The 144,179-nt window shown below is 39.1% G+C and overlaps 1 long non-coding RNA gene, 1 other non-coding gene and 1 pseudogene across 3 annotated transcripts; 2 read left to right on the plus strand and 1 right to left on the minus strand.

Moving 5' to 3' along the window:
• Positions 1 to 16,369: 16,369 nt before the first annotated feature.
• Positions 16,370 to 106,230, plus strand: LOC124107659 (uncharacterized). Of its 2 annotated transcripts, none has more exons than XR_009228773.1 (3): positions 16,370 to 16,421; positions 102,038 to 102,427; positions 103,652 to 106,230. It is a non-coding gene; the product is annotated as an uncharacterized LOC124107659 (long non-coding RNA). The 2 variants fall into 2 exon arrangements; XR_006856494.2 differs by lacking the exon at positions 16,370 to 16,421 and adding an exon at positions 82,675 to 83,044.
• Positions 52,807 to 52,880, minus strand: Trnaa-agc (transfer RNA alanine (anticodon AGC)). The gene has a single exon. It is a non-coding gene; the product is annotated as a tRNA-Ala (tRNA).
• On the plus strand, positions 90,159 to 90,716 carry LOC124107658 (histone H1.0-like; annotated as a pseudogene).
• Positions 106,231 to 144,179: the final 37,949 nt, after the last annotated feature.

A 144,179-nucleotide genomic window follows, 5' to 3' on the forward strand; every position in this document is an offset into this window, starting at 1 on the left:
CTAAACTGTAGGGCAGAATCTCTGTGTGTGTGCTCTCTGTTGTAAAACTAGTGTCTGTCATGGTTCCTGGCACATAGGAATGATTTCAAAGAATATTCTCTGAATAAATGGGTGGATTCTTAATTGTTTGCCAGACTGGAACCCAAGAAACAGATATCGGCGGTAGGACTTACCAAGGGAAGAAATTCAATGAGTACCAAGTTTAAAATTTCCCCCCAAACAGGTTACACAAGGACGACATTGGTTCAGAAGCCTCTCTCAGCAACTCTACTTAAAGATTGATTAAAACCACATTGAACATTGAGTTTGACAGATGTTTCAAGAAGAAGAAGGAAGGAAAGCAGAAATAAAGAGACAGATATTTATCAGCAAGAGAAATTGGAGTAAGCCTGAGAGGAGTATTGAAAAATAGGGAAGAACTGGAGTTTAGGAATAAGAGCTGAAATACTGGGTTTATTTAATCAAATGAATCAATGCCTATGGTGTCATTTAGCAAATGCCCTCAAATCCCGCTGTGCAGACCAGAGGAAGAGAAAACAGAATGAAATTGTACCGAGGGAGTTCTGTTTTTTAAAGGAGGGTCTTCTTGTCTTTATAGATGATTAAACCATGGAACAGATTAATAAGGAAGACTGATGAATCTTACTTGTAGATCCTTTAGGAATGGGAAGAGACAACTATTTATCTGGGATAAAGGCAGGTGATAAACTAGGCTCTTAGTCATGTTTTTGGAATCAGTGGTTTTCTTGATAAAGATTTTTTTCTACCATTGTTGCTTAAATCTATTAAGTCAAAGAGGCAAGGGCGTTTTCCAAGAATATACTGTAGAAAGGAAAGTTCCAGAGACATGTCAACGTGCATAACATGAGGTTTCGCAGCTGACCTATTCAAGTAAAGCAAATATCCCTGCATCCTGAAGGCTCAGGTCAACTTGAGATGACTCTGTTCCTTGGGTCTCTGCTATCTGTGACTGGCAGTGTTTGCCCAAGAGTTCAGTCTCTCCTTATACTTTTTGTTTATCCGTATCTCCCAGTGGCTTCAACCTCTCTTTCTCTACTGGCTTTTCCCCAGTATGCTCAATTGCTGCCACCTCAGAAAGGACACAAAAGGCTTTCATTTGCAGGGTCTCCTTCAATTGCCACTCTATCGCTCTCTTTCCAGGCAAAGATCTTGAAAGATTTGTCTGTGTTTGCCAACCCCACTTCTCTATTCCTCAGCCCTCTGCCTCCTGCCCTGTCTCTAACTCTCTTATGTCAAGCATTTAGCAACACTTTATTGTATTCAAAAGTAGATTTTCATTCCTTGTCTTACTAGAACTCTTAAGAGCAACAGCATTTGGCCATACCTTTCTCCTTAAACCACATTTTCCTTGCATTTTTTGGTGTTTTTATGCAATAAAACTATATGTGATATAAATCTGTCATTTTAACCATTCTGAGTGCACAATTTCATGGCAATAGTGAGGGTCCACAACATTTTCAACCAATACCACTCCCTGTTTCCTAAATTTTTGCTCCCTCCCAACAGTAAATCTGAACCCATTGAAGAATAGCCACCTTGCCTTGAATTTTATGATACCATGCTCTTCCAGTTTCCCCCCACCCCCCATCTCTCTTACTTTTCAGGCTTATTGGTGTTGTCTTTTCCTCTGCCCACTACTTAAAATCTTACTCTTCCATATTGTCCTAGGATCTTGGCTCTACTCATCTTACATGATTTTTTTTGGTAAATCTCAATCTATTCCTAAGCTTTGGTGAACATCTAAAGCCTGGATCATATTTTCTGAATCCCTTGATATAATCCCTTATCTCTTAAGGAATTATCTCTTGCCAGCCATCAATACTACGGCTCTTTCCATCCTTCCAAAGATTTATAAAGTCATTTCTTCTCTAGATCTTTGCAATTACATTTCCTTATGCTTGGAATTTAATCCCTCCTATGCTGGCTTAACTTCTTCATATTCTTAAGATCTCAGCTCGGAAACTCCTGCAGAAAGCTGTCTAGGAGCTCCTCTTAACTTCTCTTACTGTGTTATCTGTGCTGGTCTCCCTCACTGGTTCCCAAATTCCATGATGGTAGAGATCAAACCTAGTGTGCTTTTTTGGTGTGTGTCCATCTCAGGCACATTGGAGGAAACCATTAAATATTTGATTCAACAGCAAAGGCTGCTATTGAATGAAGTTGTGTAGAAGTACTAGGGATGTCTCAGCATCTTTAGGCTTACACAGGGATACTAGAGGTTGGAGGCAGATGACTCTGTTGTAGAGCTCTCTCTCTCTCTCTCTCTCTCTCTCTCTCTCTCTCTCATTCAGACATGGTTTGAGTATGACCCCAAAAGTTCATGTGTTGGAAGTTTAGTTACCAGAATGAGGTGAAATCTTTAAGAGGTAGGGCCTGGTGAAGGTAATTAGATCACGGGACCTCTCCCCTAAAAGGATCTTGTGGGATGAATGAATTTCTTGTGAAAGTCATTGTCATAAAGGAGCAGCCTGGCCCCTGAATCCCTCACTGGCTTCCCATCACACTGTGTAATCTCTGCACTCCTGCCATTAGTCAGTTGCCATGTTGTGACACAATCAAGGGGGCCTTTACCAGAGCGAAGCAGGTGCTGGGGCCTTCAAATCTCCAAAACTATGGGATTAAAAAAAAAAGCAACAAACCTCTTTTCTTTATGAAGTACCCAGCCTCAGGGATTTTTGTTATAGCAACAGAAAACAGATTAATACAGTGTATGATGTGAAAATACTTTACATTTGATTGAGAAAGGGTAAAAATAATGACAGGGATTTCATGGACATTTAACTAAAAGCTTCAAAATTTTGTTTGAGGTTTAGCTTTATTAGATACATTAATTTAATTAATATTTATTTTTAAGATAAAATCATCTTTAGCATCATATAAATTGAGGTCTTTCTTTATCAATCAATCAAGGAAAAAAAGAAAGAAACAAAAACCAAAAAGGTGAAACAGAGTTGCTTTGGCTCTGTTTTTTTTAGGTGCTCTTGCTCTGTGAATGTAGCTGACCTTGGCAATGAACGTTATTGAAGAAGACGTAGCTGCTTTGAACAGGGCAGTGTGATGTTATGTTATTCATTCCCAGCATCCCATTGTTGTGAAATACTTCCAGTCTCTTGTTCATAGATGTTCAACAAATAGGACGGGGAAGCATTTTGTAATAGCAATTATGTACGTGTGTGTGTTTCAGAATTTGTTTTATGTCTGTAAGATTTCAGTCTTCAGATTTTTTATATGTAAAGTGACCCAAAGTCCTTGGTGTCTTAAGATATATTTCATGTAGGTTTTATGTTTAAAAAATGTATTGTTTAAATTTTTTTGAAGAACCTACTTTTAGAAATCTTAAATACCAGACATCAAACTTGGGACAATGTCCACAAATCAATCCATAAGAAAATTCCACGTGAGGAAGATGGACAAGAGAAAAGAACCATACCCAGACTAAAAATAATAAATTGCTAAAACAACATATGAGAAATGTTTATTTACACTTATAACTGCAAATTAAAATAACAATAAAGTTGAATTTGGAAAGATCAAAGAGACATAAAAGTCTGATAATTACAGATAACTTCCATGTTGGCAATTACAATGGCTAACATTTGTTGAGTGCTTTCCATGTGTTAACTGCGCTGCTTGCTGCTCTGCTTTACCAAGGCACTTACTCATCATGAAAAGCATTTCAGGAGTTATCATCAACTCTAATTTTACAGATGAGGAAACCAGCAGAATGGTGATGAGTGGTTGCCCAAGGACATGCAGCTGGTCAGAAGCAGGGCCAGAGAGTTTGATAAGATAAATACAACATTTACTACATTGCTTTGTGAACTTTTAGGTGGGAGACACTGGCACAGGTGATGGGAGTGTATGTGTCAGTCCATTCTGGAAATCAAAATTGATCTCACTTTGGGCTCTTGAACATTTAGCTTGGCTCTGGAGAAGATGATCATTTATGCTTCTTTTGCTTAGCAAACCTCTTTATATCCTTGTTTTGTGTCTTGTATCCTTTTTATTTCCCTAAATATTTCTAGAACTCAACTTGGTTTTACATTCCATGTCATTGTACATCTGCTTAGGAATTCACCGACCTGGGCACTCATTGTTAACTCTCATATTTCAAATAACTTCATCTTAGAGTATCAGTCAATTTTCAACTGAATTACACATAGACTTTACAGGTTTAAACACATGCTTACTGACAGGTATAAAACTGTGAGTCATAATTAATCATTTACATTTACAATGAATTATTTATCATTTCACAAAGCACCTTAGGAACAGGAGACACCAGAAAAGGTAAGTGTCTTGGTGATGAAGGAGGAAGATGAAGTCAATATGCATGGTCCTGTTGTGGAAGAGACTCCCTGGATCAGGATGCAATGTAGACTGGGCATTCAGGGGTCCAACAAAGAATTTCTGGGCAGGAAGAAAAAGGATAAAGGATTCTAGTCAACTGAAAGACCACCATTAAAAGAGAGGCAATTGTACCAAAGCCATACTTAAATATGTCCAGAGTTAGCCCTGGCTTGGATGATGTTGTGGGCTGATAAATCAGAAAATACAGTCCTTGCTCTGAGATGGGTGGTTTCCAAAATCTCCCTGTGTCAGCATCTCCATTAGATAATCTTGATGACCAAGAGCAGTGTTCTTACATTTTTTTTTTTGCTTTTTTGCACACACACACACACACACACGCCTTAGACAAAATGCACCTCAAGTTATGAGCTCTGCTCCCTTCTTTCCTACAAAAGAAGGTGTATCATGTGCTTTTTCAGGCTGCACATTCTCCCCCTCCCATCTTTCTAACTTGTACTACCACCTTTAGGAGTATCCCTCCCAATGCAACTGTAGAATTGCTGCTCTAGATAAAGAGAAAAAACTTAGGGAAAAACACGATGCCATCTATTTTGCCAAGTCAGGAACTTCCAAAGCTTAAAACTAGAAAACAGATTTATCTGGAGGGAGTGCATGTTCCTCCACATCAAGTCGCTCAAGGACTGAAAGACAGCTGTGAACTGATCTGATCTCTTCTGCAGCCTCCCACCCAGCGTCTGCACGCTCGTTCCTTCTAGTGCATTTCTGTTGCATTAATGAAAATGTAAAGCTTCTGCTACTTTATTTTTAGATCTACACACAGTGCCTAGGAATATTCTCATGGTCTATCAACATGGACACTAATTTAATGATCGTGTTAATTTTCCTATAAAGGGATCAGTCAAGGTAAGAAGAGTTGCTGAGTTATTCACCATAGGAAGTATAGTTAGGCATAGCTGGAACCACGCACACACCTAAGTTTAAAGCCCATTGAGAGATGTCTGTCTAGAGGGACGTGAGTAAATAGGGATATGTTTGGGCATTCTAGAAAAAAACATGGCTCCCATACATTACAAAACAATGTGGCAAAATGGTTCTTGCTTTGCAAATTAAGTCAGAGCTAGGGACTGCTCAGTGGTGGAGTGCTTGCCTAGCATGCACAAGGCCCTGGGCTCTGCCTCCAGCCCCACAAATCAAACCAAACCAAATTAAGATAGAATTAGATTAATTTAGGACTTGGTTTCTGTTAGAAAATTAAATAATAATTAAAGACAATTTACATTCACAATAAAAATAGTCTAACTAAAATTAAAGAAATGTGGATTTTTGTAAATTAAATACAGAAGACTGAAGCTATTATTGTAAAATTAAGAGGTTTGCTTGTTTGGTATTTAGATATACCTTTTCTCCTGCACGGTTGATTTATTTTATCTAGCGCATGAATTAACTGACATATTCATTACTTTATTTTTAATTATTAAGTTTTTATTCATAATCGCAAAGTAAACACTGCAATCCAGCTAGAGTTGGAGGAAAATATGGAACCCAAAGACTTGGAACAAGAGCACAAAGATCATAGGATCCTGCTAGCCGATGGGGTGGAGGGGTACTCTCTTTTGAGTTACTAAAGGAATGGATAGTCTGGTGGTTAAGATAAACACAAGTCCAGTGGATTAGAGTTGCCTACAGTTGGCCATGGTGATCTCGCTGGTCTTGCCATTCCTGGACCCAAAGCACTTTGTGGCTTCTACGAAGCTCAAGCCTTCTTCACCTTCCTGAAGACGACCGCATGCCTGCCATCCAACCACTCAGTCCTGGAACCATTGTGTTTGGTCCAGCATTTGTCATGGACAAGATGCCAGAACCTATATGCCTCAGGATAAAGTGCTTGTCATCAAAATGTCTCTCCATAGATGGATTTGCTGCCAGAGCCATTTTTGGTATGCAAAGTCACCATACTAGCACATGGTCCTGGAATAATTCTATTAAAGCACACATCCTTATAATAAAATCATTTTTCTCCATTGCTCAGAACACTGTAGTTTTCTGTTCTCTTTGGAACTTTGTCTGCAAACAGGTTCAAGGAGATGTGGCCTAAGGACTCACCATTAATGGAGATATGGAAGAACAGTGGGACTGACCCTGGCTGGCACTGGATGACTACAGTAGGAGACAGCGGTGTCTGCGAGGTATATAATATTAAAATATGTTTCAACTTTATTTACATACTGTAAAAGCATTTACTTTGGAATTTTTATTGTTTTATAATTCTAATGCTGTCCATAGTTTAAATACTGAAGAAATTTTAAATATTGTACAGGCTGAGAGCTTTTAAAAAGAAAAGAAACATATCTGAATGGGGTGTGCTTCTCTCTGCTGTTGATAGGTCTTAGCATGGGATGTGGACTGCTAAGGGAATGGCAGGTGGTTGAAATTGGAAAGGAATGTAGTATACTGATAACAGGAAAAGATTTTATTTATTTGTTTATTTTAATTATATATATATATATATATATATATGTATATGACAGCAAAAATCATTTTGGTTCACTGTACAGAATTGCAGCACAACTTTTCATTTCTCTGGTTGTACATGATGTAGGGTCACATGCTATGTGTAGTCTTACATGAATCTAGGGTAATGACATCCATCTCATTCAGCCATCCTTCCTGCCCCACTGCACCCTCCCCACAGTCCCTTCCGTTTACCCAAAGTTCCTCCATTTTTCTCATGCTTTCTTCCTCCCCGTTTTGGATCAGCATCCACTTATCAGAGAGAACATTCAGCCTTTGATTTTTGGGATTGGCTAACTTCACTTAGCATGATATTCTCCAACTCCATCCATTTACCTGCAAATGCCATTATTTTGTTCTCTCTTAATGCTCAGTGATAATCCATTGTGTATATATACCACAATTTTCTTATCCATCCATCTATTGAAGGGCATCTAGGTTGCTTCCATATTTTAGCTATTGTGAATTGAGCTGCTATGAACATTGATGTGGCTGCATTATTATAGTATACTGATTTTAAATCCTTTGGGTATAAACTGAGAGTGGGATAACTGGGTCAAGTTGTGGTTCCATTCCAAGTTTTCTAAGGAATCTCCATACTGCTTTCTAGAGTGATTGCACCAATTTGCAATCCCAAAAGCAATGTAAGAGTGTACCTTTTCCCCCCACATCCTTGCCAATATTAATTTTTGTCTGTATTCTTGATAACTGCCATTCTGACTGTGGTGAGATGGAATCTTAGAGTAGTTTTGATTTGCATTTCTCTAATTACTAGAGATATTCATCATTTTTTCATATATTTGTTGATCAAATGTATATCTTCTTCTGAGAAGTGTCTGTTCAGCTCCTTAGCCCATTTATTGATTAAGTTATTTGCTTTTTTGGTGTTAAGATTTTTGAGCTCTTTATATATCCTGGAGATTTTAGTGTTCTATCTGATGTGTGTGTGGCAAAAATGTGCTCCCAAAATATAGGCTCTCTCTTCACCTCATTGATGGTTTCTTTTACTGAGAAGAAGCTTTTTTAGTTTGGATCTATCCCATTTGTTAAGTCTTGATTTTATTTCTTGTATTTTAGGAGTCTTGTTAAGGAAGTTGGGGCCTAATCCGACATGATGAAGATTTGGGTCTACTTTTTACTCTATTAGGTGCAGGGGCTCTAGATTAATTCCTAGGTCCTTGATCCACTTTGAGTTGAATTTTGTGAGATAGGGGTTTAGCTTCATTTTGCTCTATATGGATTTCCAGATTTCTCAGCACCATTTGTTGAATAGGCTGTCTTGTCTCCTATATATGTTTTTGGCACCTTTGTCTAGTATGAGGTAACTGTATTTATGTGGGTTTGTCTCTGTGTCTTCTATTTTGTACCATTCGTCTACATGTCTATTTTGGTGCCAATACCATGCCATTGTTACTCTAGCTTTGTAGCATAGTTTAAGGTCTGGTATTGTGATGCCTCCTGCTTCACTCTTCTTGCTGAGAATTGCTTTGACTATTCTGGGTCTCTTATTTTTCCAAATAAATACATTGCTTTTTCTATTTCTATAAGGAATGATGTTGGGATTTTAATTGAAGTCACACTTAATCTGTATAGTGCTTTGAATTGTATGACCATTTTGACAATTTAATTCTGCCTATCCAAGAGCATGGGAGACCTTTCCATCTTCTAAGGTCTTCTTCAATTTCTTTCTTTAGTTTTCTGTAGTTTTTATTGTAGAGGTCTTTCACCTCTTTTGTTGGTTCCCAAGTATTTTTTTTTAGTATCTTGTAAATGGGGTAGTTTTCCCAATTTCTCTTTCAGAGGATTCATCACTGATATATAGAAATGCATTTGATTTATGGGTATTGATTTTATATCCTGTTCCTTTGATGAATTAATTAATTCTAGGCTTTTTCTGGTGGAGTTTTTTGGATCCTCTAAGTATAGAATTATGTCAACAAATAATGATAGTTTGAGTTCTTCTTTTCCTACTTGTATCCCTTTAATTTCTTTTGTTTGTCTAATTGCTCTTTCTGGAGTTTCAAGGACTATGTTGAATATTGAATAGAACTGGTGAAAGGGGGCATCCTTGTCTTGTTCCAGATTTTAGAGAGACTGTTTCCAATTAGGAAAAGGTTTTTTGAAAGCGTGATATAATTTGTTGAAACATGCTTCTTTAAAATGGGTTTGAAGCACTGAATGGCCTATTTTCTTTATAGGAAAAATAAAATCTTCCAAGTTATTTCAAATCAACTTATTGTCATTTTTATGTTTTTCTGGCAATGACAGGGACTATGACTAATGAAGGGCTTGTTGTTTGAAAAAACATCTTCCATTCTTCCATGTGGAGCTCAAGTCTAGCACCAAGGCCTTCCAAGAGCTGGATTTCTTGGCTCTAAAATACAGGCTATCCAGTCTTCCCAGGACTGATCTACCATGATTACCACTAGACTCCCACCAAGATTGGCCTTTCCTGCTGTGACCAAATGGTCTTCTGTACCACCTGTCTTTCTTGCCCCATCACATTTCTTGAGTTTGCTCTTAACTTCAGACTCTGACTTTGAATATCTGATAAACTAAATAAGCTGAAGTAGAAATCCATAAACCCCTCATTTTCTTCCTTGCGTACACTGTAATGATTCATACGTCAACCTTTGTAATTTAAACCAAACCTGCTAACTCTGCTATTGACAGTTGGACCACGCACTGACAAACAAGTCAAAGGAAACCTACATATTTCTTTGTGCAAATGCACTATAGCCAAAATTTATTGGCATGTGTCTGTTCTGTGAGCATGAGGGAGGCTCCAGGTTCTGAGGTGAATTGGTGTGATCTGTTCATTCATTCGTTCACGTCTCCACTTAATAAATATTTACTGAGGGCCAACCATGTTGTAGGCAAAGTGGTTGCCCTGGTGAAAGTCAGGGTTCAGTGAGGAGGCAGATAATCATAATAAAATGGTCATTAACATTTTATTTGGATAAGGTCATATTTTGAGTCATTTATGTCTGTCTTTCTGTCTGTATATATGTATGTATGAATTTTTCAGTGCCAAGGACTGAACCCAGGGCCTTGCACATGTTGGGCAAGCACTCTACCACTGAACCACATCCCAGTGCATGTTTTAAAATTGAATCCCTATTGTGAGGTATGTAGGGGACGGAAATACCCTATGGTGTTTAGAGGGTGGGGCCTTTGGAAAGTAATTACGATAAGTTGTAGTCATTAGGGTGGAGTTCTCACGATTGAATACTGGTGGCGTTATGAGAAAAGGTGAAGAGATCAGAGGACACACATGTGTGTGCTTCCTTTCTCTTGCCATGTGATGCCCTGAACTACCTTGGGATTCTGTCAGTAAGAAAGACCTTCAACTAGGACAGTGAGCCAATATAATCCCCTTTTCTTTATAAAGTTACCCAGCCTCAGTTGTTTTGTTGCAGTTTAGGGAAAGTTTGGCTGGAGTTGTCACACTTGATGTGAATATGAAGGCTGAATTATGTTGACTAGGCAACAGGAAGTAGGAAAAGCATGAATAAATGTTCTTCATTAGGTAAGTGAAGATGGTTTTCGCCTCAGATGCTGAAAAGTCTTCTTCATTCTCCGTAGACTCCACCAATACCGCAGCAGTGGAGGTGCTGAGATTTGTGTTGACTAATGAGTTGCCCTCTCATACTTCTGCCTGTTTCTTTGTGTAAGTGCACTATTCCCAAAAGTTATTGGCACCTCTGTGAGATGCTAAGGCACAGGACAGACTTCTTATACTTGAATAGTGTAAGCAGCTTCTCAGTCACCAAGTCTTGTTTCTATCCCCATATCCTCGTCCTAGGTCTTCCAGAGCCTTCAGGCCTGCCTGGATCCTTGTTCTTGGTCTCCTGAGAAGCCAGTGCCTGGGAAGGAGTAGAAGGCACAGGGGTAGGAAAAAAACTGGGTGAATTGCTGGTTGCAACAACATGACCTAAGAAGGAGATGGTTTTGACCCACTCTCCCACTGTTCCAGCCTCAATAGTAATTACAGCTTTAACTAAAAGGTTTCAAAACATCCATGTAAGAATGAAACACTGAGTGACAGCAGCCTGAGAACTACATGTGACTTAGAAAGTTTGGGTAAAAAACTGATGCCACTCCGCACCCTCAAGAGAGAGGAGGGGTGGGATGAAGGAAGGTCTTATACTGAGGAAGATGTAAATATAGACAAAGATTGGAAAACAAACTGGCGTTCTTTGTAGATCTTCTGTGGCTTATGCTAACTATAATCAGCACACACACAAAAAATGTGGGCCATGTTTTGTGCTATCAGTGGTGAGTGAGCTCATATCAGCATCGACTATTTAGGAAGACTGCGACAGAGAAGTGCTGGGTGATTACTGGGTAGGTGGGGATTTAGGATCTTGGGGAGGCTTGACAAAATGACAAAATGAAAACTGTTGTTATTTGGAAGATTTTTCATGGTGAGAGAAGAGCCTAAAAGTGTGTTTTATGTGTTCTAAAAAATTGGATATTTTAGAATAACATAGATCCTGGTTATTTCTTAAATTGGTAGTTAGCTTGGCTTCTAGGCATTATTTTTGAATAATATTAGAATGTTTTAAGGGAAGAATTGAAAATGTTACAATGTTGTTAATTAATATTGAGAATTATAGAGTTTTATCAATGTATAAGACTATAAATTAAAAAGGAATAGTCTCTCTTCATCCTTTCTTATCCACACCTACATTCTTGAGTATTATTGCTAAAACTTCATGGTTGATAAAAATTATCAAGACTTGAAGTGTTAATTATTATGTTCACACACTCCTTCACATGTACTTTAAGTACATGAAATAACGTATCTGATTTTTATTTTACTCAACAACATTAAGACTATCTTCTTTCAACAAAATATATATATGTAATTTATTTTGCTTAATGACTATAGTATTCTTGGTTTGAACATTTCATGATTTTTTGAACCATTCTCACATTGATGGAAATTAAGAATGACCTCAGATTTTTGCCTTTACTGAAAATATGACAGTGAATGTCGCCTGTCCATTTACTTTTGTACAATAATTAATTTTGTTGCATTCCTAGAAGTAGAATTGCTGCGTCAAAAGTCAAGCACTGAAACTTTTGATAGATACCAAAGACTGAACTTTAGTGATATGGAAATGCTTTTTTGACTCTTATCACCCCAGACAGGGGAAGTAACCATAATAGTTCACCAGAACCATGTTCCAGGCCAAGGTGTCTGAGGATAAATTGTTGTGAGAGAATTAGCCTGCTAGTTCTCCTCCCTGGTACAGAGGCTGAATTTATAAATCAAGAGGGGAACATTGAAGTTGTTATTAGTCAAGCTGTTGTAAAACCACTGTTCAAACATTTAAAAAGTAATTTGTTCTGTTTTCCTGGTCCAATTTAAATGGTGTCACCCTTACGTATTTTGAGAAGCCTGTCATCAAGTCTCATCACTCATCTTCCTGTTGGTCAGCTCTGGCTCTCTCTCTCTCTCTCTCTCTTTCTTTTTTTTTTTTGTTGAATCATTTTAGTCTTATTGCATTTCTCATATTTCATAAGTAGTAACTATAGTAACTTACTGCTGGAGGTCTGAGAACTAATATTAATTTTATTCCTACCTACTTTAATGACTTCTTAGAAATACTGTGATGATGAAGGTTCAGGTCACCACTAAAATGAAGGAAAAAATATGTTCCCCTTTTGTGCGGTGTCTTAAGTTTTCCTACACATAACAACCTGAGTACAGGTGGTGACCTGGGTTTATTCCTTCTGGCCCTGATTTTAATAGGTTTGGCATTCTTGTTAAAACCAGAATGTTTCTGCTTATATACCTGTAGCTGAAACATATAAATTGATTTTTAGTAACCTCATCAATTTGAAGTTAATGTCTGTTTGGTTTCCTTGCTGACCTTTAGCTCTCTGTAAGCATTACCGATTCCCTACACTGAGTGTATGTTTCTATTGAGTGTGCATTACCTTAGCTGTGTAATTTTTCTTTTAATTTATTTCACAACAAAAGTAATACACATTTATTATAAAACATTTTAGAAAGTACCTAAATGGAATTTTAAAAATGTAACCACTGTTCTGTTCTTCCAAAAGACTGTCAATATTCTCTATATTTTTCCCTAGAATTTTTCTCTTTTTGTTCTACAAAACTAAAATCATCCTATGTATAAAATCTTTAATTTTTATAGGCTCACTTCAAATCTAATTTTTGTATTTTTATTGTGATAATGCATAATAAAATTTACCATTTTTACCATGTAAAAATGTACAGATCAGCGATATCATGTACACTCACATTATCATGCTACTGTCAACACCATCCATCTATAGGACTCTTCCCATTTTGCAAAACTGGAACTCTGTACCTACTATAAAATGACTCTCCATTTCCTCTCTCCTCATATCCTGAAAACCACCATTGGACTTCCTGTCTCTGTGAGATTGATTATTCTAGTTACTTCATATAAGTGGAATCCTAATTAGCATATGTCTTTAAGGGTCTTCTGTGTTGGGTAGCAAGTGTCAAGGTTTCCCTCCCTTTTTAGAGTATTATTCAGCCGTGTGTATATACCGCATTTTCCTTAGCCACTTATTTGGTAAGGATGCTTGGGTTGCTTCTGTTGTTTGGCAGTTATGTATCTTAGTGTCAAAGATCTCTTTAAATCCTAGATTTCAGTTTTGGGGGACATTGTGTCAGTTTTTCATTAGTATGACAAAATACCTGAGAAGAACAACTTCTTGTTGTTGTTAGGATAGATTTATTTTGGCTCCTCATTTCAGAGGTTTCAGGCCATTGTCAGGTGGCTCCATTGTTTCTGGGCCTGTGGTGAAGTCATATGTGGTGGAGAGGATGCCGGAGCACAGCTACCAACCTCATGGTGGCCAGGAAGCAGAGAGAGAATGAGAGCAAGGAAGAAGCTGGGGACCAAATACACCTTTCCAGGACATGTCCTCGGTGACCTATTTTCTTTGAGTAGACCCCACATCCTTCAGTTTTCACGGCTTCCCAGTTGACCATTCAATTATGAACCCATCAATGGCTGAATCTATTCATAGGATCACAGCCCTCATGGTTCAATCAATTCTCCTGAACATTGCTGCATTGGGAAACAAGCCTTCAGTGCATGAGTCTTTAGGGGACATTTCATATTCAAACCATAATAGGCCTATGCTCAGAAGTGGAATTGCTGGAGCACATGGAAATTCTATGTTTAATTTTTTGGGGAAGTTGCTACACTGTCTTGCATAGTGGCTATGTAGTTTTACATTCTCAACAGCAATGCACACAGGGTCTCCCTTCCTTTACATACTGTCAATACTTCTTATTTTCTATATTTTAGTAATAGCTAGGCTAATGGATGTGATGTGGTGTCTCATTGTGGTTTTGATTGGCTTCTCCCTAATGATCAGTGATGCTGAGCATCTTTTCATGTGCGTATTGGCTGTTTGTATATCTTCTTTAGAGAAATGTCTATTCAAATCTTCTGCCCACTTTAAAAATGGGCTGTTCTGTTGTTGCTGTGTTGTAGGCCTATTCTGTGAATTGCCTTTTTACTCTATTGACTGTGTTTTTTTGAGGCATGTAATCTTAAAATTTTGATGTAGTCAAATTTCTCTTTTTTGTTGTCTGTGCTTTTATGTCATATCCAAGAAATGATTGTCAAATGCAGTGTCTTGAAGGTTTATTTATGATTTTTTCTAAGAGTTTTATCTTTTTTAGGCCTTTGATTTTAATTTTTGCCTGTGGTTTAAGATAAGGGATAAGGGTCTAACTTTATTCTTTTGTATGTACATATCTGATTTTATTAATAACCATCTAATAAAAGGGGTGTTCTTTCCCCAAAGGACTTAACACCTTTGTAGAGATATGTAAGGATTTATTTTAGGGCTCCATATTGTATTACATTAGTGTATATTTTGTCTTTATGCTATTATTATGCTGTTTTAATTACTGCAATTTTAGTAAGTTTGAAATCAGGAAGTATAAGACTTCCAAATTTGATTTTCTTTTTCAAGATTGTTTTGGGTATTCAGGGTCACTTCCCCCTTGAAATCCCATATGAATTTTAGGATGGATTTTTCTATTCTTTGGGAAAATAGTCATTGAAATTTTGACAGTAATTGAATTGAACCTGTAGATTTCATTAGGAAATATGTGTATCTTAATGATGTTATATTCAAATCCAAGAACATGGGATGATTTTGTATTTATTTATGTCTTCTTCGGTTTTTCAAAGCAGTGTTTTATAGTTTTCCATGTGCAAGTCTATAACTTCTTTGGTTTAGTTTATTCCTAAGTATTTTTAAATTTTAGATGGTACAGTAAATGGGAATGTTTTCTTAATTTCTATTTCAAGTTGTCCAGATTGTGTATAGAAATGCATCTGAGTTTTGCATCTTTGGTAACCTTTTTGTGATTTTGTATTTTGCAATGTTGCCTAGTTCATTTACTAGTTTTAATGTGTGTGAGAGTGCATGCATGCATATGTGTGCACATAGTTCTGGGAATTAAACCTAGGTCCTTGCATGTGCTAGGAAAACACTCTACCACTGAACTGTAACTCCAGCTCCTTCATATCATTTTTAATGGCTACATAAATTTGCATAATAGGGTAGAACATGATTGCCTTATCCATAAAACTGCATTTAGAATTTAAGATTTGAAATCATCCTTATAATTTATTCTTTGATGTTCATTTTTTAAATTAAATACTTAATTTTTTAGGGCAGCTTTATAGCCACAGCAAAATTGAATGGAAAGCACTGAGAGTTTCCACACACACCCTGTCATCACACATGTACAACCTACCCTATCATGACAAACTGCTATCTCCCAAGGTCCACAGGTCACAATGGGGTTCAACCTTTGTACTGTATAATCTGTGAGTTTGGACAAAGGTATAATGACTTGTAGCAACTATTGCAGTATTTGTGAAATAATTTCAGTGTCCTAAGTTACTCCATGCTCTGCTTATTCATCCCTTTGTCTTCCCTAATCTTTGACAATCTTTTACTGTCTCTATAGTTTTCTCCTTTTGAGAACATCATATGGTTGGAATCATACAGTATGGAGCTTTTTTTAGAATGATTTATTTTACTACATAATATACATTAAAAACTTTTATGGGCCTTTTTATGACTTGATAACTTCTTTCTTTTTAGTAATGAATAATATTCTATTGTCTGGTTCATTAATCCACTCAACTACTAAAGACATCTTGGTTGATTCCAAGTTTGGCAAGTATGAATAATACTGTTGTAAACATCAATGTATGGGTTTTTATGTGGACTTAATTTTTAATTCGTTTGATTAAATATGAGGAACATTATTGCTGTGCTGAATTGTATGGGAAGAGTATGTTGAGTTTTGTAAGGACCTACCAAACTCCAAGTGACTGTACCATTGTGCGCTTCTTCTTGCAATGAGTGGGAGTTCCTCACCAGCATTTTATGTTGTCAGCATTTAGGATTTTGTTCATTCGAATAGTATCTAGTGATAGTTAATGAGTTGCTATTTTAACTTGCAGTTTCTCAATAACATGTTGGACATCTTTGCACATGCTTATTTGCCACCTGTATATCTTCTTTGCTGAGGTGTAAGTCTTCTGCTCATATTTTAATTGACTATTTCTTTTTTATTTTTGAATGCTTTTGTGTCTTGGATAACAGTTGCTTATCAGAAGTATTTCTTGCTAATATTTTCTCCCTGTATATGACTTTTCTTCTCATTCTATGGACACAATATTTCACAGAGCAGAAAGTTTGAATATATATGGAATCTCAGTGTCTTAATCATTTCTTTATTGGATTGAGCCTTTAGTGTTGTATTTAAAAAGTCACAACCCAATCCAAGATCATCTAGATTCTTCTCTCATGTTATCCTCTAGGGGTTTTGAAGTTTCGCATTTGTCATTAAGGCTATCATACACTTTGAGTTGATTTTTATGAAAGGTGTGGGGTGTGAAGAAGTATGTGTTTAGATTTTTTTCCTTTATTGCATGGGGATTTCTAGATTTCTGGTGCCTTTTGTTTAAAAGATTATCTTTGTCTTTGCCCTATTGTACTGTTCTTGTTTTTTTTCTAAGGATAAGTGAATTACATTGATATGGGTGTATTTTTGAGATCTCTAGTTTATTCTATTAATTTTTTCTATTTTATAGTTTTCTACTTCTGTATTCTTGATCACTGTAGCTTTGTGGTAATTCTTGAGGTTTGATAGTGTCATTTCTTCCTCAGGCTTTGTTATTTTTTTATATTGAGTTGAATATTTTGAGTCTTTAGATTTGATATAAACTTTAGAAATGGATTGTCAGTATCCACAAAATAATTTCTGATCTGTGAAGTACAATGTCAACAGAATAAGAAGATAAGCCACAGGTCAGAAGAAAATATTCAAGAGACATATCTGATAAAGAACTTTTATCTAAAACATACAAAAACCTCTTAGAACTCAATAATAAAAAATAATTTCAAACTAAAATGTAAGAAAAATGCTGGACTATATACCTCTCAAAGAAGAAATACAGATAATTAGCTTTGATTGAATCTATAGATCATGTTGGGAAGAATCAACATTTTGCAAATACTGAATCTTTGTATTCATAAACATGGAGTATCTCTCTACTTATATAGTTCTTCTGTGATACCTTTTATCAGAGTTTTGTATTTTTCCTTATAGATCTTGGACATATATTATAGATTTATACTGACTTATTTCATTTCATTGAATGCTAATGTAAATGTTATTGTGTTTTAAATTTCAAATTCCACTTGTTCATTGCTGGTATATAAAAAAGCATTTGACTTTTATATATTAGCTTTGTGTCCTACAATCTCCTCATTAGTTCCAGGAGATATTTTTTTATCAAGTATTTAGAATTTTCTTTGTAGGTGACCATATCATCTTCCTTCCCAATATGTATGCTTTTCATTACCTTTTCTTATTGTGCTAACTAGGACTTCTAGTTCAATGTAGAAAGCATTTGAGACACATTCTTGTGTTAATCCTCATCTTAGGTGGAAAGTTCAAGATTCTCATCATTAAGTATGATATTAGCTGTATAATTATCTATATCAAATTATGGACTTTTAAATTTATTTCTAGCTTAAGTTTTAAAGCATGAATGTGTATTGGATTTTGTCAGATGCATTTTCTTCATCTACTGATATCATCATGAGATTTTTCTTATTTAGCCTGTTTATGTGATACATTAATTGATTCTTGAATATTGAACCATTGTTGAATACCTGAGACAAATGCTATTTGGTTATTGTTTTAGCCATCTCAGGCTACTGAGACAGAAGAGTACCAGAGACTGGGTGACTTATAGATAACAGAATTTTATTTCCCATAGTTTTGAAGGCCAAAAGTCTTAGAACAGGATATCAGCATAGTTAGATTCTGGTGAGGTTTTTCTTCTATATTATAGACTGCTAACTCCTTGTATCCTCACATGGTAGAGAGCCAAGTATAGGAAGCCAGCTCCCTTATGCCTATTGTAAGGTCACATCCTTATGCATGAGTGTTTCACTTTCATGTTCTTATGTAATCCTAATTACCTCCCAAGTGTCCCCACATTCTGATACCAACACATTGTGGTGGGTGGGATTTCCTTCCTTCCTTCCTTCCTTCCTCCCTTTCTTCTTGTAGTTTTAAAGGTTTAATTGGCTTATTAGTGATTCACATATCAGGCAGCTTCTCATTTAGAAATGGAAAAGTGCACCATTGGACACAGCAGAACAGTTGGTTTTGCAAACTAGAAACAAGGAAACAGAATTATTATAAGGGGATATTAATGTCATTAATTCCACTTACTTTCCTTGTAAGGGTTAAAGCACAGACAACTTTTTCATCATGTCAACTGAAGTTGACTGGGCCCTTTCTACTTGGTTGCTGTGAGTCTACTGTTTTCAAGAAAAATTGATCTGTTGGGGGATTTTCCTGCTTCCTTAAGTTTTAGTTTGATGCCTGACACTTAGTACAAGTCTGTAGGGACTTAGAGATGAGCTCAGTATAAACAATGGCCTTCAATAAATTTTATTTAACAGTACTTACTCTCTTGGAGGGTGGAGTGTCCGGGAAGAGATAGTCACCATTCACTTAATCTGAATTCATATATGGTAGAAATGCTAGAACTGGCCATAAGATTGTACATACCTTGAAAAATCCAGAGAAATGCACTTTGTTTCATGTTAAATAGAGCACCATAAAGCCAGAATTACATTTTAAAGTTCTTTAGCATTATGAATGGAAAAAATAATAAAATGTTTCCAAAATATTACTTCTTCTAACAGCTAATAAAAATAAGGTGCAAATAGGCTGAGCATGGTGGCACACACCTGTAGTCCCAGAAGCTCAGGAGGCTGAGGCAGGAGGATCGTGAGTTCAAAGCCAGCGTCAGCAAAAATGAGGCTCTAAGCAACTCAGTGAGACCCTGTCTCTAAATAAATTACAAAATAAGGCTGGGGATGTGTTCAATGGTTGAGTGCCCTTGAGTTCAATCCCTGGTACCCTGCCCCCACCCACCAATAGGTGCATATAGTCAGGCATGGTGGTACACTCAACTCCAGCTACTCAACTACAGGAGGCAGAGGCAGGAAGATTGCAAGTTTGAGGCCAGCACTGTCAACTTAGTGAGACTCTGTCTCAAAATAAAAAATAAAATAAAAGGACTGGGGATGTAGCTCAGTGGCAGAGTGCCTTCCCAGCATGTGCAAGACCCTGGGTTAAATTGCCAGCACCATATACACACAAAATATGCATATACATAACTATTTATAGCACCTATGTTATTGCATTTAATTAGGTGCTTTTTCCTTAGAAGAGATTGTCTTTAGAGTCTTACTCATCAGTATATTTAGCAACAGACTAAATAATAATGATTGAAGCTAGTGTGTTTAAAATTTACTAAATAGGTATTGTTTTCAGTTTTTTGTTTCTATTGGTCCTCAAAAATTGTATCAGATTATTATGTTTAATTCTCTTTCACAGATGCATATATGTGGTGTTAAAGGGATTAAGCAACTTGATAACAGTATATCACAAACAAATGGTGGAACTTGTTGGAGCCCAGGACTATTTTATTATATAAGCTCATGCCCTTAACTTTTATACTAGGACATCTTTCATTCATTCACTCAAGTATAGATGGAAAACTTACTGTATGTATCAGGTGCTACCAGGCATCAACATGTATTAGTAAACAAAAGTCTCTATTTTCATGGAATTCATATCATAGGAAATAGGAAAGAAGACAAACAATAAACAAGCATATAAAGAAATGGGCAAGATAATATTAGACTAGCATAAAAAGTTTTATGACAGTATATTTGAAAATATAGATGAGACAATTTCCTTTAAAAGTAGCTTAACAAATCCTGAAAGTGCTTAAACTTAAACCATTTAAGAAATTAAATCCAAAATTTAAAATATAACTATGTTGAGGGCGAGTTAATGGGCCAATTTTAAAGTGATATAGAGTTTTCCCAACTGTTAAATGTTTTAAAGTGATGTACAATTTTATTATCTTTAAATGAATTGATGTTACCTACATTATAGAAACAGAAATGGAGGGAAAAGGGCATTTTGTAAGGCTACTAAAATATGAAATTGAACAAAAATGTGAGAAATAAAAATTATGGATCAATATCAGTTATTAATAGATGCGATGGTTTGAAAGAAAATAATATTTATTCAAGCCAAGTGTGCATGTACTTATGTGTGAATGCATGTGCGCACAGCATGCACAGGCGCGCAAACACACACACACACACACATCCTGCATATCCAATACAAGCGATGTATATCCCAGGAAGATACTGTGGCTAAATATTGAAGAAACTTTTGCTGCATATCACTGAATTAACAAACTAAAGGAGAAAAAAGTCTGGTCATTTCAATAATGGCAGTACCTTATTTATTAAAATTTAGCAGTCATCATTTATCAAGAGAGTCAAGGGGAGGAGAATCCTTCTTAAAATGTTTGTAGAAAGTATAATCTTCAATGTGCTAATACAAATTCATTAAAATGTCCCAAATCACTCTTTTATACATCAGTAGAATTATTCCACTTAAAGATTAAACATGTAGAAAGATTAATCATCTTATTAAGGGTTAAGTCTTGCGCAAACACAAGAAAAGTAAAAGTATAATAATTAGAAATTAACCTTGATAGGTACAGAGATTACCTACATGGAAAATAAAAAAAGAATTAACAAATTGTTAGAATTATAGAAAAATTAGGAAGAGTCAGAGAATGGAAAAGTCAATAAGTAGAAATTAAAAATATTTCTATCTACCACAAAAATAGTATAAATTTTAGTTTTAAACAATGTCATTTATGTACAACCCCTCACCCATTAAGTGTAGGCTGGATATCCTGACTTCCTTCTAAAAAGTATATTATGGAAAGTGTGAAAATAAAGAGTGACTAGTAAGCATTACTCTAAGCCCAGGGGAAAAGGTGAGCTTCCACGATAATGGTCATGTTGGTAGAAATAAACCCTTGACATGGTGTGATTGACATGGAACTTTACTTTGTGATCCACCCCTAAACCAATAACTCCAGTCTGAGTCATTAGAAATATATCACACAAATCTCAATTTTAAAGAATTCTAAAAATACCTGGCTAGTATTTTTTCAAGTTTTTTGAAGTCATCAAAAAACAATCAGAAGGCTGGGGATATAGCTCAGTTGGTAGAGAGTTTGCCTTGTATGCCCAAGGCCCTAGGTTTGATCCCCGGCGTATGCACGCCAGAAAAAGAACATTAGGGAAAACTAATGCAATTCAGAGAATGTATGAAGCCTAGTTAATAGTAGAGTACTAGATATTGGTCTTTTGGTTCTGACAAGTATACTAACACAATGAAAAATCTTTACAAAAAGAGAAACTGGGTATGGGCTATGAGACTCTCTTTTCCCACTCAGCAAAGCTAATAAATATCTGTTAATATTTTGCTAGAACTGCTATAAGAAAAAGAAGGGAGTAAAACAAGACCTAAAAATATAGCATTATAATACTGAATATTGTAAATATAGATATTTTACAAATTAATATGAAATTAATAAAATTGTAATTATATTTTCTTCAAAGAATTTGCAAAATATATCCTAAAGTCATTAAGGAAAAGGAAAAACACCAATAACTACAACAAAACCAAGTATAGAGGTTGAATAAACAAATACAAGAAACTTTCTACAATATACCTACAGCTATTTGAGTTCTTCATCTATGTCAAAAGTGTAATTGAGAAACAGGAAGGAAGATATGGGTCACTCAGTATATTGTTCTGAGACAACTATCTATACACAACGGAGGTGGGTAATATGTAAGATGTATATCTCTACCTCATGCCAAACTGAAAATAAATTTAGGTAAATTAAATACCCAAATGTGGAAATAAGGACATTGCAATTATAATTAAAAATGAGATCATATAGGTAATTGTCAAAGGAAACATTCCAATACAAACTATATTATTCTCCTTTTTTAAATTAATCAGAATGATAGATTTCATTATGGCATTTTTGTATGTGCATAAAAATGTAATTTGATCAATTTTACTCCCCCATATCTCTTCCATGTTCTCCTTCCTCCCCTGATCTCTTCCCTTCTACTTTCATGGCATCCCCCCTTTTATTTTTATTTTTTAAATCTAGCTTCCACATATAAGAGAAAACAGACCATATTCTTCTATCTAAGTCTAATTTATTTCACTCAAAATCATGGTCTCCAGTTCCATCATTTTCTGAAAATGACATGATTTCATTATTCACTGCAGGTGAACAAGACTCTATATATCACATTTTTTTAACCCATTCTTCTGTTGACACACACTAGACTGATTCCATAGCATGGGTATTGTGAATTGTGCTGTGATAAGCATGGACATGCACGTATCCCTAAATATGCTGACTTGAATTCTTTTAGATAAATACCAAAGAGTGGTGTAGTTGGTTCACATAGCACTTCTATTTTTAGCTTTCTGAGGATAGTCCATATTTATTTCCATAGTGGCTTTACTAATTTATATTCCCACCAACAGTGTATCATTTCACTTACTGTTATTTGTATTCTTGGTGATTGCCATTCTAACTGGAGTGAGATGAAGTGAGATGAAATCTCAATGTAGTCTTTTTTTTTTTTTTTAAAGAATTTTTTTTAATATTTATTTTTCAATTCTCGGCGGACACAACATCTTTGTTGGTATGTGGTGCTGAGGATCGAACCCGGGCCGCACGCATGCCGGGCGAGCGCGCTACCGCTTGAGCCACATCCCCAGCCCCTCAATGTAGTCTTGATTTGCATTTCCCTAATTGCTAAAGATGTTAAGCTTTATATATATATATTTGTTGGCCATTTCTACTTCTTTTGAGAAGTGTGTTGAGTTTATTTGCCAATTGATTGATTGGGTTTTTTGCTTTTTAATATTAGCTTTTTTGAGATCTTTATATATTCTGGATATGAATCCTCTGCCAGAACAGTAGTGGGCAAAGATTTTCTTCCATTCTGTATATTGTCTCTTGACCCTGTTAATTATTACCTTTTTTGCACATAAGTTTTTAAATTCAATGCTGTACCATTTATTGATTCTTGCTCTGATTTCCTGAGCTATAGGGTCTTATTCAGGAAGTCTACCTGTACCTATATGTTGAGGTGTTTTCCCTCCTTTTTCTTTTAACAGTTGCAAATTTCTAAGTAAGTCTTCCATCCATTCTGAGTTTTACAGAGGGTGAGAGATAAGGAGTGAGTTTCATTCTTCTATCAATGGTTATCAAGTTTTCTCAGCATCATTTATTAAAGAGGCTGTCATTTTTTCCAGTGTATGTTTCTGGCACCTGTGTCAATAACTCTATGGGTTTGTCTCTGTGTCTTCTATTCTGTTCTATTGGTCTATGCATCTGTTTTTATGCCCATACCATGCTGTTCTTGTTATTATGGCTCTGCAGTATAATTTGAAATCGGGTACAGTGATGCCTCCAGCATAGCTTTTTTTTGCTCAAGATTGCTTTGGCTAGTCTGGGCCTTTTGTTCTTCCATATGAATTTAGGATTGTTTTTTCTAGTTATATGAAAAATATCCTATGTATTTTGAAAGGGATTTCAATGAATCTATAGCTTGCTTTTGGAAATATTAATTTTGGCAGGGGGAGGATTTCAACGTATAAATTTTAGAGGATACAAACATTGAGTCAATACCAGTTATGGGATATAAGTGCTCTCAACACATTGTCGAATCTGATTTGTTAACAGTGTTTTGAGGATCTTTGCATCTGTGTTCAGGAGATATATTGTTGTGCAGTTTTTATATTATGCCTTTGCCTGGTCTTGGTATTAGGAAACTTCTGGCTTCATAAGAATGAGTTAGAAATTATTTCCTCTGCTTCTTTCTTCTGAAAGAGATGGTAGAGAATTAGTATAACTTCTTCCTTATATTTTTGGTAGAATTTATCAGTGAACCAATCTAGGTTATTTTGTTTTGGAAGGTTATTAATATTGATTAAATTTCTTTAAATAGGCCTATTTAAATAGTCTAATTCTTTTTATGTTAGTTTTGGCAGATTGTGCCTTTAAAGAAATGTGTCCATTTCGTCTGGGTTATCAAATTTATGGGCAATTTTTTTGGCATACATTTGTTCATAATACCCTTTTATTACCTTTTGAAATCCATGGGATCTGTGGAGACACCTTTTTAAATTTATACTACTAAGAGTTTGTGTTTTCTCTTTTTTTTTCTTAGGAGGAGCTTACTGATTTTATAGGGTTTTGGTCTTGTTTTTTTTTGCTATTGATCTTTTGTTTTTAATTTCATTGGTTTCTGCTTTAATTTTCAATATTTCTTTTCTTCTATTTACTTCGAATTTAATATTCTTTTATTTTTCTCTTTTCCTAAGATGGAAACTTAGATCAAATGTGTTTGGTTGATTGATGATGCCATTCAGGTCAACTATACCCTTGCTGATTTTTCTTCCACAGATCTATCTGTTTTTGACAGAGCAGTGTTTTAGTTCCCGGCTTTAATAATGGATTCATCTAGTCTCTTTTAGTTATGTCAGTTTTTGCCAGATGCATTCAAATGTTCTATTGTGAGGTGCATTCACATTAAGGATTGTTATGTCTTGGAGTATTGATCTCCTTGTCATCATGTAATGTCCTTCTTTATTCCTAGTAGATATCCTTGATTTGAGTGAGCTTTCTCAGAAATTTATATAGGTGGTCTTGCTTTCTTTTGACCTATGTTATCATTGTACATCTTTCTTCATCGCTTTACTATTAACCTGTTTTTTTGAATATATAAATAGGTTCCTTGTAATTAGGTCTTTTTTGGTTTTACCTTTTCTGAAAATATGTCTTTTCTGTTTGTTTGAGATGGGGTCTTAGTACGTTGCCCAGGCTGATCTTGAACTCCTGGACTCAGATGATCTCCTTGTTGCAGCCTTCTGAGTAGCCGAGACTCCAGAAGTGAGCCACCATGACTGTCTTTATCTCTGTCTCTTAATTGGTGTATTAGATACTTAATGTTAAAAGTGATTATTGATATTAGTGGATAAATATCTACCATGTTCATTATTGTCTTCTGTTATTCTTTATTCCTATTTTTATCTTCTATCATTTTTCTACCTTTTACGGTTTTAATTGAGGGCCTTATATGATTCCATTTTCTCTCCTTTCTTAGCAAAGATACTTCTTTAAAAATCTTTTCTTAGTGGTTGCTCCAGAATTTGCAATATACAGTTCCACTACTTTATCAACTTTTAAATATTAGTATGCCACTTCACATTAGTGCAAGTTCTTCATAATGACAAAATATTCCTATTCCATATTGTTCTTTTACCACTGTTCATTTCACTTATACATAAGAATATACATTATATGTAAAATATATGTGATTTGTCATGTAGATTTTTTCATTAATCTCTTCACATATTAATCATAACTAAAAAAGATTTTGGTCTAATAATTTCAATATTTGGCCAAATCTGACTCTGATTCTGATGCTACTTTAGTATCTTCAAACTGTGTGTGTGCTTTTTTTTTTCTTTTAGTATGTCATAATTTTTGTTCAAATTGGGGTCATGATGTAGTGGGTAAAAGGAACTGTGGAAATGTGATGGTAGGTCTGGAGGATAAGGGGATGTTTTAGTCTATGATTAGTCTCAGTTTTTGGTGAGTCTGTTCCCTGGACTGTGAACTTTACCAGTGCTTTTTCCCTTCTTAGGTGGGACAGAATAGCTACAGAAAGGTATAGTTGGGTGTATCCTTCCCCCAAGTCAGTTAGGCTCTATTAAACCCCAGCAGATTAGGCCCTGGCTAAATAGTTTCTCTGGAGGGCAGACTTTGTTAAGAAAAATAAAGTGTGCTAGTTTGTTTCAAAATGAATTCTTTTCCCCTTCCCCTGCCAGATGAACAAGAGGATTTTCCTCTGATATTCACCATGAGGACCTGGTAGAGACAGTGGTGTTAAAATTTACAAATGTTGGAGACTTCTCCTTGTGACTGGGTCCAGAGTTTTTGACTCTCAGGGTTGTCCACACTGAGATTTCAACAGTTCATCAGGCATAAGACAGAATTTCCTACCCCAGCACTGCATCCTATAGAGGTTTCTGCCCAGTTAAATTATGATTCTCTGTATCAGCTTGTCCTTCTCTCCAACTTATGGGGAAGTTGCCCTATGACTTCATTTCTCTGATGGACCTAAGAAAAGTTGTTAATTTTTAGTTTCTTCAGCTTTTATTATTGATAGGATAGCATCTAAGATTCTTACATGTCTGATTAGAAATTAGAAACCCAACATACTTTTTTTAAAAAAATACAGATTTATCTATGTTTCCGAGTATTTTGTGAGGAAAAAGGAACTGGATCAAATGATGCGAATGATATTTAGAATATTGGTGCTCTTGCTGTCTGAACCTTAAAAAAGGCTATGTCAGTACCTTGATGGTGCATCTCTCCACATTTTCACTCCATGTGAACTCTTGGGTAAAGGAATATAGTTAGGTTGGTATGTAAAAAATATTTCCTGATTTTTAAAAATATTCATTAGTACAATTAATATTTTTTCTTAGATTTCTTTATTCATGGAGGATGTTTGCCTACATCCATTTTATCTTAGATAATATTTCCCTTAAATTTGATTGTTTAAAGTTTTATTAAGTCAAATATCTTTTCTCATTTTGATTTCTTACACTTTGTTTCACTTAGAAAACCCTTCTTAATCTATGGATGTAATCAGTACATTGAGTCTAACCCTTTTGGAAGTTATTCTCGCACCATTTTATAATAAAAAGACTCCTAGATCTCAGTGACTTGGGGTACTAAAGGTTTATTTCTCTGTTATGTTACATATCCAGCATGGGTTAGCTGGGTGGTCGGTTCCACACAGTCACTCAGGGATCCACGCTGACAGAGGCTTCTCCATCTTAGATGTCATCTGAAGGATTGTAGATCTCCATGCCTGAGGGAAGGAGAGGTAGAGGAGGCACACTGGCATTTAATTGCCTTGGTCTTGAAGTAACAGGTATCATTTCCCGTCAATGTCCACTGATGAAACAGACTGAGGTACGTAGGAGAACAACAACAGTAAGAAATTTGGAGACAGAGGCTTTCTCTCTATAGAACCTACCTCTCCATTTCACACAACTAGTTAATAACATGACAATTGTAATAATACCTTCAAATACATAACTGAAATTTGCTCTCTTTTTAGAATGGTTTCTCATTATGGCTTGAATATAATCTAAATCCTAAAACTGTGGCCTATGGGGGGGCCTTCAAAATGGCCTATGGGGGCCTTGAAAGTTTGTCATCTATACTTGGCCAACCTTATTTCAGGCCACGGAAGCTTTCTGACTCTACTCCAGTCCCACTGTCTTTGCTCTGGGCTGTGAGCATACCAGGCTTTTTCTAATCTGAAGGCTTTCATTCTGCTCTTTCCCCCGCCTTAAAATGTTCTTCCCTAGCTCCTGCTCTAATTCGATTCCATCCCCCATGTCTGAGGGGAAATGTCACCTGCAGAATACCTTGGCATGAATTTACTTCAGGAAGAAGAGACAAAACAGAAAGGCGACAGCTACAGGTTCTCTCACACAGTGCCAGGAAGGCATGACCTTCGTGGTTTGCCAGGGAAAACTTACAGACAGAAAGTAGATATTTACTGTAATTTGTAAAGATTTATCTGCAGAGGACAAAATATGTAAGATGGTGTCTGAAGAGACTTGAAGGACAGGGGTCGTGTTGCTGAGGCCTTTGTGTTTATCCTACCAGTGGATGTTTGCTGTCTGAACATCCATAGGCCTCTTCAATAACCACTTTGATCAGTATAAGAAATACTTATCGGCAGGTTGATATCTACCCAAAGTGTTCCTATTGCATTAAGATAATTATTTTTTTTTCTGGTAAGTAGCCTAATTTCTAGACTGGTCTACTATATTTCTACTTCTAGCAATGTACATGTGACTAATTTATTCATCTATTCAATCACTCATCATTCAATACACATTTATTGAGGTTCCCACATGGAAGATAATGTTGAAATTTCAAAGAAGAGTAAGGATTGGCTCTTCGAGCTCAGAATTCAGTGAGAGAGACAGATTTGTAAAGAAACTCCTGCTCTTGGTGATCACTATGAGATCCAGGAAAGCATGTTAAACCTTACCTCAACAGTTCCCTGAAAGGATAAATGTAGTCCTGGCAGGGTGCATGGTATGAACAAGGGCAGGATATAGGTAATGTGCATATTGGGGGAACTAAGAGTGGTTTCATGTGATTGGAGTACAAACTGTGTGGAAAGAAAGAGAATGGTAAAGGAGTAGGCAAGAAAGTAATGTGGGGTCCAACAGCAAAGCCCCTGCATGTTGGTCTGTTGCATTTGCATTATTTTCTGGGCTTGATGAAGAGTGTCAGTGGGAGGGACCTCATCAGATTTGTGATTAGAGTTAACTCTGGAATCATTGGGGAGAATCGCCTGGATAACTAATTTGAATTTTAAGTGTCTTATTTGCTTCCCTGGGGTCTGAATCTACGAAATCTTTTGTTCCTACCTTCAAAAACAAAACAAACAAAAGCCACCCCTATTTATGGTAAAAGTGGTAATACAATGAAACAAAGTAAAAGAAATCATGATGATGAACTCCTCTCTGAAAAACAAATCATATCAACCAAAATGATTTATCTCCATCAAATTATTTTTCTTTATATCATTAAGATTATTTTTATCTTAATATTCCTCCGAATTTTATGACCTGTTTCTTTTAACATTGAATGACTGTACGCTTATCATGAAGATATTATTTGTTTATTTTAAATTCTTGAATTTTAAAATTTTAATTCCTTTCCTGCCTCCCTCCCTCCTTCTCTCTCTCTCTCTCTCTCTCTTTCTTTCAGAGAGTGAACCCAGGAATCTAGGGCCTCATGAATGCTAGGTAAACACTCTCCCACTGAGCCACATCCCCAGATCACCTTGAAGATCTTAAAATGTCCAAGATTCAGGACTTGTTTTGCATAGAGAAAAAATATATTTAGCTGCTTAAGGGTTGTTTTAGTCAGCCTTTTCACTGTGACGAAGGATGCTGTGACTAAAGGATCTGACCAGAACAACTGTAAGGAGGAAAAGTTTATTTGAGGGCTCACAGTTTCAGAGGTCTTAGTCCAGGGAAGGCTGGCTCCATTCCTCAGGGCTCAAGGTGAGGCTGAACATCACGGCAGGGGATGGTGGCAGAGGGATGCAGCTCACATCATGGTGACTATGAGGCAGAGAGAGAAAGTCCACTCTCCAGATACAAATATATACCCAAAGCCATGTCCCAATTCCCACCTCCTCCAGACTCACCCCACCACTTCAGTGACCACTCAGTTAATCCCTATCAGGGGATTAGGTCAATGATTGGGTTAAGACTCTTACAACTCAATCATTTCTCCTCTGAACCTTCTTGCAGTGTCTCATACGTGAGCTTTTGGGGAGCACCTCACATCCAAACCGTAACAGGGGTTTACATATAATGCGTCTGTCAAGAATAAAACAGCTAAATTAGACAGGCTTCTGTCTGAAGCAAGGGCCTTTTCAGTTTTACCACTCACCTTTCTCTGTGCTTCTCCACTTAGAACAGTTATGAAGAGCATTGGGGGAGAGTCACAGAGTAACAGCCAGTGTGTGCATTTATGGGTCTAAATGAAAATAAAACTATTTTGAGTGAAAATGCCCTTCAGTAACAGCCAGGAGTTATACAGAGATGTTATGTCAGGAGTTATATAGAGATGTTATGTCAGCAGCATTTTATTGTTTTTCTCTATCATGAGGTCTAAGTAGAAATAAGGGGAAACACATTTGGGTGGTTGGAAGCAATGCCCGTCATTTTGAGGGGAAGGGAAACATCAGGATTCATCTTGCTTTCTACAAAATGTCACTTTAATCAAGTGATTTGGAGTCTCTTTTCTAGAAATGTTATTTTTATGAAAAAGCCATTTTCCAACTGAGTTGTTGGAAAGTATTCTACAGGTCACCTCAGAGCCAAACATTAGCGATAAAGAGAAATGCATGTTGCCTTCCTGAATTTTTCAGGATCATTTTTGATTGGGAATAATACTAATCCAATCTGAAAAAGCACTCATGGTGATGTCTGAGTATAATCGTATGTCCACATGTGGATATAAATTTATTCTTATTGATTTTATTTATCTGTCCAATAAATATCATTGTCTGTTTTTTGTTTCCATCATTCAGCTCACAAGTAGGACAACATTTGTGAATCTGATTTCATAGATGATTGGGTGCTAGGCCACAAGAGAAATTTTATTAGGATGAGCAGTTGATGTGCCCTATCCCTGTCCTTTCTGGGAGAAGTCCCCCATGTCCAAACTTCTTAGCTTATCCAATCAATACTTAACTTCTCCCTGGGGAAATCCTACTCCTACAATGGCCAGAGCAGCTGCAAACATTTGGAAGAATCTTCTTCTGCCATTGGAATAGGGTACATGAGCTCTTCTCTGTTCTCTGAGGGTTGAATATAGTTCCTCTACATAGGGATAATTAAAAGAGAAAACGTGTTTCTCTAGAGGGATTATATTTTACAATCATAGACAAGTAGATACATAAAGTAAATCACAGTGGATACCCTCAGGGTTGTCAGGGGCATTAATGGTCATTTGATGTCAAATCTTCTCATAACATTCCACGTGGCTCCTAGTTCAACTTGTCTTTTGATAGGTCACTTCCTACTTCCCTAAGTTGTGACTACACTTAAGATTAAGACATTTACACATGCCTTCCTTATTCTAAGTAAAATCTGCTCTTTTAACTTTTAGCTTTTTCCCCCTGTATCTTATATTTTGAGCCTGTAGTGGATACCTGATTCTTTGGATCATTGCTTTTCAAACATCTTTTTTTTTTTGACTGATAAAACACTTTTATTTTCAAATATACACATACAGGAACACCAAACTGTAATTTTTTTTTGTTTTGCCAAATAACTACTTTGTCTCCCATTAATATAACTTCAAAAACACTCTTTTGATTACTACTGCTTTGACTTGACTTTTTATTTCTATTACTTTGAATATTTCTGTTTTTTTATGATTTTAGATGTCTCATAAACAAAATATACTTACATTTTATAATTTAACAATGTTTGCTTTTTAACCAAGTTATTTGTTTGTATTTCATGTAAAATTATGTACAAATTGTCTTGAAATCTATCATCTATTTTCCACTTTACTTTTCTTATTTTATTATTGTGCTTTTTCCTCTTTTCTTTCATATTAAATAGTATCATAAACATTTTTGCTTCACCTACTAGTTCAGAAACTTACATTATAATTTTCTATTTTCAGTGCTCACCCTTATAATTATGACATGTTTAACTAATTTATCAAACTATAAAATAATAAATATTGACCCTCCTTAAACCTTAAAAATATTTATAGCTTTTGTTACATGAATTTGTTCCAATGAACATATTAATTATTTTTCAAACATCTTAAAACTTATTAGAATGCATTCCCGAGATGTTTTGATTTAGCAAGTCTGAGGTCTTGCCACAGAATTTGGGTTTCTAACAATTTTCTGGAAGATGCTGCTCCTGCTGGTCTGAGGATTACTTTCGATAGTTCTGACTTAGATTATGCAGGATTCCTTCCCTTTTCTTTTGCAAACTGCATTTGGTTTTCCTTTGATGACTAACTTATTTCTGGGTGCAGGTAGTAGTCAGGAGTACCAGCCCAGCCTCTTCATAATCACCAGCCAAGGGGAGGGGTGCGACCCAATGGAGACTAAAGGAAAATTAGTTATTAAGAATTTGAAAAAGCAATCATGAAATTCATTTGGAAAAATAAGAGACCCAGAATAGCCAAAGCAATCCTTAGCAAGAAGAGTGAAGCAGGTGGCATCACTATACCAGACCTTAAACTATCTACAAATCTAGAGTAACAAAAACAGCATGGTATTGGCACCAAAATAGACATGTAGACCAATGGTACAAAATAGAAGACACAGAGATAAACCCACATAAATACAGTTATCTCATACTAGACAAAGGCACCAAAAACATACATTGGAGAAAAGATAGCCTCTTCAACAAATGGTGCTGGGAGAAGTGGAAATCCATATGCAGCAAAATGCCCCTATCTCATACCAGGCACAAAACTCAACTCAAAGTGGATCAAGAACCTAGAAATTAATCTAGACACCCTGCACCTAATAGAGGAAAAAGTAGGCCCAAATCTTTATCATGTTGGATTAGGCCCCAACTTCCTTAACAAGACTCCTAAAACGCAAGAAATAAAATCAAGAATTAATAAATGGGATGGACTCAAACTGAAAAGTTTCTTCTCAGCAAAAGAAACAACCAATGAGGGAAGAGAGAGCCTACACTTGGGAGCAAATTTTTACACGCACATTAGATAGAGCACTAACCTCCATGATATATAAAGAACCAAAAACTTAACACCAAAAAAACAAAACAAAACAAAAACAAAACAAAACAAAACAAAACAAAACTCAAAACCACACACACACACCCACACACAAAACAAAAACAAAAACAAAAACAAACCCAATCAATAAATGGGCTAAGGAGTTGAACAGACACTTCTCAGAAGATGATATGCAATCAATCAATAAATATATAAAAAAGTTCAACATTTCTACCAACTAGAGAAATGCATATCAAAATTATTCTAAGATTTTTTTAACATTTACTTTAAATTTTATTATGGAAAAGGTTTCTTTATTTATATATGACAGTGGAATGCATTAAAATTCTTATTACATATATAGAGCACAGTTTTTCATCACACCAACTCATGTCTTTATAAGTGTACTTTGGATAATAATGATTATCACATTCCACCATCATTTATAACCCCATGCCCCCTCCCTTCCCCTCCAACAACTCTGCCCTATCTAGAGTTCGTCTATTCATCTATCCCACTATGAATCAGCCTCCTTATATTAAAGAACACATTCAGCATTTGGTTTTTTTGGGGATTGGCTAACTTCACCTAGCATTATCTTCTCTAACTCCATCCATTTACCTGCAAATGCCATGATTTTATTCTCTTTTATTGCTGAGTAATATTCCATTGTGTACATATGCCACATTTTTTAATCCATTTATCTATTGAAGGGAATCTAGATTCCACAGTTTAGCTATTGTGAATTGTACTGCTATAAACATTAATGTGGCTGTGTCCCTGTAGTATGCTGTTTTTAAGTCCTTTGGGTATAGACTGAGGAGAGGGATAGCTGGGTCAAATGGTGGTTCCATTCCCAATTTTCCAAGAAATCTCCATACTGCTTTCCATATGGGCTGCACCATTTACAGTCCCACCAGCAGCAATCATGAAATTCATCTGGAAAAATAAGAGACCCAGAATAGCCAAAGCAATCCTTAGCAGGAAGAGTAAAGCAGGTGGCATCGCTATACCAGACCTTAAACTATACTATCGAGTAATAGTAATAAAACCAGCATGGTGTTGGCACCAAAACAGGCTGGTAGACCAATGGTACAGAATAGAGGACACAGAGACTAACCCACAAAATTACAATTATATTAGACAAAGGTGCCTAAAACAAATGGTGCTGGGAAAACTGGAAATCCATATGCAACAAAATGAAATTAAACCCCTATCTCTCACCAGGCACAAAACTCAACACAAAATGGATCAAGGACTTAGGAATAAAACTAGAGACCCTGTGTCTAATAAAAGAAAAAGTAGGCCCTAATCTCCATCATGTGGGATTAGGCCCCAACTTCTTTAATAAGACTCCTGTGGCACAAGAATAAAATCGAGAATTAAAAGAATCAATAAATTGGATGGACTCAGACTAAAATGTTTCTTCTCAGCAAAAGACACAATCTGTGAGGTGAATAGAGAGCCTACATCTTGGGAGCAAATCTTTACCCCTCACACATAAGATAGAGCACTAATCTCTCGGGTGTATAAAGAACTCAAAAAGCTAAACACCAAAACAACAAATAATCCAATCAATAAATGGTCCAAGGACCTGAACAGATGCTTCTCAGGAGATGATATACAATCGATCAACAAATACATGAAAAAAATCATCTTTATCACTAGCAATTAGAGAAATGCAAATCAAAACCACTCTAAGATTTCATCTCACACCAGTCAGAATGGCAGCTATTATACATACAAACAACAATAAGTGTTGGCAAGGATATGGGAAAAAATTATTCTAAGATTCCATCTCACTCCAGTCAGAACAGCAATTATCAAGAATACAAGCAACAATAAGTGTTGGTGAGGATGTGGGAAAAAAAGGCACAATCATACATTGCTAGTGGGATTGCAAATTGATGTAAGCAATCTCGAAAGCAGTATGGAGATTTCTTGGAAAATTGGGAATGGAACCACCATTTGACCCAGCTATCCCACCCCTTGGTCTATACCCAAAGGACTTAAAATTAGCATACTATAGTGATGCAGCCACATCAATGTTTATAGCAGCTCAATCCACAATAGCTAAACTGTGGAACCAACCTAGATGCCCTTCAATAGGTGAGTGGATAAAGAAGCTGTGGTATATACACACAATGAAATTTTACTCAGCATTAAAAGAGAATAATATTATGGCAATTGCAGGTGAATGGATGGAGTTGGAGAATATCATGCTAAGTGAAATAAAAGCCAATCTCAAAAACCTGGGGCTGGATGTTTTCTCTGATAAGTGGATGATAATCTGTATGGGGCGTGGGCATGGAATAAGTGGAGGAACTTTGGATGGGGCAAATGGTAGGGGAGAAAGGGGTAGGAAAGATGGTGGAATGAGATGAACATGATTACCCTATGTACATGTGTGATTGCACAAATGGTGTGACTCTACTTGAGAAGTGAAGAGTTCTGCTCCATTTGTGTTCAATGACTCAAAGAGTTTTCTACTGTCATGTATAACTGATTAGAACTAATTAAAAAAAAGAATTTGAAACAAGCACTGAAAAAATATGAGCCACACCACCCTGTTGATTACACTGCTCCCTTGTTTCCTGGATCTTCCCTGATCCTCACTACTTTTAAGTTAGTATTCAGTTTTCTATTCATTTTTTTGGAATGACCTCAATTCCTTTCAGTAAGTGATAGGTTTTCTTCTGGTTCGATTTTAATCTTTTTCCTCCTGTACTTTCTCTTCCTTTTCTTCCCCTTCTTTTGATGTTAACCAGTTGTTTTTTACTTTTTGCAAAAACTTAAGTGGATATAAAACTGCAGAGTACACCTGCTGTCTTAACCATAGCATTTTCTTCTGTGTATTTAAAGACAACTTTGACTAGCTTATTCTCCAGATCAAATGTCCCTAGTTCTTTCATTGGTTCTTTGTTGGGCCAATAGTACTTTAATTTTTTAATGTCCCCATAATCAATCTCCATTCCATTTTAAAGAGTGGTAGAGAGATGAAAGTTCAATATGTCTCCAATTTAAGATGCATGATTCAGACCTTAGAGAGAAGGGAGGTCTTAACTCTTGCGATGGGCACTGTACTCTGAAGCAAAAATAAATAGATAAAATAAACATAGACAATTCTGTGATTTTTTTTTAGATCAATGTCATGAATGAATACAGATCACTCTGGTCCTAAGGTGGACCTTTTATAATGAATGGCTATTTGGATGTGATTTTTTCCTTTATGCCATGTAGACTAGATGACGGATCAAACATCTCTTGCTTCTGCTGATAGAGAAGCAGGGAAATTGTCCTGAGAAGGCAGAAAATACACAGATTTTTTATTTTTTGTTTTTTTGAATAGCAATATGCTTTGGAGCTGACCTTAAGTAAAGGAGAAGGGACAACAGAATACTAAGAACTCAGATTTATCATGTACTCAGGGAGTGTATTGAGACTTTGAAAAATAGAAGAAGCAAAAGGCTCTCCTGGGATTCTTCTTAAATGCAGACAAGACATTTATTTAAGAGCTTCTATTAAGTCCTTTTCTTCCTGGGAGAATCAGAGGAATCTGAGAAGAAGGCAGGGATACTCAGAAGCATTAGAAATTTAAAAAAATGTTATTAACATTTTATCTAACTACTTGGAAGTTTAACTTTATCCTTTGACATACATATTCATGAGTAGTCATTTCTTGGGTGGGTCCTTTTCAAGAAATAACAAATGTTTTTTGTTTTTTTTTTCTGTCCCTGCTAATGTGGTTTTGAATTTTAAGCAGAATGACCTGAAATATTTGGTCACTGCTGCTAACAATGGTAGGAAACAGAGGCACAAGATACTGTTAGATCTTTTTTTTTTCCTTTAATGTATTTTAAATTGCTTTCTGTGTCTCTGAAACTTAGGAACCGCCTACTTCTGTTTAGCAAAGTTGGACAGCACAGAAGGACAGAGATGAACTGTGATGCCTTTTCAGTGAAGGTCTCAGTCAGTTGAAGGTCTCAGACAGTGTGATGTTCAGATGGCCCTTTAGAGTGGCCCCAAATGGAGCCAATGGCATTGAGTCTTTGTATCTATATCAAGGGGTCCCCTGGGAGTGGGCTGCCATTGGGGAGGGTATGACCTTGAGTGAAGGGTCTCTGTCTCTCTCTCTGATTCCTACAGACGGTCTCAGCTGAGAACTGTCCAATGACCACTCTGGGTGGTGCAGGGTACCAGTACTCTGTGGAGAGGGTTTTGATGGATTTGGGAGATAGTGAGGTTCCAGGAGGCCAATTGCTCTCCTTTCCTCCCTTCTGTAGATTGTTCTAAGATTCAGTTCCCAGCACTGAGCAGTAGGCTACATTTGTTGCAAAGGCACAGCTAGCTCCAAAACACATGCCCTCGCCTGTGCTTTCTTTCTCTACCTCATTTCCCTTTTCCTTCCTCACTCTGTCTTCCCTGAGAAGGTACCCTTCTAGTAAAGTGCCAGCATGGTAGCATGGAGGCTGTGATGGATAATTTTATGTGTCACTGTGATTAGGCTATGGTGCCTGGCAATTTGGTCAAACACTAGTCTGGATGCTGCTGTGAAGATATTCTGTAAAAGTCAATTACATGTGATTAACATTTACAATCAACTGACCTTGAGTAAGTTATTGTTGATAATGTGGGTGGGCTTTATTTAATCAGGTGAAGGCATTCAGAGCAAAATCTGAGGTTTCCTGGAGCAAAAGGAATTCTTCTTCATGACTGAGTTATCCAGGCTGCCAGCACATGCTGTAGATTTTGGATTTGCCAGCATCACACAATCATGTTAGCCAATTCCTTAAAATTCCTTATATATCTTTATATCTATCTATTTATCAATCATCTATCTATTTACCTCCTGTTGGTTCAGTTTTTCTGGAGAATGCTGATTGTGCAGATACTTTTGCCTTAGGCTCTGTTTTCCAAAGGACCCAGGATAAATCAGAATGACCTTATTGTAATCTCTGAAACTGCAAGATTTACAAATTCTAAGGGGCAGTGAAGATCGTCTGAGCTAATGTTTCCCAATTTGTAGGTCAGAAAACTGAGGCCCAGCATTTTCAGTTATTTGACATATATCCCAGACCCAGGCATAGACCTCGTGACTCTTGATCCCTTCTCGTCCCACCACCTACAGTAGCCCACTTGAAAGTGACTTTTCCCCAGAAGATGGTCCCATGATGGACATGAAGCTGCAGGGAGCTATCCCAGACAGAAATTCAATGGAACTTTTTATACCACCTCATATGAATGCTTTTGGAGGTTCAGTAGTCTAGTTTCTAGATTGTTAAAACTAGTAGGCACCAGGGGGATGATCAAACCCTGTGTTTTCTCGCCTACTTACCACTAGAGGTCCTTTCTGTACCCCCAAAACTTCCTTTGTAGATTTCTTCTTAATTTCTTTTATAAGATAGTCCACTTCTGTTTAACTAAAAACATAAAAATTCTCCCAACAGAATTGTTGATGTGAGCTTTCTATTTCAGCCTCACGTATTGCTGGTAAGTACTTGGCCTCTACTTAAAGAGGGAGGAGAGTGATGAAGCCACTTTATGGAATCCTTCCAGGGACTCCACAGTGAGGCATGGCTCTGCTCTGCCCCACCCCCACTCCTCACGGCTCCAACAGAGGCTCAGTAGAGCTCAGAGCTGGACTAGGCCCTGGCTGTCCTATCTGTCCTAGCAGGCATGTCCCAAGTCTACAACGTTGTTCCCTGGGAGGCTTGTTACCTCCCATTACTCATTGTCCAGGTCCTCACTGCTAATTATTAGCAGGCACAAATTCTACCAAAAGGCTTGTGCCTGTTTCTTGAATGAATTTTTCTGTGTACTGCCCTTTTAGACTCACTTGCTCTGGGAGGTTCCTTGGGCATCCACTCTGGGGCTGCATCCTTCCTCCAGGAGCGGGGAGCCGTGCTTGGTAAAGTGTCCACATCCACCACATAGCCCCAAATTGTGCATATGGTTGGGAGGAAGGGGATTCCTGTCAAAGGACTCCTGCTTGTCACTTTGAGGTGACATTTGGATTTCTTTGAGAGCAGAAGCATTGAAGGGGGAGTTCAGTCTGCAGATGATTTTATAAGAGATATTTTGCTAGCAATGAATGCCATTATTGAGTGAGTAGGATTAATTAATTCAATAGATGAATTCTTACTAGCCTTTGTCTCCTACTTTCAGGCTGAGAGTTGAGACAAGTAGGTTCTAACCCTTACTCTGTCTCATTTGAAATACTATATTGAGAACCATTTCAATTGCCATAGAGTTCTGTTTCTTAGTTTATAAACCAGGAAGATAATGCCCATTTTATGGTCACATATGAGTATTTTTCTCCCTGTCAACAAGCCTCCTTCCTTATGGTGATAATGGTGGTGGTGGGTGTGCTAAGGTTCTCATGGTTGGAGTTTTCAGCAGAGGTTCAATGACCATATGTTTGAGATGCCACAGAGAGGAAAACACAATAAATTAGCTCAAGATTTCCTTCCAGCTCTCTGATGTCTCTAACTGAGCCATTAGGTCTCCCTTTCTCTTTCTCCTCTAGAAATATGAACCCCTCTTTTTTTTAAAAAAATACTCATTTATGTTAGTTCTCCATCACTGTGACAAAATACCTGAGAAAATCAGCTTACATAGAGAAAAAGGTTTATTTTGTTTATGGTTTCAGTCCAAAAGAGAGGAATGGGGTATAAAAAGGATGGATTGAAACAGAGCAAACCAAAACCTAGTAGAAGAAACATTACATTCTACAGCTCCATGTCCAACATCCAGGACACACAATGACCTGATGTGAGCTCTAAGAGGAGTAGGCAGCCCCACCCTTACAGCCTTTTTGGCTGCGGCTCACATGGCCTTTCTCTTGGGCTGCCTCTGCTTGCTGCCTGTAGCTTTCCTTTGCAAGCATTCCACGTCCTGGCCCCTCTAACTCCCTGGAGTCTCTACTGCAGCTTCACGAGATACCCTCTCATGGGCTGCTTACTGAAATTCCGACCTTGCCACACACTTATTTTCTGGCAAACTGCAAGTTTTCCAAATCCCTCTGTTCTGTTTTTTTTTTTTTTTTTTTTTTGTTTTTTTGCTTCTGAATCTTGACTGTTAATGCAGACAAAAGCAGCTAGTAATACCCATGCTGCAATCTGTGCTGTCTTGAAACTTTCTCCACCAGATTCATCCATCCACCATGCTTAAACTCAGACTGCTGCAAAGTCTGAGGGTCTGGACAATATGTAGACAAATTCTTTGCCAGAATAGAACATTGGTGGCCTGTAGTTCAATTCCCAGTACCCTCCTCATTTCCATTTGAAACTTCATGAGCACAGTCTTTACTGTCCGCATTTCTGTCAGGATTCTTGTCTTCTAAGCCTTCATCAGAATTTCCCCTTAACATCCTCGGAGAGCATTCTAAGTTGTCCCTAGCTTGCTCCTCCAAATGTTTCCAAATTCCTCCCACAAACTAATGCCAAAAAAATTTGAAACACATTGTCTGGGAGAGTCATGGCTATCACTGCATTTCTCTGTACTCATTTTCTGTGTTAGCTTTCTGGTATAGGGGGGAAAATACCTGAGATAATCAACTCAAAGGAGAAAAGGTTTATTTTGGCTCATGACTTCTGCAGTTTCAGTTCATGGTCAGTGGTTTTTTGTTTGTTTGTTTGTTTGTTTGGGGGCCTGTGGCAATGCAGACCATCATCATAGGGCCTGTGGCATGTGGTGGGACAAAGCTGCTCACCTCATGGAAGCCAGAAAGCAGAGAGAGCAAGGAGGAGTCAGGGTACTGACATCCCCTCCAAAGGCACATCTCCAATCATCTAACTGCCTCTCCATAGAACCTGCCACCTAACCGTTCTTCTACCTACCAATGGCACCATGGAACAGAAACCAAGCTTTCAACACATGAGCCTTTGGGGGACATTTAAGATCCCCGTATGGGCCACCAAATGCTGCAGTCTGGCTGGGCACAATTCAGGAGCCACTTGTCAAAAGAAATGAACTTTATTTTTAGAACCACACACACCACACAAAACAGCTCCTCAGGAAAACCTTCAGAGCCCAACTGCCACCACCGGCTTCCCACAAGCCTCTCAACCTCCCCCACTCTTCCTGCTCTTGAGGCCGATTGGCTGGGTCGCGTGGGCGGAGCCAAAAAAGTCCCCCAGTGAACAGCTCCAGTGGTCTGAAAGGACAGGGAAACAGTCCAATGAGCATCACCGCAGAGGAGCCAATCAGCTAGAAGTTGCTGGGGCCGCTGTGAGCCAACCATCAGCTGGCAGTCTGAAAGTTTGCTGGGGCCCCTTCGGCTGTGGCTCTCAACACATGAGCCTTTGGGGGACATTTAAGATCCAAACCATAACATCAATCTACTTCCTGACAGTTTATCATTCTCTGTGGCTCAAGCCACAGTCATTCTCCATGGACAACTGCAAGACAGCATCCTCATTATATTCTTGCTTCACACAAAGTTCATCCTCCACAGAAAACTCAGAGTACTCTCCTGCTTAAATCCCCTCAGGAGCATCCTACAGATTTAAAGTAACATCAAGAATTTTGTTATGCACCTCTCTGGTCCATTCCCTTCATCTCTTCATCCTCACCTCCTTCTGGGCTTTCCCTTTGGTACCATGGTCCAATCACAGGGAATATGTGTTTGTTCTCACAACACATAAAACTTTGTTCTTGCCTCAGGGTCTGTGCCTTGCTGTTTCCTCTGCTTTGATTGCTTTTCTACTCCCATTTGCCTCCTGCTTGTCTATCATTCAGGTCACAGCTCAAATTGTTTCTCCTGAGAGGCCTTCCCTGACCATCCTATCTAAAGTAGTCCTTCCTCTCTATCTTTAGCCGCTTTATATTTAATTATCATCTATCACTGAGATTATGAGAGTAAAGAAGTAAATAATCAATCCATTTGGTAGGTCTTCTCCCCCAGAAAATTCAGGCTCCATTAGACGGGTGCATGTTGGCCTCCTTCACTACTATAGCCATTCCAGTGATTAGACAACCAGAGAGGATGTTCATTAATAGTATCTTTAAAGATTTGTTGATTTCATTATATTTATTGAGCTCCTACTATGTGCCAGGTGCTGCTGTAACAAGAGGATTATCAAAGAACAAAACAAACAATGCTCCTGCCCTCAGGGAGCTTATATTCTGTGGTGTCTGGCCCAGGGGGAGGAAAGCAGGGAAAATAAAAAAGTAAATACCTCAGGTGGCAGGAAGAGCTACAGAGTAAAGAAGACTGAGTAAAGAGGTTTGGAGGGTCAGGGTGGGATGGGGCTTTGGGAGATTCTTACTCTCATCTGATAGGAGACTTGGAGAGAATCTAGAAGAAAACCATGAAAGAATGTTCTGGGCAGAGGCCCTAAGCTGGGTGTGTAGATGTGTGTTGGAGGAACAGCTGAGAGGCTGGTGTAGCTGCAGCAGAGAAAGTAGAGGAAGGCAGATAGGTGGGGTCATGTCAGATTGGAGGCTCTGTTGGGCCATGTGAATGCTTGGGTTGAACTCAGAATGAGAAGGAAGCCTTTGGGGGCCTCGAACTACAAGTGAAATATGCTGTGTCTCACTTTCTAAAATAATGACTCCGGCTATTGTCTTGAGAAAAGATGTTGAGGGACAGTGAGATCCTCAGGTGACCAAGGCAGGTACATTCTGAGTCAAGGTGTATTTCTAGGTAAAGCACACAGGACTTGCTGCTAATAGAACACCAGGTAGGAGAGAAAAAATTTCCAAGGTGATTCTCAGGCCTTGGGATGAGCAGTTAGAAGAGCTAACCACTTACTGAGATGAGGAAATTTCAGGGAAAGAGTCAAACCTCCATTTTGTGAGGCAGAAGTCAGATAGTATCTAAAAAAAAAAAAAAGAATGACTTTGTCTTAATGGTTATCAGTTCTAGGCCATCAGAGGCATTTCAGAGTTTCTCTAGTTTTTCTATCTAAAATATCCTTACCTTCATTTAAAAATTATTCTTAACTTTTAAATTTCTTAGAAATGTATTTGGGATGTGTGTGTGTGTGTGTGTGTGTGTGTGTTATGGCTTCATTTAAATGGCTAAAGGGCAGGCATAAGTCTTGCCAACCTAGTTGAGTATCCTTTATCTGAAACGCTTGGGACCAGAGTGTTTGGGATTTCAGAATCTCTTGAACATGGGACCCAGGTCTAAACATGAAATTCACTTATGCTTCATATATACTTTATGCACACAGCCTGAAGGTAATTGTATAGAATATTTTTATTGTATTAGTGTTTTTGTCTGCAACCCATTACACCAGGACAGATGTGGAATTTTTCATTTGTGGTGTAATATTATCATTCAACAAGTTTCAGATTTGGAGCACTTCAGATTTTAGATTTTAAGATCAGGGATGTTCCAGCTGTCATTGCAAGGAAAAGTCTAATTTGGGCATGTGTGCCAGCTTGGATGGCCTATTCTCTCCTCCTCTTTCCATCTGTTACTGTTTGGATATGAGGAGGTGTCCCCCAAAAGCTTCTGTGTTAATGCAGAAATATTCAGAGGTGAAATGACTTGAATCATGAGAGCTGTAACCTAATCAGTCTATTGTAGTTTGAATGGACTGAATGGGTGGTAACTGTAGGCAGGTGGGGCAAGACTGACCGAGGTGGGTCACTGGAGGTGTGCCCTGGTGCCGCAGTCTGGCTGGGCACAAATGCCGCAGTCTGGCTGGGCACACAATCACGAGCCACCACACAGCTTGTAGATTCAAACAGCAACTCTTTATTCCCGAACTCACACAATCACGTTCTGGGGAAATCCACGTTCTCTTCCTAAATCCACGTTCTCTGCCCAAATTCACGTTCTCTGCCCAAATCCACCTCCACTGGGCATCTGTCTCCCAAAAAATACTGTCTAAATCCCGTGAGAACTCAAGGGGAACTCAGGCAGCAGGATACGCCCTATTCCCAGCAGGAATAATCTTAAACCTTAAACCTGGAACCTAAACTGGGAACGCCCTAAACACGATTATCTTAAAACCGGGAACACCCTAATCTGCCTTGGTCCTTGAGCAAGGTCACCTACATTCAATGTCACTGCAACATGTCAGCAACATGGGGTACGCTGGCAAGGAAATTGTCATACCTACTTGGCTAATGGCTCCCAGCACCCTGGAAGGGTTGTTCTTCCTGCAGCCAACCCCACCCTGCTTCCTGACTCTGCCATGAGCTGAGCAGCTGTCCTCTGCTGGGCCCTTCTGCCTTGATGGTCTGCCTCTCTGTGAGCCCGGAGCAATGGAGTGGGCCAACCATGAACTGAAACCCTGAAGCCATGAGCTCAAAATAAACTTTTCCTCTCCTCGGATGTTCTTGTCAGGTATTTTGGTCACAGTGATTAAAAGCTGACTGAAAACACCATCTCCTTTTAGATAGTAGAGAACAAAGCCCAGAGATGTGAGGTGGTTGGTTTGAGGCCAGAGAACGACTAGTAGAGCCAGCCCTGGAACAAAGATCTGTGTGCCCTGCCTCAATACCACACCAGTTCTCCACTCTTACCTCCAAATATGGCGACTGGCATCTCTTGATGAAGGATGCTATTCTTAAAAATCATTGTGACCTCAGAAATACTCAAACTTTTGCAAAAGCCAGAGAGAGGGAAAAGGAAGGCAGAGTGAATGTTTACAGTCGCAAGATGGGAAACACTATGTAAGCATTTGCCTATAACCTACCAAAAAACTTGAGTATTTATTTCTTCTTTATGCCTATAAAGCAGCAGGAAGAGACAAGCTGTTCCATTCAGAAACCACAGAAGAATGTTTCTGTGATCTGAGGCTGTCTGTAGCATATGGAGTACATTTTTTGGATTTAAGATGCAAACATTCAACAGCTCATCTTTCCCTCCCAGAATCTAGTGCCTGACTTGGAGAAGGAGTGAGTAATGCACGCCCTAACAGAGGGGCTTCTGCTTTGCAAAGTTGTGAAAGGTTAATAGTAAAAGGGCAAGCACAGCACTCTCTGTGGATGTTTCTGAAGGTTGGAAAGTGAATGAAATAAATGTCTAATTAGAGAAGAAAGGCACTTGCACGTTTAATCTTACTGGGGGCTGGGATCACCCTCCGTCTCATTATCGCTTCTTCTGCCTACAGTCTTTGCTGACACTTCTCCTATTACTTTCCGAGAGCCATGCCAGTCACACTGCACTTGAGCAGCTGAACCAGTTTGCTGCAGGCTGTCTTTGGTACAGAGGTGACATGAGGATCAAAGCTCTGGTTCAAGTCTCTTTTGTACTTTGTGGGGGGGAAAACCCACTCAATTCAAATTCAGTTAAGGATCATAATCAGATTTGGGGTTTTGCTAAATTCATTTATGGGAAATTCTTTCCTTAAAAGATAAACTAAAGTGTTCATAAAAGCATTAAAAAATACCTAGCTGTCATATCTAGCTGTCATATTCCAGGAGGCATAATTTTTTTAAAGCAAATTAGCCACCAGCATTTTGATCAATTCCAGCTCTAGGATTTTTGTATGGTTTGTGGGAATTGAATAGAGTACTACTCTTGGGATTTTAACAGAAAATATATGAATATACAACAACTGTTCATATTTCCCCATGTTGTAGGAGTAAACACTGGGGAAGAGGATATTAAAAACAAAAATATAACCCTAAGTGTAAAAGTAACAGTATTAGCCTCTCCCCCACACCCCTCAATTTTGGCTAATCATCAATTCACTCCTTCAGAGAAGAAAATCTTAGTTTCTTTTTTTCCAGGGTGGTGGGGACCACATGGCAGAGTAAACAAATGTACAATTAACACCAGGGAGTTCACATTTGGTTAAGGGCTTTTCAGCCCAAATAGCAGACATTGTCATTTGTATTCCAAAAACTTTCCCAATCATTCAAAGGAAAAAGGATAATAACAGTCTTGGTTTTTTGCCCAATCATCTCTCAGCCCTAGACTATTGTGGGTCATGGTCTTTTAAATTCAGATAGGAGAAAATGCTCCCCTGTAGAGGGTGGATCCCAACCCTCTGTACTGGCACTCGCAAGGTGTTCTTCACTCTGCTCCTCGTAAAGCACCATTCAAACCCAAACCACAAACAACATGTGAGCAAAAGAAAATCCACACGGTGGACAGCGAAGCCCTCCAGGAAAAACACAGCATCATGAGGGTCCCCACCACCCAGCCAGATGCCTGGGGGAGTGCACAGAAAACTGAGCCCAGTGCGCCCATGGGTGGGGACATCAGGGCACTCTGCTCATGTGCAGAGGTTGCCTGGGTCTTCACAGGGCAAGAACAGCTGGGCTTCCCTACCCGCCACACCGTCTGGAAGCCAGAGAGTACAGACTGTGCAGGGAGCTGGGAGGTGGCAGATGGTGGTTGTTCTATGATGGCAAAGACTGAGTGCTCCTTATGAGCAAAGTGGCTTCTTCGTGACAGGGTGGTTATACCCTCAGGGACTGTGTGGTTCCTCCCAGTTCTTTGGAGTTTTAGCCTTAGGACCTTCTGTTTTCACCAAAATTCCAAGGTCAGAACCACAGGTCCTGGTCCTGTAAGAGGACAGCCTCCTTCTTACTGGGAAATCAAGCCCTGGAAAGCCTTTTTTCTTTTGCCTTTCTCTACCCCCTCCTCTTTAACTTCATAGAGATTATGTCTTTATTCTAAAATCATTAGAAAAGTATCAAGGGCAAGTGCTGTCATAATTGTAGAAAGTTAAGAACGAATATCATATTTAAAAAGGACTAATAACTGGAGTGCAGCTAAGGAGTAGAACAAGTAGACAGAAATCTAGGATGGGTGGTCAAGAATGTCCTCTGCCTAGTAAGGTTTTGACACTGGGTGACATCCCTAGAATAAAGTTCCACTGGTGGGACAGATTTCTCCTGCACTCCTTGGAAGCATTCAGGAGGTGCTCTCCTGGCCTTCCCCCCCCCCCCCCCCCCGTGTGTTCTATCCACACTTCTTGAAATCTCTTTTTGCACTTCTGGGCTCCTTCTCCTAAGCTTTCTAGGCTCCTTTTCATGGTGGTGGTGGTGGTGGGGTAGGTGGGGAGTGAAAAGAATTTTAAATCATTCTCTAAGCCTGTGACAAGTGATCTCCTTTCTGAAGCACTGAGTGCTGCCCCAAAGCTATTTAACAATTACCTTGATAATTGAGAGATTTAGGTTTTGTTAATTGGGCTTCAGTGTTTCTCCATGCCTTTCTCAATTAACCCAATTTCATTTTGAAGCAGAGAAATTCCCCAGTGTAGATACCTGCTCCTAATGTAGTCTTCTTATAATAAACATATATATATATATTTTTTTTCCCCTGTTCATTTTTTTTTCTAACAAAATAAAGCAAACAAATGGAGAATTGGTCACTGCAAATGAAACCTATGAAAAAGTGTCATGAGTGGAAGGGAAGTTCCCCAGTCCACAGCAAGGCCCAGTGGACAAGCAACTCCTGCTGGAGTTGTCCTTCCAGAGCTGAAGACACACTTCCCCTGAGAAGTGAGCAGGATAATGAGAAAAAAAAAAAAAGGAGGAGAAAGAGAAGGAGCCAATGAGGCCTTGGACATCTGCAGGCTGAGACAATAAAATGAAAGCCTTGGGTGGCTTATAGATAGCTGTATTCCTTTCTTTCCTTCAACCATTTCTCTGGATACTTCTGTTCCTTCTTTTTTCCCCTGTTTCTCCCCACATTGAAAAATAAATAAATAGGTGCCAGTTTAGTTTTCATTTTCCATGTTTAGTTCATGTCCTCTGCATGGTCCTTTTCTATTTACAAGTTTATTTTCACTTTCTGTTCCCCCACCCTCTCCTTCCTTTCTTGCCACTTTTGAACACATACAGGATATAGGAAAACAAGTTCAAACACTGGGGCAAAAAAAGGATCTTTCTATAGCATTTTTTATTTTGTAAGAGGCAAAGCTTGTTTTTTGTTTATTGATAGATAAGTGCACTCATTAAAAATTCACAGAGCAGCTACTAGGTTCTAGTCAGTGTTCAAAATGCTGGGAATATACAGATGAATAAAATAGTAAAAGCAGCTAACTCATGCTGAGCATATACTCTGCTCCTGTATTAGTTTAATATTTCCTATGTTTTTCTCTGGTAAGCCTCCTAGCCAGCCTTATGAGGAAAGCTCAGTTTCTACCATTTTCATGTCATAGCCTTTAATTGTTGGAGCACAACGGGTACTCGGCAAATTGACTACAGCATTTCTCCCTTTAACTACTTTGTTCTACAACCCTCCTCTAGCAGCCTGTCCTCTAGCAGCCTGCAGTCTAGTGGAGGTGATTGGTATGGGGAGTGCAGAGTACTGCTTTAAAATGTGAGTGCTGTGCTGCATGGTCATGTATATTGGGTGTGCTATACTGTTATGCTCGAATTCCGGACCCCCAAAAGACCACCAGAGACCAAGATCCATGTAAGTGTTTATTGTGAGCTAGCTCGGTCCTCCCCACACACACAGCAACTGGTGACGCTGAGAGGCGCCGAACCCAGGGTTTGCAGCAGTTTTATACACTCTTTGGGGAAGGCAGGGACTTCACATACATCATAGGATCTCTTAGCAAATCATCACACATCGTGGGAAAATCATAAAACAACTCTAAAACATGATTAGCACATTCACTGGCGGGAACAAGTTTAGTAGGAGTGATTGGTTACTACAAGAGGGGGATCCATTTGAACTGCTTGGTTTAAGCCAAGTGGGTTGTTTGTGCTGAACTACATGGTTTCCCAACACCATAAACTACTGGGAGGGTCATCTGACATCCCAGGTATTTCCCTGTCTCATGCTGATTGGTGGCTGCTAGGGGGTTGCTATGGGTCCCCACCTAGCCTGACTGAGTCAGGGACACCTGGCACAGCAGATCTCTCCTGTTATTTGTAGATAAACAACTTAGCAGGGTGGGAATGTGCCTAGGAGTGCTCTGTGGGTCTTTCCAAGGACAAAGGTCATGTCCCTTCCTTGGACAGGCTTTGCTCTGAGGTAGAGGCTGGTTTTTCAATACGCTGTGCACTTGAGGTTGTCGTCCCATTCACCTCGAGTGTGGAATATGGAGGGGGAGTTTGGAGGATGAGTCAGAATTCTCCAGTTGAGATAGGAATTTGGAATACAGAAAAAGACGAAAGAGAACATATCTCAGTATTCATTGTTTCCGCTCAAGTGGTCTCCAGTTGGGCAAAAGACTTCAATAAGGACATTCTAAATTTTCTTTCTCCTGATTTGACTGAGGTTAAATATTTTCAGCAGGAAAACTGCAAAGCAATTTTCATGTCTTTCTTAAAGAAGAAGATGTCAGTTTGTCCCGTTATTGGTGATGTGTGGTTCAATTATATGCAAAACTGTTATCTCTATTATGTATCTATTGCATAAGTTTTATTTAAAAAAATCTTATTAGCTTGTAAATTTTACTCATGTGTTTATTTAAAGAATATATTACTTTATTTACTTTATGAGTCTTTATGAGGATATGAATATTCTGTTCGGCATTAATCCACATCTATTTTTAGCAACTATTGATTATTTCTGTTATTACTATCTATGATAATGCAAAATAATAAAATTAAAGTTCCATAATTTTTTTCTAAAAAAAAAAAGAAGTGCCCCTGAGCTATTGGGATGCAGTAAATTCCCATGAACCTTTGAAATACAAATAAGCATTCCTAGCCCAGGTCCTTCACCTGTGATCTTGACCCAAGCCCTTGCCCCATCCCTGCACAAAGTAACTTGAGGGCAATGTGTAAAGGCTAGAGAAACTGGATTGTCATTGTGTAATTATGCCCTGTCTCCTCTTCATTCAGCCCCTAGCTACTGTCCCTCTATAAATATTAACACCTTGGACCAATGGGATGCTGTCTGTTCCTTTGAAGATGGCCCAAATTCTTATATCTGTTTTTTAAATTAATCTGTCTGTGTCTCTGACACATGTTGAAATTAATTTCTGTCATGTACTCCAAGATTTCTACTTGTTCTGAATCAAAATCCCCCTCTTCTGGAGGGAACCCCTCTGGTGACAAAGTGAGAAATTGTAAAAACAAGCTTAAGTAGGATTTGAGGAGAGGAATTACAGGGAGACCCAGAGATTATTAGGTTGTGAATAATATGGAAAGCTAGGTCCTTGTCCTTTATGCTAATCAAATAACAAGAACAAAGTTTTGAGACAAAGGATAGATTTTATTGCTTTGCAAGAAAAGGAGAAACAGAGGGGACTTATGTTCTAGAGGCTGTGATGCTAACTAATAGTGTGTCTGGGGGTGTCAGTGGGATTCATTTTTTTTTAATCAGAAAGTGAACCCAGGGGTGCTTAGTCACTGAGCCACACCCCCAGCCCTTTTTTTGTTGTTGTTGACAGGGTCTTGCTAAATTGCTTAAACTGCTGAGGCTGGCTTTGAACTTGTGATCCTCCTGCCTCAGCCTCCTGAGCTGCTGGGTTTACAGGTGTGTGCAGTGGGCTTTTGAAGAGGAGATTCAAAGGCTGCACTCCAGCTGTGCCCTGTCAGGACTCATCATTCATTCATAGCCTTGAGAGACAGTCATTTCTTGGATCCACAGGTCTAGTCCCCAAGTTCTGGATTCCTTCACTCCTGTGGTCCCTAATCTGAAGCATAGATAACTCCACCTAGAAAGAGAAGGTTAATCTTGCTTCACCTGTGGTTAGGGAAGGGGAGAGGGAGAAGATGAAGGAGGAAAACATGTCAGTTTTAAAACAAGCCACCTGCAGAGAAGCAAGGGCTATGGTCAGCACAGGAAGTGGATGGCTGTAAGATGAACATGAGCAGCTTACTGTCTGTGCTCAGGAGTTCAATATGGTTTCTTTTAATATTGTTAATTTTTTCCTGTTTTGATTGAGCTTAAAGTGAATTTACTACCTTTCTCTCATTTATTTCTTTCTGAACTCAGGAAGGGCTTTCTCCCTAAAAATATTGTATTCAGCATATGTAAAGAATATTTCCTTAACATCTCAATTAAGACTTTAACATCTCATAGACAAACCAAGAGGTGTGAACAAGAGGAAATACTGTGCCTGAGAGATTTTATTTCTCATAAGCCATCTAACTTCAGTATGGCCAGATAAGATAGACCTACAGACCTTCCCTCTGTTGACTGGAAGGAAGTGTCAAACCCCTAATGTAGATGACAGGACACAGGACCAATCACATTTAAACTACTGAAAAACCAGCCTGTACCTCAGAGCAAAGCCTGTCCAAGAAAGGGTGTGTGACCCTTGTCCTTGGAAAGACCCACAGAGCCCTCCTAGGCACATACCCACCCTGCTGAATTGTTTATCTACAAATAACAAGAAAGATCTGTGGAGCCAGGTGTCCCTGACTCAGTCAGGCTAGGTGAGGACCCATAGCAACCCCTTAGCAACCACCAATCAGCATGAGACAGGGAAAACACCTGGGATGCCAGATGACCCTCCCAGTAGTTGATAACATGTTGGGAAACCATGTAGTTCAGCACGTACACCCCTCTTGGTTTAAACCAGTCAGTTCAAACGAATCCCTCTTTTGTACTAACCAATCACCCTTACCCAACTTGTTCCCACCAGTGAATGTGCTAATCATGTTTTAGAGTTGTTTTATAATTTTCCTGCGGTGTGTGATGATTTGCTAAGAGATGCTATGATGTATGTGAAGTCCCTGTCTTCCTCAGAGAGTGTATAAAACTGCTGCAAACCCTGGGCTTGGGGCCTCTCAGCGTCATCAGTTGCTGTGTGTGAGGAGGACCGAGCTAGCTCACAATAAACACCTCTTTGCTGCTTACATCGATCTTGGTCTCTGGTGGTCTTTTGGGGGTCCCAAATTTGAGCATAACACTACCTGATGATGTGTCCAGGCGTTGGCAAAAGATTTGTTCTGCAAAGCGTTTACCCTTCCATGCTATCTGGAATCAGGTGGTTTAGTAAAGAACCAGCAAATTCACTTTGTGGCTATGTTCTACTTAATCTTTTTTTTTTTTCTGAGAAGACTCAGTGCTTATTATTTAAGGATGGAAGCAATCAGAAGACACTGCTATGGATAAGATGGCTGCCTGGTTCACGGCCTTCCTTCCTTTCTTCTTTCTTTCCTTCCTTTCTCCTTTTCTCCACATTTTTTATTGGTGCTTTATAGTTGTACATAATGGTGGGATTTGTTGTTATGTGTGCATAATATAATGATCTAATTTGACCCATATCCCTCCTCAGCACTTCCCCCTCCCCTCCTTTCCTCTCTGGGACTACATCATCTTCACAGGGCCAGTATGATGTCAGTATAATGCAAACATTTCTGATGAACAAGTGGATTAACACCTGAGGGATTCCAGGGTATATTAGTTCTATTTAAAATGGTGAGTTCTCCCTTGTTAGGGTCTGTAAACAAGTCAGGATGGCGCCTGGCATTTTGCCAGAGGGAGTGGTTTGTGAAGTAACGCCAGCGAGCCATTAAGTGTGGAGATCCCTTATTGGTTGACTGCTGTATCTGGTTTTTGTTAATTAAGATAGGCTGTGTGTAATGTATATATACCTCTCCTGTCCTACAATAAATGGCTCCCACTCCTGCTGTATCAATGTACACAAGTTGCTCATCACCCCCGGTTATTTTGCTGCAGCCGGACTGTGGTTTACTCCCTGTAGTTCATATCCATGTATTTGTCTATATCAGCAGAGGTTCATGTACCTCTAAATCTTCCCTAGTCTTGAGGAATAGCAGGATTCTTTGAAGCAGGCCAGAGACCCCACCCCCACCCAGAAGACTCTTGCCATAATTAAGTGTCTCCTCTCATCAGAGAGATTTTTACAAAGAGTATCAGCAGGCAGGATGTCTGCAGAAGGCACTGTGGTTTGAAGCTTCCTCTTTTTTGTAAATGCCAGGCTTGCACACAAAAGGTGTGATGAGTAGAGTCTGAAAGATATTATCTCTGTTTTCTTGGTAAAAACTGTGAACCCTGTGTCTGGTCCAGGGGCTGGAACAGACAGTACTTGTCATGTGAGCCTCTAAGACCCCCTAGCCCCTCACTGGGTATAAAGTTCAAGAATTTCTAAAATCTCTGTCCAGAGAACGTGTCAGGCATGAGCCACACTCTGGACCCCCTGGCTGCAGCCAATACACCTGCTTCCTGAAGATTCCCCCGGTGTCTAGTCTTTGCTGTCCTACTTCACCTCCCACTTTCTGCTTTGTGTGTGCATGACTGGGGATTGAACCCAGGGCCTCCTGCATGCTAGGCAAGGGCTCTACCACTGAGCTACATCCCACCCCCAGCCCCCTGCTCATTTTCTTTTTCCTGGTAATTCAACAAGGTGTCTTTTAAATGCATCATTGGAGCCTCTCTCCATCCCATAGGAAAGTGACCGCACACACTAATTGTCAGCCACTCAACTGGTTGTGAGTTCATTCCTCTGTTTGTGGTTGGGCCAAGTATAAAAAGGCCTTGAGTCAGAACAAGGGAGTTGGATCCCCTACCTTTTCTTGTTTCTTTTGGTGCCAGTGCCACACAAGGATTCATGTTTGTTTTGTTTTGTTTTTTTTCCCCCACGGGCAAAGCAGTGCACTTTGGTCTTTGTATTTGTAGAATTAGAAACTGTAGCTCAAACCATCAAGGGAAGGTGTCAAGAGCTTATGCCCGTGTCTTTTCTTACTTTATTTTTCTAGGTCTGCGATACATTTGTTCTTGAAAAAACAATAATCACAGTTTCACGAAGAAATTTGAGAATAGAGTCTGGTTTTGTCAATCTGGCTATGAGCTGGTAGTTATTTCAGGCCTCCAGGGGACTCAACAAAGCTGGCTAAGCAATGGCTAATGAAGCCACAAGAGGAGAGCACTACAGCTCCCTGTTGCAGGCGGAGATGAGTTTTCACTGGGGTAATCACCTTCCAGTAGGAGAGGGGAGGGTTTCTGGTGCAGAGCTGAGGACAAATTTGTCTGGGACAAATCTTGCACAGAACAGGCTTTGGGCCCCACAGGGGCTCTGGGGAATAATCTGGTGGTCCCCAGTCCTTGTCAGTTTGTGGCTCTCAGATTTGGATGCTTCTATCTGATTTCCCTCCTTTTAGGTAGCACTGTAAAAACAAAACAAAACAGACGACAACAAATAACAGAAACCCCTTATTGAAGTATAATCAACACACATATTTAATCTATCTTATTTGATATGCTTTGATAGATGTATATGACTTCACTGTAATCAAGATGTGAAATGTTTAAGTTAAAGTGACCCAAGAAGGAGTTCAAAGCTTTTTGCCAGGATGTGTGTCAAGGAACATTTAAAAACAGGCAATTTCTGGCTGAAGCAGGGTTGGAGTTTCATGGGGTAAGGAGAAGAGAGGGAGACATGTCTTTGTGCAACAGTTGAACTGAGTTTTAGTCGTTAACTGCAGCAAATCTTGCAGCTGAAATAACTAGAGATAGGAGAGTTTCCCTTTGATTTTTTAATTTTATTTTGTTGTGCATCTTGCTTAGTATCCTTGCTTTGCTCTCATCCAGGAAACTATCAAAACAATTTTCTGGAGTGCCACTTTTGCAATTCTTGTAATTTGTTAGCCAGTGTTTGGGAGAAGGGAGAGAAGTAACAACAATAAAAGAATGGGGAGGGAGGAAGAAAAGGAAATCTGGAGTCTCGCTCTGATGGCATTGTTGTTGTTTGAAATTCTTTTACAAAGATAATATCATCACTTGTAAAGGTTTCCTCCTGCCTCGCTGTGATCTTTCCCTCTAATCTCAGTAAGAACACCGCTGCTACTTCTGTCACTGTAGATTAATTTTGAAAGGAAAGTGACCACAACACTTGGAGCAACCAAGAGATCTTTATTGCAGCAGTGCAACAGAGGAGCAGAGAGAAAGAGAAAGAGAGAGAGAGAAGAAGAAAGAGAGAGCAAGGGAGAGCATAAGCAAGAGTGGGAGACAGAGAGAGCAACAGCAAGAGAGCAAGAGCAAGAGCAAGAGAGAGTGGGCCAGCAGGAAGGAGTTACTATAGCCCAAATCTAATGGGGTCTCTGGGTCTGCAAGCTGCCTTATTGGCACAAGGGGGGTTGAGTGTTCAGCCTTGAGCAGGGGGGCGAAGTGTTCAGCCTTGAGTGGGGGCTTGGGCGTTTGGGCTTGAAGCAAATTAGGTGATGAAGAACCAGACAGAGGGTTTGAGTGTCCAGGTCATCCTGCAGCTAACTTTGTTTGGCATGCCCTGCAGACAGCTTACTCAGCCTGTCCTGCACCTAACAATTATTATTTTATCTTTTGCCCTCTTTTTAAAATTTGTTATTTTTAGATAAGCATAATTATTTTGAACGTCGTCTATGTTATTGAGTGCATCAATGGTTTGTACTTTCTTATAGCCAAGAAGCATTCTCTTGTATGGCCATACCAGTGTATCCATCAAATATTTACAGATTTTAGCTCTTATAAACAAAATTGCTATAAATGTTTGTATACAAGTCTTCATATGGACATATACTTTTGTCATTTCTCTTAAGTAAATACCTAGGAGTAGAACGAAGGGATCATATAATTGTATATTGAACTTTAAAAAAAACTTTTTAAAGCTGTTTTTTTGAAACATTTATTTATTTTAATTCAGTATATATGACAGCGAAATGCAGTTTGATTCACTGTACGCAATTGTAGCACAACTTTTCATTTCTCTGATTGTACATGGTATAGTGTCACACCCTGTGTGCAGTTGTACCTGTACCTATGGTAATGATGTCCATCTCATTCTACCATCTTTCCTTCCTTCATGCATTCTCCCCTCTTCCCCCTTCCCTTTGCCCAGAGTTTCTCCATTTTTTCCTATGCCCACCCTCCCATTATGAATCAGCATCTATTTATCAGAGAGAACATTCATCTTTTTATTTTTCTGGGATTGGCTTATTTCACTTAGCATGATATTCTCCAACTCTATCCATTTATCTGCAAATGCCACAATTTTATTCTCTTTTAATGCTTAGTGATATTCCACTGTGTATATATAGTTTCTTTATCCATTCATCTATTAAAGGGCGTCTAGGTTGCTTCCACAGTTTAGCTATTGTGAATTGAGCTGCTATAAACATTGATGTAGCTGTGTTGATTTTAAGTCCTTTGAGAAGTGACCGAGGAGTGGGATAGCTGGGTCAGATGGTGGTTCCATTCCAAGTTTCCTTTTCTTTTTTTTTAATATTTTTTTTAAGGTGGACACAATATCTTTATTTTTATTTTTATGTGGTGCTAAGGATCAAACCCAGTGCCTCATGCATGCTAGGTGAGCGCTCTACCACTGAGCCACCCCAACCCCTTCCATTCCAAATTTTCTAAGGAATCTCAATACTGCTTTCCAGAGTGGTTGCACCAATCTGCAGTCCCACCAGCAATATATGAGTGTGCCTTTACAATAATACTTATTGTTATTTGTATTCTTGATAGCTGCCATTCAGACTGACGTGAGATGAAATCTTAGAGTAATTTTGATTTGCATTTCTCTAATTGCTAGAGATGTTGAACATTTTTTTTCATATATTTGTGCCAAGATGTTTTTGAAAGTGGTTTCATCATTTAATATATCCACTAGTAATATGTGAGAGTTCTAGTTGCTCTATATCCTCACCACCATGTGGTATGGTCACTCTTGTCTTTTTTTTTTTTTTATAATTTGAAGGCATGTTTTATGGCTTAATTATCGTCAATCTTGGTAAATGTACCAGATGCATTTGATTTGAAAACAATGTGCATTACGCTGTTGTAGAATTGAGTATTCTACATAAGTCAGTTAGATTAAGTTGAATTAAAGGATTGTTCAGTTTTTCTGCATTCTTACCGAGTTTCTTTTTTGGTTCTATCAATTATTGAGAGAGGGGATTATGCATTTGTCTAGGGGTGTGTGAATCTTAAACTATGACTATGAATTTGGCTATTCTTTTCTTGTAGTTCTATAAGTGTTTGCTTCTTGTATTTTGAAGTTATGTTCTTAGGTCATGAATATTTGCTGTTATCATGTCCTTTTCACAAATTGATTCCTTTGTTTTTATGAAATGATCCTCTTTATATATCACAATGTTCTTAGCTCTGAAACACTACTTTGATAATAACATAGCCACTGCAGGGTTGTTTTTTTAGCATTAGCATGATAAGATATTCTTCATCCTTTTAATACACTTTATGTTTATATTTAAAGTAGGTTTTGTGGGTACCATATAATTAGACCCTGCTTTTAAAATTCTAATTTTATAATCTTCGCCTTTTAATTGAGATAGTTAAACATTTACATTTAATATAATTTTTGATGTAGTTGATTTTGAGCCTACCATTTGGATAATTGTTTTCTATGTGACCAGTATGGTTTTTCTTTTTCTTCTTCTTCCTTTTTTGGCTTCTCTGGAATCACTTTAATATTATTTTCTGCTACTGGTTTTTCTCTTTTGTTAGCTTAATAGTTATAACTTTTTAAAAAAATTTTAGTGGTTGCTTTAGATTTTATGACATTTATCTTTTAACTTGTTACCATCTCTTTTCAAATGCTGTTATTTCACTTTGTGTCTACTATAACAGTAAGTTTCCACTTGTCCCCCCCAGCCTTTATGCTGTTGTTATTCATTTTACATCTATACATACAATAACTGCGGCACCCCAACCCCCCAAATCAATGTTTTTATTGGCTTAAAGAATTTGAATAATTTTTTCAAAGTATTTCTATTTGCTAGAGTAATTACTATTTCCAGTACTTTTCATTCTTTGAGTACATCTAGACTTTCTCAATCATTTCCTTCATGTTTTAAGAACTTGCGTTACTATTTTTTTTGTGTGTGTGTGTATATGTGCTGGTAATGAATTCTTTTAGCTTATGCACACTTGAAAGAGTTGTTATTTTACTATTGTTTTAGAAGTGTATTTACACTGGGTTAAGAATGATAGGGTGACAGGTTTTTATCATTCAGAAGTTTAAAAATGTTGCTTTACTTTCTTCTCACTTGCAGTACTTCTGATGTCTGCTATCATCTCTTTGTTCCTCTGTATGCAATGTGTTTTATTTCCTGGATGCCTTTAAGATTTTTTATTTTATCATTGGTTTAAAGCAGTATTATTGTGATGTGTTTTGCTAAGTTTTACTTACGTTTCTGTTCTCGATGTTCTTTGAGATTTTTGTGTTTATGATTTTTATCATATTTGGAAAACTTCAGCTAATATTTTTCTATACCTGATATACATATTTATCTATTTAAACTTTTTTCAAATCTTTATTATTTTTTATTCTTTCATTTCATTTGTGTTTTATTTTGGATGCTTTCAATTGCTATGTCTTAGAACTTACTAGGTTTTCCTTCTGCAATGTCCAATCTGTTGTTAGACTCATCTATTGTATTTTAAAATATCAGACATTGAAGTTTTCTTCCCTTGAAGTTTTATTTGGAACTTTAAAAATGTCTTCCATGTATTTAATATGCTTTGCTTTTTTCTACCTCCTTGAACATATGTATATAGTTGTAATTTTTAATGTCCTTATAATTCTACCATCTGTTTCCTTTCTGAGTTGGTTTTGACAGAGTGATTTTTTTCCCTTCCTATTTTGGGTCATATTTTTCTTCTTCACTGCATATCTAATTTTTAAACTTGATGTTAGACATTGTGAATATTACCTGTTGAGTCCTGTGTATTTTTATGTCCCCCCCCCCAACTATTCTTGAGCTTTGTATTAGAACCAGTTAAGTTATGTGGAAAGTTTGACTTTTTGAAATCCATCTAGGTTTCTGCAACATGATCATCTCATGCCTCAGTGCTGAGGGAGTACAGCCTTCTGGTTTGCTTCTGAAAGCTACAAGAGGGGAACTCACCCACCTCCCTTTTCATCCAACCACACCAGTTTTTTTCCCCTTATTTAATACATGAGGTGTTATCACTACCTCATAATTAATCAGTCTCAGCCATTTCCCAAAGACTGTGATAGTATGTAGCTCCATTCTGAATTTCTTCACCTACTTTCTCATATTTTTTTTCTTCCAATGCTAAATTTTAGGTAATTCCTTTAGGTATAACTGTAGTTCAATAATCTCATTCTACTGTGTCTAATCTACGGTTTAACCCATTCATAGAATTTTAATTCTTTTTTTTTTCTGAAAACTTTTGACATTATTTTCCCTTGCTCATATTTTTTTTATTCCTTTTAAATTATTTAAGCATCTTACTCTACCTGGTTGATATTATATCTCTGATAAATACCAGGGCTCTAATTCTGCCAGCAATTGCTTCTCCTGATTCTCATCTATGAAAATCACTCATGAGTAATCATGTACCCTTGACTTTTTGACCCCTGTTCTTATTATCGGGGACTTAAATTTGGGAAGTTTTGAGCTTTGACTGATGACATTTCTCTCTGGAGATGATTTTGATTTACTTCTAACTGGTATTCTGGGGAGCTCCTAGTCTGGGGGCACTTAAAATTAATGTCTTGCCTAGTTTTTGCTAAGCCATTTTGTTGGTACCAACTCAAGTTCCAGACTCATGTGAGGGCAGGCATGGAGTTACAAATGCTTAGGGGTCATTTTATCCCCTCTTGGACCCAGGCTAAGATAGACGAATTTCTTTGTCATCTCTAGTTGCCAGCAGACACATCTACATTATTTTTTTTTATCTTATTCTTCCACTGAGTGTGTAGGTCTTGTACACTTGGGTTTTGTAAGGAGTTCCAGCTCCCTGCTTCTCTCCTGGCTCCTGTGTTGCTATCAGAAGGGGGAGCTCTCAAGACTGGCAAATATGCACCCGTCAGTTGTAATTGTCATCTCCTGGTTTCCCTTCCCTTTTGCTCCTAAACTTTTTCCTATTTTCTTTTAAGCTCAGCTCTACATTCTAATAAGCACCAGTTATATTTTATTCAGTATTTATGTGAATTTTAATTTTTATTACTTTTTTATAATGGCCAATATGTCTTATATATTAAACAAATTAAAGGGAAATCACCTAGCAGTTTGGGAGGCTAAAGCAGAAGAATTGCCAGTTCAAAGCCAGCTTCAGCAAAAGGGAGGCACTTAGCAATTTTAGTTTTTGGATTGACACTGGAATGGTTACCATGCTCATAGGTCAGATGGTTAGAGATCATATAATCATGAATCTTCAAAAGATGAGTGAGAATTCTACTATATGGGGATGGGGTTTGGACAATGGTGTTATCAATTATTTTGTTGTGTTTGGTGTTAAATATATGGTTTATATTATCTCATTTAAATTAACCCTTACAAAATGGACATATGATTGAAAATTATTCTTGCAAATAAACTATGGATAAGATAACACTGCTACATATGTACAAGGAAACACAAAAGAATGGCAGAGATGACATGCCTGCTCCTGGGTTGAGATCTTCATAATTTTGACTTTTAATCACTAATAGAAGCTCACTCTTATTTTCTCTGTTTCATTTTTTGTGAAGTATTGTCTACTATAATTGCCAGGTCTCCGAAATCTTTCCTACATGGGCTTTCCTGTTTACTTCCATGAGTGGTTTTTAGTGTTAGTGCACCTAGAAAGTACGTGAGTCAGACCTCTTGAGTTGAAGTTCTGGCTTCATATCTTTGTAACATTACAACTTTAGTCTTAACACCAGTGACATAGTTTGCATCTTGAATGGGCCCCAAAGGCCCATTTATTAAAGGCTTGATCCCCATCTTTGTGCTAATGAGAAGGGTTGGAAACTCTAAGAGGTGGGGCTTGCTGGGGGGTCTTTTAAATCATTGGGGGAGTGCCCTTGAAGGGGACTGTGGAACACTTGTCTTTACTGTGCTCTCTCCCTTTTGTTTTCCAGCCATTAGATGAAGGGTTTTGCTTTGTCCAAGCACCCACTGTATTGCCAAAGGCCAGCTACTCATTGACAAGAACCTCCAAAAGCATGAGCCCAAATAACCCTTTTCTCTTTATAAGTCACCTTAGGTATTTGTTATAGTAACAGAAAGCTGGCCACCGCACCCAGTTCGATTCTGTTTTAATCACCTGCACCAATACCTATCTCATAGATTTCTTTGGTGAATAAATTTTTATGTAACAGAGGGGTTATGAAGGTAAAGATGAGAAATTATATGTGGTGTTGCTTGATAAAGAGAGATGCAGTCTAGCAAAACAAAGCAGTATGAGGGTAAGTTTCTGAGCCAGGTGACCATCTCTAGGGGACATCAGAAGGACAGAAGGGACAGAAATTTGGTTAGTAAGAAAATGTTGTGGTTCAGGAGAACTGAGAAAAAGAGATTTGCTATTCCACTATAATATAGTATCACTGTTCAAGGCATTATAACAAATAGATAATTTATCAGGTGAATTAAAGGATTTATTTCTAGGAAAAAACCTCTAAATATTTGCCCAATTGACATCTCTAAACTTTTTCTTTAAAAAGATATTAACAAACATTTGAATGTAATTCCTGGCCTTCACTCAGAATTAAAAATTTCAATTCAGTCACTTTTTAGAAAGTTTAAAAAATTGTGATAAAATACACATAATATAAATTTCACCATGGAATCATTTAAAAACGTATCATTCAGTATTGTTAAGTGTAATTGTGTAATTGACTTTCAGAATTTTTTCATCCTGCAAATGGGAACTCCTCTCACTGAAAAACTCCACATCTCTCTCTCTCTCCACTCCTGGAAACTACCATTCTATTTTCTGATTTCTCAGCCAGTTTTTAAAACCTCATGCTGTCATTGACTAGACTCAGTGCTGAAGAAGAAAAGTGTCTTTTCTTGTATGAAATCTAGCATTGTGTGGAATCATTCTGTAGAACTTCATGGATCCAAAGGTATGGTGAACATTGAATTCGAGCCAAAGAAAGGACATGTTTTCCTTTAGAATTGAATCATCTCTTAGACAATTGTTAACAATGTTGAAATTCTCTTCCTTTGTGTTTTGTTACTTGAGGACATTGTCTGTTGTGGTTTGGATATGAAGGGTCACCCAAAGTCTCATGTGTTGAAGGCTTGGCCCCCAATGCAACATTGTTAAGAGATGGTGCTCTTGGGAAATAATTGGTTCATAAGGGCTCTGACCTCATGAATGGATTGATCCACCAGAGATGGATACTCCATAGCATTACTGGGAGGTGGTAGAAACTGTATGCAGTGGGATGTGCTTAGAGGAAGTAGGTCACTGGGGTATGACCTGGAAGAGTATATTTTGTTCTCAGCCCCTTCCTTTTCCCTCTCTCTCTCTGCTTCTCTATTGTTATAAAATAAGCAGCTTTCCTCCACCACACCCTTCCACCATGATGTTCTGCCTCACCTCAGACCTAAAACAATAGAAGCAGCCCATTATGGACTAAAATCTCTCTTCCTCAAGTTGTTTTTCTAGTGCGTACTGACACTCTGGGAATATTCATGATGAATGATTATATATAATGGCTTATTAAAATATTTGTTATATTAAATATACTCACATGGTAAGACAGATGGCTGTTGGAAGGATCTGATAATTAAATAAAAAGAAATTATCATTAATTATTAGATAATTATTATAATTATATTATGCATTCATACCTTTGAATATATCATTCATATGGCAATCTGCATGGGAAGTATAAGCGTTTAAGTTTAATGTTTATTTAACATTTTATTTAAGCATTAATGATAGAGTCAGTGTTTGTGCCATTAGAATGGGGTTCATGTCACATTTGGGGCTTTTCTATTTTTAACTCATAGAAATTAAATCGGTGGGGGCTGGGGATATAGCTCAGTTGGTAGAGTGCTTGCCTTGTATGCACAAGACCCTGGGTTCAATGCCCAGCATCACAAAAAAAAAAAAAAAAAAAAAGAGAGAGAGAGAGAAAGAAAAAGAAAAAAGAAAGGAAGAAAAGAAAAGAAATTAAATAGGTGGCAAACTTTGCTTTCTGATCATCCAAACATCCTGATGTTCTGGGAGCCACTGGTACCTGACACTGTTCTGTGGACTTGGGACAAACATCCTACTGTCTGCATGCTTCCTTTCTTTTCCTCAGAAGCAGAAAGAAGAATCACAATGTCTTTCCTGAGTGTGCCTTAGAGAAAAGAGTGGGCATTTGTTTCACAATTGAGCTTAATGGCAAACTTTCTTTCTCCCCTTGGTACTGTCCAGAAGCGTGTGTATCAGCTAGAGGAGGCTGTCTCGTTTTCCAGAGGCAGGACTTCTTTGGGGACCCACCGTCATGCTGTGATGAAGGCCTCTTTGTTCCATGTCCTCTGCCAGGGTTAGCCGCCCTCAGCTATTCATGTGATTTTGTCACCTATTGAAAGTGAGCCTGGGCTCCCACCCTTTTCTCCGGTGGAACTTCTCTGCTTTTGGACTCCATCAAAGGGGTTGGACAATCCCTCAATCACACACCATACTCCATCTGCAACCCGGATTCTGCCACTGCAGCTGTCAGGCTGCCGACACACAGCTGGCTCCTTCCACGTGTTTCTTTTGTTGAAGAAGATCTTCACTTATGGTCTTTGGTACATCTAAAAAGGGGAAAGAAGCAGCAGCAACAGGGGAGTTTTAATTATGTAGGATTATTCCTAGACCAAGACTTACCCATAAACCCACAGGAAAATACTTAATTAGAATACCACAACATCATCTTGTAAAATTGATTTATCTGATTTCGTGTATCTTAGTTACTGTCTTTACCTTCTGAATACAGGTGAGCATTCTTGGTGGGGAGAAGCAGAAGAAAGACACAAAACAAAACCAAATAACAGAAAATGGGTCTTCCTTGGGTTACTCAAGGTTTCCTAGCCTGTCCAACATATGAAAACTTGAGTTTGGGTGGAGAAAGGAGGTATATGGTTTCTGCCACTCTTTGCAGAGGTTGCAAGCTTGGTACTTAGAACTCTGCTACTTTTAGCTGTGTGACATTAAATAGGTAGCTTTATTTTCCACCCTCACTTATCTGATCTCTGAAATGTAGAGTGGTAACAGCAACTTCCTCTTAGGATGATTGATGGAAAGACTGAACAAGACACTGTGAAGTAAGTGTTTAGCTCCATGACTGTCCTCCTAATTATGACTTTATTAGCTTTTTAAAAAATTCTTTTTAAATAAGCTTTAGAAAGTCTCAAGCTTTGTTCTCTTTTTTTTTACTTGGGTCTCCTTTCTCAGACTCAATGAATCTTGAGTCTCGAGGGTATAAATGACAAGAGTGCTGTGGCTGATGTTGTTTTGTTAGGGAACCCCCCTGCAGTGATGGCAGACTTGGTTCTGGGGTTTTTAGGAGAGCCCTAAACAAGAGGTGTATGGTGTCCAGCCTCATTCAGTTTTTCTATCAATGCCACGAGGAAGATGCAATGACTTCTTCCACTTTGGAGATGAGGAAGATGGAGATTAGAAAGTTAAGTAGCTTGCTTAATGTCACCCAGCTAGATGGGGCAGAGCTGGTGGACTGCCACATCCTCTCAGCTCTGCAAGGAGAAGGAAACTTGTTATTCCTTTCTTTCTCTGTGCTAAAGCCTTCACAGCAGGGCTGGGTTGCTTCTGGCGGACTTGCAGCCAGTCAGTCATCTCCTGGAGCCTGGCTTCTCCAGGAGCCTTACCAGAGCATGGAACAGAAAGGAAACAAGAATCACTCAGGGTACTTCTCAGGAGTCTGTGCAAAGGCAGTGTCCGTACTGATCTTTGTGATGCTAACCTGCTACTTAGAACTACAGGTCTCTGGAGTCTATTTTTCCCACTTTCTTTAAATTGAAATTTTGTTCTCTGGGTTTTATAGGGGTCATTGGCTTTTTTTTCCTTCTTCTTTATATATATATTTTTTTGTTTAAATATTAGAATACTAAGGCAGAAATTTTATGTGTTTTGGAGATTTGAAATTTTGGTTATAGATGTAGTTAAAGCTATTTCAAATATCTGACTTAAAAACGAATGAGTCTGTGGTACTAATGAAATAGATTTTTGTGAAACAGATCTGGTTTTGAGAAGCTAATATACAAGTTAATAGCTTGTTTACAAGCTACTCTTGTGGGCTGTGACATCTGTTGCACTGTTTGCTTTATCTAGTTTTAAGGTACTTATATCATCATTTCTAACATAAGTACTTAGGAGGATTCTCTCTGCATATTTGAGTCCTCAGTGTCTTGCCCAGAGTCTTGTATGTGGTTGCTTTACATTAATTTGATGAACATGTGAATGACTTATTTCTGTTTTACAAATTGGGAGACTAACATTCCTAGAGGACATAAATCTTACTGAATGCTCAAAAGCATCTCTATTAATAAGACAATCAATAAATAGAAAACACAGATTTCTTATGGGTAGTGGAGGCTCCAGAATGTCTTTATAAGGAGGGATTTGGTGGGGGTAAAGTGGATATTAAAACTCTTTTGGGAAAAGACACACATAACTTTTTTTTTGTGTGTGTGTGTGTGTGTGTGTGTTTGGGGGAGGCCTTGGAGATGCTGATAGAAGTACTGAGGAGAGATAATGCACTCCCTCATTCCACTTTTTTTGTACTGTGATTATACAAAACTTCTGGAGAAGAATTCCTGGAGGTGAATAGCTCATATGTGGAGATATACTTAATTTGACTTCGTTATCTGAATCTGTGTGAGTCAGCAGCAAGTAGAAAAGAAACCAGTAGTCAGTAGCAGCATTAATGCAGAGGGGCCACAAGAGGGTATGTTATTACCTGCCTCTTGAATCACTTGTACACACACCATTAAGCTTCCTTTGGTAAAGGAGCTAAAGGTTCTTGTTGTTTTTTTTTTTAAAGAGAGAGAGAGAGAGAGAGAGAGAGAGAGAGAGAGAGAGAGAGAGAGAGAGAGAGAATTTTTAAATATTTATTTCTTAGTTATTGGCGGACACAACATCTTTGTTTGTATGTGGTGCTGAGGATCGAACCTGGGCTGCACACATGCCAGGCGAGCATGCTACCACTTGAGCCACATCCCCAGCCCAGGTTCTTGGGATTGTGGGAGAACTCTGAATCCAGGCTGTTGATCTTTGGAGAAAGGATTCTTTCATTCCCTCTCTCCCTCCTGCCTCTTCCTTCCTTCCTTCCTTCCTTCCTTCCTTCCTTCCTTCCTTCCTTCCTTCCTACCTTCCAAGGGCAAAGGCAAATCCGGAGGAATTTTTTTTTTTTTTTAAGCAAAGAACCATCAAGGAGGAAAACAAACTAGTATGAACCCCAGTTAACCTTATTAAAGATGGATTAGAACTGTGTAAATAAGTCCTTCCCAAACTTTATAGTGCAAAAACATCATCTGGGACCATGTTAAAATGCACATTCTCAGCTGGGCCTGTGGCACACGCCTATAATCCCAGCAACTTGGGAGGCTGAGGCAGGAGGATTGCAAGTTTGAGCCTAGCTTCAGCAATTTATTGAGGCTCTGTCTCAAAATTAAAAATAAAAAGAATTGAGGATGTAGCTTAGTTGTAAAGTGTACATGGATTTAATTCCCCAAACCAAATAAATGAATACATACATACATAAAAATAAAATTTAAAAAAAAAAACATGCACATTCTCATTGTCTTTTTCCAGAGCTTCTGATTCAGTAGATGTGGAGACCTGGGAATCTGATGTCCATGGTCCATACATCATAAGGTCCAAATAAAATAAAATACCAACTCCTGGCAGTGTTCTCTCACAGCAGGCTTGGGGAAGTTGCTAGAAGAGGTTACGAGGCTTCCTAGGGACTGAGCTGGCAGTCCTGACCTCCAAAAGCATAATAATGTCAGTAATAAACTACTGAGTTGTGGTGAGTCTGATATAATGTGTCTCTTCTGACCTCAGGATTCTACAAGCCATTTTCCAGGATGATTTAGAATTATGAATTCTTTGCTTCTGTTTAAATAAAAATCTAAGTGCTCAAAGATAAATAGATTTCCATTCCTTCCTAGCCAAAATACAGATACAAATCAAAACCCTTCTAAATATCCTGAGATTGCTTTGCTTGGTATGATGAATACCTACCAGGGTATGTTCCAATGTTCTGTTCCAGCTGTATAAGGTTGGAATTAACTGAAGAGGTTTTCAGGAAAACACGACACCTCTTATAAAAAGAGGAGACCACTCCAAAGGCAGTACAACATCACACAAGACATTCCAAAAAATTGTCTCTAGCCCCAGATGACTTTTTGCTTTTTATTTTGAAGTTTTCATTACAATGAAAGTCTTCCTACCAGGAGGGAAATACATGCCAGCTACCAGTTGATGGACCTGATTATTGATTTATCTTTAATACATGAATGAGAAGCATTACTGGTTTAGCAATGTAGTCCCTTGGCAGACAGCTGACCAGAGCTCAGTCCAAGGGAGCACTATCAGGAGCTGCTATTAGTAATTTAGCTCTGTGTCTTGCATTATAGTTAAAGATCACCACTACTCAGCAAGTGCTCCAGTATTACAAGCACTCAGAAGGGAGGGGAGCTACTCGAAGGGACTCGGACAATTGGAGTCTTCAGTCATATTGTGTTACAAGGATACAAGAAGCTGTTCTAGCATTCGCAGGTAGGATGCAGCATAATTACAAGCAATTAACTAAGGGCTTTATGGGCAGCAGCCCAATGTGACACTATCTGATAGGGCTGCTGATATAGGGGAGAGGAGGACACAGAAGGGGGGTAGAGCCCTTTTCTAGCCTTTAGGGAAAAAAATGTTAGAAGTCCAGGCTGATTGAAGTAGATTATATTTAATGAGTGGTGAAAAGCAACCCAAATAAAAGTTTCCACTTCTTGCACCTGAACCATCTAAATGAAGCAATCATTTTGTATACTACTATCAATCCAAAGAGTGGTTTTTCTTCTCCATCTCCTTTTTAGAAAGTTGAAGAGAAGCAGAAGGCAGAGTAGGAGGCGGAGTTGAGGCAAACTTCCACTAAGACAATTAGCCAACTTAAGGTGGGAATCCAGTTTTCTTTACAGAACAAAAAGAAGCAATTTTAGGCAATGATTTGGTAAAATCTTTGATTGACAGACATGGTTGCTACACTTGGAAATAACTTGTGGTATGAATGCATGGAATAATGCTTTTCCAGAATGTTCTTTCCTTATTTGCTCAGGGTCAACATTATAAAGAAACCAACAGTTAAATTAGTTGCATATGCTGATTCTAGATAAAATGCAAGAAATCTTTGATTAATTTTCTTCTATATTTTCCTTAGTTTTGTTAAAATGTGCTTTGTATGACCATACAAATTGTTATAAAGTTCTATTTCCTCCCCTTCCCCCTGACCCTTGGACTAGGGGGAAAGCATTTCTCAAGAAGAAAGAATACAGATCTTCCCTATACCTTTGAGAATTTGATTATAGTGTATAGAATGACTTCTATTTACTTTGATGGGATTATTTCAGAAAAAAGTCCCACGTATCTTTCAAGGGAAGCATGAGTATATAATTATGAGTAAAGGATTATTAGGAATGAGAAAAAACTATGTGCCCCCCCACCCTCGAGAGATTAGGCTACCATCTCTGACATGAGAAATCTCACCAGATGCTTCTGTCAATACTCTTACTAATGTTTTTAAAGTTGAAAAATATTAGGAAGCACTTGAGAGTTGTTTGAAAGCTAATAGGCTAGTAATTTTTCTAGTTGCCTTATAGACTCATTAATTGAGTTTGAAGAGGCCTTTAATTCTCATCTCTCTCCATTCAAGGGGTTAGGAATTGTATAATTGTACCCTTTACTCTGTCAAAGTAAATCAAATTAATGAATAATTCTTGATTTTATATTTTGTGCAAAGGTTTTCGCATGATCAATGAATATATTTCCAATTAGTAAGTTTTGCAGGAAATATTCTGTAGAACGCACTGATGAAAATTTCTTCACACAAATACCAAGATACTGAAGGATGGTTCAAAAAACCCAAGGCACACATAGCTCTGCTGTGCTGCATAAAGTATTAGACGTTGTTCACTTGTATTTTATTCAACTAGTATGTCACCTTTATCCGTTACTTGGTGTTGGAAGATTATCTTTGAGTCAAACCAGTTTCAGGCATAAATATCCCCTTGTCTCTTTAACCTTAAAGGATAGCACTTCCTTCTTTCTTCCTTCCTTCCTTCCTTCCTTTCTTTCTTTCTTTCTTTCTTTCTTTCTTTCTTTCTTTCTTTCTTTCTTTCTTTCTTTCTTTCTTTCTAAAATTATTTCTATGACTCTGACCTATGGCTCTGTTTCTCTGTTTTCTCTTCTAACCTTCACGCTCTGAGCTGAAGTGAAACTCTTCAGTCACTTCAGCAGTCAACATCTAAATTTTCTAAGTCACGGGATCCACTAAGGCTTGCCCTCTGGGCTACTCTCTGCAACTGAAAAAGGGCTACTGAATGAACTCATTTAGGAATTAGGATTTCCATCTTCCCCTGATATGTTGTGTGCTCCCACTTTCTCTCTGTTCTGATGGTTTTTCTTTATGAGGACAAGGCCTCCAAAACCAAAGTTAAATACAAAGAATTTGTATTTTTGTTGCAGAAAACAAGAAGAAGCAAGAGACAGAGCCACAGAATTGGGCTGTAGTTCTTCACCCTGAGAAATGGGGAAGGATCAGGCTTGGGTGACCCAAGAGCATGCTAGAATCATCTGCTCCTGTAGGACACAACAGTGTGAGTGAGGTGTTTAATAGTCAAGAGTTAATTAGGGAAAACACTAAGAAACAGCAACCACCTGGAACATCCAAACCTACATGCCAGTCTCTCCTCCAAGCTGGTGACCTCAAAGAGTGACTTTTCCAGTCTCTTAGGGCCCCAGCATCTCATAAAACAATGATCTGTTAAAAAACAATAATAACATTAATAATAATATAGGATCTGCCATAAGGCAGGGAAACTGGATCTTTGAAGCTCCTCTGGGATCTATGTACTAAGATTTGATTTTATAACTGAAAAGTAACCTTGGAGAGACATTGTCAAGACTGTGAGAAAGCCTGAGGCACTATATAACCCAAGGATTAACAGAACAGTTGGAGGATCCAGGTTTCATCACTCTGAACTGAAAAATGATGATACATTTTTTTGTACTTAAAAGGCAATCTTTCCTCTTCTATATAGTAGTACTATTGCATGATGTTTATAATTAGAAATGAATTAAAATAAAATTTTTTTTAAAAATAGACATTTTCCTGGTTCTTGCTTGAACCTATTAATCCTAAATTCTGGGTGCTGTAAAGTCTCCCCAGGCAGTTGCCTATGGGTCTTGATGTATCTCCTTTCTCATGGTCCATCTCGGAGCCACTGGGCACTGCCAACACACTGGACACACACCTGGGCAGGCCTCCCCTTAGATGGTGCCTCTGAGGAGGGGGTCACATCCTCTCTGGCTCTGCTGCTGTGCTGCTATCCCTGGCCCCAGAGTCATTCAATGTTCTCTGACAAAGTGGGAAGAACCCTCTCCCCCTTTTGGTGTCACACATTTAAGCAGAGGGTGCCTAAATGGTGCTGCTGGTGCTTTGACAGTGAGACAGAGTGCTGAGCTTCTCCTGATGGCTCTTCTGGTTCCCAATAGACTATCTGTGTGCTGGGTCAGGGTAAGGCAAAGCAGAGTGAGAAACCCCTTTTTATGCTTGGACCATGCTGCGCCTTTGTTCTTGGGTCAAGAAGTCTTTGCCCCAAAGTGATTGTCATTGTCCTCAATGTCCTTCCAATAATGAGGACACAGTTTTGATAAAAAGGAAAAAGAAGATTTTTCTTTGCTAGCAAAGGAGAAGCCCAGGGGACTTTTGTCCCAGAGTCTGTGATTTTGCCCATCAGGGGGAACAGGGTTTGTTTTTTTTTTTTAAAGAGATGAATCAAAGGCATCATTCTGCCTATCCAGAGTTGTGATTCCCTTTTCATTTGGGAGATAGTCATTTCTCAGATCTTCTGGTGCCATCTCCAAGTCTGAATTGCTTCGTTCCTATAGTGAGTGAATGCTCAAGGATACATAATTCTGCCTAGGATGGGGAAGAAAGGTGATCCTGTTTCCCCTGAGATTAGGGAGGGGGAAGATATTAGGGAGGAGAAGGGAGAAAGGAAGAGAAAGAAACATGTCCATTTTAAAAATTAAGTTGTAGTGGCAGAGCAGCAAGGGCTACATTCAAAGCAGACCACTGTCTGTTCTCCCAGGCCTGAGAAGTCTTGCAGAGTGGGGGACTTCCTGTGCTAAAGCCAGGCGGTCCCAGGCAAACCCAGACAGTTTTTCACCCTAGCATCTCCTTCCCAGGATATTCCTTAGAGGTTTCCAGGCATTTAGCCATCTCTGAACCTAAGCAGCTTAGACTTAAATTAGGACTGCTGCTTTCTATTCATTAATTTTAGGATAGAATAAATAAAGTCTGTATTTCTTCATTTTTCTATATTCAAGGAAAACTACTATGCCTGGTATACTACTCCAAGGAGACAGCCCTCCCCATCTGGTGTGTCAGTCAGAAGTTATAGCAACGTGCTACAAACTAAGGAATGTCCATGAATATTTATAAAATGTCCATCTGGACTCTAAGCAGGCCTAGGCCTCCTCAGGAAAACCCTGAACTATTATCTTCTTTCTAACAGAGCAGCAAGATTCTTCACCACTTCTTGAAAGACCCCTGCCCCCACCCGGGATTTTCAGTTGCTTCCTCACTATATCAAAATTTAACAATATTATTTTAAGTAATAGCAACTGGGAATTAGAACTAAACTGGTAGCTTACAAAGATCAATCAGTGCCTCTTTCTTTTTTTTTTTTTTCTCTTAAACCATGTGAAGGTAATTTCACCAGCTGTTAATTGCAATCTATTTAATTACAATGCATGCAGATGTAAATGCAAATACTAAGCAGGTTGCAATTAAAGCATCAAGTCAAAAAGCCACTGAGGTGTCTGTGATCATAGAGGAGGGGATGGAAGCAGCCTCTGAGGTCATTGGCTCCTTTTCTTATCAAGAGGACTTTATTCCACATTTATATAATACTTTGTATGGGATACTCAGTTGTGATTCTCGCACCTGAAAAAGTAGGAAGGATGAAAACTAATATTTATTCTTTAGCCACTGGGTACTAGACAGAATACAGATCTTCCCTATAACTTTGATTTCACTTCATCTGCCTGTGGCCTTACTAAGGAGGCACTTCCATTTGTACTTGAATTAACAATACTCAAAGGAACGTGATGATTTTTCTCAGGTCCTCAGAGCGTGCAGGTGGTATAGGACAGGTTGAAGCTAGATCTACTTGGCATGGTGTCCATAGCCCTACCCTAGAATAGCAATGGCTCTTCTCTCCTGTGGGAAGAACCTGAGGCTCAGAAAGTGTCTTGCCCAAGGCTCACAGAATTTGAGACTCTGAAAAGACATTTGAGGTTATGCAGCTCAACTTGTTGACACTGAGTGAAGAAACAGAGGTTCAGAGAAGCTGTGGTGAGCCCAGAGCCTTCTGAGTGGGGGTGGTAAAGCTGGAATTCACCCCTAGGCCTCTGGCTCTAGTGGCCAGAGCTCAGACAACTCTCCCTTCACTTTCTTGAACATCTCACCTTAGGGAACCCATTCTGGGATTCCAAACAACGCTTGTCAAGTTGATGCCTGGAAGTTCTATTTTCTAAAAAAAATAGTAAGGAAGTGTCTTTCTGCAAGAAGTCTTTTGCTTAGACTATTCTGACGCTTAGGAATTTGCCTCCCAAATCTAGGAAAAATGTGGCCATTCCCAAGGTGCAGGTAAGAAGCTGTGGATATAAACCCCCCCAGGGATGAATCTCTGGCTGCATTAGTCTCTCATTGCATAATCTCTAGCAAGTTATGCAATGTTTTGCAAAATAGGATAGTGTTCCAATTTTGTTTGTGAATAATGCTTTGTTTGTTAGTGATCCTCAAACATTAGCATGCATAAGAACCTGGATGCCTGTTAATACTGAGATTTTTGGGCCCTCCCTGCAGAGATGCTGACTCAGAAAGTCTGGGCGGGAGCCAGAGAATTCCTATTTCTCACACACCCCTGGGTGACAGTGATGAGGACTGTTTGTAAATCTCATCTTTAGGAGAAAGCACTGCACGAATGGACCTCAGTCCCCCTTTACTTGTGGTTTTGCTTTCTGTGGTTTCAGTCACCTGTGGCCAACTGTGCTCTGAATATATGAAATGAGATCTTCCAGAAGTAAACAATTTTTTTAATGTTTTAAATAACTTATTATAGAATGTTGTTATAATTGTCCTATTTTGATATTAGTTATTGCTGCTAATTCTAACTTATAAACTAAGCTTTTTCATAAGTATGGAGAAAATGTAGTATGTAGACAGCATATATACAGGGTTTGGTATTATCCATGGTTTCAGGCTGGGGGTCTTGGAATGCAATCCCCCACAGACAACTTGAGAGCTGGCTCACGACCCCCACCGAGCCTGGAAATTTGAACATGCTTTTTTAAGGTTTCTAGTTTTTAGCAAAGCATAATTTATGAAGAAAGTACTAAGGATGTCTACCAGTTAGTCCATCTGTTGCCAATTTATTTTCCATTGTAAACAACAAATGTAGCTTCTACAATTTGTATTATGCATAACTTTGGTTATGGGAAGGAGAAATCAAGCCTTCTGAAATATGGCAATTGCATAGTGGAACAATACTTAACAATAAAATGCTACACAGTGGGTGTTGTTGTTTTTACCCTAACAAGAGTGTCTGCAGCATTCCTATTGCTTGCTTTTCTTTTTTTCTTTTTCTTTTCTTTCTTTCTTTTTTTTAACTGAGATCTGTGGCCTTCATACCAGGTCCTGCTTGATTCCTTCCAGGTGATCTCAGTCTCTGATCTTCCTCCCGCTTGGTTCCAGGAAAATGAGAAGTCATAGGCAGAATTATGTTTCCTGCACTCCTTTCTTTTTCAGTGGCTCTTTACTGGTTAGACGGTGTGTGATCCTGGCAGCATAAAATTTCACTGAAGAATGACCAAATTGATCAGAGGACCCCCGGGCTGACTTGAGGAATCACCTTTTAAACTGCATCTTCTTCTTGATTTAATTTGCAGGAGCACTGCCAAACATTTACAGTGTAAAAACCATCAAGGGGAAGGAAGCAGTATGTTGTTTTCCCTACACCTCTAGAGATAATTGTCCTTGCTGATTTGTGATTTATTCCTTTCACGGAAAACTTTGAGGGAAGAGATGCGTTCAGTGAAACAGAAAAAGGAGAACACCAAACACGTATTTTTAATTACTGGAATGAAATAAGCCACATGAAAAGCCCTCTTTACAGTTTTCGTGAGGAAATTTGATGAACAATTCAGTAAATTTTAGGAAGCTACTTGCAGAATTTACCCTAAAAGAACATGCTTCTTTGAGAACTAAACAAATCTGATTTTTCAAGCAGCAGATCACATGGTGCTTTGCAGTGGGAGAAGGTACTTGAGGAAAGTTGAGAGGAGAGGCCTGTGCCCTTTCTTGGCTTGTGTCACCCTGTCTTCTGCCGAGGCCCTCCTCACCTCCCTCTCCTTTCTTTCTCTTGAATTATTCCATTCAGTTTCTAGTTGTACTTTTCTGGCCCCAAAAGGCTGGGGAAAGGGGGCAAACAAATGCTTCTCCTCTTAGAGTCTGCTATTTGGGGAGATAGTCAAGCCTGTCTTTGAATCTTATTTTATTTGGATTGTTTTTCCATGCAAATATTTGTTCTCTGTCTAATTTTGGTTAGTTCCTTGCAATGCCCTTTTGCAGAACAAAAACAAAAATAGATGCTAGTGTCACTGAGAAGAAGGTTGGCTTCCCAAATCCTAATTGTCCTTCATCCTGTTCTCTTTTTTATCTGAGAACTGTAGTTGCGGGACTGTTGAAAAAATTTTTCCCTTACTTCTAAGAGCTGCTTCTCTTAGTGCTTAGCCGTTAGCTGATTGGTTATGGTTAAGTACCCTGGATTTGACTTTGGAACACAAATGGTCCTTAAACATCTAGGTTTTCTTCTTGCAGTTCACTATTTTGTGTTCTGCCTTCTGAATGACAATTATGCAAGAATACTTTCAAAGTTTTAATAACTATACCAAAGTGCACTGAAACTTTCTTTTTAAAAAATGTTTATTTTTTAGTTGTAGTTGGGCACAATACCTTTATTTTATTTATTTATTTATTTTAATGTGGTGCTGAGGATCGAACCCAGGGCCTTTCATGTGGCAGGCAAGTGCTCTACTGCTGAGTCACAACCCCAGCCCTGAAACTTTCTTAACCATTCTTCAATGCTGAATATTTATAAAAATTTTCCTTAATTTATGTAATGTTTTTTCCCCTATTCCTGTGTTATTTAATCAAGAGATATTCCCAGGAATGAGTTTATTTGATTAAAGTATATGACTGTTTTTCTAGCTCTTGAGCTATTTTTGACAAACTTATTGCAGTAAATAAGTACAGTTTCACTTGTGATGTTGTCAGAATTTGGTGCTATTATTATTTAATTTTTTGCAATCTTAGTAGGTATAATATGGAAGTTATTATTATTATTTTTTAGTACCAAGGATTGAACTCAGGCACTTGACTACTGAGTCACATCCTAAGCCTTATTTTGTATTTTTATTTAAAGACAGGGTCTCACTGAGTTGCTTAGCACCTAGCTTTTGCTGAGGCTGGCTTTGAACACTCAATCCTCCTTCCTCAGCCTCCTGAGCCACTGGGATTACAGGTGTGAGATAGCATGCCCAGTGATAGTTATTATTTTTTGATTTGCACTTCTTTCACAACTGGTAAGGTATTACAGTTTCTAATACATTTATTTGCCATTTGCATCCATCATTTAAAAATGCCACTTCATATTAATAAACATTAATTCAAGAAATGCTGAGTTCTTTGGACATATTCTAGCCCAGGGTAGAATAGATGGAGGGAGAGAGGAGGGAAGGAAGTTGCTGAGGGGTGAGAGCCTGTGTTCTAACAATCATAACTGGCAGTGCTTGACCTTGATCTATTATGAGCCAATCTCACAAAACCTGTCCCCAATTTAAAATTAGATTACCATAGGGGACAGTCCAAACATACAGGCTTTAGGAACCAGAGCCTTCTGTTGAAGTGTTCTTTGCTTCTTTGTTATGAATGTGTTCAGTGTAACCATATGCTCTTCTCCCTTTGAGATGGGCATTTTGCCATGTGTATAACGCTTTGAGACTATTAATTACTCTGTATGAAATAAGTTATTATATTGTAATTCTCTTCTCAGAGGATTCCAGTTCTCCACAAGAATTGGATTTTAGTTTTGTTAGATTTTAAGTGGGTTGCTTCTTATTTTGAGACAGGCAGTGGTAGCACACATCGCTATGGTGAGCTTTTGTGATAACTCAGCTCTCTACAGGGCTTGCAGAATTTGGAGAAGACATTTGTCATTGGTGATACTCCTGGAAGATGTGAACCTGCCACATGGCTTCAGTTCTACATGGCGACATTCAGTATTTCTAACACATCTTTTGGTGGTAAATGCTAATGAGGATCCATGGACTCGTAGGAGAGGAGCAGTCTATTTCTCTGCCTCTAAGTAGGACAGCCAGCGGGTGGGTCTGTTCAATCACTTGTTCAATCATTCATTAGTTCATGCATGAATCCAGCTCATGTTTATTGAAAAACGGTGGTGCCAGGCACCCTGCTAGGAGCTCTGGTTCAGGCTTGAGGAGGGAAGAAGATGCAGCCATCCTTTGCCCAAGTTTCCTGCTGTGAATTCACTAAGGGCTGTTAAGTACTTCAAAAAGTAGCAAACTTCTAGCAAACTAACTTTGGCTAATTCCATCTCTCACCTTACCCCTCTCCTGAGCACACACACGTTAATTAAATCATCGAGTGAAGAAAAGAGTTGGAGGAAGATGGGTAACCTAGAAGAAAATGGAGGCCACATCAGAAATAGGAGCAGAACAGAGAAGCCAAAAAATTCATGTTGACAAAATACTAGGCACATGATATTCATGTGAAGACTCTAGAAAATGACAAATAGAAGACACCTGGTGATCTGGTTTGCATGTTCTGAGGGTCTACAACTATTAGGTTGAGTAAGTTGTAGAGAAGGTGAGGCCACTCAGCAGAGGCTGTTGGAGCATTAATGAGGGTGATGGATTGTAGAGGTTAAGATCAGGTTGTGGAGACAGAGGTGAAGAGGGTCTTGGTATATTCTGGAAGCTGAACTGATTTAGTTGCTGAATTACTGTATGTAGAGGATGAGTAAAAAGAAAAAAAATTGAGACTGCTTCTTGGTACTGGTTTAATCAAATGGGCTTTGCTCTTTATTGAACCAGGACATCAGGAATAGGGGTGTTCTGGGTGGGTAAAAGGTTATATATATGGGGAAAGGGAAAATTCTGGGACTCTCATTTTGAGAAATCTTATCCATAGGTATCTCCTGACAAGTAGGAGAAAAGAGATTGATTACTAAAATGTATCCCATTGTCTGAAAACTTCTCCTGGTTGAATGTGTTCTCAAAGATTCTTGAAGATTTCAGTCTCCTTTAAAAAGACCTGATTCCATTCAGGCAGGGAAAAGAGGTAGGGCAGAGTGAAAGTGGACTATGATAAGCACCACTTCAACCCATGGAGTTTTCTTTTGAATCACTGTGAACCACAGCTTAACATTCAAGTAGCCAGAATTCTAAGAACTCTACATATGTATTTTAGTTTTCATAGCAAAAATATACTCTGCTGGTTTTACAAATAAGGAAATTGAGACATTTAGAGGCTAAGTACTTGTCCAAGGTCATACAGATAAGGGGCAAAGTTAAGGTTTGGACTATGGCAGCTAAGTGTTAGAATCAGTGCTTTCTATCACTATGATGAGCAGCATGAAGAAAATACCATAGAAATAAGTTCTCTTTTTCACAGTGAATGCTTACCATCAGTTCAGCCATACTGAATTTCTTAGCTTTTAAGCACAGGTTAAGCTTTTTTTTTTCCCCTGGGGGCTCTGATATTAGTGGATGTCATCATGCATATTCCTCATAAAGAGAAAAGGATGGTCAACAAATTAGGTAGGTACCTATTTTTGAGGGGTATGTGTAGGTGCACATAAGCATACATGATCACTCACCTAAGAGTCTAATAATATGGAAGAGTGTGGGTAGGTAAAAGAGCTCATAGACCATCCTTTTGGAGAAATAACTTAAGTGGATTAGGTGACTCTGCATAACCCCTTAGTGGCAGAGGTAGCTCTGGGACTGAGTTTCACAGTTCTAGGCCCCTATTGGTCCTCTTTCCTCTTCTATTATATATTCTGTGTCACTTCTACCTGCATCCAAAGGATGCCTCTTTCACGATCAATCAGTGTGAAAAGTTTGGGGAAGAAGTAATGCTTGTAGATAGCCATTCATTTAAAATAGTTACCATCCTCCAGACTGGCAGAAGAGATGGCAGAGGGACTCAGAAACCCTGTTCTTTACTAAGATTTGCCTGCCTCCTAACCATCTTCAGGGAATTACTTCTGCCACTACCTCTAGGTGGCACTGTTTCCCCTTTAACGCTGCTCTGTGTCAGCATGCACTATTTTTCTTTGTAATACCTCCATAGCACAATGGAAGCAAGTCTGAAAATTGTGCAGAAATCTCCACTCAACGCTAGGAGAATAGCAAAAAGGAAATTCTATTACATATACTGTGTAATTAAGTTATTTACTTTTTAAGTTTTGGCAATGGCTTACTATCTGAAACCTATAGATCCAATCTACCCTGGTTCTTGTCTGGTTGTCACAGGTCAGAGTTCTCCAGAGGCTGAGTATTGCTGAAATAGAGGAATAGGGATGGTAGAATGTGGATCAGTAGAGAAGCTTAGTGGAAGGTATCTAGAAGGAACCAGATGTGACTAGTGTGAGGTATGTGGGGAACTAAAAAGCAATAGAGCAAATTTATTATTTCAAAACCTGAAGCCCCCTAAGAGAATTAAGGAGTAGAGATGGCAGAGTAGAAGTTTGAAACAATAAATGGCTGGGCTCAAAAGAATGTGGCTGTGAAGATGTAGAACGGGAAAGATCTTGGGGACAAAGAAAAAAAAAAAGCTGGGATTACAAGAAAATCCAGCTACACAGAATAAATGGATGTGAAAAACTAAGCATGACTTCTAGTTCTGAGTCTGACTGTGTATAGAGAGGAGGAGATACAAGACAGGTAGAGATGAACAGCTCCTGGGAGAGAGAGACTTTTGGGGGGAATGAGCCTCCTAGAAGTGTTGTTTAAGCTGTCCTGAAAATCAGGAAAACTGGGGGGAATCTGGAGGATGTATTAATGACTGATCTGAGCCTGGGGAAATAAGGGAAATCAGTTCTTAGATGAAAGCCTTATCCTTTCTCTCTGAGGTTGCCCATGAGGTTTCATAATTTTTCCTTCAAGCTCTGCTTCTTGGGGTATTTACACATAACACAAAGAAAATGCTGGTGTGTGTTCAGCTTTTTGTTGTTGTTGTTGTTGTTTCTTTTTTCAAGAAGGAAAAGATTCTTTTTACAAAAAAGGACTTTGGGTAAACATCCTTCATGGGTTGTCTGGCCCTTCTAGCGAATGCAAGCTCAGGGTTCAGGAGAGGCAGGAAGCTACAGCCCCTGGCCTTAGACAGCACCTTGCAGGCAGTGTTGAGGAAACACAGTCTCCAGCAGAAGTTAGTTGACCAGTGCTGGCAAGTAGAAGAAGCAGAGGTCAAGACTTAACTTACAAAGTCTTGGAAAAAATACAGGATTTTCCTGGAGAAATTGCACCTCTCAGCTAGACTAGCAGAGGGACTGTGCACTTAAGGTCAGGGTCCGGCCCAGAAGTAATTCCACGGGGAAAAGGGGAACTCAGTTAGAACTTATAATTGTCTACTTTGTTAGAAAGACATGTTGTGGAAGATTTCAGTCATCTGTAAAAATGGTCAGATCAGTGTACCCATAATTCAGTTTCACCCATGATCACGTCGTGGGAAGTTTTGTTTCAAGTATATCTTCCTTTGCTTCTATGCTATTTTTGAAGCTTATCCCAGATACTATATTATTTCATCTATAAATATTTTAATATATATTTGTCAAATATCTATTCTACATTCAGTCCTCTAATAGTCTCATAAATGTCAATTGTTTTTCTTTTAAACCAGAATCTAAATAAAGTTCATCTATTACGACTGGTTTAACATGTCTTAAAATCTGCAAGTTTCCCTCCCTATCCTCTTAGTTTATTCCCTGTAGTGAGTTTTTGGGAGGAAAACCTTATTCTCTCAGTCATGAGGATGGGAAGACCTCTGTGGTAGAAGCAGCTAGCTGTTCTCCAAACCTGTTTCCTTTTCATCCCAGGCACACAACTAAATCAAATTTCCCAGCCTTCTTTGCAGTTAGGTGTGGCCAAGTGACTGACTCCTGGCCAAGGGAATGTGGGCAGAATCACACAGAATGGGTGTCCCTCTGACATGGCATGTAAGAATCTCAATGTGACATCTCCACTCTTCCCCCGCTTCTTTTGCTGAACTTGGGAGCCATGCATTAAACTCAGTGGAACAGTGATGAGCAAGGAGCCTCCATCACTGAGTCAGCACTTGGGAGACAGCTCCTGGCTGCTCAGGGGCATCTTTTGCTCTGCTACTGACATTTTCAGTTTACTTGTAACAGAGGCTAGCATTTCCTTAACACATACAATTTTATATAAATTCATTATAGAGCGGTGGCTCTTAATTCTGGCTGAACACTACAAACCCCATGAGAATTTTTTTTTTTTTTTTTTTTTTAGAAAAGACTGATGCCTGGGTTCCAGGGTTCCATTCTGGGCCAATTAAATGTGAATCACTGGGAGAGGTTCAGAGCATTTAAACAGGGTATTTAAAAAGAGCACAACATGTAATTCTAATATCTTGGCAGGATTGTTAGTGATTCTGAGGTCAGTTCTTCTTAAGGACTCCTTTTCTTGCCTTCCTACGGTGCTAGGCTGAAAATCCACTCTAGATCTCATTTCCCTTATTTTGTACAGATATTAGGTAGAAAAGGACTCTCTGGTTAGTTTTCAGGATTCTGGTGTGTAGCGTAGTATAATCAGGTTTTGGCCTTGTCCCTTCCAGATGCCTCTATATAATACCACATGAGTGGGACTTATTTTTCTGCTGTGCATGCAATCTGAAAGTTTTCCATTGTGGTTTTCTATTTACATGTGTGGTTCTGCTGAGAGACAAAGAACCCTCTTGAAAAGAGCCCTGTTTCCAGTCATCATGTCTCATGAATGGGACAGTGGTAGGCAGGCGGGCAGTAGGTTTCACTAAATATTACTGACGAAAGCAGAAGTGAATGAACACATGCGAAGATTATGGAAGCTACTGTGCAGAGCAATTCTTTGAGAGAGGAGAACTAATTGTAAAGAGAAATGAGGAGACGGCTAACTCCAAGGAAGTAAAGCCAGAAGGCTTCTGGTAAACTAGGTTTAAAAAGGAAGCATGTAGGGAGGAGAACAGTAAGACCCACCGCATCATTAGAATCAAAATTATTCAAGGTACCAGAGAGTAAGCAAATATCTAAATCATACGATGTTAGAATTGGAAGTGACCCAAGCCATGATTTAGTCTGGCAATTCTCTAAGTGTGAACCCCTAAGACCCTTTCAGGGAGTCTGGGATACTACATTTTATTTGCTTTTTTGCTTGTGTTGATACTCATGTCAATGGCACTAAAACAACAGAGGCGAAACTGCCGATGTTTTTGTATATTTTAAGGCAGTGACACTGAACTAAACCAGTAGTCGTTGATTATACTCTGCATGGCAACACACTCAAAGTTAAAAAGAGCCAGTTTTATTTAACAGTGTTCTTGCAGAAGCAGTGCAAATTACTAATTTCATTAGATCTTTGCCCTTGAGTGCCTGACTTTTTAGTCTTCTGTCTCTACTGCTTAGTGAAGCATGGTGGCTGCTTCTAGGAAAGGCATTTCTGTGGTTATGTGAGCTGCAAACTGAACTAGGTACTCTTGTTCATGGAATACAATTAATTCTTCCTTGAAAGAATGATTGATAAACTAGTCATTTTGATTCGGAAGCAGGCTGACATTTTCTTGAAAATAAAAGAACTGAGCCTACTAACTTGAAAACAACCACAAAACCCAACAATACCCGAAAGTATTGGTTGGCAGTGATAAAATTTGAACTTTCAGGCAAAAATAGAGTTCTGGAAAACATATATCTGTATTAAGTATTAATGGATGTAGCCCACATAAACAAAGACTTTCCAGGGCTCCTCAATAATTCCGAGGAATATGGGGGGCTCCCAGGACTAAAATAGGGCAGTAATCCATCACCTCATTATCCTGATGGAAAAACTAAGGTGAAGGAAAGAGGTGGACATTAAACATTAGAAATAAGTTGTTAAAAGAAAAGTGATACTGTTCCCCCCCGCCCCCCCGGAAGAAATCACTTTCAGATAGAAAACAAACAACTCCTTCTTAGAAGTGGTTCTGTTGAGTGTTTTTGTGCCCTATAAATGCAAATTGCTATCAATAGAGATTCTAAGCTTGAATAATATATGTCAAGGTGCAACTTACCAGAAATGAGTGATTTACTTTAGTATTCTAAAATTTAAAATCTTAGTATGGATCTCAGTAACTTTTTTTTTTTGGACAAAAAAAAATAACAAAAAGAAAACAACAACAAAAAATTGAGTGTTAGCCACAGTAAAATGGACAATTTATGCTAATGAGACCTGAATCATGGCCAAGCTGGTATCTTGGTTCTCAGGTCAGGTAATTACAGGAAACAGGTCAGAAATGAGACCTTCTGTAACAGTCTTCTGTGAGAGAAAGATGATGGTGGTGGGCAGGACTCTGGGTGCTTTAAAATATATTCTCTAAGTCCACATCATTCTCAGAGATATAAGAGTGCCCACCCAATAAAAAACTCTCAATGACCAGTGACATTGAATTTCAAGTCATGTAGAATTGTTGGAAGCTACTGGGGAAGAGAAGCAGGAAGGTACAGGGTTTGAGGACATATCAGAAAAGAGACTGTTGTAGATTTGGAGACAGTGTGTTAGACATGGCCGTAATGGTATGTCCTTAAAGGCCTGCATCTGACCTTCTCCACTGTATCACCTTATCATTGTCAAAGTAGGAGCATAGAACATATTCCTTTACCAGTGGGACCCCATTTATACTCTAGTCTGAGGACCTACAAATGTCAGGGCCAGGTTTGTCCAAAACTATATTTACAGACATGCTGGCTGACCTTTAGCACTGGAACATTCTGGGTGAGCCCTGGCCTCTGTCTCCAATCATTTCTTATCTAGAAACTCAAACCACATTGTTACATTGTAAACTCTTAGCAAAATAAACAGGTTTGTATCTAGGCATTATGTCAAAGAATTTTACAAGTCATTAAAGTTGTCAAAGGGGGTGTTAATTAACTTCTCCCTGAGGAGGAATAAACTGGACTTGAAGAAGAGCTACTGGATTGTGTTCAAAGCCAGTGAACAAAGAGTGGACATCCTCCCAGGGACGTTCGGAAGGCTTGCCGGCTGTTGTTGCTGGAATCTTACCCATATGTCGGTCCAGAGAGACGGCTGCCCCAAGGCAGAGTGACTAACTCATCTGCAGCTAATTCAGTGAGCATCAGCCCCAGAGGAGCAGTGCGTGGAGTCTGAGCTCCTTAGTCGTGCCTGAGTCTGGGTAAGCGCCATACATTGGAGAAATGCCTGTTGACTCACCCTCCTTAAGGCAGATGGCTCAGTTAGCAATCAGAACAGGGGCTACTGTTGGGAGTTAGAGATATGACATTCTCAATCTTTGCAGGTTGCTTATAAACATGGCTGCCTCTGTAGAGTGCTTCCTGTGTGTCACTATGCATTTTGTGATCATTGTTTACTTATTTTAATTTAAATTCACATAGCACTATTTTGAGCCAGCACTGTTCTAAACCTTTCAAAATGTTAATTCCTACAGTTTCATAATAACTTTATATGTGAGCACAATCAATGATGAAATTCTCTTTTACAGTTGATGACACCGAGGCACACGGTAGTTAGGTAATGAGTAGTTCGATTGTACCACCAGTAGGTAGTGGGTTGGGGGACATGAACTGAGACAGTCTGCCTGCAAGGGCCCAGCTCATGTTATGTTCAATGCTCCTGACAGCCCTTTAGGACAGACACTGTTATCCCATTCAATGAGGGAAGAACATGAGGTTCAGTCCTCTAGGTTTTCTAACTTCTTTCGGTAAGACATTCAGCTCAGGTCACCTATCTGGTTGAGAGGTATCCAGGTTTGGAGTCTGTGTACTCAATCAGCTGCGCTGGGGAGTAGCCCTTGACCCTTTTCTGAGAACTCTGGATGAAGAGGAGTTTTCTATGTGTTGAAAGGTTTTGAAGTTTTTGAGGTCAGGCTTATTATCATTGTCATTTCATTCTCCCTAATGACAGACTTGAGATGAGGGCCTACAGGTGGAATGGCAGAAGTCCTGTGATCAATTTTCAAAATGCTTGAGATCTGAGAAGAGGCAAGGTGGGCATTTGCAGGGAGCTAAAGCACAGTTACGGAGTGCTCAGTTGACAAAGGCCACGACCATGACCTCAGGAGATTCATGAAATGCCTCATCATACAGTGGAAATGATCACAGGCGGGAGACTGGCCGATCTGAGTTGTCGCCCACCTCCACTGTTAACTTGATCACTTGGAGTCTCCTCTTCTCACCTGTAATTTGGTTGGCAGTGCTGACCACACTAGCTTGAGGTGAGGATGGGGTACAGAGCAGGCAGCCCAGGAAAATGCTGGTTTGCTTCCTCTGTTTGGATCAGAGTCTCATGTGAGCTCTGAAAGGACCCATCAGAAGCCATCTCTGCAGAATATTTGGCCAGCAAAGAGACGGCCATGCCAACTTCTCTGTACCCTGGACTCCGGAAAGCGGAGACCTCTCTGGCCAGCAGCATAGCCCGCTGGGCCTGCTGACGCAATGGCTCGGGCAGAAAGCCCAGCTCTGCCTGGCCCTTTGCCTGGGTTGCTTGAGCCAAAAGGCAGGAGCCAAGAGGCCTGGCTGGGGAGGTCCAGAGGCCCGGGGCTGCCTCTTTTCTCCAGCCCAGGGCCTGCCTCTTCATGCTCAGACTGATACTGAGACATTTGCAGAAGCAAAATGGTGAAACTGGTGCCAAATCTCTCTGCCGCATTCTACACTGACGATTTATTTTGTGTTAGGAGGTAAAGACTAATGAGAAATAGAGCCAGGCCTGAAAAGCCATCAAAATTGGACATTTGTCTCTCTGAGCTGGGGCTGCAAAGGGGGCCAGGAAGCTATCGCTTCACAACTTTTTGAATTCATTAGAGGATAGTAAGGGGCTCTGGTCTAGAAATACTCCTAAAGCATTTTCTCTCCTCTCCTCTCCTGGCTCAGAGGTCGCAGAGGGACCTGGAGCATATGTTCTGTATTGATTTGCATGTGCACACTTTCCTGCATCCATTATCTCACCTCATTAGGGCTTGGAAGGGGAAGTGGAGCCGAGTGGGACAGCAGCATGCGGTTTCCTGAACCCTGTGGAGAATTGTCCCAAACGGTAAATGAAACAGTTGCAAGGGCCGACCAGGAGCCGGCAGGTGGGCGGGCATCTCTGGGCCCAGGCCCAGCAATGCCCGGACAGTTTTGAAGGGTCCAGCTGTGCCGAAGTCACATGTCCCAGCAAGGGAGCATCCCAGACTAGGTAGCTTTTGTGATTGATGATCCCATCTGAACCCAAAGTGTCTGAGCAAAGCCCCATGGATCCCCACACACCTGCCTCTCTTGAGCAGTAAAGCAAATGGTTAATGGAAAGCAACTCCTTCCCTCATTCTTGATGGGAAAGGCTAAAGTTGACCACCTTTTAAAAATGAGGTCATAGAACTATTGTTTAGTTCTTAATGAAAATGACATAGGGAAGACCCCAAGGTCAAGGCTGATCAAGAAATGGCATGGTGATGGAAGAGAGAGTGCTCAGCTTGCCTGAGTCACTTTCATGCAGGAAATAGATATATCTCAACGGAATAATTAAAACACAGGTATAGAAATGGCCCAACCCTCACTATACCTCCTAGCAGCCCTGCCTAGGGCTATCCTCAAATGTGTGTGTAATCATTGCCTTGGATTCCTGTTTAATGTTTGCTTTTTGAGATTTTTCTCTTACACCTCTTTGAGTGAAGATTTTTGTTTCTGGACCTGGCTCAGCTGTATGAACATGAACAAACCATTTGACTCTCCCAGGTCTCAATATTCTCATCTTTTGAGTAGATGGTACCATATTGTCCTAATTACATTGTAGAAAATTTCTGAAAGCAAGATGACTAAGTAATACCTGCCAATGCACTTTTATGGTGATCAAGTGCCATGCAAAATGGATTGGTATCATCAGAACATGGATTATCCATTTATTTCCCTTGCCTGTGAAAAAGTGTCTTTATTGATTATCTATTAAATCCTTTGAAGTAATCTGGAATAGCTCTGGTCCTGCTGTAGGCAAAGCATGATGAGACTATAAAAGTGCTCTATAAGCATATTCAAAGTATGGGAATTAAGCAAATTCAAGGCTTATGGAAGAAGGGTGGTGAATCAGGTATTTGGTGATTGTTTTTGCTTCCATGCAGAATGGGAATGGGCAATGGAACATAGCTGCCTGGTGGTCCCAGGAAGAGCAGAGGGAAGGCTCCAGGTTGATGGGGTGTAAGGAAGATGCATGGGTACTCTACAGGAAGAGATTAGGTGCAGCCAGTCACGGAGCTGTGAAATGGCTCAGGTCAGGGTGTGAGATCATCCCTTCATTGATTTTGGTTTCCACTCGACAGATCACAAGTTGTCAGAAGTGCTTTTCACCCTGTGTTCTCTGAATAAAGTTTCTCAGGGCCCTGTACTTTATCAGCTCTAAATTAAGTGGTTCACAGTGCCATTTGCTTTAAGGTAACTTGAAAAGAAATCATTAGGCCCTAGAACACACAGTACAGAAAAGTGGAGTGGATTAGAAAGTAAAATCAGGCATCAGGATGACAACAGTTTACTCTCATGGAAAGGAATATCCTGCCAACTGTTCCCATACACTTCTCTTTCAAACATCCCCTGATTACCATTTTAAAACATGTGCTTATTCAGCTGCTCTCTGAGTCTGCAGTTTGGCAAAGTAAGTTGGTAGTGTTAGCCCTTACGTCCCAGCTCAGGTGCAAGGCATGCTGGGGCTCAGTTACAGAATCCAGAAGCTGTTAACTCCAGATATTCAACCGGAAGTGGGCATGGCCGTGGGGGATGCTGGGAGATGGTTGAAAAGCAGACCAGGCTGGCTGTGGTGGCGGTTCCATGATCATCCTGCCTTCCGTTTTTCATCCTAAAAGAGAGTCTAGAAGAAAATACAGAGGCCGAGTGTTCAGACCCAGCCACATAAACAATGTCCAGGGTTGAGCTCAGATTCGAGACAGGAAGGCATCCTGCACAAAGAGGGCAACTGGTGCCTGTGGCCTGCCTTGATCCAGGCACTAGAGCAAAGCTTGACTTAGGGCCACACAGAAGCATGGGCTTGGGCCTCCCATGCTGGGGCTGGGGTGCCCTTGGCAGGCAGAACTTAGAATCCTGGCCATGTTGATGGGGCTACCAGTGACAACTCAAACCCCTTTTGGCTAGCCCTATGTGGTAATTAGGTAAGGCATTGGGCCTGCCTTAATCTGGATAGAGATTTCAAAATATGGTCCTACAAGCACCCAGAGGAGTCTGACTTTTGGGATAAAGTGGTCCCCATTAAATATTATTTGCTGGTATTGAGGTATAGAACTATAAAACAGGAAGTTTTTTTCTTTGGAATGACCATCTTTTATACTTTTGACATTGCTTAGAAGAAGAGGGGATACATAGTGGTTCTAGGAGACTTTACCATTTCTACTCAACTCCACCCATGATCATTTTAGTGACTTTTCTGGTGGTGGAACTGGACTTGAGAGTAGTCAATTAATAGGACATACAGCAAACTAATTGTTCAAATTGGGCTTTTAACCTCTGGCTTCCATCTACAAGCCAAACTTGTTCCACTTGGTAGGAGGTAGTTTTAACAACCGTGGCTGATTGAAGGAGGCAGAATCAGTGTGCACAGAAATTTTGTCATAATTAGGGAAGGAAGGAAAAGTAACTATCCAGGAAATGACTTGGGTGTAGGTTGTAGGTTGGGCCTTTCTTGCAGGCAATGAGGAATCTGAAGGCAAAACTTTAGTCTTGAATCTCTGAAGGGAAGTCAGTCTTGTTTGAAAAGGTTTTTGGGTTCTTAACAATATCCAGTTCTTGAAAATCACAAACATGCCTGGCTCAACTGAAGTCAATAAGGATTTTTCTTAAGTCCTGTGTTTATTGGCCAGTACTACCTGAGTAGGACCCACATGGGCACCTGAACAGTGGGTGTTATAAGATTGTGATGGTGATAGTAAGCACTGAGGTGAATTTCCTGAACCTAAACTTGTATGTCATTATCCTGCTGAGAGAGCAGTTTCCTGTTGCATTGCTAAATGATTCTCTTTATTATATTTAAAGCACAATGTTTAGTGATTTACTCCTCTTTGTAATTAGCTGGGTGATGAGAGGAATCTTTCAGTGATTCTGTTCTTTCTCTTTAATAACACATTCACAGGGAGTCTGAAGGTGACATACTGCTTACTGAGCAAAGGAACATTTAGAGTTAGGTCATAACATTTTTGCAAAGTGAAAAGAAATTGAAATTGTCTCTGGAGATTATTATCAATTATGTCTGTAAAAATATGCCATGCAATTCCAATGGCTGTTCTATCTTCTTTAAAAGATGTTTGTGAAAGTAGCAGCTCTTCAAAATGCAACCACCGAGAGATAGGGCAGACATTGCAAATTTCTGAAGCCTTGCTCTAAAATAAGCTACTAGAGGGCAAAATTGAATATTGAAGTGGTGCCACCTTGGAGATCTTTTTCAGAAGGGAGAGATGTTTTTTCCTCTTTACTGTGATAGATCACCCATCGTATTCCCTTCAAAAGTGGATCATTAGGAGGCTGTTTTTGCATGGCCAATGTTGTCCAGAATGTAGTTGTTTGGTAGGAGTAAAAGCTCTGATTGAAACATTCTGTAGTCACCTACATCGGTCTCCTTTTTCTTCACAGGAGGTTTGGAAGAGGGAGAAGGGCCAGAATTATTTCCTTAAGTCATGCTCTGTGAGTTAGAGTGTATGTACATGTTCATCTGAATGTGTTTGGGGGAAGATGATGGCAAGGGAGAGTGGCCAGCCAAAGGATATCCCATGATAGCACTTCCTGTCCCAGTTCCCAGCTCCCTCTGGGGTGACACTAGGACAAATATAGAGCCAATTAAGTTTCACTTACATGTTAGGCTCTGCATTTGAGGACTGCAGAGGCTCTTTACTTTAACCTAGTAGTTCTTGACTTTTTCAGTACCAGGGCCCTTAGACTTTCGCAACCAGATAAAGAAATGAACAGCAAAGGACACAATCAACAGAGTATAGAGAACAGTTATGGATCAGGAGAAAATATTTGCGAACCATGCATTTGATGTGGGTTTAATATCCAAAATGTATTAGGAACTCAAACTGTTCAATAGCAAGAAACACAAGTAGCTCAATGAAAAAACGAGCAAAGTACTTTGCCCATGTCAAAAGACATTTCTCAAGATAAGTCATACAAATGGCCAATAGGTATATGAAGAAATGCTCAACATCACTAATCCTCAAAGGCTGAAAAATCAAAATCACAATGAGCTATCATCTCACACTTCTTAGAAGAGCTATTATCAAAAAAAGTTGAAGATTGACAAGTGTTGGGTGAGGATGTGGAGAAAAGGTAATCAATGTGTGCTGTTGATGGGAGTATGAGTTACTATAAGCCATTATAAAATAAAGTGTGGTGGTTCCTCAGAAAATTAAAAATAGCACTACCATGGGGTCCAGTACTCCCACCTCTGAGTATGTATCCAAAGGGTCTGATATTAGTATCTTGAAGAGATACCTGCACTCCCATGTACACTGCAGCATTATATTTACAGCAACTAAGATATGGAATCGAATTAAGTGTCCATAGATGGATGAATGGATAAAGAAAATGTGGTGTTTTGTGTATGTAAATATATGCCATATGCATTACATAAATTTATTCTATTACCTATCCGTATGTAGACCATGGTGACCATACTTAATAATTAATTTGAAATTTGCTAGGAATAGATTTTCAATATTTTCATGCCCTCAAAAAACACAGTGAAGATGCAGAACTGGGAAAAGGGAGTTAGAAGGTGCAGAGTCAGAGCAGGAGCAGGAACCTGAGCCTGAGCCAGGTGCCAGAGCAGAGAGCACACTGGTGCAGCCAGGCCACCATGCAGAGCTGGCCTGGTAGCCCTTCCACGACCCGTGCCCAGCAGGAGAGGCAGCAGCCCCTTGCGTGCATCCCTGACAGCTGTACTCTAGACTGGCCTGCTGGTCATGTGCCTGAGGGCAGATCCTGAGTCAGGTTTTGCTCAACCTCCAACAAGGGCTGATAAGAGAGGAGAAAGGAGAAATGTATTTACAGAAAATAGAAAGGAAGGAGTATCCATAAGAAAAGGCTTCATCACCACTTCTTCTTCCTGGCCCTCTTTGCAATGGACTTGGCTTTGTGCTTCACGGGTTTGGCCTTCTTGGGCTTGGACACCTTGATGGGCTTGGTTTTGACAATCATGGGTGTTTTGTTTTGGGGGGGGGGAGTGTGACAGCCAGCTTCTTGGCCTTCTTGACTGTGGGAACACCTTTGGAAGGTGCCTTCAACAGTAGGACCAGTCAGGCCACCATGACCAAGAACTCCACGTTCACTCCTGTGGACAAACCCACGTGAGCCAAGGTCTCTAAGAAGTCCATAGACCACCCGGAGTATTCAGATGTGATCATGGCTGCCGTCCAGGCTGAGGAGAACCATGCTGACCCCTCCCTTCAATCCATCCAGAAGTATATCAAGACTCACTACAAGGTGGGTGAGAACACCAACCCAGATCAAGTAGTCCACCAAGTTCCTGGTGACCACCAGTGTCCTCAAGCAAACCAAAGGGGTAGGTGCCTGAGGGTCCTTCTGTCTGGCCCAAAGCAACAAGCCCAACAGGTCAGTGGCCCTCAAAAAGACCAAGAAGGAAGTCAAGAAGATGGCCACACCAAAGAAGGCATGGAGCCCAAGAAGGCTGCCACCAAAACCCCAAGCAAGAAGCCCAAAGCCCCCGCCCCAGTCAAGGAGAAGCTGGCTGTCATGCCCCCCAAAACCAGAAAACTCAAGATTGTCAAGGCATCCAAGCCCAAGAAGGCCAAACTAGTGAAGCCCAAAGCCAAGTCCAGTGCCAAGAGGGCCTGCAAGAAGTGATAGTGAAGGCTTTTCTTAGGGATACTCCTTCCTCTCTGTTTTCTCTAAATCCTTTTCTCCTTTCTTCTCTCTTGATCCTCATCTGCAACCCTTTGCCCCATTTTATTCTGACTTGATAAGAGACAGAATTTGGATTCCTCAGAAATTGTGGAATGATTCTCTTTTTCTTAAAGAGTTGTGCAAGGACAGCAACCACAAATCTCATCTGGGTAATGATGAGGATGCACTTATACTTTGTTTTGTTGATTTGTTAGTCATTTATGCAGTTAGGGATTTGGGTGGGTGGGTGTGTTTTTGTGGGTGGTTTGTTTGCCATGAACATAGATGGAGGAGGAGAGCACAGGCAGGTTGGTTTGTTCTGGCGAGCTGAGAGGGAGCCCAGGAACAGTAGCGGTTGCAGAAGTATCTATTTTTTTTTAATATATATATATATATATATATATATATATATATATATATATATATATTAGTTGTAGTTGGACACAATACCTTTATTCTTATGTGGTGCTGAGGATTGAATCCAGGGCCTCAATGTGCTAGGCAAGTGCTCTACCACTAAGGAGTATATTTAAGTCTTTAAATTGGGCACCCTTTTGAGAGTTTCAGAACCTTTGTTGTGGAGGAAAGGGCCAGCAGCTGCCAGCAGCAAAGGAGGGAGGGAGAGAAAACTCTCCCTGGGCTGACCTCCCTGTGGTGAGCAGCTAATGCACCTCCCAGTCAGCTAGAAACTAGCCATTGGAGGGTCTTTGTAGATTCTCAAAGTCCCCTATTAAATGGGACTGGAAACTCTTGGGGAAGGGCTGGGGGTGGTGGTGGGGAATCAGTTAGCCAAGTGCTTTAGTGTGCCCTGTTGTAACTTTGGGGTTTTCCCACCTAATTGATGGGTTGTGTCCTAGGAGGACTTTTGGTTGTTGTCCCTCCTGTATAAGACATGGCTTTACTTGGTCTCACTAGCCATTTAAAAACCTCCAGACCTCTTTTCTACTTCCGCATCTTTTATAAGTAGTTGTGGACGGAAGGGGGGGGGGAGTATGCTCATGCCAGGAGTGGGTAGTAAGAGACTGTAGTTCATTTTGAATTTGCCAAGTAGCGTTAGACAGCTATGTGCATGTGCTGTGCACGTGTGTACGTGTCTATATACCTATCTTGGGCTAGTACTTAATGTTTCACACCAGGGGCTGGGAAGATAAGTCTGTACAGTTGTCTTATTCTTATTTTTAACAAAATAGGAAAATTACTCACTTGTGCATCCCCCCTTTTTTTCCACATTTTTTTTAAACAAGTGTTATTTGTGCTGGGAAAACATTCGCTGTTGTAATTTTAAAACTTTAAAATAAAATTTGGGAAAGGAAAAAAATAGTGAGACAATAGGTATGTTAAATAGCTTGATAGTGGTAATTATTTTATAATATATATATTTTTAAAATATATTTGTATTACATGTATATGTGAATTAAACATTCACGTTGCAATGTTGCATACTTTAAATGTATACAATTTCTTTTTTAAAATTTCTTAGTGGTAGTCAGACACAATACCTTTATTTTATTTATTTATTTATTTTATATGGTGCTGAGGATGGAACTGAGCGCTTTACCACTGAGCCACAACCCCATCTCTAAATGTGTACAATTTTTATTCATCAATTATACCTCAATAAAGTTGGAAAACAAAGTCTAAGTATATGGTAGATTAATGTTAGAGCTCTAATTGGTGGATGATGAGGTTTTCCTTGGATATTGTATTTAAAATGTTTCTTGCAATTCATCATGATATATCATTGATGATCAAGATACTTGGCATATGTTGATTTTTGAGCAGTCTGTTTTCTTGGTGTTTATATGTAGAAACCTTGAAAGGTTGTATATTTCAGTCCAAAGATATACTTTTGTATTATTTTGGTAGTCTTTTACCTAGGATTAGGAAAAAAGCATGTTTTATTTTGCTTTATGGGAATTACATGAGTTAATGGACCTGACGATTCTTCCAGAATTTTGATGGATATTAGCACTTTCTTTATTCAGAAAAAGACTATATAGTATGGTGAACCAAAATGATGTAATATTTCCTATTTCATTGTTCTCAGAAACATAGCTTCACTATCTTTTCATTTATGCTATTTGCAGATCTTACTTTCACTTGGTGTAACTCCAGCATTCTAGGAAAAGCCACTTATGTTAAAGGTGACATTGCTCTCTCTTTTGGAACATGCACTTGGCAAGGAATTCATTAGCCAGACAGATGTTTATGTCACTGTCAAATTGCAATTGCTAATTTTTTTTTGTTTCTGCTTATGGGAATAACACAAGCTATTAGACATTAATGAGCAATGAGTAACTTTCTGTGACCTTTTAGGGAATCTGAGAAAAACAGCAGTCATTATTTCAAGGGTAACTTCCTATCATTGTGTTCTTACTAAAACCTTAAAATAGCCTGAGTTCATAAGGTGACCAAGATGCATATGATGAGGATATTGGTTGAAAACCCTGTGTCAAAGTATAAACTCAATGCAGGAGGCATTTGGAGTTGCTCAAGGGAAGGAAAAACTTCAAATAGCACACACACACACACACAAAAAAACATTGATTGTTGTTCTATATTTATATATGGAGGTTTGTAAAGTGAAAAATCAGAGGAACGAATTAGTAAGAAAATTAGAAAAGTTTATGCACAAATAAGTGACATGAATGGAGACTTGTCATACCCACAGTCCAGTTTTGCCAGGGCAGTGGGGGTAGATTGTGGAAAGGCCAAAGAAAGTGCCCAGAGACAGCATGTGAGACATATATTGGTGAAAGTTCACAAGAGACCAGAAAATGATCTAAAAAGAGGTCAGTGGTGACAGGCTGAACAGATAGCACCTTTGTGCCTCAAAGTGCTTTACGGAGCAGCACCTCCTCTCCCTCATGGCATTTGGTTCAGTGATGGCTGTCTAGATGAGTGACATGTATCCTTTCCATATTGTCCTCAGTTTCACAGCAGTCCCCACTCAGAGAGGGGTTTTACGTGTTAGACTGCAGAAGCAGTGACATCATTAGCATTAGCTTTCTTAGTTTGCTTGTATAATAAGCATCCCAAAGAGCAACTGTCCTGGTTTATGAGCAAGAAAGTAGCTTTCTACAGATAACATTAATTTGCCAAATTTCCCAGTAGGTATAAGAGAAAGCCAGTATCCTTCAAGATAATATGTATCTGGACTTTCCAGCCCAGGTTTGCTCTAATTGTTCCCTTAACTTGGCTAGATTTTTAGGAACTGAAAGGGGCATTCAGAGACCTGGTATTTTGCTGTCCCCCTTTTCTTTAGGAATAATACAAGGCTGAAACAAAGGAGTCAGAGAGATAAATTTAAGCGCCACTATTCAGAAGAAGTTGTCATTGTTAGGCTAGTTATGTAAGCAAAACAAAATGAAATAAAAAAATATATCAAAGATGTCTTTAAGGTTAAGACAAACTGGAAATGTCCGTCTCTTTGGGAAACTTTAAATGGCAGTGAACATCAGAGTGAAAAACCTGGGCAGAGGTGGAAGGAAGCTCCACATCATGCAGATTGCTCATTCCAGAGATGAGGACACTGGGGCACAGCCAAGTTCAACATGTTGCCTAACCAGTGACTCTCCTGGGATCACTACCCGCCCATGGTGCTTAGATTGACAAGATGCCTTGTCAGTGCCTCATAGACAAAACATAAAAGAGAATGAATATATCAGTGTTTCAGATACCGTGGTGGCGTACTCATGGGTGGAGACCAAAGGTTTAAGAATGAAGTGGGGTCTAGGAACTGCTCATTTAAAACCAGCTTATAAGGACAAAAGGCATAGAGAAATGGATATACAAGAATGAGCAATTAGCCCCAAACTCCATCAGTAGGATCATGCAACTGTAGGATCTTAGATGTGAAAGAGTTCCTGGGAAGCTCAAGCTGGGATTGGAGTGCGGGGTGGGAGAGGACGATCTCTGGGGATACCACTGAGGGCGTTCTATGTCCCTGTAAGATGCTCAAGAATTTTAAGGTTATCTGTGGGAGGCACAAGGCTGGCCAGTACGCTATAGCTATTAAGTCAGATGCGCCAGTTGTCTTGGTCATCCTCACTGGAGAGATACAAATTAGCTTGGTGAGCTTGGGACTCCCATAGAACCCTCAAGTAATACTAGAGAAGACCCTGGGGCCTTTGTTAATTCTAAGAGTTGGTTAGAAGCCAAGATTAGCTATTTTGAAAGCTTGAGGACCTCTGTGGAGGAGAGAAGAGGGATGATGACTGTCATCAATAGACAGTGACTCCAAGGGTTGACCTTGACTCTTCAAAAACAGTGGGAAAATCTGTCTACTCTGAATTGCAGAGCTTGTCCTAGGATCCCCAATGACACTTCCTCTGTGAACTGTGGCTGAGGGGCTCTCCCCATTCTGCTTAGCCTTTCTCCACAAGCTTCCCTAAGCTGGGTACCATATTTCATTTGCCAACTTTGACTGGAGGGAGCATCTGAGAGTGGCTTGTAAGTGTGCTGCCCTGTTATGTGTAGGAGACTCAAGGAACACATTAGGGCTGCTTTCAAAGGGTTAATGTTGAAGAAGTGATGCCAGTGGTATGGTTGTCTAATGGTTAAGTGCACTCAGTCTCCACTTGACATTGACGAGTTATGCGATATCGAGCAAGTGTTAGTTCTGCAATCTCTGAATCTCAGTTCCTCCATCTGTAACTTGAATATAACAAAACTGACTCCACTCTTAGGCTTTGAGGATGATTAAATGAGATAATGAAAGTGAACTACTTAACACTGTAGAAAAACTCACTGGGTAGAACTCATTAAGTTAATAAGTCATTACTGTGAATTCTGGTGAGTGAAGGGTCTGAGCTGTATTTGACAAGGCCTTTGGAATTTTTAGCTCTCAGCCAGGGCACTGGTCTCTCAAAATAAAGCAGGAATACTTTTCCCAGGCCTAAGGAAACCACTGACTCAAATCTCCATGAATTCAGAAGGAAGGAAAAACATGGAAGTGAAAGGTGAACTTGGTACCATCTCTAAGGGAAATGGAGTCTGTGTGAAGGCTCTAAACTCTGGATTTAAGTTCCCAAATGTTGCATTATTATGAGTACCAGGATGGGGATCTTTGGGTGTGGCACCAGGAGAAATCAAAAGTATCTGGGTGTTTAAGGAGAACCCAGGGCCCAGGGTGTTGACATTTTAGAAAATCACTAGGAGTAAATTCCTGCTATGCTGGGGCAGAGCTTCCAGAGCCCAATGTGAGAAGGGTGGTGCTGGTATTGTGGCGCAGGGAAAGACCTGCAGGATCTGGAAGATCCTTAATCCACAGAAAGCTCCTGCAGGATATGGAGATGTTAAGAATAGCAGCAGTGACCAAATAGAGGTCCTTTCTATTTTTTAACACTTTGCAAAGTGCTTCATGTTGAGGAGAAAAAAAAATTGCCATTTTATAAAGAGCATCAGTGTATTTGTCTTTTATTTTGTTTTTACAAAAGAAATTATATTTGTGTATTAACCTTTTTTCCTAAGGACTCGAGGGGTAAAAGATGGGACCCCAAGGGCATGAGTTTTAAAGAGAAAACTAAGAGTTGCACTATTTTGCATCAATGGACCTGAAATTTTTTGGATGGGAGAGAAAAGACGAGACAGACTGGGGAGAGGGGACAGCAGGAGGGATAAGGACCACGTTGTAGTCGCTTAATGCCTGCGTTTGTAAATACGGCCTAGGGGATGCTAGAAGCAAACTGTCAAACCTAATATTCAGTTTTACATTTGTGTGTGTGTGTGTGTGTGTGTGTGGTGTTTTAATACCTTTCTTTTCCCTAAACTTTCAAAACCCCAAAACTTTGGTGAGTGGGTATGAGTGTTTATGCAAGTCACGGGGAGTGATCTGAGTCATGTGACCAGGTTGATGTGGTGACAGGTGCCAACAGCTGAGAATCACACTTTCAGCCACCTGTCTGGACCCTGTAGATGAGAATTAGGAGGAGGAGAAAGCTGGAGATCCGAATGGTCCCGGGTTCTCAGATGTTTCTTTTATTCACCATGTTAAGATGGAGAAAGAGATTTTTAAAACACTGAATAGAGTAATTTCTTTGACAGAATCTTTTACCATGACCAGTTTCTTCAAGCAGTTAATAATTGTTTTCTTTCATCAGACAGAAACTCAATTGAGAGAAACATTCAGCAGTCCGTGTCAATAAGCAGCACAGGCTAACATATGTGTCTCTTCTGTTGAAAAGGGCTGTTTCTGGTGACACATTCTATGATTAATCCGTCAGTACATCCAGGGATCTTAGAGGCCCATTAGCATCCTCTGCCCAGAATCCCAATTATCCTCTTTCTATTAACATTTATGTAATCCAGAACTATTTTACATCTTGGTTGTTCTAGAGATCATTAAACAAAGTGGTACCAGGATAATCAAGAAAATAATTCTGGGTCTTTTCAGTGTATTTAATTTTTTTTCTTTTTGTATGGGACAGGAGGAGATTGGCATTCCACACTTGTTATTTCTTTACATCATCCAATGCACCTGGCTTAATCTTCCTTGGGCTTAAAGTACTACCTCCAAAAGCTTTCCAAATCTCTGTATGGTCAAAAAAGGCTCCCTTCTTCCCCTTCTATAGCCCACTTGTGATCCATCCCTGTTTTCCCATACAAATGAGTTCACAAATAATATTTATAACCACTGATGTTATAATAGTGAGCACTTCCACATTAGCTCATATATCCTTAAGGATATTTTTACTATTTAAAAAAAACTTTGCATGTTAGCATAAAAATAAAAATACCCTTAAAATGTAAACTATATAGAGTCTTAATAGAGTACTTCATTTTTAATCTTCCTTTCATTTCTGGCTATGCAACATTTTTCTTTGGGCAGTTATTCTTATATTTCTTAAACATCAAACTAAATACAAAGCTTAAAATGCAACATGCCCACAATTTTTTAGTTTCCCCTTTCTTTAGACTGCTTTGTTGTAATATTCTTACCATGAGAATCCTGTTGGAAATTTCAGTGGTGTCAGAATGGCTGGCCTTTAATACGAATGATCACTGAATACAAAAAGCATTCAAAACAACTCCCCACTAATCAATTTAAAATTTGCTTCTTTAATATGTTCAGTTCAAATCATTTTGAAAAAGTTATTAAAACTTTGTAAATATACAATATTGCCTCCTTTCTAGGTATAAGAGTAATAATATGTTTTCATAAGCAGAAAATGCAGGAGAACAATATAAAAATCATTGCTGTTTTTGTTGTGTTCTCAAATGACAAGGTTGCTGTCTTTTTTTAAAGCATCCCTTGGATAATAATATGAATTAGATCTCCTAAACCTTAAATGTAGATAAAAATTTACATTGTGATGGGAATCAGCTAAAATAGGAAAACAGATCATGTTGGTACCTGATCTGAATTGTGGTTAGACTGAGTTTCTTCTTGTCATTAGACTATCATTAGAAGTTATGTTAGTTTCCTATATTCATCTATTCAACACATATTTATTGAGAAACCACTTTGTGCCAGACAATATTCTAGGCATTTGGAGATGCAACAGTGAACAAAATGGAGGCAGGACCTTACTTTATGGAGCTTACTTTACAGGGTGAGAGGCGGGTAGGCTAGGAGTACAGCAACAAGAAGCATGCTAAGCAAGTACATTCTATCTCATATCTAGAAGGTGAGAGAGGGATTGGGACATGGGAAAGAGAGGAACTTCCCCAGGGTTATATAAAGTCTAGAACAAAACAACAGGTTCTAGAATTTTTAATCCAATGCACAATGTATTTTGTGAAGTGAGGTCTTATATTGCCAGGACACGATGGTTCCAGCTCTCTACAATTTCTCACATGGTTGAATGTACCACAGTGTTGAAAGTACAACTCAATAAAGACATAGAAATAACATATTAAGATCTGGAATTTTCAGGAAATGACTCTCCCATGCTTCTCTGCTGAGAAGCCAAGGTAGCAAATCCTTAGATGTTCATCCTAATCATCTGGTAAAAGGTGTTAGCATTAAGGAGCGTTGGGAAGACCCCCATTTAATATTTATGGCATTCCCAGCAAGAGCACAAATGGAAGCTATGACCCATACCTTTCCTTTCCTATCCCCAGTTCCTTCCTACACTGTGAGGTGTTTCATGTATGTGTGTATGGACAGCCCAGAGTAAGGAGTCAAGCTCTGTGCAGTTCCCGTCACAGTAGGACAGACCTGGTGCCTGTGCACAAAGCAGGCTCATGTCAATGGGCAAGAAATTCTCCCTTATCCTGAGTGTGATCTAGAAGGGACCTTTGGTTTTGGGGTGAACACAACCCCTTGGCATCAGTTTCTTTAGTGAATGTGAAGGACAAGGCCAGAGAAGGGCCAGAACTGGGTTCTCTAAGAATGAGGCCAAAGCAAATGTCCCAGTTGTCCAGGGCTTAAGGGCTGTATTTTATCAGAGGTGTAAGATAAACAGGGACCTCCGTGAGATCCAATAAGAAATAGGGCAGGGGCTATCAACTGCGTATTGGTTATATTTTAATATGTCAGGAACACTAGCCTGGAAGGATATCCAGTTCCACTTTACTGTCAAATCCAAAAAGAAAAGATAATTAACTACAAATAATAATGATAGATCACATATTTGTATTCCAGAATGACTTCCAAGAGGAGGTCCAAGAGAAAAGGCATTTTAAAATCTCTTTATTCATCTATTTTTGTAAAGCATTATGTAATCCCAATACAAAATTCAAAGGACATAAATAATATTCAGTGAAAAATGAGTCTTCTTTCTTCTCCCATCCCAGCCATCTGATTCTCCTATCTAAAGACAACCACTATTACAGGTTGTGTGTGTGTTTACGGAGATAATTTTATGTATTTACCACTCAAAAATACAGGTGTTGTGATACACTCAAAAATTTTAAATTTAATATAATTTGGGAGATTATTCTATACCATATCAGTATTTTAGGCTTTCTGCAGAAAATGATAAAATTTGTTTTGGCCTTTATCCTCCCTTTCTCCTGGTAATTGAACAGCCAACCTGTATTTAAAGATTTAAAAAAGAAGATTCCAGAATCTTTCCTGTAAATCTGTAAAACTTTGGTATTTTATTTTCCACATTTCTGTTACAAGCACTTCCTTCTGATTATTTAATATAAAATTTGAGTTAAAAATAAAAGAGCATCTCATCCGGAACCATATTTAGATTCAATTTCTATTTCAGTTTTAGAATTTCACTAAGTCTATGAGATGCACAGAAAATCAAAGATAAAAACCAGCTGTATAATTTCACTGACTCATGGGAAGCAGGAAGATACTCCATCACAGTTTCCCAAGCATCCCTGCTAAGAATCATTTGGATCACTGAGAAAATAAAGTTTCCCAGGCTCCTCCCTGCATGAGGAATCTCATTCAGTGGGTTTGAGGTGGGCCGTGGAGAGTAACTAGTTTAGCAGGTATAGTTAAATTTACTATATTACCTGTTACCTCAAACTCCATGACTTAATGCTGGGCAAAATGGTACGTGCCTATAATCCTATTAACTGGGGAGGCTGAGGCAGGAGGATTGCAAATTCAAGGAGAGCCTCAGCAACTCAGCAAGGCCCTAAGCAACTTAGTGAGACCCTGGCTCAAAGTAAAAAAATAAAAAGGCTAGGGATCTGGCTCAGTGGTTAGATACCCTGGGTTAAATCCCTGTTACCAAAGAACTTCCTAACTTAAAATAGCCACCATTATGTGTCACCTCTTACTCTTTTGTGTGTGGGTCAGTTGCTCAGGCAGGACACAGTGCAGATGTTTGTGCTCCATGACACTGGAGGCTTCTGCTAAGTGGCTCAAATTAGGGCAGGAGCACCTGAGGGCTTGTTCTCTGAGGGCAGTTGATGCTGACTGTCAGATGGAGCTACCAGATGAAGCTCCTACACTGGCCTCTGTGTGGCCTGGGCCATTCTTCAAGATGGCTCCTGCCAAGAGCCTTCCCACCTTCTGGGATTCATGCCTTTGTGTTGTTTCCCACATTGGATAAGGGCTGACCCGTTTGATCAGAAGAACATGGCAGAATTGACAGTGCAACTATAAAAAAATGTTGCAGCTTCTGCTAGGTCTCTTCTGCTTGTGCTGGAGGAAGCTAGCCACCATGACATGCCACCAGACATGAGGACAGTCTGCCCTGTGGAGGGGCCCACTTGGAAAGAGACTGAGGCCTCCTGATGGCAGGCAGCACTAGCCTGCCAGCCAGGTGAATGGTCCCCTTGGAAATAGGTCTTCTCAGGCCAGTCTGGTCTTCCAGGGACTGCAGCTCCAGTGGAGGTCTGACTACAACTCCTCAAGAGACGTCCAGTCAGAACTGCCAGCCAGGCCTCCTCTGAGTTCTTGTCCCTTAAGTCATTCAATTTAGAAATGATTTATTTCAGGGCATTAGAAAACGAATACAGCCTCCAGGTAGATCTCATTTTCACAATAATTTTGAGGACCCTGGCCTGATACTTTACTGATTATGAGGATAGAGTTCCAAGTGGGATGGAGGTGAGGGAAGAGTTTTGTTAACAGAAGCACTCTCCATTCTTATAAATGATCTTCTTAGAAATAAGCTGTGCCTGCCAAAAAGGGAAAGGAAGGATTCTACTTCTCATTTTTGTGATACAGCAAGGAATAAGATGAAGCTTTATCTCCTACAAGATTGGGGAGGAGCATTAGTCACATTTTCAAGGTTGTGGGGTAAAGCAATTCTGGACCTCAGGTTCTGCCAGAGGATAACTCCATGTGTAGGTTTTTCCTTATATTTTGATTTGAGTTTATATGCTTCTTGGTTGGTGTAAGCCCCAGACCCCTTCAAGAATAGAACTGTAGAACAACCATGTTCTCCATTACTCCTGAGATTAGGTCCCCATGCAAATAATAGTTTCCACCCTGGTTGTTTTTCCTGCAGACTGCATGTCAGTTAGTAATTGTTCTCCCAGGGAAAAGTCTACCAGGCTGATTCAGCTCTTTGTATTCCCACCGTCTGCCATGCAGCCCGGCTGTCAGTGTATTTTTGAAAGAGCAGAAACAATCTGGCAGTGAGAGAGTTTATTATGATATCAACTACAGAATATATTGTAGATATTGCAGGTTACCGAGGTTTATTAAAATATCAAACACTCCTTAACTATTCCATGCTCCCCCTGCCCTTTGGAAAAGTATAACTGAAATGCTGGGCGTGGTATTTTCCTATAGTAGACTTGTGAAATAAATATGAAAAGTTCTTCTGGAGGTAGTGGGAGAACTAAAGAAGCAGATTGGAAACAAGACTAAGACAAATATACCACTTGCATCAATTACTGACCATTGTCATTTTTATTTGCAGGTTTGTGCCCCTCACCATGTCTTGACATTTACTCCTTCAGTGAGAAGAGAGTGGGTGACCAGCTGCTTGAGATGCTGGAGGGCCCAAGGACCTTTGGGACATACTCTTTGCCCCCAGGTAGCTGAAGGATTTGTAAAAGAAACAGAGACAAAAACCCAGATATGGGAGCAACGGCAACACTGGAGACAGATGCCCCAGCTCAACACTGGAGATGTCTGAATCCAGTGAGTCGAGGACAGACCACGGGACCAAGGACAAGACTCAGCCTCCTTGGACGTGCATGGTCCAGTGTTACCTACGAGAGCAACTCAGAGCCATTCTCAGTGACCAGGGATGAGGCAATGTTTCCCAAAGTGTGGTCCCAGGATCACCAGGAGAGAAACCCTGGGGGTGAGAGAGCACTCGGTGGAACCCAGGTTCCTGGGCCTCAGGGAAGACCCTGAATGGGAACCTCTGTGAAATGAGCCTAAGAAGCTGCATTTGTTTTGGGGTTTTTTTTTTGGGGGGGGGGGTTTGAACTCAGGGGCACTCAACCACTGAGCCCCATCCCCAACCCAATTTTGCATTTTATTTAGAGACAGGGTCTTACTGAGTTGCTTAGTGCCTTGCCATTGCCGAGGCTGGCTTTGAATTGGGATCCTCCTGCCTCAGCCTCCCGAGTTGCTAGAATTACAGGCCTGTGCCATGGCAAAATTATCTTTGGCATCTTTGGCATCTAATTCTTAATTTTCAAAAGTTTGTGAAGAAAGAGTGGAGGTGCCAGTTTGTACTCTCTCGTTTTTATGAAGCAATCGACCAGAATCTGACAATGAAACCATCTCCAAGCCATAGGTAGATTTCCTCTCTTCTACTCAGCAAAACGCTCCCTTTCCTTATTCAAGCCATTCATCCATGACCTTGGGCAAGTGACTTAGGCCCTGGTTTCCTGTAAAATAGAGCAGAGAATAACTCCTATCTCCTGGGCTTGCCGGGAAGGGGACATGAACTAATTCTGTAGAGCACACACGGAGATGAGCTCAGTAAACGTTAACCTGTTGTTATTATTATTAGCCAAAGCAGCTAGAAGCAAGGGCATTCTGAGTCTCAAGTGCCCTCCACGTAGCCCCCTTTGAGTTTCCCGTGGCCTCCCGCTGCACCCTGGGTCCTCCCCAACCCCTCTGCAGGCTCAGCCGGAGGAGACCCTCTGTTTGGCACAGGCCCCCAGCCAGTGGGAGCCCCACGATGCCCACACGGTCCTTGCTTTGGTTTGGTCAGGAAGCGGCCTTCCCCAAACTGCTCAGAACCATATTTGCAAAGCAATTGTTCAAGACTAGGGGTGGGAGGTGGAACAGTGCAGGGTCCCACTGAACAATACGGGAGAGGAGGCCCCCAGCTGCCCAGAGGGACAGGAAGACTGGGCTGCGCGTGAGATCATGAGTTCGAGGCCCTGTGGAGAATGGGGAACCCAGAGCAAGCTGGGTGACAGCTCAGCTGCTGGCTGTCCCACCCACAGTACAGACCCATAGGGCTCGGAGAGCTCCACCCTATTGCTTGACATCCATCACTGACTGCCCAGGCTCTCAGGTGAGAGTCTGAGCTCCTCCTGCCTCTGCTGACTGCCCCTTCTCTCCCCAGCTTTGAACTGGACGCTGCCGGGAGCCCCCTTCACAAGACACACTCTCTCCTGCTGACCAGCTTGGACCTGCTGGAAAACCTCTTGCCTGACCTCCGCGACCTGCCGTCCTCCTTACAGCACCTTCCCGGGAAGCCTCCTGAGCCTCCTCAGGGGCCAGCACCTGCCTAGGATGAGGAGGCAATTTCAGTTTACCTGGCCACTTCTCCCACCTCGGCTGTGGACACCGCCGTGGGCCACAGGGGAGGCTGGGCCCCTGCTGCATGCTGTTGGGTGAGCCTGGGCCCTAACCTTCGGGCTTCCCCACCTCTGGTGCTCTCCTGACTTTTATTTCCAACAAAAATCATCAGTTCTCTGTTGAGGCTGCCCAGCCCCATGAGGGGTGCAGGGGACGGGGAAGCCTCTCCTCTCTGAGGGGTGTTATGAGCTGAGCTGGGTCCTCCTCATGTCCATATGTTGGAGCTCCAACCCCCAGAACCTCACAATATGAGTGCATTAGGAGCTGGGGTCTTAGAGAGCTAAGTGGGTTAAAACTGGGCCATCAATGTGAGCTCTATCCAATGCGACGGGTGTCCTTAGGAGCAGAGGACACTAGGGCCAGGCACACACAGAGGGACAACATGTGAAGACACAGGGAGAAGATGGCATCTACAGGCCAAGGAGGGAGGCCACAGAAGGAACCGGCCCTGAGGATACCTTGACCTTGACCTTGGACTTCCAACCTCCACAACTATGGAGCTGAATTTCTGATGCTTAAGCCGCTCAGCTGGGGTCCTTCATCCCTAGCGAATGATACAAGGAACTTAGAATTCCAAGATGGAAGAAGCCCAAAGCCTGTTGAACCTAGCCACCATGGACAAGGGCACTGTCACCTCCGCCTGCTGGGAAAGACAGGAAGGAAGGACCACGGAGGGTGCCACCGTCAGGGGTTAGGAGGAGCTGGCGTGGCTGAGCTGAAAGTGCCTTGAGTTCAGGACTGGGAGGGCCCCTTGTGTCCTCCCTAGTTGGAAGAATGAGGAAACGCGCCCAGAGAGGAGGAAGGACCTGCCCAGGTCTGATCCTAAAGGAGGAAAGCTCCAGCCCCGCCCCGCCCCGCCATCCTGGGGTTGTCAGTTTCAATGATTAACCACTCATTAGGTGCTCGGGGATCTGGCCTTGAGGAACCGCAGTTTTGAGGAGGAAGGCGTCTGGCCACTGGGGCGGGAAAAACAGCTGCTGTGATTTCACATCTGTATTTGCAGAGATTCTTCCTCTAACCCCGCCCCCCCCCCATGCTCAGGCAACAAAGAGCTTCCCTTGCAATGCCCTGGATCTGGGGTGGAGTAGAGAACAAAGGGGACCCTGGACACTATCTGGGGGCAGGAGAGAATGAGGTCCCCTGGGGGCTGACCCTTGAGCTGGTGTAGCCACAAGGACCCAGAAGGGAGGCAGGCAAGGTCCCATCCTCTCTCTGCCAGTTGCCCCTGTATTAGACAACTTCCTGCTGCTATACTGAAATACTCAAGGCTGGGTAATGTTGTAAAGAAAAGAAATTATAGCTCACAGTTCTGGAGGTTAAGGGCATAGCACCTGCATCAGCAGACTTTAGCTCATATCTTTCCTCAGGTGCTTCTTTGGATCAGTATCTCTTGGCATGAACAATGATCTCTGTGATTCGCTTGTACATGTCTTTGGCCCAGGTGGGCCTTGAATGGCTTTTCCTTTTATCTGACTGATGGTGAAAGATCCCTTTGTAATTAAAAGTATTTAAATCTGTCCCTTACAAAAAGAAAAGAAGAAGAAGAAGAAGAAGAAGAAGAAGAAGAAGAAGAAGAAGAAGAAGAAGAAGAAACAGAGACATACATGCAGTATTATGATGTGATCTCTGAGGTGATAAAGTGATAAATGAGAACTTTGATGTCCAGAGGGGAGATTGCTTAAGAGCAGCTTTTTAAGTATGGTCATGATGTTACAGGCTACATATGTGACAGTAGTCCCATAAAATTATAATGGAACTAAAAAATTCTTACCCCTAGTGATTTAGCCATCTTAATGTCACAGCACACTTATGTATTTGTGGTGATGCTGGTATAAATAAAGCTTTGTCACTGCCAAGAATATACAAGTATATACATACAGTTGTGTATAGTAATGTATCAAGTATAATATATAGGAATACATCAAGTATAATACTTAATAATGATAATAAAAAATTGTTAATCATTTGGTCTAAACTAATAGAAGGAAATACATTATTTGACTATTGAAGAAATTATTATTGTCAACAGTTTGGTATGTATATTTTTAGTCTTTATTCTATCTCATTACTTAGATATTATAGGTCTGTTTTAAAAATAAAATTGGAATTACATTATATTTTATTATTGTCTTTTTTCTTAGGTAGGGAGAACATATATCTCCATTAATAAATATCCTTCTAATATTTCTTAATGACTGTGTTTTATTGCTAAATGTCCAATTGGCTATTTAAATTGTTTCTAATATTTCCCACTATATAGACTGTAGTAATATAAACATCTTTTTAGCCAAATTTTGGTGCACATCCATCATTATTTCCTGAGGGTAAAATCCTAAATGTAAAATTTTTGAATAAAAAGGAAAGTAAACTATTAGTGCTTGTTGACCATTGCTTTCCAGATAAATTTTTACCAATTCAAATTTTATATATATATATATGAAAATGATGTGTATGTATGTATGTGTGTGTGTGTATGTGTATGTGTATCTCCTAACTTTGATAGCAGTGGCGGAGAAAAAGACATACCAGAAGAGGGAATGGTTTGAGAAATGGGGTCCCAGAAGTTTTGCTGGAGCACAAATTCTGTGTAGCATAGTGGCTGGAAACACAAATGGGAAAATTGTTTAAGGCTACACTGTAGAAAGATTAAATACCAAAGGTGGCCTTTAAATATTTTTCAAATCATTATAATATATGCATGTATGAATATATAACAACAAAACTCAGTGTTATGTATAATTATAGTGCACCAGTAAAAATTAAGAAAAGATACAGTTTTTTTTCAAGAGGCTATTGAGAATCACTGAAGTTTTAGAAGAAAATAGTGACAATTAAGCTTTTACACATTACTATCTAAACTGTACAAAGTGATATTGTCAGGCCATTTAGGGGATCAAACTTCAATGGTGGCAGAGAATAGAATGTTTTCTAAAACAAAAATGATGGCAATGTGAGACAGGAGGCAATGTCAAAAGTCACTATGATGTTTAGAGCCTATGCTGTACTCATATTAAAAGGACTGAGATGCCACTGGGTTATAAAGTTTGGAAGAAAGAGTTGCTAGAGGAAGAGGAAGATAGCAATTTTTCTTTTGGATGTTGTATTTGCTTTCTATCTTGAAAAAAATATATGAGACAATCAACAGAGAGAAGGTCTATTTTCATTCAGAGTTTTAGAGATTTCAGTTTAAGATCAGTTGGCTCCATTGCTTACGGGTCTATGGCACAGTAGAAAATCATGGCAGAAATGCATGGCAGAGCAAGACCATCCAACTGATGGCTAGGAATTAAAAGAGCGGGGAGGGACCAGAGTCCCACTGTCCCATTAAAGGGTAACCCCCCCAGTGACCCAAAGACTTCCCACTAGGTCCAACCTCTTAAAGATTTCACTGTCTTCCAAAAGCATCAAGCTGGGGACCAAGACACGGACTTTTCAGAGACATTGAAGATCCTAACTAGAGCAGATGTACAATATTTAAAATGTTGGTGAGCAATCCCAGTAGAGATGTGTAGCAGGCCCTAGAAAATATGAGACTTCAACTCAGGAGAGATTTCAGGCCTGGAGAAGTTAAAAAAAATGGTCATGATTTTCTTAGAGGTTTTATTGGTGAGATCTGAGAGAAAGACAGGGAGTATCCAGGTAAGGAGTGATTAGATTGTGTGAAGAAATTGCCAGAGGTTAGGGGAGAAATCACCCCAAAATATTAGAGATATTGGTGCCTACTGTTCACACAGTGCCTGTTCTTATCAATCAGACTGAAAAGCCTCATAATTCAAGTAGCATTGGTTAAGTATACAGAGGATCTTTCCTCATTGTAGGGAGAAATTTGCCCTAGAATTAGCACTTCTTCCTCATTCTACCTAGTCAACCTTAAAAACAAAACCTGAAAGAATCAGACTGTATCCTAACCGGCTCCCAGAGTAAGTTTCAGGCACATTTATAAGCATACATTCAGTGCCTAACCGGGCAAAATTCACAATTTCTTGAATCAAATAAAAAAAATTATAAGACATGCAAAGAAACATAAAAATAGAACTCATAATGCGAAGATGAACCAAACAACTTAAATTTACCCAAACTGACCCAGATATTAGAATTAACAGACAAAGGCATTAAAATAATTATGATTTGAAACATTAGGTGATGACATAGACAAAAATTTTGTTTCAAACTGCTAAAGATAAACATTGTAATGTGGGATAAAAAATTACTTTTCCTGTGATTAATTGCAGATTCAACATTGCAGAAGATTCATTAATATAAAGACTAATAGAAAAAAATCTGAATTAAAACACAAAGGGGGAAAATAATAAAACAAAATAAATACAACATTAATGAATTGTGTGGTAATGACAACTTCAAGCTGTCTTTTGTGATAGACCCCCTTATCTTTCAAAACTCCCCAGAGGATACCTGAAATATGGATATCATCAAACCCTATGCATACTGTATTTTGTTCTATCCATATGTACCTATGATAAAATTTAATTTATAAGTTAGACACAATAAGAGATTAACAACAATAATAAAATAGAATGATTATAAAAACATACTCTGGTGAAAGTTATACGAATATAGTCTGTTTCTCAAACTTTTGTTGAACTTTCACCTTTGTACCCAAAGAAAGCACTTATAGCTTCTCTTTGGCATGTTCATGTCATCAGCAACACTACTCTTGCACTTTGGAACTACTATTAAAATAAGGGTCACTTAAACACAAATACTGTGATACTGTGACAGTCAATCTGATAAGCAAGACAGCTAAGTAAGGCTGGTGACAAAGGGCCGATTCACAACCCAGGCAGAATGGAGCAAGATAGGGTGAGATTTCATCATTCTACCCAGAATGTGTACCATTTAACACTTATGAATTGTATATTTCTGGAATTTTCATTTAATATTTTTTTTAGAACAATTGACTGTATGGTAGGTAACTGAAACCATGGAAATAGAAACTTGAATGAATCAGGGATAATAGTAATGTATATTACTCCAAGTAATGTATATTACTCTATATACAAACTTGGAGTCTCCAGAGAAGGAGAGGGAGAAGTGGTGATATATAAAATATTTGAATAAAAATGGCCCAAAACATTCCAAATTTGATAACTGTAAATTCACAGATCCACAGAGCTCAATGAAACTCAAGCTAATAAATATGAAGAAAAAAATACAACATATTCAAATTTCTCAAAACCATTCATAAAAGAATATTTTAATAGCTTCCAGAAGAAGAAGACGTGTTACATATAGAGGGACAAAGTTAAGATTATAGCATATTTTTTATAGGAAGAAATACAAACAATAAGATATGGAGCAACCTTTCTTTTCTTTTTTTTTTTAAGTACTGGAGGGGAAAGTCTATCAATAAAGAATTCTATATCCAGTGAAAATATCTTCCAAAGTTACTGGAAAAATAAAGAGTTTTAAAGATATATAAAAGCTTATAAAATTCACCTAGCAGACCTGCAGTTCAAGAAATGTTAAAGCAAGTCTTCAGGAAAAAGGAAAATAATAACAATTAGAAATAAGGATCTACACAAAGGAATAAAGTGTTCAGAAATGGTAAGTCTCTTAAGTTTTTTTTCTTATTACTTAAATCTTTTTAACTGATAAGTGACCATAAGGTCTTTTATTAATATTTTAAAATGATAATAGACTGTTTATGTATTGTTATTAAAAAGATGCCAGAGTTGTTTGGAATTCTTAACATATATGAAATGTTTAACAAAAATAACACAAATGTTGGAAGGGAAAAAATAGACTGATGTAAGATTCATACGTTGTCATTGAAGTAGTGACAGTAACTTGAAAGTGTGGCCTATAAATTCTGAAACTACCTAGAATTATCCAAGAAAGGGGCTATTATAGAATCATAAACGTATTCCGTTAATTCCAAAGAAGCACAAAAACAAGGGAAGAAAATAAAGCACTAATGAAGCAAATAAAAATCTAATGCAAGTTGACAGGTTTAGGACTGTCAGTAATCACATTAAGTGAAAATGATCTAAATTTACTGATGAAAAGGCAAATATTACCAGATTGGATAAAAAAAGTACATAAATGAAAAAGCAAGCCTGAAACTACATCCTTCCAACAAGAAGCACATGTGAAATGTAAAGGCACACATAGGTTTATGGTAAAAGATGGAGAATGATTTCCAACACTAACCAAAAGAGTTGGAGAGGTTATATTAATATTAGACAAAGTAGACTTTGAGCAAAGAATATTACCAGGGTAAAAGATGGTAATTTCTTAAAAATCAAGATTACATTACCTAAAAAATAATACTAGGGTCAAATCGGGCCATTCCTTGCATTGATGATAGAATTAATTCATTAAAAGGAGATGATTATCTTAACTTGTATGGCTTATATAATTATGACACATTATATTACATGACAGAAAATTCAAGGGTATCTGATTCCAGGGTTGGCAAGTTCAACAGCTTGAAATATCATAAAGGACTCAGGTTATTTCCATATTTCTGCTCAGCCATACCCAGGATGTCAACTTGGTCCTTAGACTGGCTTCCCTTATGAATACAAGATGGCAGCCAAAATTCTAGGAATCACATCCAGACATCGAGGGGGAAAAAACAATTTTTTTCCCTGGTAGACTTGTCATTAAATGTCATTTGTCAATACTAAATCACTTCTTCACCTGTTAACTAAACCAAACACTGGAAAGGGGAATGGCATCATTTGGATTGACTTTGATCAGGGGTCAGCAAACATTTCCTATAATGGGGACAGATATGCAAATAATATAGTTTGCAGGCCATTTGGTCCCTACCACAACTGCTTACTTCTTCTATCAAAGAGCTGGGCATAGTGGCACAGGCCTGTAATCTCAGCAGCTCAGGAGACTGAGGCAGGAGGAATGCAAGTTCAAAGGCAGCTTCAGCAAATTAGCAAGGCCCCCCCTAAAAAACTTAATGAGTCCCCGTCACAAAATAAAATATAAAAAGGGTGGGGGATGTGAATCAGTGATTAAGTACCCCTGGTTCCATCCCTGGTACCAAACAAACAAGCAAAAGAAACACCCATAAAGATCAAACAACTAAAGTTGTGGTTGCAGCATCTTTTTTACAAAAACAGACAAAGGGCTGGATTTGGGGTATGAACCATAGTTTGCTCATCTCTGAATCAGACTAATCAGCTGAAATGGGGACAGGTTTATCTTCCTTGAGGGTTGGATACTTCAAAATTAGTGTTCTCTAAGCAGGGAATTCAAAGGAATGGCTGTTAGGTAAGCAATCAACAGTATCAGTACATATTATGTCCCTCTATCTTCCACAGTCTCTAACAGTTATTAGGTATTGAATAAATGCTGAATGACATACATGCTAACGGGGTGATTTAGCACCCTGGCAGACTATCCTAGGCTTTGACAGATTGAAATTCAGGAAATTGTTTTTGCCAGTTCTCACCTCTGCCCTAGGGCCTTGCAAACCCTTGAGATAAATTTCCTTCTCCTTTAGTTCTTGCAGGATAAGATGTGGGTAAGTCAGAAAGAAATGAAGCAAAGGAGAGAGATCATGGAGCCAACACGACATCCCTGCTTCCCCAGGATGACAACATTGCCTTCCTCAGCTCCCTCACATCAAAGCTTCCCCGAGGTAGCAGCAACACAAATAATAAATTAAAAGGAAAAAGATCAAGCATGGCACTACATGGCTGAAAGGCTGAATTACGATGTTAAGAAGAAAGAGAAAGGGAGCTCCCCCCCTGCTTTTAAACCCAGAGTTATATTTCTTCTTCTCTCAGTTAGTGAACACAGCACTGTTATTTCTGCAAATGCATTCTTTCTGAACTGAGTGTATGCATGCTGTGAAAATATGTGGGTGCGCCTGCTAGGATGATTCATTTCCCAAGAGCATCCAGCAATTGGGGGAGTCATGGCACCATAGCTAATTGCAGGTTTTGGGCACCCCTTCATGCAGTGAGCCAGAAGAGTCTAGAGAGTCCTGAGGCAAGAGGGCACCTTTCTCAAGAAATGACAAATCAGTCATTGGCTTTTAAATGATTTTATTTCTAAGATGAATTCTAGGAAAGGAAACCTCAGGGTCAATTATAAAAATAGGTGGTTATATAAGTAAGGGATTTCAGGAGTATTGCCTTTAATGTTAACAGAGATATAGAAAGAAATTTCACATACACTGGCAAAGAAGAGTCTGAGTGTAGGCCCCTTCACCCTCGGTGTAAGGACATTTGTAATAAGATGTGGGGAACACAATGGCCTCTGGGCTCAGGCCATCTGGATTTAAATCTTGGCTTTATTATTGGCTAACCATATGACCTTGAGCAAACTCTCCAAGCCTCTATTTATCTTTAAAATGGGTATGATAATAACACTTATTATCAATCGTAACAGGGTATGGCAAGCTAAGAACCACACTCTAGTGGTTCTTTTTCCTTGTTCTGCCCCAAAATCCCCCACTCCAAGCCTGATCCTTCTTAGTAGGCTTCCAGGGAACATGGGATTTTGCAACCCACAGAAAAACCAGCAGCATATTTCCTAGGAATCCTGAATCAGGAAGTAAACAAAGGTCTGATCAACCTGCTTCCTTTTGGTCTTTCCTTGATGAGGTTCACAGAACTAGATCAGGTAGCACAGGTGGGGTCCCACTCGTGACCATATGAGCTGAGCCTCTCTGTGTTCCTGAAACTGGGTTTTAACCTAGTGTAAACATTGGTTTTCTCAGTCAATAATAGGAAGTATGAGTCAATCTGGCGGAAGTTTTGAAGAATAGCATGATTGTGAAACTTGCTATACAATGTTAAATCTTATGAATATGGTAAATAATAAATATTCATATTCTAGTCTAGAGTCTTTTAATTTCAATTTGTTTACTTAAACCACATTCATTTACATAAAAAATATGTTTAGTTTCCTGAACACATGGTTTTCTTTGGGCCAGGATGAGTTTTTGTTTTGGTTACTTTTCATATATTAGAGTCATATATTTACCATAATCCATGCTTTGAGTAACTTGCATATGTTTTTCTTTCTTGGGTTTTGTTCTCACAGCTTTTTGAGTCAGTATTGCTTTAGTTCACAGCCATTAAGGTGGGGGAACTAACTTGCCAAAATTGATGAGATATTGTCATTCTCTGTTATTTGAGTCTTTTCCTGCTGCTAAAACAAAATACCAGAAACTGGGTCATTTATAAATAATACAAATTAATTTCTCATAGTTCTGGAAGCTGGGAAGTCCAAGGTTAAGGAAGCTGCAAATTCGGAGTCTAGAGAAGCTTCTGTTTCTGCTTCCAAGATGGCACTTTATTGCTGTGTCCTCCCTTAGTAGAGGGTAGAAGGGTAAAAGGGCTGGTGAACATGTCAGCCTCTTATTCAGAGTGTTCTCCAATTCATGAGGACAGAGTACTTGTGACTTAGCCACTTCTCCAAGGTCCCCATCTCTTCATGATAACACACTGGGTATTTGGTTCCAACACATGATTTGTGGAAGGATGCATACATTCAAATTATGGCATCTGGCATTTCTGAAAAGAATATTAGCTAAGGAGTATAGTGTGATTCCTGGTGCCAAGAGGCATTCTACATATCATATTCTGTTCCTTTTGGGGGGGGAGCTTACTGATTGAATATTGAAATAAATTTCACATATGAATTTATATCACTTAAAACATGACTTAACTAGGAAAGATTGATATGCTAAAAACACCCTGAGACTAAATCCTTAGGGTGAAACGCCCGTGCCAAAGCTGAACCCCACTGTTTCCTGATGGCCTCACGTTGAGAAAGTTACTTCATCCCTCTCAGTTTTATATGTAAAATAAGAATGATTTTAACACCTCTATGGTGGATTAGTTGAGAGGATCAAATTAAAACCTTCAGGTGTAACTGTTTTTTAGTATTTCTTTAGCCACATCGGGCTCAATGTCCTAGTGATCTGTCTTAGTGAGCATGATAGCACCTATTAATGCAAATACTTCTTTAAGATAAATGATTTTTCCCAAGGAATTTTCTGCCACTGAGGTTGTGGCCTGTAATACCTCCAACACTGCTCAGGTATTAAACTGTAGAAATACTACTTAGATTTTTTTCTGACTTTCTACTTCCCCCTTCTTTCCCCTAGTTTTATAAATGTATCTCTGAATCTGTATCAGTCTCTCTACATCTCTGTATATTTGCTATGCCATAACAGCTTCAGAATGACTTTTGCAATATCACTAAATATCAGAATTGAAATAACAGTTTTCCTCTTTTGCTGCCTCTTTTCCTTAAGGGGAATATCTCTAGTTAAGACTGGCCAAATCCAGGATAGGGCTTTATTTTTATCAATTTCCGTGTCTCACTTTGCTCCTGATGGATCAATGGCATTTCATTCAATCTGCATAAGCGGCTGTGTAGAACAGGAAATTGCAAAAGGAACACGAGTCAGGAGTATCATGCTTGTCACTAATTTATGCATGTGGGGTTCATTTCCTCTGATGAGCCCAGGATTGGAAGTGATGGATGCCTCCCAGGGGCCCTGATCCATCATCAGACCAATACTCTGCCTCCTCCCCAGGAAGTGCCTGGCTCTTTGAGCTGCTTCATTCTCTCCTGCTTTTCATTACTGTTTCTTGCCTGTGTGGGTTATTTTTTCCTCAATAATTTGGCTTTTCAGACTCTGAATATGAAAATAATTTGGATGGATTCATCCATTCATTCATTTAGTCAATAAAGGTGCATTGAGACTCTACTTTATGCTAGAGCCTCATACTGTACTGAAAATAGAAAGGTGAATATAAAATTAATTTAGCTAATCCTTTGAAAGTTTCACCATGTGCAGGGCACTGTTCTAAGCATGGTCTGTTTTTATTCATGAAAGCTACACAACAACCTCAAGAGGTAGATATGATTTTTGTCTACATTTATAGTTGAGAAAGTTGGATGCAGAGTATTTAAGAAATGTGCCCAACATCACAGAATGCATGCCTTTTTTCTCTATTAAGGAAGAGTTAGCTGAAGGAAATGACTACCTATTACTGGTGTTGGTTAGTCTATTCTGGTTAGATAGTACCACGGTGTATTTTGGGTAGGACTGTCCTTGAAGGAAGAAATATTTATACTGGGGCTCATCCAAGGCAGAAAGGCAGATCTTAGAACCAGAAGATGGGTCATGCCTGTCTTTCCATGGGCCTCATTCTCTTGCTTGGACTCATAAGCACCCAGATACAATTTAGGGCTTTTTTTCTGGTAGATTTACTATGTTCCCCTGTCATAGTTGCAGTCTAAGACTATGGGCCAAGGCCTATGGGTTTCCAGAAGAATTGTTCCAAGGATAATAGTAATGATAATAATGGTCATGATAGTTGCTAATATTTTTTGAGCACTTCTCTTGCAAACAGTGTTCAGTACTTCCAATATGATAGTTCCAGTCTTCAAAAAGTGCAATGATATATATATATAATGTGTATGTATACATGTAAATTATATATGCATGTGTAGGTATAAATTATATATGTATATATAATTTACATTTTATGTATGTGTAGAGAGGTTAAATCATTTTTTCAGGATAATACTAGTAAGTGAAAAAATTGCCCCAAGAAATTAAGGGAAAGTCCTATATCCATGCTGGGTCCAGAAGCATCAAGAGGAGAACAGGGCCTTAACACCAGCATGGCCCAGGCCTGCAGTGGTGGTGAGAAACAGTGTGGACATTAGCTCAGAAGGGACCTTGGGAACAGAAGCATCCAGAAACACTGAGATGGGCAATGGTAAGACAGGCATGGGCTCAACTATAGAAATTAAGGAGAAACTGGAAGAGAGCAGGGGACAGGACAGCTTTGTCAAGGACATACCATGTCAGATATCTATTGGAATCACAAGAGAGATAAAAAGGAAGCCTGAAATAGAAGCTGAGATCCTAAAAGAACAGGACAGAGCTAGAAGCTCATGAAATCTGCAATACATTGTTTCCCAGTTCCACAAATATTTATTAAGCACTTAACATGTTCTGGGTATTGCTCTAGGAGCTAGGGGTTTAGCTGTAAATTAGAGCAGGCAAAAATCCCTGGCTCTGCAGACTTTAATGAGGAAAGAAATCCAACAAAGAAAATCATTAAGTAAGTTTTAATACATTATATAGTAAGTAGTGATATCTCTGGTAGTTATAGCAAGAAAGGGTATAGGAAATGTGTGTGTAAAAGGATTCGCAATTTTAGAGGGAAGTCTTCATTAAGAATATGACATTTTGTAGAATTCTAAGATGACAGAGGTGAAAAATGAATCACACGTATTGGGGGAGGGAATGCTAGGACGTGGGAACAGCAAGAGCAAAATCTTAGAGATCAGAGAGTTCCAAGTTTGTTTAAGGAAAGGCATGTAGGCCATGTCAGTGGTTCAAGCAGAGTGAACTAGGCAGTTAATAGGGGATGAGATTGGAGAAATTGGGGCTGGAAGTGAATCACTTTCCTTCTAAGCCCTTGAGGTAACATCCATTGGCCTACATTTTTAAAAATTTAATTAGTTATACATGACAGTAGAATGCATTTAAACACATCATACATAAATGGAATATAACTTCTTATTCTTCTGATTGTACATGATGTAGAATAACACAGGTCATGAAATCATATATGCACATAGGGTAATAATGTGTGATTCGTTCTACTGTCCTTCCTACCCCCACACATCATGCCCCCTCCCCTCCATTCACTCCTCTCTGTCTAAGCCAATGCACCTCTATTCTTCCCTAGCCCCTTTCTACTTTGTGAATTACCATCTACATACCAGAGAAAAACATTTGGCCTTTGGTTCTTTGGGATTAGCTTATTTTGCTTAGCATGATATTCTTCAGTTCCATCCATTTACTGGCAAATGCCATAATTTCATTCTTCTTTAATGGCCTATATTTTAATACAATCACTTGAGTTACTGCACTGAAAGTAAAGGAGCAAGGGAGGAAGCAGGTAGATTAGTCAGGGGCTATGCAATAATTCAAGTGAGACATGGTGGTTTGCACAAGATGGTTGTGAAAGTGATGTGTGGCGGTCAGATTCTGCAAATAACATGAGGACAGATTCAAAAGGTTTTGCCTATGGGTTGGATGTAGGGTCTGAAATGAAGAGAGTCATCCAGTATGATTCCTATGATTTTTGCCTGAGCATCTGAAAGAATGGAATTCTTATATTCTGCACTGAGGAAAAGCAGGCTGTGGAGTATAGCTAGGAGGCTCAGGTTTGGGAATTGCTATTTGGGATGTCTATTGGACATATAAGTGTTGGTATGTGCTCATTGAGATTGGAGAATACTTTTTGAATCAAAGTGAATAAATGAAAGAAAAAAATGTATTGGAAATTCTTAGAGATGACAGGTGATCAAAACAAATTCATGTTACTAATATTGCTCCAAGTCCTAGTTCAATAAGTTTATGGAGGGGAAGGATTTTGGCATGATATATCCCTAAGCAGAGGGGCAAGAATGGTATCCCCAGAGAAAAATGCTTTTGAGAGGCAGTGTCTGGACTCACAGCTCTCAGAAGAATTGTCAATATAAAGAGAGTTTGGGTAAACTCTCTTCTTTCTCTGTGATACCAGTAACCCTTCTGAAGCTTGCAGTGACTAATATACTTTAGTGAACTTCTGATTTTCTTCATTTCATCATCTAAGATGAATCATATTCTCTTATTCACATTATCCAGCTGAGAAGATCTTTGGGTCAAAACTTCCAATAAATTTTATTTTACAGTTTACTCTCCTTTTCACCTTTAAACGAGCTGTTTACAACTTCTCAAAAGGAAAACTGGGTAATTCAGTGTTCTGCTCCATGTAATGTTTTGAGGTCAGCAGAATGAGTCTAACTTTGTTAATGGTATAGGGCAGAACAATGCAGTTATGGAAGTAACTCATCTAGAACAAGGACCAGATTTCTTTCTTGGATCAGATGAATTTAACTATACTTTGCAAACCCAGAACAGTTCTTGCACCTTTACCTAGAAGAGTTACTATTTACTCCATAGCAGAGATGTATCAATATGTGGATTTTTGAGGCAGTTACTCATGCTTTATTACTGATATCACTGTAGCTATAGGCAGAGGAAGTCTGTTTTTTTTTTTTTTATGGTTAAAGACTTCCAAAACATCTGCAAGTCAAAAAGATATTTTCTGGACCTGATGTAAGGCATGGAATTTGAAACATAAAATAATTAAAGGCATAATTTCCATAAGGTCATTATATCTGAGTATATGTTTATTTTATAAGATTCAAGCCTCAGGGCATGTTTTTTTTTTTTTTTTTTAATTTTTTATTGTGGGTTGTTCAAAACATTACAAATCTCTTGACATATCATATTCCACACTTTGCTTCTAGTGGGTTATGAACTCCCACCTTCACCCCATACACAGATTGCAGATTCACATCAGTTACACATCCATTGATTTACAAATTGCCATACTAGTGTCTGTTGTGCTCCGCTGCCTTTCCCATCATCCACCCTCCCCCCTCCCCACCTCTCCCCTCCCCTCCCCTCCTCTCTCTCTACCCCCTCCACTGTATAACCCTGAGGGTCTCCTTCCATTACCGTGCAATTTACCTTCTCTCTCCCTTTCCCTCCCACCTCTCATCCCTGTTAAATGTTAATCTTCTTCTCCTGTTCTTCGTCCCTACTCTGTTCTTAGTTACTTTCCTTATATCAAAGAAGACATTTGGCATTTGTTTTTTAGGGATTGGCTAGCTTCACTTAGCATAATCTGCTCTAATGCCATCCATTTCCCTGTAAATTCTATGATTTTGTCATTTTTTAATGCAGAGTAATACTCCATTGTGTATAAATGCCACATTTTTTTTATCCATTCGTCTATTGAAGGGCATCTAGGTTGGTTCCACAGTCTTGCTATTGTGAACTGTGCTGCTATGAACATCGATGTAGCAGTGTCCCTGTAGCATGCTCTTTTTAGGTCTTTAGGGAATAGACCAAGAAGGGGAATAGCTGGGTCAAATGGTGGCTCCATTCCCAGCTTTCCAAGAAATCTCCATACTGCTTTCCAAATTGGCTGCACCAATCTGCAGTCCCACCAGCAATGTACAAGTGTACCCTTTTCCCCACATCCTCGCCAGCACTTGTTGTTGTTTGACTTCCTAATGGCTGCCAATCTTACTGGAGTGAGATGGTATCTTAGGGTGGTTTTGATTTGCATTTCTCTGACAGCTAGAGATGGTGAGCATTTTTTCATGTACTTGTTGATTGACTGTATGTCCTCCTCTGTGAAGTGTCTGTTCAGGTCCTTGGCCCATTTGTTGATTGGGTTGTTTGTTCTCTTATTGTCTAATTTTTTGAGTTCTTTGTATACTCTGGATATTAGGGCTCTATCTGAAGTGTGAGGAGTAAAGATTTGTTCCCAGGATGTAGGCTCCCTATTTACCTCTCTTATTGTTTCTTTTGCTGAGAAAAAACTTCTTAGTTTGAGTAAGTCCCATTTGTTGATTCTAGTTATTAACTTTTGTGCTATGGGTGTCCTATTGAGGAATTTGCAGCCCGACCCCACCGACTGTAGATCGTAGCCAACTTTTTCTTCTATCAGACGGCGCGTCTCTGATTTGATATCAAGTTCCTTGATCCATTTTGAATTCACTTTTGTGCATGGCGAGAGAAAGGGATTCAGTTTCATTTTGTTGCATATGGATTTCCAGTTTTCCCAGCACCATTTGTTGAAGATGCTATCCTTCCTCCATTGCATGCTTTTAGCCCCTTTATCAAATATAAGATAGTTGTAGTTTTGTGGATTGGTTTCTGTGTCCTCTATTCTGTACCATTGGTCCACACGCCTGTTTTGGTACCAGTACCATGCTGTTTTTGTTACTATTGCTCTGTAGTATAGTTTGAAGTCTGGTATCGCTATACCGCCTGATTCACACTTCTTGCTTAGCATTGTTTTTGCTATTCTGGGTCTTTTATTTTTCCATATGAATTTCATGATTGCTTTCTCTATTTCTACAAGAAATGCCATTGGGATTTTGATTGGCATTGCATTAAACCTATAGAGAACTTTTGGTAATATCGCCATTTTGATGATGTTAGTTCTGCCTATCCATGAACAGGGTATATTTTTCCATCTTCTAAGATCTTCTTCTATTTCTCTCTTTAGGGTTCTGTAGTTTTCATTGTATAAGTCTTTCACCTCTTTTGTTAGGTTGATTCCCAAGTATTTTATTTTTTTTGAAGATATTGTGAATGGAGTGGTTGTCCTCATTTCCATTTCAGAGGATTTGTCGCTGATATACAGGAATGCCTTTGATTTATGCGTGTTGATTTTAAATCCTGCCACTTTGCTGAATTCATTTATTAGCTCTAATAGTTTCTTTGTAGAGCCTTTTGGGTCTGCTAGATATAGAATCATATCATCTGCAAATAGTGATAATTTAATTTCTTCTTTTCCTATTTTTATGCCTTTAATTTCTTTCGTCTGTCTAATTGCTCTGGCCAGTGTTTCGAGAACTATGTTGAAGAGAAGTGGAGAGAGAGGGCATCCCTGTCTTGTTCCAGATTTTAGAGGGAATGCCTTCAGTTTTTCTCCATTCAGAATAATGCTAGCCTGAGGCTTAGCATAGATTGCTTTTACAATATTGAGGTATGTTCCTGTTATCCCTAGTTTTTCTAGAGTTTTGAACATAAAGGGATGCTGTACTTTGTCAAATGCTTTTTCCGCATCTATCGAGATGATCATATGGTTCTTATTTTTAAGTCTATTGATGTGGTGAATAACATTTATTGATTTCCGTATATTGAACCAGCCTTGCATCCCAGGGATGAATCCTACTTGATCATGGTGTACAATTTTTTTTATATGTTTTTGTATCCGATTCGCCAGAATTTTATTGAGGATTTTTGCATCTAGGTTCATTAGAGATATTGGTCTGTAGTTTTCTTTCTTTGAAGTGTCTTTGTCTGGTTTAGGTATCAGGGTGATGTTGGCCTCATAGAATGAATTTGGAAATTCTCCCTCCTTTTCTATTTCCTGAAGTAGCTTGAAAAGTATTGGTATTAGTTCTTCTTTAAAGGTTTTGTAAAATTCTGCTGTATACCCATCGGGACCTGGGCTTTTCTTAGTTGGTAGTCTTTTTATGGTTTCTTCTATCTCCTCAATTGATATTGGTCTGTTTAGGTTTTCTATATCCTCCTGACTCAATCTGGGCAGATCATATGACTTAAGAAATTTATCTATGCCTTCACTATCTTCTAATTTATTGGAGTATAAGGATTCAAAATAGTTTTTGATTATCTTCTGTATTTCTGAAGTGTCTGTTGTGATATTGCCTTTTTCATCCCGTATGCTAGTAATTTGAGTTCTCTCTCTTCTTCTCTTCACTAGCATCGCTAAGGGTCTGTCGATTTTGTTTATTTTTTCAAAGAACCAACTTTTAGTTTTGTCAATTTTTTCAATTGTTTCTTTTGTTTCGATTTCATTAATTTCAGCTCTGATTTTAATTATTTCTTGCCTTCTACTTCTTTTGCTGTTGTTTTGCTCTTCTTTTTCAAGGATTTTGAGATGAAGTATGAGATCATTTATTTGTTGGTTTTTTCTTTTTTTAAGGAATGAACTCCAAGCAATGAATTTTCCTCTTAGAACTGCTTTCAATGTGTCCCATAGATTCCGATATGTTGTGTCTGTGTTTTCATTTATCTCTAAGAATTTTTTAATTTCCTCCTTGATGTCTTCTATAACCCATTGATCATTCAGTAACCTATTGTTCATTCTCCAATTGATGTATGCTTTTTCCTTCCTTCTTTTATCGTTGATTTTCAGTTTCATTCCATTATGATCAGATAAGATGCATGGTAATATCTCTACTCCTTTATATTGTCTAAGAGTTGCCCTGTGACATAATATATGATCTATTTTTGAGAAGGATCCATGTGCTGCTGAGAAAAAAGTGTAACTGCTTGATGTTGGGTGGTATACTCTATATATGTCAATTAGGTCTAGGTTATTAATAGTGTTATTGAGTTCTATAGTTTCCTTATTCAACTTTTGTTTGGAAGATCTGTCCAGTGGCGAGAGAGGTGTGTTGAAGTCTCCCATGATTATGGTGTGGTGGTCTATTAGACTCTTGAACTTGAGAAGAGTTTGTTTGACGAACATAGCTGCACCATTGTTTGGGGCATAAATATTTATGATTGTTATGTCTTGTTGGTGTATGGTTCCCTTAAGCAGTATGTAGTGTCCCTCTTTATCTCTTTTGATTAACTTTGGCTTGAAATCTATTTTATTTGATATGAGTATGGACACACCTGCTTGTTTCCGAAGTCCATATGAGTGATATGATTTTTCCCAACCTTTCACCTTCAGCCTATGTATGTCTTTTCCTATCAAATGCGTCTCCTGTAGGCAGCATATTGTTGGGTCTTGTTTTGTGATCCATTCTACTAGCCTGTGTCTCTTAATTGGTGAGTTTAAGCCATTAACATTTAGGGTTATTATTGAGATATGGGTTGTTCTTCCAGCCATATTTGTTTATTTCTGTTACTAAACATTGTTTGTTTTCCTCTTTGATTGTTTCCCCCCCCCCTTTACTGTCCTACCTCCCACTGTAGGTTTTCATTGTTATTTTCCATTTCCTCTTCCTGTAATACTTTGGCTAGGATGTTTTGAAGAGATGGTTTTCTAGCTGCGAATTCTTTAAACTTTTGTTTATCGTGGAAGGTTTTAATTTCATTCTCCATCCTGAAGCTTAATTTCGCTGGATACACAATTCTTGGTTGGAACCCATTATCTTTCAGTGTTTGAAATATGTTATTCCAGGATCTTCTAGCTTTCAGAGTCTGTGTTGAAAGATCAGCTGTTATCCTGATTGGCTTGCCCCTAAATGTAATCTGCTTCCTTTCTCTTGTAGCCTTTAAAATTCTCTCCTTATTCTGTATGTTGGGCATCTTCATTATAATGTGTCTAGGTGTGGATCTCTTATGATTTTGCACATTCGGCGTCCTGTAGGCTTCTAGGATTTGGGATTCTGTCTCATTCTTCAAGTCTGGGAAGTTTTCTTGTATTATTTCATTGAATAGGCTGCTCATTCCTTTGGTTTGGAGCTCTGTACCTTCCTGTATCCCAATGACTCTTAAGTTTGGTCTCTTAATGTTATCCCATATTTCTTGGATGTTCTGCTCATGGTTTCTTAACAGTCTTGCTGAGCTGTCTATGTTCTTTTCCAGTTGAAATACTTTGTCTTCATTGTCTGATGTTCTATCTTCTAAGTGTTCTACTCTGTTGGTAGTATTCTCCATTGAGTTTTTAAGTTGGTTTATTGCTTCCTGCATTTCTAGGATTTCTGATTGCTTGTTTTTTATAACCTCTATCTCCCTGTATAGTTGATCCTTTGCTTCCTGGATTTGTTTGCGTAATTCGTTGTCGAAGTGATCTTTCATTGTCTGATTTTGCTGTTTAATGTCTTCCTTGATACTCCAGATCATCTGAAGCATGTATATCCTGAATTCTTTATCTGACATTCCATCTGCTGCAGCTGTTACCTCTTCTAAAGTTGCGTTGACCTGCATTGCTTGTGGTCCTTTCTTTCCTTGTCTTTTCATACTGCTTGCGTATCTTTCCTGCAGGTGCGGGCGGCGGCTCTGCTCTCTCCTTATTCCAATTGGGGTGTCGTGGCTACCACGCCGGCAGGTCACTGGGCCTGTTCTGGGAGCTGGTGGCGGCTCTGTTCTGCCCCTACTCCAATTGGGGTGACGTGTCTGTCGTACCAGCAGGCCACTGGGCCTGTCCCGCTGGTCGGTCGCAGATCTGCCCACCTTTCGGGCACGGGTGGAGGCTCTGCTTTGCCCCTACTCCAATTGGGGTGTCGTGACTACCCCGCCTGCAGGATGCTGGGTCTGTTCCTGGCAAGGGAGGCGACTCTGCTCTGTCACTACTCCAATTAGGGTGGTGTTTGTACCCCGCCGGCAGGCTCCTGGGCCTGATCCGCCGGTCTGTTGTAGGTCTGCCTACCTTGAAGGCGCGGGCGGCGGATCTGCCCTGCCCCTCCTACCACGCCAGCGGACCCCTGGGCCTGATCTGCAGGTTGATCACTGGTCTGCTCACCCTGCGGGCACGGGTGGCGGTTCCGCTCCACCCCCACTCCAATTGGGGTCACGTGACCACCACACCGGCAGGGCCTGATCCGGGCGTGGGATAAGGATCTGCTCTGCCCCTACTCGAGTTGGGGTGACGTGTGTACCACACTGGCAGGCCACTGGGCCTGACCCGCCAGGCTGTCACAGGTCTGTTTACCTTGCAAGCGCGAAGGGCGGCTCTGCCCTGCCCCTCCTACCACGCCCATGTACTACTGGGTCGTGGGTCTGCCCACCTGGCGGGTGTGGGTGGCGGCTCCGCTCCGCCCCCTCTCCAATTGGGGTCACGCGGTCACCACGCTGGCGAGCCGCTGGGCCTGCTCCGGGGGCTGGCGGCGGCCCGGCTCCTTCCCTCTGGCTCGAGGACTAATTGAGGAGACTCGGGTGACTGAGCCTCACCCCCCTTACCAGGAGACCAACTGCTTATGTCACCGCTGGTATTGATGAAGATCTCTCCTCCACCACTTTCTGCTGACATCAGATCTCTGCCATGTTGGTATCCTATGCGAATGGCAGCATTTCGTTCCCCTTGCCAGGCAACCCAAGCAATGGGTGAGTCCTGACCTGCCCTCAGCAGGACCCGGACCGAGACACAGTTTCCGCGGGCTCCTAGCCCCGGTCCAGGGAAGTTCCGGGAGCCGGAACTCGGCCGCTCCGTGCTCGGTGTAAGCTCCTATAAGTGTAGGCTCCAAGAAGCAGCCCCCGCGGGCTCAGTTCCGGGAGCCGGAATTCGGCCGCTTAGTGTTTGGTGTATGCTCTGATAGTAGCAGGGTCCAAGAAGCAGCCTCCGCGGGCTCTGCAGCCCTGAGCCAGGGCGGTTCCGGGACGGTTCCGGGAGCCGGAACTCGGCCGCTCCGTGCTCGGTGTAAGCTCCTATAAGTGTAAGCTCCAAGAAGCAGCCCCCGCGGGCTCAGTTCCGGGAGCCGGAATTCTGCCGCTTAGTGTTTGGTGTATGCTCTGATAGTAGCAGGGTCCAAGAAGCAGCCTCCGCGGGCTCCGCAGCCCTGAGCCAGGGCGGTTCCGGGACGGTTCCGGGAGCCGGAACTCGGCCGCTCTGTGCTCGGTGTAAGCTCCTACAAGTGTAAGCTCCAAGAAGCAGTCCCCGCGGGCTCAGTTCCGGGAGCTGGAATTCGGCTTCTTGGTGTTTCGTGTTTGCTCTGATATTAGCAGGGTCCAAGAAGCGAGGGCATGTTTTTTTATTGGCAAGGTCCTAAACATTGCATGTGGCATAGGTAAGTTTTGATAATAAGGGAGTGGTGAGGGTTTTTAAACGGTGAGTCTAGTGAGTCAAGTATTTCAGATAGGGTGTCTGGGTGGAGACCCTGGGCAGTAGGAAGTGACCAGGTACTTGTAGACTGACATTTAGTGGGACTGGGAGTGCCAGCAGAGAGGAATGTAGTAGAAGCCGAGTTTCATTTGCTTAAGGACTGCTTTAATCAGGCTGATCAACAAACACAGCTGGCTTCAGAGGAAAATCTGGTCATACCTTGGTCTTATCAAGTTGTGGCTCCCAGTGAGAATCTAGAGAGAAGTGGGGGCATTTGATATAGACACATGACTTCTCAACTTTGCAACAAATTGCAAAGGACCACTTGACATGTCACACTGTGCCAACTATCAGGTGGTAAGTCAAGGGAATATACCTGGTCATCTTGAGATTTAGGGGAAATGCTCCAGTTGTCTATGCCATTAGTAAAGCCTGTACCAGAGCATTTGCCACTAGTAAGAGATTAAAGTGAAATTTCCTTGACCAAAAAAATCAGTATCAATCCAGGGAAAAGGATGCCTCTGTTGAACTTTACTACTCTGTAGCATATGTATGTTATTCACAAAGTTGCTAAAGGAGATAACAATGTGAATGTTAATTGTTTGTGGACCAATCTTCACAGAAGTCCTGTGTGCGTGTATGGGGAGGTAATTGTTAGTTCTTGCACAAGAGTGGGGAACACAGGTGTAAAGCAGTAGAGAATGTCCTAGGGCATGCAGCTATTATGAGAATCAGGGAGAGAATGAGTACCACCCCTTGGGCTGAGACAGGTATCAGAAGGAGGGGCACATTCATTCCACTATTTGACTAAATCTTCTCAATAAAAAGCAAATCAGTGGATGGGGGGGGGGATTTTCCTCTGGTCTTTGAAGAAATCTGTACCATCCCTGCTCACTTCAGCAATCCTAAATTGAATAAATTGTAATCTTAGTAAGACAACATTTCAGGTTGGCAGGAGGGTAGAAAGTTCATTATGAAAAGTTGATGTGTTTTAGTTTGGCTAAAGTCTACATATGGAGATGTGGCAAATACTTTAGAGAGAATCTGGACCTGCTCTCTCCAATATGCTAGACTCTAAATTATCTGTTTACAGCTAAATTAAATGAAATCAAAATGAAAATTTGAGATTCTTAATCACACTAGCCATATTTCAAGTAGTCAGTAGCCATACAAGGTCAGTGGCTATTGTGCACAGTATAGATATGGAACATTTGCCTCATCACAGAAGTTTCATTGGTTGGAGCTGATCTGGATCATGAAGTTGGCTGTGACATTTCTGTTTCCACTGAGGAAAGAAAGGACCCTAGTGGAAATTAGAGCATGTGGTACGGATTAGGCACTTAAAGGCACTCTCCTGGGGGTGGTTGGAGCCTGAGCTACGTAACCAAGTGAGTGCACATAGTTTCTTTCCTCTTTCTCTGAAAACACAGGGAAAAGTCACTTTTATTTTGAGGTATGGTTCTGCATGGATTTGTAGAATTTTATATCTAACTTAAAACAGAAGTTTTCAAACTGGATTATGACCTATTAGGTTGTAAATTAAATATAGTGAGTTGTATTGGCATTAAAAACCAAAGAAATAGAAAGAAGCATCAGTATGTTTCACATGCCAATTTATTTTGAGTAAATATTATTTTGTACAATTTTGTTTCAAGTATGTCTCTGTTTGGATACACTGGTTCACCATGTAAATTGTGTATTTTAGCCTGAATCATGTTTAAAATGTTTGAAAGCCAGTTCTGAAGTTGAAAAACTATGAAAATGAACTCTTAGGCCCTGAAGCAAATAGCAGGCAGCAAGTGAATGTTAGTTGTTTATACCAAAGGCTGCCATTAGCTCTTTCTTTAAAGCTGCTCATAGAAACAAAAGGGAAGTGGGCATTTTGCTTTCTTACGAGAACTTTAAGGCAAGCATGCATGGGTGTACTGGACAGAATAGATGGGGTGGAGCATCACTGTTAACTAATGTCCTCTACTACCTACCCAGAAAATGCATTTGTGAAGTGGGCATCTTGTAAATGTGATGTGGAACTCAAGTACATTTGAGAACTTTATTTCCATTTTGTTTGAAGCAATTTTAACACAAGAGTTATTCCATTTCCATGGATTCTGCTAAGTGAAGTGGTTTGTATATACAAATGGTATATATCACTTTGTTCAGTACCTTCTCCTTATGTATAATTAGGCCTTATATAAGAGTGGCAGTGAGGATTTTGTTTTCTGACACAAAAGATCTAACCTTTCTTCTTCCCCTGCACTCCCCACCACCACCTATCCTAAAAAAAAAAAAAAAAAAAAAAAAAAAAAAAAGCATAGCTCTATGCTTCCCAGAGCTGCAAATGGGGGAAACAGTCTTCATTTCATTATCTAACTACTGGGGTTTCTGCTTACAATTGACCTTTGGCTTAGTTTGAGAAGGGAACTGCTAAAACCTAACAGGCAGTTTGTTTTCTCTTGCTGACTCCAGCTCTCTATTGGACAGAGGAAAATGACACAGGTGGAGAACGGGCCCCAGAACTCTGCATTTGGAGATGCCGGTTTCAGAGCTGCATGTCATCTCCCACCCTAGAGAGTTCCTGAGAGAACTTAGCACTATTCCCAAATTCTGCTTGTTTGATTATTTGCTTATTGTCTGACATCTCTTTACTTAATTAGAAGATGAGTTCTGGGATGGCAGGCACCTTCCCTGTTTTGCTTACTACCATCTGCTTGAATTTGGGAATAATAAGTGTCCACTATAATTGCTTAGTTCACTGACTCACAAAGTGTCATTCCCAAATCAGAAATGTCAGCCTTATTACTAGCAAATTCTGGAAGCCCTCATCTGGCCTATTGAATTGGGAACTCCTGGGTACAGCCTTCCCGTGTGTTTTAACAAGCTCCCACGTGATTTTCCTCCACATTGTTGGAGGACCACAGGTTTCATGAGTCCTTAAATTAGGAGATGTCAGGGTGTTATGGGAGATTTCTGTAGCTCTTCTCGGATATGCATCTTCTTAGTTGTGCATCAAAGTTTTCTTTGCTGCCAGCAGTTTTCACAGAGATTTAGAGAAGATGAGAATACATTATTATTATTATTTTTAATGTGAGCCTGTGAGTTGGTTTCTTGAAGTGCTCACTGCTGGACTCAAAGACTTTCTTCATGTGATCTGGACCTTCTGTGATTCCTGTGAAGAGAGAAATTCTAAATGTAAGTCTGGCACTTGATGATGTATGGCTATGTTGACTAACAGAATCATCAATTTTAGAATATATGTGTAGATATGAAAATGTTTTAATTTGAACTAGTCATTCTGTTTTCTACCCCGGGTAAATGGTTTGAAGCCCTATTATTGCTGATAGAGCATTTGTCTTAAGTCTGTTAAAATCTCTAAATGTCCAACTGGCATGGAAGAAGTAAATTATGACATAGCCTTTCTTTGAAATATTATGTAGCCAAAAAAATTTTTCCAGAAGAGCTTTAAATGACATGGAGTGCTTAACATCTAAAGCTAAATGTATTAGTATGTGTAAATAAAATAACAGAAAAGAGAAAGGGCACATTGTAATAATACCTTTCCAGGATGGTGGAATAGAATTGATTTCTTTAAGTTTTATTTGCATATTTAATTTGTTTACAGTGAATAAATATTTAAATTGGAATGTAACTTTTTTATACTAAAAAATACTGAAAAAATTAAAAGGGAAAAAATCCATGGCTTTACTGAGCTGATATAACAGGTTCATATCTTCACATTTCTTTCTAATTTTAGTCCATTTATACGTGTTTTTTGAATGATCAAGTCAATCATGTTTTAGCATTTTATAAAGACTCCCCCACCCCTGAACAGGGAGGCTTGAAGTTTTGTGTCCTTTCCTAATGTTTGTTTATTTTTTCTCAAACTGGTGTTTAAAATTGCAGATTTCTTAGTGTAGTTAAAACAGCTGCAGAACATTTAGTGTCTGAAAATTCACTTTCAAAGAAACACATTCATAGAACACACCACTAAGAGGAGCTTCCATGGGGTGTCTCAAGAGGAAGAGAACCAATTTGAATCAGTCAACTTTTTCAGAAGACTTAAGATGATGAGAGATACCAGAAGCCTGAGATAACGCTTCCACGAGGGTGGGATTTGAAGCTCAAATTCAAAGAGCAAACATCAGTCATGTTCCGAGAGCCCTGTTCTGCTTTTATGATTTATATGATTGATCTATTGTTTGTATGATTTTTCTTTTTTGGATAAAATATAACTCAGGGGAAAATGGTACTTAAATCCATAGTTCTGAGTAGTAGAAGCATCTTGAGATCATTTCAAATTTATCATGATAATGGCCTCATTTGAAATCACTTAGGAGCATCTAGTTACTGAGACCTTGGCCCAGGACTTTGGAAACTGCACACATTTTTTTTTTTTTTTTTTTTTGCTTTTACATGGCAACATGGGCATAGTCTTTTGCAACTTTATTACAGCTTTTAGTACAGCAATACAAATTTAAATCTTTGATCTACTTGGAATTATGTTTAGTGTAGGGATAGTTTTTCTCCCTATGTTGGTGAGTAGTTAGTTACCCTACCATCATTTATTGGCTTGAAATTCAGGATTTATGATATACTAAGTTCTCTTATGTATTCAGGCCTCTTTCCACTCTGATCTATAGGTTTCTTTAAGTAGGCATCTGGACCAGCCATCCATGTGTGATATGCTGTTTTATTACTTGATAGTGCTAGTTCTCTCTCAGCAGTTCTCATTTTTTCAATGGTGGTTTCGATTGTTTTATATATTAACATCATACATCTTAAGATGTATTTTAAGTCAACTTTTTCAACTTAAAAACTAGTGAGAAAACTGACATCTTTACAACTTTGAGTCTTCTTTTCCAAAATATAAGATATGTCTTTCTGTTTTTAACAACCCTGTATAATTTTTTCTTGGTATGTCAAAATTTCCTTCATCTAGAAAGATATGATCACTTGTAAATGTCTTTTTCATGTATTTATCTCCTTGGAGACATTGCAAATTAGATTTTTTTCTTACACTCTATAGTTGCTCACTGCTTTGATATAAAAAAAAACCCTATTGTTAATCTGTTCATAGACTAACAAGAGACATTACTGAATTCTGTTACTATTTCTTTTAATTTTCACTTAATTTTCACAGGCTTTAGAGATGTGAAGTCATATTTTGAAATACTGAGTATCATCCTCTATTCCAATTTTTATTACTCTTATTATTTTTTTACTTTTTTATTACTCTTATTTTTATTGGCTAATTTAATTTTATTTAATACCTAATAATTAGGTATTCATAATGATTATTTTTTTAAATATAGAAACATTTTATAGTTTATAATTTGTTCATTCTGATTATGTATATATGACAGCAGAATGTATTTTGATTCATTGTACACAAATGGAGCACAACTCTTCATTTCTCTGGTTGTACATGATGTAACCTCACACCATATGTGCACTTATACATGTACCTAGGGTAGTTATGTCCATCTCATTCCACCATCTCCCCTCCCCTCCCACCTCCCCTCCCTCTCCCCTCCCACCTCCTCTCCCTCTCCCCTCCCACCTCCTCTCCCTCTCCCCTCCCACCTCCTCTCCCTCTCCCCTCCCACCTCCTCTCCCTCTCCCCTCCCACCTCCTCTCCCTCTCCCCTCCCACCTCCTCTCCCTCTCCCCCTCCTCTCTCCTTTCCCCCTCCCCTCCCACTCCCCTTTGCCCAATCAGAGTCCCTCCATTCTTCCCATATCTCTCCTCCCAATTATAGATCAGTATCCACTTATCAGAGAGAACATCTGGCTTTTGATTTTTTTTCGAGGATTGGTTTACTTCGATTAGCATAATATTGTCCAACTCCATCCATTTACCTACAAATGCCATAATTTTATTCTATTTTAATGCTGAGTAATATTCCATTGTGTATATATGCCACAGTTTCTTTATTCATTCATCTATTTAAGGGCATCTAGGTTGCCTCCACAATTTAGCTATTGTGAATTGAGCTGCTATAAACATTCATGTGGCTTCATCACTATAGTATGCTGATTTTAAGTCCTTTGGGTTTATAGACCGAGGAGTGGTATAGCAGGGTCAAATGGTGTAGAAATGTTTTTAATGATTATGATGATGATAAATAATCATTAACATGTGTATGGTACTAATTATATTTCAGAAATTCTTCCAGGTGTTTTACATGTATTAACTTACTATCCAGAATGGCTGACATTTGTCCTGAAAAATGTTAACATTAACAAGCAGTGAAGCTCCCATGTATTTATATTTTATTAAAAATTAAAATTCTTCATCCTTTCCAGATTTTTAAATTCAAATACCTTTTCAGCCTCTGTACTGCTGGTGATATAGGGTGCTTTTCTCTTTTGACTTATTGATAGAGTGAATTACATTAATAAGCGTCTTAAAATTGAATCTCCCTGGCATGGTGAGTGATACATCATTTTCTTAGTGTGATTCTGGCTTCTGTTTGCTTTTATTTTTATATAGAATTTTTGTATTAATATTCATGAGTCAGATTAGACTATAGTTTTCTTGCTATATTTATCAGATTTCTGTATCTGTGATACAGAACTTGGGGGGAAAAAGTCACTTTGTGTTCTCTGCATTCATGCTGGGAAATTTTGAGCAATTGAGTTGATTCCCTGAAGAACTATAGAACTCACCTGTGATATCATGTGGCATGTGTTTTATGTGAGACAGTTTTTAAAATAACATTCTGAATTTTTTTCACTATTGCTTTTTATTCCTAGGGTCAGTTTTAGTAACACATGTTTTTCTCTCGTTTTCTTAGTTTACACAAGGGTTTGTATAAATTTTGACAAAGCATTCTCTTATAATTTTTCTCCTCTACTTCGTTTGAGCAGATTCACTTTTTCTGTTCTTCACCTCATCCCTCCCACGTGTCTAAATTGGATGGCTATCTGTTTATTCTATTTCTTATATTGCATCCCAAACTAATTTTACACTTAGATTTAATCTCAAAATGAATGAGTGATGGAAGGATTTGCATGGAGTTTCTAGCATTTCGGAAACATTACTGCATTTGGTTCATACGTTTTAGTAATGTTTTTCCAAAATATTGACTTTTCCAAAATACTGAATTTATTGTTATCAAAGATTCAGGATTTTTAAAATAGTTATGTTTTCTAGATGAAAGAGATGATAGGAACCTGAGGTACTGCCTGGCTGTGTGGCAATGGAGTTTGGGAGCCTGAGTGCACTCAGCAGGGGGCAGGGTCCAAGCCTCCAGGTGATTTAGGCTGTGGTGGTGAGTCAGCCCTGTTTAGCAGGATGGGCTTCACAGACATCAAAGGGACAGAGTGCCCTAGAGTTCTTGTTGATCTTGAGCAATTTTCATTTTTATTACACACTGTCTCTCCTTTCCTCTGGCCAAGCTTAGGCCAGTGACAATACATGCTGGTTAATTGGCAGGTTAATGTATTAGGTATGAGCAGACACATTGGGGAGGGGAAGGAACTGGCTTCATGGATTGCCTGATTCTAAGCACCAGGGACCTGCCTCCGGGTATGAGAGACCCTCCAGTGGAGTCATCATATATAATCAGCCATTTTCTCAAAAAATATGCTAAACCTCATGGATGTTAGTGGAAGTTTCCCGTTTAGTCCCTAATATGTATTAACTGATTCCTGAGCAAATGTATATCAAGTTAATTGACATCTGCTAGTGATCCATAGTGGACAAGGCCCCAGGCTTAGGATTAGTATGCTTTAATGGGGTATATAAGGGCTTAGGATTTGAAGCTTACTTAGTTGGGATATATGTGGAACTGTTAAACACATGTGGTCTTCCCAGAAGGGTAGATGCAAGATGACGTATTAGAGGTTAGGAAAAAAATGTTTGAATCTCTATTTGTACATCTTCTTTAAATATTTTCATAAATGTAAATGTTTTAAAACACAATACTCTAGAAATTCAGAAATTTATGTGTGCATAAATACATACGCACAGTTTACTGATAAGAAAAAGATTGAAGACCATATGTACAGATAATTATCTCTCAGGTTGCTATTTAGCAAAGATAATGTTGAGAAAATCAGTGATTATTAAAAAGACAAATAGTGTGTTTTTGAGGAATTTATATTCTAGTAGGGAAGAGAGATAACCCTATAAATAATGACAGGAAATAAACAGTGGAATGTGACCAGCACAAGGTTGGCTGGGGCAAGGGGCCTTAGTCCTGGGGGTGGGAAAAAATCATGCCAAGTTCTGGGTGAGCATAGCTCTTGGAGCATATATAGCAAGAAGCAAAAGGCCCGAGGTGGGGGGTATGACAGTGGTGATGGGGGTGGTATGGCTTTGGAGCAGACAGAAGGAGCAGGGGTAGCACAGGGTGAATCAGGCAGCAGCCACAGGGGTCAGTGTTCTGTAGCCCATGAGGAGGGATTCTGGGGCCAGGAATCTTCTGGGCCTCTGTGTGCCTCCATTTATCTCTACTGCTTCAAACCCTAAAAGGGAAATATTAAATATTTGATTAAAATTAATGAATGAGTGATGGAAGGATCTGCATGGGGTTTCTTGAGATTTAGACATATTTCTGTGTGTTCTTGGATCTTGTTCCCAGCCCATTCCATGAGTAACTTTTTGCTGTTACTTTTCCACTTTATATTGTGGCACCAATAGAGGAGAAAACCCACAAAATAAAAACAAATGGACAAAAAATATCAAGTAGCATTATTGCTTTAGGTGTCATTAGTGGTGTAGATCAAATATTATTCTAAGTGTCTACTGTCCACTTATTTTTGTCAGCGGGAGCTGTAATTTCTTATATACTATAAAAGAATTTGTTTTTGAAATCAGAAAAATTCATCATTAGCACATAAGAAATCATTAACTTCAAGTTATAAGGAATATAAATATATATATTTTTAGATTTACTATTTTGGGTTCAGATGCAATTTAAGAATTTCAATTTTAAGAATGGGATTTATAGGTGGGTTTTTTTTCCCCCCAGTTCTGGGGCTCTAACCCAGGGCTTCATGTATGCTAGGCAAGTGTTCTACCACTGAGCTACCTGTGGGGGGCTATTTTTACATTTTAAGCAAACCTAAAGAGGAACTCATTTTATTAGAAGATTCTTAATTTTAATCACAAGTCAATGAATGTCAGGATGTGATATTAGTATCAAGAAGAGGCACTTAAAGGCCATATGGGCTAATCAATCAATCTGAGTTGAAAAAAGGAACATTTCGCTAAATTGCCAATCATTCAATAGAGGATGATTGTGTGAGCAAAGAGGCAACAAGCTGAAAGCAGTAGTTCCCAAGCACAGCTGGATTCCATAATTATCTGAGGGAGCAACTGAAAACCATAGACCCTGGCGTTCTGTTGTTTAGGTGGTTCATGGACAAAATCTGTTTAAGGTGGTGGATGGGAGGGTCTGGAAATCTGACCTTTTAGGGTCCTGAAAGTCTCCCTGCTCCTGCCTGCTGAATTTTGCCTTGTCTTGGTCTCTCCAGCAGAGGAAGGCCACAGAAGTGAACGGGAAATTCCAAGTCACCCCTCCCATTTTCAGGCAGCCCAGCTGACGGGGCCCTCCCTCCTCCTCTTCTTCCCAAGCGACTGTTTTGCTCTGGTGTCGCATCTTTGACTCTGCCTTCCAGTCCTCTTCAGCTACCTCCTCATCACCTTCCCTCCACAGTTGAGCATTTCACAGGGCACTTTGATGGCTTGACCTTGACATCTCTTGGCACTCTTGCCTCTTCTGCCACTCACATCTTTCACTATTAGTACCTTATCCATCCACTGCTCATCAGAACCCAACAACAAACCCCACTTTATTAGAATGGTTCTTACAAAGGTTACCAATGATCTTCCAGTTTCCAAACCCATGAGTTGTTCTCCAGTCCCTATTTTACCTGCATTTATCATTCACCACAAGTGGACAATAATTTGAAAACTTTATTTATTTATTTCAGTGTAGGTTATCAAATCCAGGACCTTGCACAGGCTAGACAAGTGCTCTACCACTGAGCTGCACTCCCAGACCTTTTAAAATATTGAGATGGTGTCTTGCTGTGTTGTTTAGACTGGCCTTGAACTTGTGTTCCTCCTGCCTCAGCCTCCTAAGTAGCTGGGGTTACAGGCATGTACTGCTGCATCTGGCTTATTTTTTGAGTGACATATCTACTACATCTCTCCCTATTTCTCTCTGATCATCCTGATCTGCTTCATTCCACCACTACGTCCACCCTTCTTATCTTTTGATCCTTAATATTGGCAAGCTTTCAGCTTCTATATGAGCTGCCACCTTCTATCTCTTTGTTCTACTTAGGTGATCTCCTCCATTTTTAGTGTCCTAAGTCATACCAGCTGAGAATCCTAAAGTTCTCTTTTCCATGGACTTTAGCTTCACATATTAAAATACACTCTGGACATTTTACCCTGGTTGGTTACAGGCTTTTCTAGCTCTGCTCATCCAGAACAGAACTCATTACCTTTCCAACTAAATCTATTTCTTCTCATGTTTTCCTGTCCTGCTTAAAGGTCCTTTCATTTATTTAATTTTTCAACCGAGAAAAGACGTAGAAAATTTCAAATTTCTCCTTCTTCCTTACCCTTATCTTCAGCTGGTCATCAAACCCTATTGATATTTGCTTTAAGTCTCTCTCAAATATGTCCTTAATTTTATATCTATCCATAATTGCTGGTTTATTTCAGATTTGTATGATTTCATGCATAATTATTGCAGTATCTCCTAGTTTTCATTGCTTCCAGACTTGATCTTCTATGATCGAGTCTAGATAATTGTTCTTCAAATTGAGCATGCTTGGCAGGTTCTTTGCAGTTTTTTTTCCCTATCTTCTCCTTTTCAGTTTAACTTTCATAGCATTATCCCAGCCCTGATCAACACCCATACCGGTGTCAGACTGAACTAGTTATTTTATTCTTTGAACACTATCTCAAGACTCAATGAGTGTTGCACACTTATTACTACGAATTGCCTCTCTGCTTGGAATACCACTTCCCCCAAATTCATGAAATCAGACTTCTCCATTACTCCTTTCAGACTAACTCAAATGTGACCTCCTCTGTGAAATGCTGCAGACCTTCCCACATAGGATTGACAGGTTCCTTCCCTGGTTGACTCAGTGTGTTCATGGATCACTCATAAACAGTCTGTTTTCTTATTAATGAATTTACTAAAGAATAGACTCTTTGTGGGCAGAAATTCCCTTCTTCAAGTACTTGGGTTGGTCTTGGCACAAGTTGGATATTCTGGAATGTTAGCTAAATCAGTAAGTGACTTTCTAATCTGAATGATATTTAGTGAAAATTTCAGGCTGGTCTTCAGTGGAGAGGACAGTTGAAACAAGAAGCTGTGAAATTTGGGGTCATAATGCTTCTACCTAGCCCTGAAAACTATAAAAGACCTGATGATGTAACGTTGAACTTAAACTTAGTGTACCACAAAGGGACACTCAGAATCCAATTACTTGTTCCTGCATGCTTCTTTCTCCAAATCTCTCTTCCCCAATTTGAAGTTGTGGCACCACATCTCCAATCACAATATCATGCCTAAATCCTGGGGCTTAGAATTTATTAATTTAATTAATTTATTATTCTGCTTCCTTTGAATCTTTCATTTCTTGAGCTGCTCTATAGCACTTTCTACTGCTACATAGCATTCCACTTCCTTTTTCTTAGGCAGGAGCTCTTCCCCTCTCAAATCTGAAGAACTCACCTGTCCTGTGAGTAACAGGACCCAGTAAAGGCTGGCCTAGACCTACTGTGAGGGGTAAATAGACATGCACAATATATTTAAATAATTATGTTTTATCTCAAACTCCCATTTTCCATCATAATTAGCCATGGATACAGACAGAACAAAAAATAGGGATAATAATTTTAAGGCTTTGAGGGAATATTTTGTTTGGAAAAATCTCAGATGAATTTTTTTTGCAAGAGAATAGATCCTGATGTATCATGTGCAGCTGGCATGGTTCCAGAAGGTTCTGAGAGAATAGTGATAATCCAGGTACCATCAGCTACCATTTGTTCTATAAAACTTTGAGAGTGTTCTGAGAATAAAACCTGGAAATAAAACCAAGACCTATTGCTCTGTGATAAGTTCCAAGAGACACATAGGCTTCCCTATTGTTTTAGCAGTATATAAGTTATGTTAGTGGCCACAATTATTAATGGCTCCACAATGACATTCAAAAGTCCATGTGAAGAGCCAGGAATGACAGTAGTTTGCACAGTGTTTTATGGAAGGAAGAGAGGCCAAGTTGCTGCCGAAAACTGTATGAGAAGTTAAAGAAATAGTTCATTCATTATTGTTTTTTTTTTTTCCTTTTTATTTTTGAAAAAGTTACATATGAACACAATATCTTTATTTATTTTTTCATGTGGTGCTGAGGATCGAATCCAGTGGTTCACATATGCTAGGCAAGCATTCTACCACTACAACCCAGCTACAACCCAGCCCCTTAAATTGGATTTGTTAGATCTTATCTCATAGGCACATATGTCTTTCCTCTTTGTGTGTGTGTGTGTGTGTGTATGCATGCACACACACATACACTTTGATTTTGCCAACAAGTACAAAGAAAAATAATTTATGGGGAGTAATACACTAGTATTGATTGAAAATTTCTTACCTAACAATACCGTGTGGATTAATTCATCTCACAATAATCTTGTTAAGTAGGTAGCATTCTTCCCTTCATTTCAAAGGCAAACTGAGGCTTAAAGAGAATTAATGACTTTGTGTAAGTCATGCAGTCGGTGTAGGTGACGGCCCAGTATTGACTGTTGACTCCTCACCTGAGAAGCTGCACTTCTTGCTATTCTATCACTCCACCTTGAATCCCTGATGCCTTGAATCCCTGATGAGGACCACCTTCCAGCTGCCTGGTCCTACAGGTGAGATGAACAAAAAATAAGCTTTCTGGATGGAAATGCCATTGTGGTAGGGAAACAGCAGGTGATGGAAATCTGGGCCTTTTGGCTATTTGGATGAGTGAAAACTAGGATTTGGGTAGAATGGAGACTAGAATGGACTTGTACACTACAGAAATCATCCTAGAGCCATCACCTCACCTGATGTTCTGTATCAGGGAGGAAGCAAGATGAACTGAGGGTATAGATTGTACTGGTCATGGGAAAAGAATAAGAAATCCAGAATAGAGAAAAAGCAAAGGGTGACAATTAAGTAGTTAGTTGTAAAAGGATAAAAGGACAGGTTGTTCAGCTGAGTGATACAGACAATCCATAAAGACATGCCAAATTCAGGGAGAGTGAGACTTCTAAGCAGATGAGACATGCTGGGGTCCCTGTGGTTTTTCCCAGCACACAGAAGGTAACTACCAGGAAAGACACTGAAAATGTGGGAGGGAAGAAGAATTTAGAAGACATATATTTTTGTTATAAAATTTCCATTTCTTTGGTTTCTAAAGTCAATCTTGCAAAAACATTTTGAAATAGAATCACAGTCCTGGGCTTCTTTCTCTACCAGAACTTTTCAATATAATTCACTTCAGGGGCTCTAATTTCCTCTGATGTCAAGATCCTGTGGTTTTACAACTAGAGATTGGCATCAGATATGTGGGGACTTATCTAGGTCATGTTTCACAATTAATGTATTCTACCCTCAGGATATTAGTGGCTTCTTTTCACTTATAATCAGATTTTTTTTTGTATTACTGTTAATGACCTTTTAACCTATTTTCATATAAAGTAAGACTTCTCTGGGAATGGCAATTCTTTAATAGACTTAGGCATTAAATTTCTTTATTGAAAAAATATTTTTATGGAAGTTTAAGGAGAGTATCTTACACACAAAATTTCCTTGTATTTGGAAAAATGTATAATTTGGCCCATTTTCAAGTAATGAGAACTCTAAATAGAACTGCATCTTTTTTTAAATTTGCTAGTTAAAAAAAATTAGAAAGCTTGTGTGGATATAAAAAACTGTAAATGGAAATAAAAATAGGAACGAAAATGAGTCCCAGATTTAGGGAAGATGACAGCCCTTTTTAGTGCCACTATCCCAAGACACCCTTTGCAAACTCTTCTCTGTTATATGTTTTTAATGGAAAGCAGCTGCCCTGGAAGGCATTGTTTACAATGGATCTCTGTCATAGCTCTGCATTGTAGCTATAAATAATGTCAACATATTCTCCTATCTAGCAGCCTAAATGCTAATACCACCCATCTATACCAGATGAGGTTATATTATTCTTCCTCAAACATATTCATTATCGTCTCATGCTGTCCCCAATCCTGAGGGTAATGATGACCCTTTGCCACACCATTCATCAATGCCTGTGATCATTTGCAGCTGAGGCTGTTGACCGGAGGGTGCTCTGCCACCCAGCTTCTCTATGCCCCATCCTATCATGACTACTCTACCTTCTTTTTGATCTCTTCCAAACTGTTTTCATCTTTTTCAATATGGACCTGTGGTTGTAGGAGTAAAGCCAATGAAAGGTGCATTCCTGTTTGCATCAAACATAATCATGCTGAGGTCTTGGCAGTTCAACCAGGTAAAGCATAAGTCACTGTTGGAAGGGGTAGGAAGGATCTTGAAAAGCAAGTTGAAGGTCGGGGGGAAAAACGGTGAGATAGTGCTTTAAGTTTTTTTTTTTTTTTTTGGAAAGCTGTAGTGAACGGAGACAAGTCACTCAGGATCATTACCTTGGGTTCATTCTTCCCAGGAGGTTTGGGGGAGAATTAGAGGGCCTGAAAGCCTCAGTATAGATGCATATTTTTGTGGGGGGTCTTTCTCCATGTTTTGAGTTCTCAGGTTATGAATTGCATATATCAAACACTAAGAAACAGAGGACTGATCCATGTAACAGAATTTGTACAATATTTGAAAGAATGGAATTTAAAGCAGATGGGATTAAATTGATAGGTCACCTAAGCACAAAATAGGTATAGGACAAGGTATCTGATGCATGTAGAGCAGACTTGGAGGTTCTCTAAAACCCATTTTGGATAGCAGGTGCTGAAAGGGATCCCAAGGAAATCTTCAGAGGACTAGAATTTACACCAGCAGGTAGACCTTCCTCTCCCTACCACCTTGGTTGGTGGGAAGAGTAAGGAGCCCTTTCACCAGAGATTAGCCATTGGCACACCACACACCTTTCTCTAGTAACTGGAAAAAGACTGTCCATAAGCAGGCTAACAGTGATTCAAGTGCAAAATAAGCTAGAAAATCTAGATCACCTAACACTTGAAGAATGAACATCACCAACTCTACACAAGATCATTCACTATCTGAGGCTACAAAGTATTTTAAAAGAAGTATGTTTACTGTCCTCCACTAAGTATGAGGTGAGAAGATATCATATTTATAAAACTAGAATAGTCAACATGAAAACCTTTGGAGACCTTGGGAATAGGAAATAAGATCATCCAAATTAAAAATGAATGTTAAAAAGGTCTGTTGTTAACTTGAATAGCAAAAGAAGCAAAGATTAGGCATCAAGACAGTAACCAAAGGTAATTTCCCAGAATTATGCAAAAAAGGAAGGAAGAAAGGTGACACACAATGATAGTCCCCGAAGTTTCCAATCTATCAATAAGATCTCCCAAAGAAGAAAATGGAAGGGAGAAAATGCTCCAACGAATAATAGAACAAAATTCCCCACAAGTTGGAAGTTGAATGGGTACAGTGAGGCCTGGCACAATGGAAGGGATAAAAGATCTTCCACTGGACACTCCAGGGGAGCATTTTCAGAGCATCAAATAGAAAAGACCTGTCTAATGAGAGAAGCAAACATGTACATAGGAAAAATAATTAGACTGATATAAAGCTTCTCAAAGGCACCATTAGATGCAGGAAGACGAAAGTTTTGAAAACAAATTTTGGTGTTTCGTCAAACTCTCATTCATTCATGAGGACAAAGTTAACAATTTTCAGATATATTTTTAAAAGATAAATTTTACCATCTGCAAATCTTAGAAAATAACCAGCATGTATTTAAGCAAAATGAAAAAAATATGCTTAAAGAAAAAGCCATGAATTATAAGAAATTGGGGGTGGGGGAAGGAAGTGTCTAAAAAAATTGTAACTTTTTCTCAAAAATTGTTTATTCTTGGGTAAAAAAACTGCACTGCTTTCATGTGAAGTTAGAAATGAAAGGAAGTATGAGCTAACATTCCATCCCCAATAAAATCATGGGATATTAACTAGCTCTATGGCAGGAAATAAGTATAAATATTTTCACACAAGTAGGATATTTGGATTTCAGCCCATTGGGGGTGTTTGGAGTGGGGGAATGGGGGAATCCAAACTGGATTACTCTAACAAACTACAAGGGGAGAAAAGAAACAACAAAATACAGTATACAGAAGAATAAGGGGGCTAATAATTCCAGATATGGTATTTGTTTTGGCAAATGTGAATAGAGTAAATTCCTTGACTCTGGTTAGAAAATGTGAGATTGGATTTATAAAACAAGCTTCAGGTTATTTCAGGAAATATTAAAAACTAAATGAAACTAGAATTTGGGGAAACAAATTATGAAAAGAAATATCTCAGAATTTTCCATTCAACAGAAAACAATAAGATCAAAAATAGGAATGAAGGTATGAAGCATTAAAAATTTCATATTGATCAGATAAATCCATTAAAAAACATGATGAACCCCTATCAACCTAGTAATATAGATTTGTGTTAAATAAAAGCAAAACTGTTTAAAAACGTAAAGAATGGTCAAATGCATAAAGTGAAAGAAAAACCTCATTCAAAAATTGGTAGACCCAGCAGATGAAATGGATTAAGTGATGCCCACAAATTTGATCTAATGAATATATATTCAAATTTGTAAGCTAAAGAGTCATTTCAGACATAGATGTCATATTCACAGAAAAACTGAGGTAAAATATCTTGAGATATTATTAATGAATCAGAATGAAGGACTCTAATAAAAATATAAGCTTTTAAATGCATTTATTACGTTACTAGAAAAACTTGATTTACAAAACAATAATGGAAATAATGTGTTTTTGTTTTGTTTTTTGGTACTGGGGATTGAACCGAGGATGGTTAAACACTGAGCCATATCCCCACCCCCACCCCACTTTTCCCTTTTTGTTTTCTTTCTTTCTTTTTTCTTTTTTTTTTTGAGACAGGTTCTTGCTAAGTTGCTTAGGCCCTGCCAAGTTGCTGAGGCTGGCCTCAAACTTGTGATCTTCTTGCCTGAGCCTTCTGAGTCACTGGGATTATAGGTATGCACCACCACACTCGGCAGGAAATAATGTTTTTAAAAGATGAAAAAACTAGTATGTAAAAAGCACAAATTAGTAAAAAGTTAAGTGTAGACTTTATCAGTGGAAGAATAAGATTTCTTTCTTTAACTAGAAAAAAGAAATTCTGGACAAAACTAACTAGAACTATGACAAAGATTCAAAAGCTTTCAAAAATTAAAATACCCTACAATTAAAGATTTTAGGAAAATTTAAATGAACAAGTATAATATTTTACTCATATACTAGGGAATCTAGAAGAAATGGATAAATTTCTTAAAAACAAAATAAACTAAAATTGATTTAAAAAAAACCTAGAATATCTAAAGAGGTCATCTTTTCATCTAGAGACAGCTCAGTCTCCCTTGAATAGAATCTGCTTTCCTAAATAAGTTTGTTTCTCTGAAAAAAATCTTCATAGAGCACTAAGTATAAAAGTCAAAATGCTTAATGTTTGTTTGGATCCCAAGGACTAATTACAATAAATTGTAACCAAAATGAGTTTTATTATTGAGGAATTGTTTGTTTCTGTGGCTTTCCAAAAATTTTTTTAGAAAACGCAGAACAGATCCTCCTGCCTCTTTTTTTTAGCCAATTATACAAAACTCTTGAATTTGTTACAGAAATTTGACGATAAAGTTTTCCCCCACCTGTCTATTTCAAGATATTTGATTTCCCAAAGCAAGCAGCTAAGTCGTCATAAAACAATCAGCAGATAGAAGAATTTTCCTTTTCTTAGTAACATTTGATCCCTGAAGGGAAGAAGCAAAGATTAAGATAGTTGTCATTATGTGAAAGCAATATCCTGTTATCCTGATTCATACAAGAAATGGAAATGAAGTGTTTCTAATTTACTTTTTCACATATATCACAGAATGGAGAGCACATGATAACATTTAATGAGAGAATTAATTTTTTTGCAGTGTTCAGTTGATGAAAATAATGTTGGAGCACGAAGGAACGCTGAAGATAGAAGATGGCGCTTTAAGCATAAGTGATGAAGTGTCAGGTGGAAGTTGCATTAAGTTTGGCACACATCATTAAACAGTGTCTGATACGAGCAGATGTTCCATTTTTCACACTGAGGAGGTGGTTCAGGATATTCTATTGTAACATAACATGATAAAATGGCATAATTTACCATGAAAGTAAAATAAGCCATTCATCTTGAATGTGGCAGTTGGTCTCTGTTTGTGATGTGTGTTGATGATTTTGGTTTTCTGTAGTGGAAACCAAAGATGATTCTGAAGAGGCTAAATATCCGTTTGTTATTGTCTATATTTTATATTATCCACACTATACTGATACAGTGCCATAGGTAGGTAACACCTTTAATTACTCGATGATGTTTTAAGTGGTATCTTTTAAAACTGTGATTTCCTCTCAGTCACTATTCTACCCTTTAATTCTTATTCTGCCAACTAGCTATGCAGGGAAGTGACTAAAATATAAGAAGTAAATTCTTTGGAGGTTCAACTCCCTAAGATGATCTCTTCTTCTCCCTTCATTTTCATTTTTTCTTTTATCTTTTTATTGACTTATTTTTTAAAATAAGTGCATTGTAGTTATACATAACAGTGGAATTTGTTGTGAAATGTTCATACATGCACATGACATAATCATTTGGTTAACTTTATTCTGCTTTCCTCTACTTTCTCATTCCTCCTCCCTCTCCTTTATTCTCCTTTCTCTACATCTCTGCTCTCCCTTCTGTTTTCATGAGACCTGCTCCCCACCA

The sequence above is a fragment of the Marmota monax genome, unplaced genomic scaffold (assembly GCF_021218885.2).
Source record: "Marmota monax isolate L192 unplaced genomic scaffold, Marmota_monax_Labrador192_F-V1.1 WCK01_AAM20220418_F8-fsc00097, whole genome shotgun sequence".
Taxonomy (NCBI): Eukaryota; Metazoa; Chordata; class Mammalia; order Rodentia; family Sciuridae; genus Marmota; species Marmota monax.